General features: G+C 49.1%; 7 protein-coding genes across 10 annotated transcripts in view; 5 read left to right on the forward strand and 2 right to left on the reverse strand.

Moving 5' to 3' along the window:
* Nucleotides 1-4,480, forward strand: part of ENO2 (enolase 2) — a gene marked incomplete at both ends in the record, with an annotated part of 6,520 nt that extends 2,040 nt beyond the window's left edge. The window contains 6 exons of the mRNA XM_080914170.1: nucleotides 1-83; nucleotides 1,895-2,092; nucleotides 2,568-2,769; nucleotides 3,031-3,139; nucleotides 4,070-4,128; nucleotides 4,411-4,480. The exon at nucleotides 1-83 is cut by the window's left edge and continues 140 nt beyond it. Of these exons, the coding sequence (XP_080770296.1) occupies nucleotides 1-83; nucleotides 1,895-2,092; nucleotides 2,568-2,769; nucleotides 3,031-3,139; nucleotides 4,070-4,128; nucleotides 4,411-4,480 (721 nt within the window). The remainder of the gene's footprint in view (nucleotides 84-1,894; nucleotides 2,093-2,567; nucleotides 2,770-3,030; nucleotides 3,140-4,069; nucleotides 4,129-4,410) is intronic.
* A 4,636-nt stretch (nucleotides 4,481-9,116) lies between these two features.
* ATN1 (atrophin 1) lies at nucleotides 9,117-22,014 on the forward strand. Of its 4 annotated transcripts, none has more exons than XM_080913859.1 (10): nucleotides 9,117-9,308; nucleotides 15,044-15,218; nucleotides 15,362-15,499; nucleotides 15,619-15,732; nucleotides 16,713-18,688; nucleotides 18,826-19,048; nucleotides 19,275-19,971; nucleotides 20,754-20,897; nucleotides 21,168-21,348; nucleotides 21,471-22,014. In XM_080913859.1, the coding sequence occupies exons 2-10, from the start codon at nucleotides 15,192-15,194 to the stop codon at nucleotides 21,502-21,504; spliced, it is 3,534 nt and encodes a 1,177-aa protein (XP_080769985.1). In that variant the 5' UTR covers nucleotides 9,117-9,308; nucleotides 15,044-15,191; the 3' UTR covers nucleotides 21,505-22,014. The 4 variants fall into 4 exon arrangements, with proteins under 4 accessions (XP_080769985.1, XP_080769987.1, XP_080769988.1 ...); XM_080913861.1 differs by having other exon boundaries at nucleotides 16,716-18,688; XM_080913862.1 differs by having other exon boundaries at nucleotides 16,734-18,688.
* A 1,189-nt stretch (nucleotides 22,015-23,203) lies between these two features.
* On the forward strand, nucleotides 23,204-25,378 carry LOC308418276 (protein C10). Its single transcript, XM_080913670.1, has 3 exons — nucleotides 23,204-23,678; nucleotides 23,883-24,059; nucleotides 25,148-25,378. Exons 1-3 carry the CDS (start codon nucleotides 23,627-23,629, stop codon nucleotides 25,297-25,299), a joined length of 381 nt encoding a protein of 126 aa, XP_080769796.1. The 5' UTR covers nucleotides 23,204-23,626; the 3' UTR covers nucleotides 25,300-25,378.
* Nucleotides 25,379-31,136: 5,758 nt separating this feature from the next.
* On the forward strand, nucleotides 31,137-43,860 carry PTPN6 (protein tyrosine phosphatase non-receptor type 6). Its single transcript, XM_080914020.1, has 16 exons — nucleotides 31,137-31,264; nucleotides 31,351-31,473; nucleotides 31,804-31,998; nucleotides 36,107-36,296; nucleotides 36,417-36,533; nucleotides 36,629-36,742; nucleotides 36,859-36,955; nucleotides 37,256-37,335; nucleotides 37,530-37,679; nucleotides 39,310-39,441; nucleotides 39,561-39,715; nucleotides 42,583-42,650; nucleotides 42,742-42,893; nucleotides 42,989-43,080; nucleotides 43,425-43,567; nucleotides 43,742-43,860. The coding sequence occupies exons 1-15, from the start codon at nucleotides 31,257-31,259 to the stop codon at nucleotides 43,537-43,539; spliced, it is 1,788 nt and encodes a 595-aa protein (XP_080770146.1). The 5' UTR covers nucleotides 31,137-31,256; the 3' UTR covers nucleotides 43,540-43,567; nucleotides 43,742-43,860.
* Nucleotides 43,861-48,503: 4,643 nt separating this feature from the next.
* PHB2 (prohibitin 2) lies at nucleotides 48,504-52,150 on the reverse strand (the record flags this gene model as incomplete). The annotated part of the gene is made up of 8 exons (XM_080914798.1): nucleotides 51,872-52,150; nucleotides 51,625-51,709; nucleotides 51,266-51,345; nucleotides 50,359-50,543; nucleotides 49,612-49,741; nucleotides 49,384-49,487; nucleotides 48,891-48,968; nucleotides 48,504-48,584 (listed from the first exon to the last, which is right to left on the reverse strand). The coding sequence occupies exons 1-8, from the start codon at nucleotides 51,996-51,998 to the stop codon at nucleotides 48,504-48,506; spliced, it is 870 nt and encodes a 289-aa protein (XP_080770924.1). The 5' UTR covers nucleotides 51,999-52,150.
* Nucleotides 52,151-52,324: 174 nt separating this feature from the next.
* Nucleotides 52,325-58,777, forward strand: EMG1 (EMG1 N1-specific pseudouridine methyltransferase). The gene is made up of 6 exons (XM_080914695.1): nucleotides 52,325-52,540; nucleotides 57,397-57,498; nucleotides 57,579-57,720; nucleotides 57,991-58,049; nucleotides 58,119-58,268; nucleotides 58,511-58,777. The coding sequence occupies exons 1-6, from the start codon at nucleotides 52,373-52,375 to the stop codon at nucleotides 58,622-58,624; spliced, it is 735 nt and encodes a 244-aa protein (XP_080770821.1). The 5' UTR covers nucleotides 52,325-52,372; the 3' UTR covers nucleotides 58,625-58,777.
* A 61-nt stretch (nucleotides 58,778-58,838) lies between these two features.
* LPCAT3 (lysophosphatidylcholine acyltransferase 3) lies at nucleotides 58,839-95,481 on the reverse strand. The gene is made up of 13 exons (XM_080914694.1): nucleotides 95,257-95,481; nucleotides 65,019-65,126; nucleotides 63,753-63,859; nucleotides 63,004-63,097; nucleotides 62,811-62,848; nucleotides 62,250-62,428; nucleotides 61,500-61,608; nucleotides 60,822-60,908; nucleotides 60,581-60,747; nucleotides 59,966-60,113; nucleotides 59,734-59,892; nucleotides 59,502-59,630; nucleotides 58,839-59,337 (listed from the first exon to the last, which is right to left on the reverse strand). Exons 1-12 carry the CDS (start codon nucleotides 95,405-95,407, stop codon nucleotides 59,514-59,516), a joined length of 1,464 nt encoding a protein of 487 aa, XP_080770820.1. The 5' UTR covers nucleotides 95,408-95,481; the 3' UTR covers nucleotides 58,839-59,337; nucleotides 59,502-59,513.
* Between the last annotated feature and the right edge of the window lie 9,370 nt (nucleotides 95,482-104,851).

Here is a 104,851-nt window from a genome sequence, read left to right on the forward strand (position 1 = left end):
CATCAAGGACAAGTACGGCAAGGATGCCACTAATGTGGGGGATGAAGGCGGCTTTGCCCCCAACATCCTGGAGAACAGTGAAGGTGAGGCCCAGGGCCCCCACTCCAGCTCTGAGTCTCACATTGGAAAAGGAGACACATGCAAGTCCTTGCAGGGATCTGGTGGAAGGTCCTTGAAGTTCTGAAAATCTCAAGTGGTAGCAGCCAGTAGGGTAGGGTAGGCTCCCGGGGCCTTCCGATTTTACACATAGACCCTGGAGCTCTGTCTGTTATCTGCAGAGCCAAGCCTGTCAGTTAGCACAGGTCCTCAGTGGACTGATGAGAATACTGGTAAGGGGTCTGAGTAAGGTCCATTTCATCCTTTAACACCACAGTCTTAGTTAGATAGCACACAGCATGCTCCAGGGAGGTAATCCACATTGGTACCATTCCCTTCCCAGCCCCTTGGGTAGCTAGGATTCCTATATTTCTTGTACTGCAGGAGGTTAAAGGTGAAGGTACTGGCCAGGCAGTGGTGGAGCATGCCTTTAATCCCAGCACTTGGAAGGAAGAGGCAGATGAATCTCTGAGTTCAAGGCCAGCCTGGTCTACAGAGTGAGTTCCAGGACAGCCACGGTTACACAGCAAAAGCCTGTCTCAAAAACAAACAAACAAACACAATAAAAAAAACAAAACAAAAAGGGAAAGTACTAGCTAGGGAATGGCTCAGGGATAGAGCGCCTGCTCAGCCTGTTTGAGGCCACTGTACCACACCCAAATGCATGCACACACATGTAAGTCCACACATACGCATACACATTCATGCAGACTCTGGAATCAGATCACTTGCCTTTATTTGAACTCTGTAGGATTGCTGACTAGAATCCCCAACCCTTGGGAGGCTGAGCATAGAGTTTGGAGCCTGGGCTACACAAAACTCTGTTTAAAATAATAATAATAATAAATAATAATAATAATAATTATTATTATTAATAAAAAGAAAAGAGGATAATGATAATAATAACGATATAGAAGTGGTCTTTTTAAAAGCCAAGCATTTGAGCAGGGCACGGAGGTGCGGACTCTTAATCCCAAGTACATCTTTGAGTTCAAGTCTAGCCTGGTCTACACAGAGAGTATGGGGCTAGTATCTAGGGCTACATGGTAAGAACCAGTGTCGAAAAAACCAAACCAAACCAAACCAAAACAAGGCAGGGGGAAAAAATAATGATGTGAATTCTAGAAGGACCATCGAGGATTAGCTAACATGAGGTGATACCAGAGAAAGACACTATTAGGGCTCAGTGGTTAAGGACATTTGGCGCTCTTGTAGAGGACTCAGGTTTGGCTCACAGCATACATGTGGTTCCAGGGGATCTAACACTCTCTTCTGGTATCTGTGAGCACATGCACACAGAGCATATACATACATGCAGGCAAAACATTTAATATATATAACAATTTCCTGTAAAGAACACACACACACACTCTGCTAGCCAGGCCTGGTGGTGCAGGTCTAACATCCCACCCATTTAGAGGCAGGAGAATTGAAAGGTCAAGTATGCTTTAGCTACAGAGTAAGTTCAAGGCCAACCTGAGCAACTTAGACCCTTTCTCAAAGAGAAAAAGGAAAAAAGGTGGATAAAGAATGTGGCTCAGTGGCAGAGAACTTGCAGCCCCAGCACCAGGATGATGTGTGATGGAGTGTGGGGGAGGGGAGGGGAGCGGGAGACCAACATTAGTAACTAGTAACAGAATTCTACACTTCTGTCTCCCTAGAAAGCCTCTCTCCACAGACTTTAGCCACACCTCCCCTCCAACAGTCAGTCCCCTCCTTCCACTCTGAATTGCTTTTCTCGCCCTCCTTCCTTCATACCTATTTCTCCTACTGACAATCTCACTGGATTTGTCTTTAGCCTTGGAGCTGGTGAAGGAAGCCATCGATAAGGCTGGCTACACGGAAAAGATGGTGATTGGCATGGATGTGGCTGCCTCTGAGTTTTACCGCGATGGCAAATACGACTTGGATTTCAAGTCTCCCGCTGATCCTTCGCGTTACATCACTGGGGACCAGCTGGGGGCGCTCTACCAGGACTTTGTCCGGAACTATCCTGGTGAGAGCGAGGAATTATGGGAGGGGAAGGAACGGAGCTAGGCAAAGGTGAACTTTATGGGGTGCAGAGTCTGGGGCCAAGTGATGTCCTAAGGAGGCTAAGAAGCAGGGAGTAGGTTCTTGCAGAGCGGCGCTTTGAGTGTCACGTGACTGCATATACAGCTGTGACGGGGTTCCTCCTCCGGCTGTTTCAGACCCTGGGCTCTGAGAGCTACTTGGGTCCTAGGGAGGGTTCTGGAAGGAGTTGGGGATGGGAAGAACATGAATGGATGTGACAGAAAGGAGCCAGGCTCTAGGATCTTTGATTGATGAAGGTAGACGCTGTATGGAGTTGGCGCGGCTGCCTTGGGGGGTGATCACTGAGGTAGCATCTCCACAGTTACCAAGGGCCCACGTCCCGCTCCATGGAGGCAGTTGGTCTCCATCAGAGCAGGCTTCTCTGGGAAGAACCAGTGTCCTCTCCACTCCCTCTGCAGTGGTCTCCATTGAAGACCCATTTGACCAGGATGACTGGGCAGCTTGGTCCAAGTTCACAGCCAACGTCGGCATCCAGATAGTGGGCGACGACCTGACAGTGACCAACCCCAAGCGCATCGAGCGGGCAGTGGAGGAGAAAGCCTGCAACTGTTTGCTGCTCAAGGTCAATCAGATCGGCTCGGTCACGGAAGCCATCCAAGCGTGAGTGGCTTCTGGCCTCCTTCCACCTCGTTTCTTCAGGACTCCTCTTGCGAGCCCTCCTAGTGGGATTCTCCCCTGGAATCCCGGTGAACGCTGGGTACCCTCATCACTAGTCTCACTTCTAGTCCCTCTAATTCTTCACGATCTGGCCTCATGCCCCATTAGTCACCTTCCTCCAGGTGCTTCCTGACATAGATCAAGCCCGCGGCTGGGAGGGAATAGCTGTGCTTCTGGGCAGGTCAGTGCTGGTGTACGCTGCAGGTGCAAGCTGGCCCAGGAGAATGGCTGGGGGGTTATGGTGAGTCACCGCTCTGGAGAAACGGAAGACACGTTCATTGCTGACCTCGTAGTGGGACTGTGTACAGGTCAGGTGAGTAGAGCCAGCCTGTGGGATTAGGAGAGATCTTTGTGGGGTTGGTGGGTTCTAGGCCCAGGTAGTTACTGTCCTGCCAAAAATCTGAGAGTCTGAGCAGTTTCAAGGGTAGAAGTCTGGCCAGGCATAGTGGCACACACCTTTAATCCCAGCAGTCAGGAGGCAGAGACAGGTGGCTCTCTGTGAGTTTAAGACCAGCTTGGTTTATAGAATTGAGTTGCAGGAAAGCCAGGGCTACACTGAGAGACTCCTTAACAAACAAACAGTAAAACGGTGAGATGGCCCAGCAGGTCCAAATGCCCGGTGCTAACCCTGACTGTCAGCTTCCGTCTGATCCGTGGGACCCACAGGTTAGAAGGAGAGAACCACCTCCCACCAGTTGTCCTCTGACCTGTAAATGCACACCGTGGCAAGCACAGACACACAATAAAGTATTCATTTTATAGATAATTAATACAAATACAGATGTTTCAGGGCTGGAGGTTTGGCTCAGTTACAGAGTACTTGCCTAACATGCACAAGACCCTGGGTTCCATTTTAAAAAGGGGTGGGGGAGGTAGGGTATGACGGCGCATGCCTTTAGTCCCAGCAGTCAGGAGACAGACAGGAGGATCTCTATAGGTTCAAGACCAACCTATCGAGTTCTAGGACAGCCCAGGCTATAGTAAAATTTTGTCTCAAAAACAAACAAACACACCTGGACTTGGTGTCACATGTCTTTACCCCCCCCCCACACACTTCGGGAAGTTGAGGTAGGAGGATCAGGAGTTCAAGGCTAACCTGTCCCATCTGAGGCCAGCTTTCATAAAACTGTCTCCAAAAAAAAAAAAAAAAAGTATGTTTGTGTGTGTTGGGGGTTGGGGGGAGTAGGGTTGTCCTATCAGTGAAAGGAAATCTTTAAGCTGCGTATCTCCCCAAATATTTCAGATCAAGACTGGTGCCCCATGCAGATCTGAACGTCTGGCGAAGTACAACCAACTCATGAGGTGAGGAGGGTCCCTGAAGAACAAGCACCCGAGACCCAGGGCTAAACCCATTAGGTCACCATTCCATCTCTTGCATCCAGGACCTGGAGAGTAGTGGATGCTGAGAAAATAGTTTCGCTTAGTGGGTTCAAGGATGGTCTGATTGGCAGATCACTAAAGTGCGTGAAAGCCAGGGAGTGTTCGCCTTGGGGGCAGCCCTCAATCGAGAAGCCTGGAGGGACTGAGAGAGGAAAGCAGATCTCTTCCTTCCCCTGACTGCTCTCCTTCCGGATCATCTGTCAGGATTGAGGAAGAGCTGGGGGACGAAGCTCGCTTCGCGGGACATAATTTCCGAAATCCCAGTGTGCTGTGACCCCCCCTGCTTGCCTGAACACTGGAACATCTCATTCTCCTGGAGCCTTTCTTGCTGTCCCGACATTCCACAGTTACCCTGATACCTTGAGCCCCAAGTCACCCAGAACCTCAACTCACCTGCTCCGGCTGTTCTTGGCTTCCATAACCCCCTGCTGTCTCTGCTCTTCCTCTTCTCTGGGCCCCATTTTTTTTTTGGGATTCCAGTCTGCCCACTTTCCCTCCTATTCTCTCTAATCTTAAAAAAAAAAGACTATTAGAAGGGGGTCCACAGAAGAACCGCCAGCGTCTGACAGAGCTTCAGGATCAGGGTGTTGGGGGTGTTTAGAGTGGGGCCATGTGACACGTGTGCTTCACTCATTTCCGTGTTGCGTAGAAGCCTTGAACTATGCATAGAACTGGTGTTTTGGGAGTGCTGTGTGTGTGTGAGAGAGAGAGAGAGAGAGAGAGAGAGAGTGCATTTGTTTGTTTGTTTATTTATTTATTTATTTATTTATTTATTTATTTATTTCTCAGTCTGTCAGTCATCTCCCATAATTCTACAGTCTGAAAGTGACCCAGCTTGACAGGAGCAGTAGTTTCATGTGGCTCCATTCCAAGATGACCCAGGATGGGAGGTTTCCCTAGCATGGGAAGGGTAACAGAGAGGGGCCTTAGCAATTGTCTCATTTGGTGCGCTAACTGAAGCTCGGTGATTTACAGAAGGGGGCTGTGTATGTGGGGGGCTTTTCTCCTAGAACTCTCTCCCCAGCCCTAGGTTCCTCGGTCTTTTTCCGGCTGCACCAGAGCGCTGCCTCACTCCCCCGTGCCATATCCCACAGTTGCCACTGTCTCTGTGGCTTTGAAATAACCACCACCATTAAAGTCTGAATCACAGTGCACCACCCCTTGTCTGAGGACTTTTACTCTCTGCTCCATATGAGAGGAGGAAGAGAAAGGACTTAGTGAACCTAGGTTTGGGGAGGGCTCAGAAAGCAGCAAGCCACTGAACTCACGACCAAGTTTGTAGCATTGCTGTTTATGTGGGATCCCAAGACAGGGTTTCTCCGTGTGGTCCTGGCTGTCCTAGAACTCATTTTGTAGACTAGGCTGGCCCCAAAGTTACAGAGATTAGCCTGTCTCTGCCTCCCAAGTGCTGGGATTTAATCGTTAAGAGTCCTGACTGAACCAAGGACTCTTAACCTGTGGTACGGGAACTAGGGGTGAGGAACAAGGCATGTCTGGTTCCCAAAGTCTTTGGTCAAAGAAGGAATAAAGTGGTAGACTAAAAACTAAAGCATTCCTGTACTGGTCCTCAACAGAATTCTGGATGGCTTTGAAATGAGAACGTCATGGCCACCGGCTTGTTTGGAATACAGAGCTGAAGAGGAAAGGGCGAGAAGAAGAAATACTAGGGGTATTAAGGAGCCTGGGAATCTGAGTTCTCCAGTAAAACAGATGCAAATCTGAAGTGCTCACCAGCCTCCCCCGTTAGCCATTCAGTGAGGATATCAGTCTGTGACTAGAGGCCCTAACTTTTCAGCTCCACTGGAATGGTGTTGAAGCACTCAGCCTCCCTTGGGGGATAATCCCCCCTTACATTACTGCGCTTAAGGCACTAGGGTTCATGTTTTCAGGCATCTGCCCATGGACAGCTCTGGCCACTAGAGGGAGCCAAAGTTCTGCAGGACACCACACTAGACGCCAAGGTGAGGTTGGGGTGGGAAGAATTTCAAGGTTACACCCTCTGCCTGCCTCTCTCACTGATCCTCCCAAGTTCTCCTCCCAGGCTCCCTCAGACTTCCTTTTCATTTTATGGCTAACAGAAACTTTCACTGATGACCAGGAGCCACATCTCCGTCCCCCCCCCCCAGCCCACCATTACTCCCACCCCATCTTCCTGTAGCTTTCAGCTATTTTCAGTTCAAAGAACTTCTTAACCCCCTCCCCTTCCCTGGGCCTTTGAATTTCTACGTAAGCACCTCATCTTTCCCTTCTCTTCTAGCAGTCCTTTATGCCCCCTTCCGGGATTGCCACACTTCTCTGGGGTTGCTTTCAGAAACTCCTAGGCTTTGGCCAGGGCTATTGTGGCTACAGGAACCATTCCTAACTTTTGTCTTTTCTTCCCTCCATCCTAGCTAGGTGTCTTTCTCTGACAGCACTCCAGCCCCCTTCAGGTCCTAGTGGATTGGGTTACAGCTAGCTCTTCTTGGGCCTTCAAGGCCCCTCTCTACTTTCCTTTCGTGCCATTGCCTGGAGACCAGTGGATTGTAGGGGGCTGGGGCCAGAGAGGGAGCTGGGGATAAAGGATGGGGGGTGGGGTGTATACATGATGTGCCCAGCAGCTGAGCCATGAGCCTTAGGTACCAGAGGAACCGAAAGGTGTAGTGCTGGCTTCTTTGCCTAGTCTCATCCCCTGTCCTTACCTAGGCCGAAAATTTTCTTTTAGGCTTAAGATAAGTTACCATCTTGGCCATTGCCTTAGTGGCTAAACAAGGGTAGAAGCTCAGTCTGGAAAAGATTTGGAGAGGTCCTGGACCAGGCCCAGTGCGAAACTAAAGGAAAGGGAGGAAATGCAAGGGGGGCGGGGAGGCGTCTCAGAGCAAAATTAGTTGGTGGAGGGAAGGAGCTGGGTGTACCTAAGAGCACAGAGGAAAAGAAGCTGGGGTACACAGGAGAGGACCTGGTTTCCAGGAGGGTCTAGAAGGGGGCAAGCAAATGAGTATGGAGGTAAAGTGAGTCCCTGCAGAGGTAAGGGACTCAGAGAGGGGTGATGGGATATTCCTTCCTCGATGGAGCAAGCATTCTTGCTCGGTTTCCCTAGTGCTCTGGAATCCGTTGGGTAAGTTCGAGAGCTTGGGTGAATCTGGCCTAAGGAATGGTGGCATGAGGCCTACTGGGTGGCTACAAGGCCAGCCGATTCCCTCCCTTCCCCAAAGGCAGCCTGCCCATTCAGTGCCCTCCACTCCACCCACTCGGTCTGCAGCTAGGCTAGCTCCCACAAGTACCCTACCCCCACTCCAAACCTGGCGAACTATTATGGGCTCCCAATCCATACTCCAGCTCCAGCTCTTCCTGTTTCCCTGCCCGCCTCCCTCCCTTTCTCTAGCCTTCCCAATTTCAGCTGCCAAAAATCACCCTGTCTCTAGTGTCCTTTGTCCTGAGAGATGTTGCTGCTGGTATGGGGCCGGACAAGGAGTCCAGAAGAAGGCACTGGTGGAGTGCGGGGTGCTGACTCCATGGCTGTCACATTGAACTGGAGGAGTGGGGAGGGGCATGCTGTGCTCCGTGCTGGGGACTGCCTTCATGTTCCAACAATTGTTATGGGTACCTGGGCACCCTAAGATGTCTGTGGTCCTTTCCACCCAATCCCCCCACTTCATCCTTTCTGTGACCATGACCAAAGATGTTATGTAATGACTTCAGACTTGACGTCTAGTAAAGGAGGGGCCCAAATGTGAAGTGCCACCCCTCAGTTACCTCTTCCAAACTAGGGCCTGGACCCAACTGGACTCCTCCAGAGTTCTCTAGCGTCTCTCTTTTCCTATCATGGACCCTACCACCACGATGGCACCAAGGCCATATTTGTGTTTCCTTCCAGTCCTCTCTAATTCATTCTCCTCCACTTTATTTGCCAAAGGAAATAGTTCTTAGTTTGACTGGAAGTCTCCACCTTCAGGTTTTATCATCCCACCCCAAACCAGTCTTCCCCTAGAACAGGCATATGCCTCCCCCACCCCCTCTACTTCTGAGACCTCTCATGCCTTCTCTCCCACAGAGGTAGCTCTGGACTCCTTTCCAGCTTTCCTTCATCATTCCCAAATTCTTGTGGTTTGCATTCTTTTCAATACCAATCACTGCCTTAAACTCTTATCTCTTCCAGAAACGCCATTCTCTTAGTGTGTCTTCATCCTTTCCCGCCCAGGTCCACAAACTTCCATCGTAGTGTCTCCGAAATAGCCCCTAAACGCCTCCACCCTCAGCTTCTGGCCTTCCCTCTTCATCTTTCCAATATAGCCCCATTATCCAAATCTCTACTTCAGTATTCCCCCCCAAACTCCACCTACTTCACCCCTGCCACAGCTCCTCTTGTCCCCAAACTTCTCCAGCCTCCCCAGGTCTGCCTTCGCAGTCCACAGCCCCTCCCACCCAGCCCTCTCCCGCGCGGGGCCCGCGAGCTCCCCACGCTCTGCGCCGCGAGGCCCTCTCTCCCCGCGCCCCGGCCGGCTTCGGCCAACTCGCCCGGCGCCTCCCCTTCCCCGATCCTCCGCCCCCCCGACTGCCGCGCGCTCCCTCCCTCGCGTCTCCTCCGGGCCCCTCTCCTCCGTTCCTCCGCGCTCCCTCCTTCTCCCTCTTCCTCCCTGCTCCCATCCCCCTCTCCCGAGCGCCCTCCCTCCGCCGTCCGCTTTCCTGTGCGAGTCGCCGGACGCGCCGCCCAGCCCGTCCGTCCGCCCGCAGCCCCGCGCCGGGCCGGGGCCTCGGGCCAGGACGCGTTTCGGGGTGGCAGGCCTCGGGGCGGGCTAGGGGCGCGCGGCACGAGCGGCGGGAGGGTCGGGGGTCGCGGGCCTCGCCGGGGCGGAGAGTGCGGGCGGAGGCGGGCGGCGCGGCGGGGGCGGGCGGCGCGTTCCGGGCGGGAGGGCGGGCGAGGAGCGCGAGAAGCCGATCGGGGCTGCGCGGGGAGCCGGGCATGGGGGCCGCCCTCCGGGGGGGCCGGGGCGGCCGTCGCCGCCGCCGCGGCAGCGACTGAAGCCGCGCAGCAAGGAGGGGCGGGGAGTGGCCGCCGCCGTCCCCGGGAGGCGCCGGAGCCCGACTGCACTCGCAGCCAGCCAGCCGTCCTGAGCCGCTCGCAGGTAAGGGTTTGCTGTCGCCGGCCCGGGCCGCCCCGTTCCGGCTCGCGGCTCCCCGCCCCCACCCTCCCGGTCCACCCCCCCTCCCGCCGCCGCCTCCATTTGTTATTTTTCCCGGTCGCGTTCCCCCATTGCGGGCACGACGGGGCCCGAGGCTGGGGACTCAGGGGGTGGGGCCGCCCGGAGGAGGGACGCGGGCCTGGGAGTCAGGAGCTCGGGAGGTGGGGGGAGGAGGGTCTTGGGAGGAGGGCTGACGGGGCCGAGCGTCGCCAGGACCAGAGCCTAAAGGGGAGGAACGGCGAGGTGGAGACTTGGCGGAGGTAAACCGGGGGATGCTGTGCGGGGTGGTTCGCGGAGAAGGCAGGACGGATCGGAGAGATGGCAGCGAGGTGGGGCGTGAAGGCTCCAGTAACCCCACAGGCCCAGAACCCGGGGTTGCGGGTATTAGGAACAGGGAAGTGGGAACAGGGAAAGGGGTGTGGTAGGTGGTAAAAGGAGGATTGTAGCAACCGAGAGGGGGGATTGAACCTGGGGGAATGGAGATGAACCAGGAGAGGCACATCTTTGAGAAGACGGACGTTTTCAGGGGTGGAAATGGGAAGGCCGGATCTTTTGTGACTCAGTTTTCTTTTCCCCACTCCCGGTCACCTCTGACCCTGTTTTCCTAATCCCAGACCTAGTTACTTCGGGAAGGGGGGCCACTGAGGCTTGGTAGTATGAGTCCTCCTAACACTAATAAGAAAGGCAGGGATTCTGAAGGGAGAATTAGAAAGGTTGGGAGGATGGGAAAGAGGAGAGGATTGGGAAATCGTATAGGCATTCCAAGGAATTGTGACCTCCACCCCTACCCCTAGAGCATTGGCTGCCCCATAGCTGGGCTCTATCTAGGAGGTTCTTTACTGCTTTGATCGAGATCTCCCTTTGTGCCTGGGGCAGGTTAGCCTAAAGCTCCCTTCCCTGAGGGTACTGTGAGAAGGTCCGAGTTGCTTTGGCAACTAAGGTGGTAATAGTGGCTGCCAGATGGACCCCTGGGATGGTCTCTTGGGGGGCACTTTTTTTTCCTATCTATTTTGTTGCCATGGCAGTGAACCAGCGGGAAGTCCAATAGGTGAAGCTTCAGTATGTAGCTCCGGCCTCACTCAGCCCGTAGCTTTGTCCTTGGGTCTCCGGGAGATGTTTCTGGTGTTGCCCCAAGTAGGAGTTTCCTGAGGAGGTGCGCCCCTTCTCCTCCAGAAGTCTGTTGGAACAAATAACCCTGTTGCTTGCAGGTCATTCCCGAAAGCCTCTACCTGGGTATGGTGGGAAGATGAAAATATTTGTTGCTCAAACTATGTGATCTTGGGCTGGGGTTAGTGTTATTTCCTAGCATGCATACACAGGCCCTGGGTTTGAGCTCCAGAACCAAAAACAAGATAAAAAACCAAGTTATATCACCATGGGCAATTTCTGTCGGCCTCTACCACTCTTATTGTCCTATAAATGGTTGACTCTTTGAACTATTTAATTTTTCTTGAATTCCTCTTTGGATCTCTCTTCTCTGTCAGTTCTCAGGGTGACCCTTTCGTTCAACTGATCTTTGGCTTTTTTTTCCATGCCTGTCTGGTGAGGGTGGCCCAGGGGAGAGGCTATGGACCGGCCTAGAGCAGAGCAGGAGGCTGTGGCATGGGAGCCAGGAGACCAAGGTGTACTTCTCCATGTGCCTCTGTGACCTTGGGCAAGTCTTGTCTTTGAGGTTCACCTTCATTGTATGATGAAATGACCTCTAGGTTCTAACAAGGCTTAGGGGGCTATGTTGTTATCTTCTGGCCTGTGCTTCATGGATGTCTTGGTCATTTTCATCTGGTTAATCTGGCAGGTCTGGAATGGTGGAGGGTGGTCGGTGATCCCGAAATACATCCTGTATACTCTACCGAGGGAGTCTGTGACGAGGTCATTTTCTGACTTTGTCATGTTTGCATACTTGTTCCTTTTTTAAAAAATTTAGTGACATTTATTTATTTTGTGTGTGTGAGCTGTGGTGCACATGTGGAGGTCAGAGGGTAACGAATTGGTTCTTCTACCGTGTGGGTTCCATGGTCCAACTCAGATCATTCATTTTTAGTAATCTCTGGTTTTTTGATTGTTTTTGAGACGGGCGTAGAGCCAAAACTGGCCTTGAACTCACTACCTAAGGGAATGACCTTGAATTTGCCTCTACCTCTGCAGTCCTGAGATTGCAGGCATGAACCACACCCTGTTTTATAAGGTGCTGGGGATCTAATCCAGGGCTTCTCGAACTCTGGACACTGATCCACACCCATTTCTCTTAATTTCCTTTCCTCTGCCTGCCCATAGACTCTTTTCTGATTTCTCATTTCCCCGCTTTCCAAGTTTTGGTCTCCCTTGCTTTCCTTTTGTAATAGGTAATGAGTGTTCTCTGTTGTACATGGCAGATGCTTCTAAGTGTTGCTTAGAGACAGCCTTCTAGGTGAGATGGAGCGCCGCCGTACCTATGTTTAGACTTTACCATGATCTGGCCCCGGCCTCAGTTCCATCGGATCCTCTCCCCAGGAACTTCTGCCCCGTTGACCATTTTCCTGTCAGATTTCAGCTAATTTAAAAGGGTAAGAATGGCACAGAAATGGCCCCTGCACTCCAAGGAACTTTGTTGTATTTTTTGACCTTTTGGGTCTCTTAGGATCCAAACTGTAGTGGTGAGCAGGCTCTGTGATGGGAGGAGGCAGTGGGAGCCTGATAAGGAAACTAGCCACAGGTGGCCATGTCTGTTTCTTTGTTACCATTACTCTTCAGTTCTTGGGACATTTACTTCTTCTTCCCCCTACTGTTTTTCCATCTCTAGTTTCTTGTTTTGAGAGGATTTCATGAAACTTAGACTGGCCTTAAAATTGCTATTTTCCAAGGGTGACTGGTCCTGCCTTCACCTCAAAAATGCTGGATTACAGAAGTGCTGGATTACAGAAATGTGTCACCATGTCTGGTAATAGCTATAGTTGAAGAACACTGACTGGTTTACTGGGCCAAGCAGCAGTTGCAAGTTTGGACTTGGGGCTCTGTCCCATCCATTTTGTGCTCCTTAAGAATAAGTAGTCTCCTGGAAAGGTTAGAGTTACTCGTTCCTCACTGCCTGACTCGGTATGGTTCAGTGGTGTTGGGCAAAGAGTAATTACCTTGTATTCCTTAGAGAAACTACATGTAATAAAATGTCATTTACCTGTACCTCCCAACTCAGAACAAGTGGGTAAACTGAGTCTGTTCTCAGCAGGGTTACCAGTTAATTCAAAGAACCTGCTAAGCCTAGGATATGCCAGTAATTTCAGTACTTGAGACCCTGCCTCAAAAACCCAAAACAATAACAACTAAAAAGATCTACCGAGATTCGCTTGGTTTAAAAGTCATTGACAATAGTACATGTGACTGGGTGAGGTAGGTGCTCCTGGGACGCCGAGATGGAAGATCCTGAGTTTGTAGCTGGTACAGTGTACGTGGTGTGACTCTGTCTCAAATAAGGACCAGACCCCATATGAGTACACATGATGATATCAGAAGAAAATATAAAAAGAAAAACTATGAAACTGCAATTTTTTTTTTTTTTTTTTTTTTTGTTCTTAAAATATCTTACAGGCTGGGGCTTGGTGGCACACGCTTTTAATCCTAGCTCTTAGGAGGCAGGACTAAGCAGATGTCTGTGGGTTTAAGCCCAGTCTGGTCTATATAGTAAGACCCTGTCTTACTCAGAGAAGGAGGTAAGGAGAGAAAGAGGAGTGAAAAGGAGACGAGAGATGGCTCAGTGGTTTAGAGCACTTGTTGCTCATGCAGAGGACCCAGGTTCTGTTCTCAGCACCCACATGAAAGATAGCTCATACCTTCTCATTCTAGCTCCAATGAATCCGCTGTCCTCTTCCGAACCCCACAGGATCTAGGCACACACATGGTACACATACATTAGAAACAAGTGTAAGGGGCTAGAAATACAGTTGAGTGTGCTAGCCTGGCATGGTTCAATGCGCAGCACCGGGTGAGTCTGTAATTCCAGCACTGGGGGAGTGGACACGGAAGGAGCAGCTGAAGTGTGGATGCGAATGGCTGGCCATGGAGACAGACAGATGGACATCCATGTTTGCACTGTGAGATACAGACAGGCTGCTGGTGCCGAGTGAGAGGGCAGGCTTACAGTCCTGTCTTTTTAGTTTTAAAATGCTTTGAGTTGGGCTAGGCCATGGTGCACACCTTTAATCCCAGCACTGGAGAGGCAGAGGCAGGTGGATTTCTGAGTTCAAGAACAGCCTAGTCTACACAGAAGTTGAGTTGGGCTGGTGAGATGGCTCACTGGGTAAAGGTGCTTGCCATAAAGCCTGACAACTGGAGTTTGATCCCTGAGTCCCACATGGTGAGAGGGGAGAAGTGACTCTTCCGAGTTGACCTCTGACCTCCACACATACATCATAGCATCTTCATACCTCTCCCCCTCAGTCAGTATATTTTGAGTCTGGATAATGTGAATGCCTTGACATATCTTTTAAGCATGGGAAACACCAGCATAGTCATCCCTTGATCTCTGAGGGATTTGTTCTAGTACACTGCACACACACAGTGTCCGTGTATGCCTGCACACACTCTTCTATATTCTTTAAATCATCTGTAGATCATGTATTATCTGATAAGTAATCAGTTCCACGTACATGTTTGATAAAGTTGACGTATTCAAAGCTGAGGTTACAAACTGTTATAAACATGTCGTGCATTGAAGCTGAACAGTGGTTGGATGGTGGGGCACTACAGCAGCTTGTGCTCACGTGTCATTCATTCTTATAAATGAAGCCAAGGTGGTGGTGATGTAGCAGATTCAAACTTTGTTTGGAACTTTCTGGAATTTTTCCTCCCAAATATTGTCAGTCCAGGTTGGCTAAATGTATGGACAAAACCCCTGTAAGTGGAAAAAGCCAACTACCAGATAATACATCCTAAGGCTGTCTAAAAGTTTCTGCAGTTTTGAAGATGCCCAGATTTGGGGTTGATGTTGGTGAGGCTGTGGAGCCACTGTACGTGGGACGCTCTTCTGCATCATGATGTGAAAAAAAGATTCTTATCTGTGTGACTATCTAGGTCTTCTTAGAATTCTCTTCTCCTTCTGAGGAGAGTTTAGCAGAGCGTGGCCTTTGAAGTCAGATTTGCAAAGGGCTTGGTGCTGGCTTCGTTGTCATTGTTCTTCCCTGTGGAAGGTGGGGCAGGTCATTGTCACAGTGTTTGAGTCTCAGTTCCATTGCTTATGACCACTTTAGAGTATGTTGGAGATGTTACTGGAATCGCTATGTAATGGGCAAGAGAGATACTCGGTAAACCAATGTGTCAGCCTCGTTTCTTTGTGCTTCTTTGGAATTTGTAAAGCTCTGGAATTCAATAGTAGACAAATGTTTTGCTTTTTTGTTTTTTAGACAGGAATTTGCTGTTTAGTTTAGGCTGGCCTTGAGTATGCGGTAGTCTTCTAGCCACACAAACTCTTTAGGGCTTGTGAACGGTAAAGTCCTGCTGTGTGTTTGGTTGGGGCTCATAGGTACCTCTGGATATTCTGTGTTCCCTAGAGATGAAGATTATATTGTAAGAATTTCCTTCCCTTAGCTGATGGAGCCCATGGCGCAAGTCACAGACTCTTGTGGTCTGCTTCCCAACTCAGTGCTGCTTACTAAGGCCCCTCCTGTTTCTGTTACAATATGAAGATGCTGATGCTTCTTCCCTGACAGATTCACTGAAAACACCCTGTAAGTGCCACGTGCCTACAACTGCCTCCAGCTTCCCAGGCCACAGCGGTGGGGAGCTTGGGGTACAGCAGACAAGTTTCTGTATTCAGCTGCCCAGGCAGAGGAGAATGGGGTCTCCACAGCCTGAAGAATGAAGACACGACAGAATAAAGACTCGGTGAGTAGAAACCATCTTAGTATGGTAGATCAAGGGCAGGGGCGGGAAGCTAGGAGGAAGGGCTCAAAGCGGAGAACAGAAGCAGCACAGAGCCTAAAGTTAGGTGCCATGTGAAAACATTACCTGCGTCTATCCTGTCTCAGATGTCAATGAGGAGTGGACGGAAGAAAGAGGCCCCCGGGCCCCGGGAAGAGCTGAGATCGAGGGGCCGGGCCTCCCCTGGAGGGGTCAGCACATCCAGCAGTGATGGCAAAGCTGAGAAGTCCAGACAGACAGCCAAGGTATTCTGTCCTCTGATCCCCACAGAATGCACAGCACCGTAGCTGGTGGGGTGTGTGTTGGGGGGCTTCAGGTCTGGCAGGGGCTTGAGATAGAAGGACTGTTTTCTTTTCCATAACAGAAGGCCCGAGTAGAGGAGACCTCTACCCCAAAGGCCAGCAAGCAGGGCCGGAGCGAGGAGATCTCAGAGAGTGAGAGCGAAGAGACCAGTGCACCCAAAAAGACCAAAACCGAGGTGAGAGACCTTGCTGCCATCGTGGCCTGTGTTCTGACTGTTCTCTGCAACCCCCTCTTGTGCACCCACCGTTCCCACTTTGCTCTCTGTTAGATAGAAATCCCTGTCTGAGCACATATGACTGGTCCTGCCTGCGATACAGTGGAGAGCTCGTAAAATTATAGTGGGTGATAAGGCTGGGCCAACAGGGACTGGAAGGGCAGGGAAGGCGATCGTGGCCTTCTTTGTGGGAAGAAGAAAAGCTATAAGGAGGACTCAGAAACGAGGCTGGGAGTGTAGCTCACTTGGTAGAGTGCTTTGCTTAGTACATAGTACTGAAGGCAAGCACTTACTAACAACCAAAAGCTGGGCCTGGTGGTGCACATCTCTTGTCCTAGCATTAGAAGACGGACATAGGAAAATAAAAACTCAAAGTTAGCCAGGCAGTGGTGGTGGAAGCCTTTTAATCCTAGCACCAGGGAAGCAAAGGCAGGCAAATCTCTGAGTTTTGTGTTCGAGACCAGCCTGATCTACAGAGTGAGTTCCAGGACAGCTAGGGCCACACAGAGATATCCTGTCTCAAAAAAACCAACCCCACCTCCCAGAAAATTCGTGGTTATCCTGTGCTATATGGAGAGTAGATCATGGATATCAGCCTAGGTTATGTTAAACAGTCTTTTAAAAGGGGGGGAGGGGACACTTAGAGAGATGGCTCTTCAGTTGAGCACAGTGGCTGTTCTTCCAAAGGACCTGGGTTCAATTCCCAACACCAGAATTGAACACCCTCATATGTGGAGAAAGCCAGAGAATACCTTAGATGAGAGGGTCCGAGTCAGCTGTGAAAGGACAGTGTTTGAGATGGACACCTGGCAGGAAGCAGATGTGGGAGAGGGAGGCCCTAGATGACAGCAGGCCTTGAGCAGGCTTCCCTGTCACACCGTGGCACAGCAGTACTGAGGGAAGATGTAAGGGAAAGAGGATTTAGCCCTTTTCCTTTACAGCAGGAGCTCCCTCGCCCACAGTCTCCCTCAGATCTGGACAGCTTAGACGGGCGCAGCGTGAATGACGACGGTAGCAGCGACCCCAGAGACATAGACCAGGACAACCGAAGCACATCCCCCAGCATCTACAGCCCTGGCAGTGTGGAGAATGACTCGGATTCATCTTCTGGCCTGTCCCAGGGCCCGGCCCGGCCCTACCACCCACCTCCACTCTTTCCTCCGTCCCCTCAGCCACCAGACAGCACTCCCCGACAGCCCGAGTCTGGCTTTGAACCTCATTCTTCTGTGCCATCTACTGGATACCATGCGCCAATGGAGCCCCCCACATCTCGATTATTCCAGGGCCCACCTCCTGGAGCTCCTCCCCCACACCCACAGCTCTACTCTGGAAATGCTGGTGGAGGTGTTTTATCTGGACCCCCCATGGGTCCTAAAGGGGGAGCAGCTGCCTCATCAGTGGGTGCCCCTAGCGGAGGCAAGCAGCATCCCCCACCCACTACCCCAATTCCAATAGCAAGCTCTGGAGCCAGTGGTGCTCCACCAGCAAAGCCGCCCAGTGCTCCAGTGGGTGGTGGGAACTTACCTTCTGCACCACCAGCAGCTACTTTCCCCCACGTGACACCAAACCTGCCTCCTCCACCTGCCCTGAGACCCCTCAACAATGCTTCAGCTTCTCCTCCTGGCATGGGGGCTCAGCCAATCCCCGGGCATCTGCCCTCTCCCCATGCCATGGGGCAGGGTATGGGTGGACTTCCTTCTGGCCCAGAGAAGGGTCCAACCCTGGCGCCCTCTCCCCACCCTTTGCCCCCAGCTTCTTCCTCTGCCCCTGGGCCCCCAATGCGGTATCCATATCCATCCTCCAGTAGCTCTGCAGCGGCTTCTTCTAGCTCCTCCTCCTCTGCCTCGCAGTACCCAGCTTCCCAGGCCCTGCCCAGTTATCCTCATTCCTTCCCCCCACCAACAAGTATGTCTGTCTCTAATCAGCCACCCAAGTATACCCAGCCTTCTCTCCCATCCCAGGCTGTGTGGAGCCAGGGTCCACCTCCTCCTCCCTATGGCCGCCTCTTGGCCAACAACACCGCCCACCCAGGCCCTTTCCCTCCTACTGGCGGTCAGTCCACAGCCCACCCACCAACCCCGACACATCACCACCACCAGCAACAACAGCAGCAGCAGCAGCAGCAACATCATCATGGAAACTCCGGGCCCCCTCCACCTGGAGCGTACCCTCACCCCCTAGAGAGCAGTAACTCCCATCATGCACACCCTTACAACATGTCACCCTCCCTGGGGTCTTTGAGGCCCTACCCACCAGGGCCAGCACATCTGCCTCCACCTCATGGCCAGGTGTCCTATAGCCAAACAGGTCCCAATGGTCCCCCGGTTTCTTCTTCTTCCAACTCTTCCGGGTCTTCCTCTCAAGCCTCCTATTCATGTTCACACCCCTCTTCATCCCAGGGCCCCCAAGGGGCATCCTACCCCTTCCCGTCTGTTCCTCCAGTCACCACCTCCTCAGCTACTCTTTCTACTGTCATCGCCACTGTGGCTTCCTCGCCAGCAGGCTACAAGACCGCCTCACCGCCTGGGCCCCCTCAGTTCAGCAAGAGAGCCCCATCCCCAGGGCCCTACAAGACAGCCACCCCGCCTGGATACAAACCAGGGTCACCACCGTCCTTCAGAACAGGGACCCCACCTGGCTATCGAGGCACCTCTCCGCCAGCAGGCCCAGGGACCTTCAAGCCAGGCTCACCCACCGTGGGACCGGGGCCCCTGCCAGCCGCGGGGCCTTCGAGTTTGTCATCTCTGCCTCCACCACCCGCGGCCCCGACTACAGGGCCGCCCCTGACTGCCACGCAGATCAAACAGGAGCCAGCCGAAGAGTATGAAACCCCCGAGAGTCCGGTGCCACCGGCCCGCAGCCCCTCGCCCCCTCCTAAGGTGGTGGACGTGCCTAGCCATGCCAGCCAGTCAGCCAGGTGAGCAGCCGTGGGGTGGGGTTGGGTAAGGGTGGGGCTGGAAGCGGTAGATGAAGGGGCTTTGCGTTCACGGCCAGCGTGGTACTGGGTTTCGTGGCGGGGGCTGCTTTTGAGGCTCACAGGTCTGCGCCCGGCAGGTTCAATAAGCACCTGGACCGCGGCTTCAACTCGTGCGCGCGCAGCGACCTGTACTTCGTGCCGCTGGAGGGATCCAAGCTGGCCAAGAAGCGCGCGGACCTGGTGGAGAAAGTGCGGCGCGAGGCCGAGCAGCGCGCGCGCGAGGAAAAAGAGCGCGAGCGCGAGCGGGAACGCGAGAAGGAGCGCGAGCGCGAGAAAGAGCGCGAGCTGGAGCGCAGTGTGGTGAGTGCGTCACGAGGTGCGCCGCGCCTCTCGCTCCCGGCCTTGCGCCGCCGGTCGCTACGCCACCTGGCGGAGGGGAGGAGCCTCTGCAGCCCAGAAAGCTCAATGGTTCCAGGCAGGGGGAGGGTGGGACGAAGCATTTTGACTTTGGACCGATAGGCAACCTGGCGCGAGGAACTCTGCCCGCGTCTGTTATTTTGACGCCACTTCTGTCTGTATTCTACAGAAATTGGCCCAGGAGGGCCGTGCTCCAGTGGAGTGCCCGTCTCTGGGTCCAGTGCCCCATCGGCCTCCCTTTGAACCTGGCAGCGCTGTGGCTACAGTGCCTCCTTACCTGGGTCCTGATACTCCAGCCCTGCGCACTCTCAGTGAATACGCCCGACCTCACGTCATGTCTCCTGGCAATCGCAACCACCCATTCTATGTGCCCTTAGGGGCAGTGGACCCGGGGCTTCTGGGTTACAATGTCCCAGCCCTGTACAGCAGCGACCCAGCTGCCCGAGAACGGGAGCGGGAAGCTCGTGAACGTGACCTCCGTGACCGGCTCAAACCTGGCTTTGAGGTGAAACCTAGTGAGCTGGAACCCCTACATGGGGTCCCCGGGCCAGGCCTGGATCCCTTCCCCCGACACGGGGGCCTGGCTCTACAGCCTGGGCCACCTGGCCTGCATCCTTTCCCTTTTCATCCGAGCCTGGGGCCCCTGGAACGAGAACGGCTAGCGCTGGCAGCTGGGCCAGCCCTGCGTCCTGACATGTCTTACGCTGAGCGGTTGGCAGCTGAAAGGCAGCATGCAGAAAGGGTGGCAGCCCTGGGCAATGACCCACTAGCCCGGCTGCAGATGCTCAACGTGACTCCTCATCACCACCAGCACTCCCACATCCACTCTCACCTTCACCTGCACCAGCAGGATGCCATCCATGCAGGTAAGACCCTCCTTCCTGCTCTGCTCTACCTTCCTCTGGCCAGAACTTCCCTCTCCTGAGATTGCTGTTCCGATCTTTGCTTCCTTGGCTTCCCTTCACACTCTCTCATGCCCTCCTCATAGTCCAGCCTTCTGTCCGTGATAACAGACCAATATGGAGCCTTTTAAAGAACCAGCTTCCTCTCTTCTCTTAATGCCCTTCCATACCTTTCACGTACCGATGCCTGTTTCTCTAGATACAAATCCTGTTTGTTGCCAGCATCGAGTTTTCTGTCTTTCTGCCCATCCGTAGATTCAGAACCTTTTAAGAAAGTCTGTAACTTTGTCACGGGCAGCACTGAGCTTACTGCTATCTTACTGTAGCTTATAGCCCGGAACACGGCCTGGTTGGCCTCAGATCACTTGTCTCTTCTCACCCGGCTCCCTTGCCAGAGCATTCATTTTATTAAGCATACAACACAGCAGGCTTTGGTGTTTTTATCCGTCACACTCTGCTCATACTTGCACCCGTTCTTAAGAGTTCTCCCTGTTACACTTCTTAAACTTCTCCCCCGTCTCTCCGGAGTCGTCCAGTCTTTGCTCGTCCGCTCTGTGGTATCCTGTCTTCAGTTGCCCGTGTCTTCTCCAGCTGTTCTGGCCAGCTCAGTCTAGTTCCTCTCCTCCACCTTGGTTCTGCTTTGGATCCTCATGTCTATCTCTTCACAGGCTAGATCCCTCCACCCCAGTGCATGGTTGTCCCCAACCCAGCCTCCTGGTGACACCTTCCTCTTCTCTGCCCTCCAGCCTCTGCCTCGGTGCACCCTCTCATTGACCCCCTGGCCTCAGGGTCTCACCTTACCCGGATCCCCTACCCAGCTGGGACCCTCCCTAATCCCCTTCTTCCTCACCCTCTGCACGAGAACGAAGTTCTTCGTCACCAGCTCTTTGGTAAGGATGGAGGCGGGGATGGAGAGGCTCAAGTGAGGGAAGACCAGAACGGAGGAACTTGGGTGGTGGAACGGGCCATGTGGAGTCTGGAGAGAGATGTGAGCAGCTGAGGTAGAAATAGAGAACCTGAGGTCCTTCTAAAGGAGCCTCAAGTGCTCGGACTGATGCCGTCCGACACAGGCCGACAGCTGGCATTTTAGCCATAGCCCCTTCTGTAGGAAAATGGCTGCCCGTTCTCGTTCAGCAATTGCTCCTCTGGTTTTTCCGCAGCTGCCCCTTACCGGGACCTGCCGGCCTCCCTCTCTGCGCCAATGTCAGCAGCCCATCAGCTGCAGGCCATGCACGCACAGTCAGCTGAGCTGCAGCGCTTGGCCCTCGAACAGCAACAGTGGCTACATGCCCATCACCCGTTACACAGCGTGCCGCTACCTGCCCAGGAAGACTACTACAGGTACTGCGGGCGGCCCCCAGTGCACCGGGGGAAGTGGGTTGTGGGCGTGGTCCAGAAGGACCCAGGCCCTTTGGAGGGGAGCCTTCTGTCTCAGTCTCATGTCTGCATTGCCTCTTACCTAGTCACCTGAAGAAGGAGAGTGACAAGCCGCTGTAGAACCTGCGATCCAGACAGCACCCACTGCTCTTTTATCCAGACCTTGGAGGACCACCCCCAACCTTTTGACCCTACCCCCCCCCCAGCCGAGGAGAGGGTGCTGCCCACTTGCAGAGCTTCTGCAGCGGGCAGAGGGAGGGAGGGAGAAGGGACAGACAAGGTCAGGGCCCGGGGTTGTGTGCAGAGGTGGGAAGTGGCAAGGGTGGGGACAGAAAGTGCACAGTATCTTGGACCAGGTCCCTCCTCCTATCCCTGCTTTTCTCCGTGCCCAGTCCTTGGTGGCCACTGCTCCTCCCCTGACTCGTTGGTGTGATTTTTTTTCATCTGTTAGATGTGGCTGTTTTGCGTAGCATTGTGTGCTGCCCTTGCCCCATCCCTGTGTGTGCCCCCCTCGGCGATATGTGCCCCTTGCCCGTCCCACATTAATAATTTATATATATAAATATCTATATGATGCTCTTTAAAAAAACATCCTGACCAAAACCAACCAAACAAAAACATCCTCAGAGTTCCCCAGGAAATATGTCTGTGATATGGTGTTTGTTTGGGGGGGGTGGTTGGAGTGGGGAGGGTGCTGGGGTGGGGAGGGTGAGAGGTCTGGTTGTTATAGGGGAAGTAGAATGGATTGGCTTCTCTTACGAACGCTGATAAATTGGACAAGACTCTTTTTTTAAAAAATTCATTTACTTTACATCTGTCTTCAGGCACACCAGAAGAGGGCATCAGATCTCATTACAGATGGTGGTGAGCCACCATATGGTTGCTGGGAATTGAACTCAGGACCTTTGGAAGAGCAGACAGTGCTCTTAACCACTAAGCCACTCTCTTTAGCCTGACAAGGCTCTTCTTGGTCTTGGATTCTCAGCTATACTTATGGGGGAGCCCGTTCTAGACCTTTGGATTGGGGAGTTAAGGCCTGTGAGGCCTTTCAGAGCAAGAATAGGTCCAGTAAGCATAACCGAATCTAAAACCTACTCAGACCTTTAAGTACGTACATCAATGTATAATGTGCCACCAGAGTGCTCATTAAAGACAGTCTCAGATATCTGACTCCTTTTCCATAGCATAGTTTATCAATGATTTTGAAACAGCTAAATTTGTGTAACCACGAAGCCAATAAGATTAGTATTTTTAAGATTCATTTCCAATTAGGTGTGTGGGTTTCTGTCTGCTCTTAATGCAAGGCCTCAAAAGAGGCCAGAAGGTGTTGGATTCCTGTAGCTTGAATTAGGGAACTTGGGAATTGTCAAGCAGGGGGACCCATCTTTGCAACCCCTCTAATCTTAATGAGGCAAGGCCATGAAGCCCAAGCTGGTCTTGAACCTCCTTTCAGCTATTGTGCTGGTATCACATAAGTGTGGCGCCATGCCGGGTAGGTCCTGAGGTTCCTTGTAGTGTGAGAGGAGAGGATGGGTGACAAGAGCTTGTAAGGACAAGAATATAGGAATAGAGCCACATCGCCTACCACTACTTAAGACCCATTCACATCGGCTTTTACTCCAGGTTTTTAGTCTTGGGAGGCTCGGGTTTTTCGTGGTTTTTTTTTTTTTTTTTTTTTTTTAACAACGAAGGGGCTGTGATTGGCTGTTTTCAGCCAATCAGCATCGAATCATTTGCATAACTTCTATCAAGCGATCACAAAGTCAAGAAACGACCAGTTTTAGTAGTCTTTTAGAATATTATTTACCAAACTGAATAAGAGAGTGTATTTTATGGTTCATATATTAACGGAAGAATGTGGAAATGGCACTCTGATCTCACCCTCACTGAAAGTGGAGTTGACGTCCTTCGCTAGCTCGCTACAGCCATACTTCCGCAAGTGTTACAGCTCTTTTAGAATTTGTCCAGCAGGTTTTCTGACTCCGGTCGGAAGACCCCTCCCAATCTTACTGGTTTATAATAGCAGCAAGTTGCCCCTGCCCTTCTGCGGGGCGAGCACGCTCCGGCCCTGCTTCCCTGGGAAGTGCGTGTGTGTGCTAACAGCCACGCTCTGAGACTTCCGCCTCGTGCGACACAGCTTCCTTTCTGCCTCCGCTGCCCGCAGCCGCGGGGGAGGCGGCTGGCTGCAGGCTTCTTCGGATCTTCTCAGTGTTCTCACTACTCAAGCACCGAGTGGCGTCCTATGGCGTCCGCCTCGGCTCAGCCCGCGGCCCTGAGCGCAGAGCAGGCCAAGGGTGAGGAGCCTAGTCTGGGCGTGGGCTGTCTTCTGGGGGTGCGGGGGGCGTAGTTCTATTCTTTCCTTCTCCAAGTGGGGGCCCTTGCCCATTAGGGAGAAGGGTTGGGAGGACGAGCTTATCGGGTTGCTCGCAGGCCTCGGTCCACTAATTCCCTGCTCGCTGTGCTCCGCGGACCACTCTGGGATGCTCTGTCTCTCGTAGTGGTCTTAGCGGAGGTGATCCAAGCGTTCTCCGCCCCAGAAAACGCCGTGCGCATGGACGAGGCTAGAGACAATGCATGCAACGATATGGGCAAGATGCTGCAGTTCGTGCTGCCCGTAGCTACACAGATCCAGCAGGAGGTTATTAAAGCCTATGGCTTCAGCTGCGACGGGGAAGGTGGGTCCCATAGGGCTTGGCGAAGGGATGGACTGGGGGTGGGGCGCATGACGATGGCTCCTGGGTCGATCTCTTTCTCACCACAAGGCGGCAGTCGCAGCAAACATTGCCACTCACAGCTCAGGGAACTAGATGTAAGCCCCGCCTAAAAAGTTCTGGCTCTTGAAGCCAGGCAGTGCTGTCATGTGCCTTTCGCCCCAGCATTTGAGAGGCAGAAGCAGGCAGATCTCTGAGTTCGAGGCCAGCTTGGTCTGTAGGGTGAGGAGTTCCAGGACAGTCAGAGCTACACAGAGAAACCCTGTCTTGAAAAACCAAAACAAACAAAGAAATTTTTTTCTGGCTCTTAAACCCAAAGCCTTTTGCCAGGCAAGCTCTCCCCCACTGAGCTGTGTCTTCCCAGCTCTCTCTGAAGCAGGGTCTCACTAAGTTACCCAGAATGGCCTTGATCCAGAGACCCTCCTTTATGAGCCTTTTCAGTAGGCGATATAGGCTTGAGTCACCATGCCTAGCTTTAACCTGAACTCTGTTATCTCTCAGTAGGCTGTCCTGCAAGGCATTTTGGTTAATAGGCTTGGTGTTGGAGGTTGACCCTTCTCTTCCCAAAGACACTTGTTCGTTAATTTTGTTATTGTTAGATACCTGGGAGTCTCATTTATATTAGGCTGCTTGGGGCTAAACTGCTACACATGGCTCACCGAAGACTGAATATGTAATGTTTTTCTATTTTGATTTTTTTTTTCTTTTTTTTTTTTTTTTTTTTTTTTGGAGACAGGGTTTCTCTGTATAGCCCTGGCTGTCATGGAACTTGTTCTGTAGACCAGGCAGGCCTCAAACTCAGAGATCCACCTGCCTGTGCCTCCCGAATGCTGGGATTAAAAGCTGTTTTAGGGCTTTTCCATATTGTATGCAGTTGTGCCTAGTGAAAACCAGGGAGGGGTTGGTTGAAGCCAGGCTCGACAGAGGTGTGAATTGTCCTCTTTTGCAGATGGTTGCCTAACTAAAAGGAGATCTCCCGACTCTAGGGAACCCCCTTGTTTGCCTCCACATGCTGGTCTCCAAAGTGTGGGTTGATGTGCTTCTTCTTGCAGGTGTCCTTAAGTTTGCCCGTCTGGTCAAGTCTTACGAAGCCCAGGATCCTGAGATTGCCAGCCTGTCAGGCAAGCTAAAGGCTCTGTTCCTGCCACCCATGACACTGCCGCCCCATGGGCCTGCTGCCGGAAGCAGTGTGGCTGCCTCCTGAGAGTGGTTCTTTTCTGTGTGCGGCCGCTATGGAGGAGGCCCTTGTGTTCCGGAGGATAATAAATGTACTTGTGACTAAACCTTTGTGTCAGTCATTTGTAGGCCCGATTACCATCACTTGTCATCCGACTGTCTCTGGCCTCCTTCAGGCCCTACCTGTGCTCTTCGCTGGGATCAACCCTGCTCTCATGAATCCTAGGGTGTGGGAGGCTAAATGGGTCTCTTGTCACCCTGGGAGGTTTGCTCACATAGGTGGTACCTCCTGTGAGCAGTGGGCTTCAAGGCTTTTCTTTGGGCCCTGAGCTTTCCACTGTCTGAGGTACTCTTCTGAGGGCGGTCCCTTGGCTAGGGTTACTTCCTGCTCTCTGCTTCTGCCCGCCCTCCTCCTGCTCTTTCAGTTTGTGCTCCAGGTGAAACAGCAGGTGGCTCCTCCCCTTCCAAAAGAAATCGGCCCGGGCAGGCCTGAAGCCCGCTGGACTCTGGGGAATTTGGCTGTAGTGGGCGGTCTCTGGCCAGCCCCGCCCCACCCGCCCTTCCCTCGGAGACCTGTAATCCAGGGGCTTGGCCCGAAAGTGCCATTGGTTTGACAGACTGGAGAGAGGAGGAAGTGGTGGGAAACCGAAACAGTCTTCCTGAAGGTCTGGATCCCTGAACAGCTGTGCCACTCGATTGGCCCCGCCCCCGTCGCCCTTTGCCTGTGGCTTCCCCCAGTCCTCCAGATGCTGTCCCGCGGGTAAGTCCCCTCCACCACCTGTGTCCCATAGAACTCCTGTTAGTCCAGGTGGATGGGCATTGTTCACACACTCGACTAGTATACCTCCATAAATAGTCCCCCGCCACCAATACCCCTTGCCCTGGGTCTGTGTCCTGTCTCTAGACAGGAGCTCTCCTTACCACAAGATACAAGACCTCCAGGCTCATATTCCTCTACCCCCGGCCCCGCCCCCACCCCAAATGTGTACCTTTTCTTATTTTTAACCATTGGCCTGTGGTCCTCTGCTTCTGCCTCCTATCTATCTGCCCCCCCCCCCTTGGGTAGTTCACATCACCTCAGACATGACAGTCTGAAGGCACATTTGAGAACGCTCCTCCATTTCTAGGACTCTCTCTCTCACACACACACCTTGGTTCTTTCACTGTTCCCCAAAGGAAGCAAACTTTGCTAGATGATGGTGAACAGACACAGTGGGCAAGTACTGATTAAGATGCTGGTAATATGAACACTTCTGAAGCAGACATAATCTCTGGCATTCCAGCCAGAGACGACAGAATGAATACCTGGGGTAAGAGAGAAGAAGCAGCTTAAGGTACTAGCAAGTGATGTATTTTGGAGACAGGGAGGGCTTCCAGATGAGGTGACGTCTGAGCTGAGATCTGGTGATTTGATAGAGGCAGCCATATTGTCTGCAGCTGTCACACACCATCCCAGGTAGAAAGAGCAAGTGTGAAGCCTTGGTTTGGGGACAAATGGACAAAGGATAATGTGTTGACCCCAGAAGGAAGCCATGGGTACCTTAGACTTCAGTAGGGTTTGGAGAGTGAAAACCCACTCAGGGAGTGCTGGTGACTTTGTGGGTTGTTTGTGCAGGGGTCCTGTTGACTTTTGCGTTTCATACTCAGGTGAGTCTTTCTGTGTACACTCTTCCTCCGGTGTACACCTTGTCCCCGCCAGCCTGTGGGTCCTACAGCAGGCCTGACAAGGCATCTCCCAGTATAGAACCTTCCTTGGTTCTTCAACCTGGACTTGTAAGACCTCTGCTTCAGGGGGTCCAGCCCCTTGTATACTTTGGTTCAGCTGTCTTGATCTGCTCACACTGAGCAACCCAAGTGCATGCCACCTCTGTCCTGGTCCATCTGCCTGTGGAGTGTGACCTGTATCTTCCATCTCCACCTCCCAGCATGCTTTGCTGTGCCAGGCATCCCCTTAAAGCCTGCTGGTGCAGTGCCGTGGCAGACAGATCTCTGGCCCTAGACAGCTTTGGTTTTTTGTCACCTTCCCACCCACTCAACCTTGTGACTGTGGGCAAGTCACTGAACAAGTCTTAAGTTTTCACTTTTGTTTCTAAAGTTGGGCTAGCAACAAGAAAACAGTGTTGTCGTAAAAATTAACAATGATACGGTTGTCTCAGCTGGGAATAGTGGTACTGGACAACACAAGAGAGGCTGAGGTAGGAGGATCTTGAGTGTGAAGCTAGCCTGGGTCACATACAGCAAGACCCCGTCTAAATAAATAATATATAAGCAAAGATTAGGGTTATTGCCTCGATGGCATAAAACCCAAGTTGGCCGGGCAATGGTGTCACACACCTGTAATTCCAGAACATAGGAGGCAGACACAGGCAGATCTCTAAGTCTGAGGCTAGCCTGATCTACAGAATGAGTTCCAAGACAGCTGAGGCTACATAGAGAAAGAAAACAGTCATCCGGAGCAACCGGAAGATACCTAACTATATAAATGTATTTGCATGTAACTTTCACCTGTACTGCTTCGTATTTTGCCATCTCTGAGCACCAAATCCAATGTAAATGCTATGAAAATCATCATATTGTACTGTTGAGGGAACTGTGGCGACAGAAAAGGGTCTGTGCCTGTCCAGTAAAAGCATACTTTCGGACGATAGCTGACTGAACCTGCAGATGCGAAACCAGAAGACAGACTCCACGGTAAAATGTGCTGATGACATGAAGCTATACCACTTAGCAGTTATGTAGGTGAGAAGGACCTCCCAAGGGCAGGCGTGTACCGCCACACTTGGCCTTCTGTCCCAGGCTTCAGCCTTCTGAATTCTGCAGTTATAGGCATAAGCCACCACACACGGGTCGCTCTACTAGCCTTTTAGGTCTGAATTTAGGAAACTGTGTGAAGTTCGTTTATCAGGTGGAAATCAGAGAGGACTAATAGCCATATAATGGTTGCATTTTGTCCTCGGCAAGCACCAGGGGAACTCTCTTCCCTACATCACCATTGATCACCCCGTGTTCTTTTATCCCTTGCTTCCCAAAGGAATCTCTTTCTCTTCTAGACACCAGGCGTTTATGTTTAGGACTGTCAGCCTCTGAGTCTGCTTAAAACAAAGACAAAATCACAACATCATAGGTAAAAGCTCAAATGGGGTAGTAATATATATTGTCCTGATGCTCTGCCAGTCCCAGAGGACAGGCTGGGTGTTCCGTCTTACTGGAGCATCTCATTTTCTGGCTTGACATCCTTGAGATACACATCAAGCGTCAGGAGTATCATCAGATGCCTTGTGAGCTCCTTCCCACCAACCGGCGTAAGTGTGGAATGGGAGTCTCAGTACTAGTGTAGTCAGTATGGTGCTAAGCAGTATGGAACTTCCTGTGTGCCTGATGTGTTGACGATCTGCCCCAGCAAGGGATGGATATGGGTGGACACAGATGGTGGGGTGTTATGTCATTGGCAGAGAGTAAGGGGCAGATCGGAGTCATACTTACTTGCAATCATGTCTGTTTAAGTGGAGTGGTGAGTCTTTTGCTAGACACGTCTCTGGATCAGACTCTGAAGGTTGGGATGGCGGTAAACCAGGATGCTGGTGGCTCTCCCTTGCCAGAACCAGCTTTGTATTCAGTCTTCCTGACTCTTGGGATGAGCTGAGTCTATGGGAGTTCCAGATCTTTCTGAGTGTAATACTCGAGTGAGCGTGCATATATTCAGGGGTATTAGCACAAGAAGAAAGCCTAAAAGGAGGGTAGGGGGGAGGGAAGAAGGAAGGCTAAGTGATAGTTGATGTTTTCAAGAATGACAGAGTACTTGTCATAGACTGTTATATTAAACAAAACAAAATTCCCCAGGGTTTTGCTACGTAGCCCTGGCTGGCTTGGAACTCTATGAAGCCCAGTCTGGCTTCAGGCTTGTTCTTATCCTCTTGCCTCTGACTTCGATGTGCTGGGATTACAGATGTGAGCCACTGCACCCAGCAAGATTCTTGGGGGTGATGCCAGGGCTTCCTTTATGCTAAGCAAGTACTTTACTTGGAGCCACACTCTAGCCTTGTTTGGTTTTCATGGTCTCTTATTATTCCTATATTTTGAAATATGGCATCTATAGTGTAAATAAAAATTAAGCATTCAACTATACACTTGCTTAAGAAATTACTGGGTTTGGTGCAGAGAGAGAATCCAGGGCCTTATGTTACCACTGAGCTACATTCACCCCAGGCAACATAGAGTGTTTAAGAAGTGTCAGGGAGACAGATGTGGTGGCAATGTCTCTACCTCCAGCTACCGGAAAGGTAGAGGCAAGAAGATTGCACATCCAAGGCTACAGAGTGAGTTGCAGATTAGCCTGGGCAATTTTGTGAGAGACCCTTTCTCAAGTAAAAAGAGAACTATCCAGGGGTGTGGCTCTGTGGTTGAGCATTTGCCTTGCAAGTCTGGGGTCCTAGGTTCAATCCCCAGAACTGCAGCAATGTGGAAGGAATCAAATGAATCAGGAAATGAAGTAGGATAGAACCTGCACATCAAGGATGCTCATCCTGCATGTTTAAGAGATCAAGAGTATGGGTTGGTTTTTATTTTGTGAAACATCGTCTCACTATATCGCACTGAATGTCCTGGAACTCACTATATAGACTAGGTTAGCCTCAAACTCACAGAGAGCTGCCTGCCTCTGCTTCCCAAGTGCTGGGATTAAAGGCATGTGTTGTCATGCCCAGCTAGGCCTGGTGTTCTAATTTCAGTATTACAAAAAAAAAAAAAAAAAAAAAAAAAATACCAAAACTAACCAATCAAAGCACCTCAAACAAAAACCCCTAAAGGAGGTAAGCCACTGTGTCCCAGCTTCGTTCTCCAGCAGCCTGTGTTCTTCCCTAAAGACACCAATAGGAATGTCTTGAATCTTCTGTTGGGCAGCTTGTTTTCCTTCTGGTCTTGGCTTGGTAGTGTTTGTATTTTTTCCCTGTATTTATACTAGGGATTAAAAACACAGGGCAACATTAGGCTGAGGGCTCCTAAAGGTTACCATCCCTGTGAACATCTGCCATTGTTGGGACCTTAGCCACAAACCCTAACCTCTAGGAGATACCTTCCCACCCCATCCGTTCCTGCTCATAGTCAGGATATAGGAAAGAGGTCTATAGACAGTCCCTACAGGTAGAGAAGGCTCGTGATCATGATCACAGTGGGGCACGAGGTTGCTTTGTGGGGCCCCTCAGCTGTGATAGCATCCCCCTTTGGACAGGGAGTCTATTGACTGCTGTTCTTTGGGTCCTGAGGGAGGGCTGGCAAGCAGAATTCAAAAATCATTGGCTTTGAAACTTTTTAGGTCTGAATCTTGCAACTCACTAAGAGTAAGTCCTGGGGCAATTCCTCAAACTTTTCAGCCTCAGTTTCCTTGTCTGTAAAGTGGGGATAAAGATAGAGCCTGTGTAATGAGGCTATAGGTGACCTATAACTCATGGGTGGTATATAAATGACATTGTAGCAATGAGTCTGGCATGCTGCGACACTCCATTAAATGAGTGTCACCGCGAACCATCAGTGTTATGACTGTGCCTAAGGATTCTGAGTTGAAGCAGCTGCTGGAAGAGGAAGGGTTGACCTGGTAATGTGGATATCCACTGTGTGTGACTCTTGACCTGGAGAGACTGAGGGACACACATGTGTGTCCTTCCCTCTTGAGTCATGAATAGTTAGTGCCATGCTCCTGTGCCTCTGGTGGCACACTGTGGGAAGTGGGCCCTCCCCCACCCTGCCACACTTTGGCTCCTCTTCCCTCGCTCTGAAAAGAGAAGTGCAAGTGAGTTCCCCTAAGGGGTCGGCCGCGCCCCTTCCTGTCTCCGCCCTGCTGGCTGCCCCAGGCCAGTAGAGTGGTAGCCCGGGAGATAGCAGGACTTCAGGTTGGCTTTGGAGGTCTGGGCTCTGAGAGCCTTGCCTCAGGCTCAGCTCTAGAGTTTTTACGTGCCTTCCCGTACAGACTGTTCCAGCAAGAGCCGCAGGATGGTGAGGTAAGGGCCTGGGACCCATGGAAGAGAGGAAACAAGGGTGGCCAGGAGCCCAGGGGATATTCCCTCAAGGCCCTGTGCACTTTTAGGTGGTTTCACCGGGACCTCAGTGGACCTGATGCCGAGACCCTTCTCAAGGGCCGGGGAGTCCCTGGGAGCTTCCTGGCTCGGCCCAGTCGCAAGAACCAGGGCGACTTCTCCCTCTCAGTCAGGTGGGTGACTCTCCCTGCACCTTGACAGTTCATTATGTGGGTCCTGACTCTCCCTGCACCTTGACAGTTCATTATGTGGGTCCTGACTCTCCCTGCACCTTGACAGTTCATTGTGTGGGTCCTGAGCATTCTTGGGTTTCCTGGGTTGCATTGGTTGCCTCCTCATATTGCATCTTTTCCCCCATGTCCCCGCCTGTAGCCCTAGCTTGTGCCCATGGTTGTCTATGTCCACTCCATGCCTGTGTGCTCTTGCGTTGAGACCTCTGTCCCCCCCAAGCCCACCCTGCTGCTGCTCATGTACCTGGGCACTCCCTACCTGGTGCCTTGCAGGGTGGATGACCAGGTGACCCATATCCGGATCCAGAACTCAGGGGACTTCTATGACCTGTATGGAGGGGAGAAGTTTGCGACGTTGACAGAGCTGGTGGAGTATTACACTCAGCAGCAGGGCATCCTGCAGGACCGAGACGGCACCATCATCCACCTCAAGTACCCACTGAACTGTTCGGACCCCACCAGCGAGAGGTGAGGGGGTACTGCAGGCTGGTCCTGTCCTTTGAGATAAGTGTGACAGGGTGAACACTCAGACCAGGTGTCCCTCTGCTCACAGACGGTTCCTCATCCCTGGTCTTCCACACCTGCTCTCTTGGTGCTGAGCCTTTTTCCTCTGCAGCCTGATGACTCCCATATCTAACCAATCCCCTGTCTCCTGAGGAAGCAAGAGAAGGGTTCCCCTTGCCTTCCTGCAGGGTTCCTGCTGCCTAGCAACCTCATCCTGAGAGTAACAGAGAGGCCACTCCTTGTCGCCGGTGTTTCTCATCAGGTCGGCCCTGTTACTAGAAAGCTTTTCCTTCTGTGGAACTCTGGTGCCTTTTTCCAGCTCCACACAGTCTGGGGCTCTAGGTCCCTGTCTTAATAAGGTCTTGGAGGTCCACTGGTATTGGGATACTCGGGGACTTATCTCAGCAACACACTGAGGTGGTGCCGGACAGGGCTTGGTGCATCGGGACATCTCCCACCCCATCTCCCACCCATGCTGCAAAGATGCGGCCCCCATAGCTGGGCTGGCTGTTCTTCTTCTTCTTCTTCTTCTTCTTCTTCTTCTTCTTTTAAAAAGATTTATTTATTATATATAAGTACACTGTTGCTGTCTTCAGACACACCAGAAGAGGGCATCAGATCTCATTACAGATGGTTGTGAGCCACCATGTGGTTACTGGGATTTGAACTCAGGACCTCTGGAAGAGCAGTCGGTGCTCTTAACCTCTGAGCCAACTCTCCATCCCTGGGCTGGCTGTTCTTGTTCTTCTCAGAGCGTAGTTGAGAGGAAGGGCCTGGAGCTAAACGTCCCTCATTACACAGGGTCTCATCTTAGCGGTGTAGTTCGGTGGCTGAATGACAGCTCCTATTAAAGAGTAGTAGAATAGCCTAGGGTTTTCTTATGGACCCCGGGGGCCATGCCTACTTATTCCTGTCCCGTGTTTGTATATTGATGGTTAAAATGATTCCAAACGGAACCCCACATCCTCACTCCTCTGCTGGGGCGTGAACCCAGGGCCTTGTCCGTGTAGAGCATGTGCTTTGCTGCCGAGCTGCTTTCCTTGCAGTTTTTAGGTCTGTTTTTGAGAACCGTGCCTCCAAACTTAGCTCAATAGTTTTGTTCACAAGTTACTGATTGAAACTTAGGACTGGAGGTCTACGGGCTGTGGCTCGGTTGGTGACTGGTTACCTGCCATGCATTAAACACTGGGTTTGATTCCCTGTAATGCAAAAACCTGGTGTGGATGACGCATGCCTGTAAGCCCGGGGGGGGGGGTGGGCGGAAGACCAGAGAAGGTCAAGTTCATTCTCAGTTACATAGCAAGTTTGAGGCCAGATTGGGCCACATGAGACTCAAACTAAAACAAGTAAGTGGTGGTGGCACCACATGCCCATCACCCCAGCCCTCGAAAGGGGCAGGGAAGGTGGATGTCTGTAAGTTCAAGGCTAGCCTGGTCTACCAAGTAAGTTCCAGCGCAGTCAGGGGTCTACAGAGTAACCTTAACTTGAAAAACCAAAACCCCAAAACAACAACAAAAAAATCCAACCCAAACAAACACACACACACACACACACACACACACACACAAAACCCCAAACAAACAAATAAGCAAACCACCACCACCTCCAAAGATATAGAGCATGAAAGACTGGGGTAAAAGCCCTGGGCCTCACCCCTTGCCAACCAACACAAAGAAGCTGAGGACACTTCCTTGAAGGTTTTCCTCTTCTGCTGGTGAATGGGAAGGGAGAACACGTCCCATGTTGTCTCTTCTCCCCTCTTCTACCTGCGACATTCAGGGTGATTTGGCCTCTCAGATTCTCTTTTAGCTCCTTGTTTTCTCTTTGCTGATGTCCCAAGCTAGGATGTGCCCTGCTAGAGGAGATAGACCATGGAGGTACAGCTGAAAGGTGGCTGGTGTGTTCCTTGTGATAGGGAAGAAGATGGGAGCTAAACGGGTGTTAGGAGAACAGGCCAGGGCAGTGGGGAGACATGGGACACACCGTGGATGATACACCCTGAGGGGGCTGCGGAGGACTCTGAGAAACAATTTGGGCACCAGCTGGGAAGCTTAGTCTTATCCTTAACCTTAGTATGGGGAAGCCATGACCCAACACTCTGGTCCTTACCCCTCCTCTTCTAGGAAATTTGCATTTGTCCTCTCAGTAGTGAACTCTTTGCCTGTGGTCTGTTCACATTTGCATGGAGACTTCCTCATCCTGTCCCTGAGGGAAGGAGCTGAGACCCCTCACTTGGCTAGGGGTCTCTGGCCTGTCCCTGGAGTGAGCTAGGATGGCCCAGGAGCCCTGGGTTGGGATAGGAGCCTCTGAAGGGCCTTGAGCCATGGTGTCCTCTGGACAGAGTTGAGAAGGACCAAGAGGACTGAGCCCCACTCCACCCCCGCCCCATCCTTGCGGTTGGAAAATGCTGCTCCCCCCACCCCCCCCCCCAGCTGAGGAAACCTCACAACCTCACTTCTCACTCTCTCCCCAGAAGGAGTTTTGTGTTTTTTCCATCACGTGGTTTCCTGTGAGGCTAGGCATTGTGGGGCTACAGTTTCCTCCTGGGAAGAGGGTGCTTCACGGAAAGGCCTTTACTTCTGCTTTCTGCCTTGTAGCCCCTTGGAGCTCCGTGGTGCCCCTCTGAACCCCTGCCACCCTTGGAACCCTGAAACTACTCTCTCCTCAGTGAAATATTTGTGGCTCCGCCTCCCCCAAATGCATTTTTCATCATTTCTTCTGGACTTCTGTCTCCTTTGGCACCCACTGTCTCCTGTGCTTTGGGTCCATCTATGTGTTTTTTTTTTTTTTTTTTTTTTTTTGTCCTTCATTTTGACTCAGAGTCTGTTTCATGGGGATGTTCATCTTGTCCCTCCAACTATTCTGGATACTGCCTTACTGTTTCTCATGAACAGTCAAGAGAGGCTTTATTTAGGTTTTGGCTAGAGCCCTTTCTTCCTTCCTTCCTTTTTTCCTTCCTTCTTCCTTTCCTTCCCTCCTTCCTTCTGTTTTTCCTTTCTGTTTATCTTGGTCCTGGGGTTAGAACCCAGGGTTTTACATGTCCTGCTGTGCACTAGCTTCAGTCTTTATGGTTAGAACTCTGTGGATGTTTGTCTCTAATGCTCTAGGACCTAGGGCCAGTATGCAGGTGCTTAGCCTCGTTTTTCCTTCTTGTAGGAAAAAAAAAAGGCCATCTCTAGGCTTGTGCTTTGTTTCTTTGTTGAAAAGAATTTGTTATATTTTCTCCTGTGCTATAGCACACATGTAGAGAGACCAGAGGACAACTTGCCAGAGCTGTTCTCCCTCCTGTGTGTGGGGCCTGGGGGTTGAATTTAGGTGGTGAGCTTGGCAGCAAACATCTTTACCCTCTGAGCCATCTCACAGGAGCTGTTTTCTGTCTGTCTGTCTGCCTGCCTGCCTTTCCTTCTTTCCTCCATCCCTTCCTTTCCTTTTTGGAGACAGAAATTAAGCTTGTTTTGGAGACAGCCTGTAGCTTAGGCTGGCTTGGAATTCACTATGTAGACCAGGCTAGCCTCAAACTTACAGTGATCCCCTTGCTTCTGCTGATCCTGGGCTGTAATTACAGGTATATATCACCAGGCCTGGATGTTTTTTTTTTTTTTTTGTTTGTTTTTTGTTGTTGTTATTGTTGTTCTTTGTTTTTAGAGATAGGGTCTCACTGTGTAGCTCAGGCTAGCCTGAAACTTAACATGTAGAGCAGGCTGGCCTCATTGACACAGTTCTGCCCAGCCTACTGGATGCTAGGATTATAAAAGTGAGCCATCGTTCTCAGCTATTTATTTATTAATTTATCTAGTTTTTAGAAGAAGGTGAGCCTTAAAGGTATGTTTGTGTAGATTGTGCTGGCCTTAAATTTACTATTATCCTCCTGTCTCCTGAGGAGCTAGAATTCTAGCTCCAAACTGGGATTATAACACAAAGTTTGGCTTTTCCCTCTCAGCATTTTCGGAGTTAGTAACGGATCTGCATGTAGTGGTGGATTTGAAAGCTTGAAACTCAAGCCTGGCAGGTAGCAGGTCTCTGTGCTTTACTCTGGGGCCTGGTGACCATCTTTGCAATGTACTTTCTCCAGGTGGTACCATGGCCACATGTCTGGAGGGCAGGCAGAGTCTCTGCTGCAGGCCAAGGGCGAGCCCTGGACATTTCTTGTGCGTGAGAGTCTCAGCCAGCCTGGTGATTTTGTGCTTTCTGTGCTCAATGACCAGCCCAAGGCTGGCCCGGGTTCCCCGCTCAGGGTCACTCACATCAAGGTTATGTGTGAGGTGAGTCAGCCGGGCTGTGGGGAAGGCCTCATGCCAGAGCATCAGTGGGTTGGATTTAAGACTGGGAGTGCCAGGAGGGGGGCTCAGCCCTGAGGGGTAACCCTACTTGGTGTCCTTCAGGGTGGACGCTATACTGTGGGTGGCTCAGAGACATTTGACAGCCTCACAGACCTGGTGGAGCACTTCAAGAAGACAGGGATTGAGGAGGCCTCAGGTGCTTTTGTCTACCTACGGCAGGTGAGAGGACAACCCGCTTGCCCCTTCCCCTGGGCCATTGGAGACATGGCTCTCTGAGGTCTCAGCCACTGACTTCTTGCCCTCCCTCACCCCAGCCTTACTATGCCACTCGGGTAAACGCAGCAGACATTGAGAACCGGGTCTTAGAACTGAACAAGAAGCAGGAGTCAGAGGACACAGCCAAGGCCGGCTTCTGGGAGGAGTTTGAGGTGTGCGCTGGGATATCCCAAGGCTGGGATAGATTGCCCTCTTTTACATGCCGTTGACAGGGCTCCACACCTGCGGATGCACCCCAAGGCAGGGACTCAGTTCTCTCACATTTCAGAGTCTGCAAAAGCAGGAGGTAAAGAACTTGCACCAGCGTCTGGAAGGGCAGCGGCCGGAGAACAAGAGCAAGAACCGCTACAAAAACATTCTTCCCTGTGAGCACCAGCAGCCCTGCCTCTCACCACCTCCCATCGACTCTTACGGGGGCTCCCTCCCCACTGTCCAACAGAGCTCTCTTCCCCAGGGAAGCCTCTTCACTTCCTAAGTGCCTCCCCATAACTACCAGGCAGTAATTCCCTCCCTGCCACGCCTTGCTCACAAAGCCCCTACTCCCATCCTAGACACTCGTGTCCCTATCTGTGAGTCTGTGGCCCTAGAGGCAGGAACAGCTGTTGGCTTGGGAAGGGTCCTGCCCCAGGGAGTGGCCCAAGCTGTTCATTCTCTATCCATGCCAGTTGACCACAGTCGAGTGATCCTGCAGGGACGTGACAGTAACATCCCAGGGTCTGACTACATCAATGCCAACTATGTTAAGGTGACCTGGGTGACCTATGTGGGAACAGCTGTTGGTCTCTGAGAGCTCCCTGTGTCTTGGGGGGGGGAGGTCTATGGGTATAGATGCCTCTGGGGTTGGATGTGATATCTTGTATGGGGTTGAGGGTAGGAGGAGCAGACACACCCAGTGCCCAGAGATTCACAGTCCTCCATTGGATTTCTTTGTGCTTGTAGAACCAGCTGCTAGGCCCAGATGAGAACTCTAAGACCTACATTGCCAGCCAGGGCTGTCTGGACGCCACAGTCAATGACTTCTGGCAGATGGCTTGGCAGGAGAACACTCGTGTCATCGTCATGACTACCAGAGAGGTGGAGAAAGGCCGGGTAGGGCAAAGCACCACCTTCCGGACCCCTACATTTTCCTCCTCAGTCCTTGTTCACTACCATACACCAGCAAGATCAGGGGCTTGTGAGACAGCTCCGAGAGTTAGCTGTGTTTGCCAGCTAGCCTGGCATCATGAGTGCAATCCTTGGGACCCACATGGTAGAAGGAGAGAACTAATTTCTGCAAGTTTTCCTCTGACTGTCACGTGCATGCCATAGCACATATGTGCCCATACCTCTACGGTCACACAGAAATCAATCTAAGTTTATGGATATATACAACACACACACATATACACACAACACACACACATATACACATACATACACATATACATACACACACAATTAAATGTAATTTTTTTAAAGGGTAAGACCAGATGCCAGTATGGACTAGGACCTCAGTGACAAAGGCCCAGTGCATGTTGGGAAACTAAGGCCTGAGACAGTCTCCACTATACACTGACTCCTAGACACCCAGCCCTCCTGAGGGCCATATGTTCAATTGTGCTGATGTGGTTCAGTGGCAGAGCACTTGCCCAGTATGAGCCCTGGGTTTCATCCTCCGCCCCTTTCTTCAATGTGTCCCAGGGCAAACATTCTTCATATATCATCCCCATCCCCCATCCTCTCTGCCTCTTACTTGAATTTGAACCACAGCTTGGTTAGTACAGCTTCAGTGATCACTGAATGGACTATGAGGTAAGATGGTTGATCAGATCCTATCAGCCAGTGGTTAGCCTGAGGCCAGATCCCAAGTCTGATTCTGAGCTGGCTCATCCATTCTTTTAAGAAGCATGCACAGGGCAGGAGTGGGGAGAGGGCTCAGTGGTTAAGTATTTGCCATGAAAGCATGAGACTGAGAGTTTGGATCCTCAGAAACCCTTGTACATTCTGGGTGGGCAGAGGGCATGTACCTACAGTTCCAGCTTTGGAAAGAGGATACAGAGGACTCCTAGAGCATATTGGCTTGCAAGATTTGGTGAGCTCTGGGTTTGATTGAGGCAAACTGTCTCAGTGGATATGGTGGAAGAATGACTGAGGATGATTCCCAATGTCCTCCTTATGCCTCCACATGCACACCATCCCCCATGTATGTATACACACATGCACACCATCCCCCATGTATGTATGTATACACACATGCACACCATCCCCCATGTATGTGTCTATACACACATGTACACCATCCCCCATGTATGTATGTATACACACATGCACACCATCCCCCATGTATGTATACACACATACACACCATCCCCCATGTATGTATACACACATGCACACCATCCCCCATGTATGTATACACACATGCACACCATCCCCCATGTATGTGTCTATACACACATGTACACCATCCCCCATGTATGTATGTATACACACATGCACACCATCCCCCATGTATGTATACACACATACACACCATCCCCCATGTATGTATACACACATGCACACCATCCCCCATGTATGTATACACACATGCACACCATCCCCCATGTATGTATCTATACACACATGTACACCATTCCCCCTCAATGTATGTATATATATATATATATTCAAAACCAGTGTTCAGGTCTATGTCTTGGGGCCTGCCTCTGTGCTTTATCCTTTCCTTCTTCCTTTTCAGAACAAATGTGTCCCATACTGGCCTGAGGTGGGCACTCAGCGCGTGTATGGGCTCTACTCTGTGACCAACTGTAGAGAGCATGACACAGCAGAGTACAAACTTCGAACATTACAGGTCTCCCCACTGGACAATGTGAGTGTCCCCATGCCTCGCACATTCAGGAGCCGTTACTTGATTTATTTTCTAGTCTGTGGAGGGCGGAGAGGACAAGGAAGCAAGCAGAAAGCACTGTCTCTTTTTTCATGGCCTAGGGGGACCTGGTTCGGGAGATATGGCACTACCAGTACCTGAGCTGGCCTGACCACGGGGTTCCCAGTGAGCCTGGGGGTGTCCTTAGCTTCCTGGACCAGATAAACCAGCGACAGGAAAGTTTGCCTCATGCAGGGCCCATCATTGTGCATTGCAGGTGAGTTAGTGTAAAAACAAACAAACAAACAAACAAACACCCCAAAACCAGCAGCTGGGGGCTACAGAGACAGCTAAGAGGTTAGGAGCTCTGAGCCGCTCTTCCAGAGGACCTGGTTTGATTCCCAGCACCTACAAAGTGACTCATACCCTTCTGTTACTTTAGTCCTAGGGAATCCAACACAAGGGTCTACAAAGGTGCTATATGCACATGGCGTACAAACACACATTCAGGCAAAACACCCGCACATGTACAAGTAAACTATCGGACAGGAGAACAGTGCTGAGTCAGCGCTGCTGGCAGCAACCTGGATGGGGACTCACCCAAAGCCTTCCCTGACCACAGCTTCTGGGCTCCCTCAAGGCTCCAGACCTGTGGGTGGGCCTGGCTTGAAGCAGCCTAGGCCTTCTACTTCCTGTTGCAAAATACGGATACAGAGACCTGCCCTGCAGCTGGCCTGGTCATTGGCTGTTAATAGTGGAGCCTGGGCTGTTACAGCGGGGTACAGACTTGCTGCCTTGATTTCTTTCTCAGCCAGCTTCGCAACTTCCATCTGGGGTCGGTGTGGGCCTAGCACCTCCCCTGTTGCCATTTATGGCTCTGTGGCTAGGTGAGCGGTGGTTAGCTGAGAGATTAGTGTGGGGAGAGGTCCTAAAATGATGTGGCCTTGCTTTGGTTGGTATAGGACAACAAGTAAGGGGTCTCTGATAGAGGCCACTTGCTTATTACCAGTAGTGTGACCCTTGGGCAAGTTACTTCTCTGACCCTTGGGTTTCTCTGCTTACTGCTCATTGCTGGGTACAGTGGCATAAGCTTATATAGTCCCAGCATTTGAGTGGTTGAAACAGGGGGATCATGAGTTCACAAGTAAAAATTTGTCTGCTTTTTTTTTTCTTTTTTTTTTTTTTGCCTGTCCTCCTTGTCCCCACCCAGACAGGGTTTCTCTGTGTAGCCCTGGCTGTCCTGGAACTCTGCTTTGTAGACCAGGCTGGCCTTGTCACAGAGATCCGCCTCCCTAGTGCTGGGATTAAAGAGCTTGCGTGTTTGTTTCTCTCTGTGTGTGTGTTTCTCTCTCTGTGTGTGCATGTGTGTTTCTCTTTGTGTATGTGTGTGTATCTGTGTGTTTCTCTGTGTATGTGTGTACGTGTGTGTGTGTGTGTTTCTGTGTGTGCGTGTGCGCCATTAATGGCTCCTTATGTCTGACAAGGGGAAACAGGAACTAGTTTAGCCTTTTTCCTATTCTGTCCTTGTAAACTAGGCCTGTGGGCGCTTCAGACTCCTCCTCCCCACTGATGACTGACCTGCATCTGGGCTGGAAGTACCCCTCCCATACCGTCTTGGGGGTCAAACTTTGCCCTCTGCCATCTTGAGGGCAGCTCATCCTCAAGAACCTGTCTGCCACCCCTCCCTACTCATGTACTTCTTGAAATCCCCACAGCCTTTATTTAGAAATCACAGGAAGGAAGTGGTACGGGGTGTTATTTTTGACAATCTGGGTTTGAAATTAGACAGCTCAGCTTATGGCACCAGTCACGTTGACCAAGCTGTAGGTAGGTCTGGGGTCTGCACTATCTGTTAGCTCAAGGGTGGTGGCTGACGTAAAGAGAGACATGTGACTGCACTTTCTCCACCGCGTGTGTCCTGGGCCAGCCCTTACCTTTCTGCCATGTCGAAAAAAGAGAAATAAAGTTCCACAGAGAGAAAGGTTAAATGTCACCTCTTCTCTTTGTCTCTGTCTGTCTGTCTCTTTCTGTGTGTGGGGATGGCACCACAGGGCCTTAAGCATGCTAAACACATCTTTTACCACTGAGCCATGCCCTAAGCCAAATGTGACTATGTGTGTGTGTAAGCCAGAAGTCCAAGTGTTCCTCTATGACTTTTATTTTATTTATGTGTGTGTATATGTGTGTGTTTGTTATTTGTGTCTCTATGTATCTCAATGGCCTGGAACTTGCTAGGTAGACAAGGGTAGCCCTGAATTCACAGAGTTCACTGAGTCTGCCTCCTGAGCACTGGGGTTACAGAGTGCACCAGGCTTTCCACCTTAGTTTTTGAGAGAGGGTTTCTCATTGAACTTGGAGCTAATCACTTCAGCTAGGTTGGCTGGCCAGTAGCTACCTCCTATCATTCCCCTGGTGATGTGGCTCTATGACCACTCTGTCTGGCTTTCTTTTTTTTCCATGCTTGCTTGCACAATAGTCATGAATAACTTTTTTTTTTTTTTTTTTTTTTTGTTTTTTTGTTTTTTTCAGACAGGGTTTCTCTTGTAGCCCTGGCTGTCCTGGAACTCACTCTGTAGAACAGGCCGGCCTTGAACTCACAGAGATCTGCCTGCCTCTGCCTCCCAAATGCTGGGATTAAAGGGGTACAGCACCACCAAAAGAGTTACCAGTTACTCACATGTAACTCTTGAAGGCAGGAATGGGGGAAGGGAAGCCCAGGTACCTGAGGAACAGGCAAGACAGTGGCTGGTTGTGGATCTTGTTTCTCCAAGAGACAAGGATAACCATCATCTGGGAGGAATGAGTAGTGAAGGAAGAAATGGGAACAAATGTTTGGAAGGAGGGAAAAGGTATCTGTACCTCAAAACAGGCCCTGGCTTATATATCCAGTGACTGGGACAGAAGTGTGGGTACAGAGCTAGGCATACCCCTCCTTCAGTGCCCTAGTGACCTATAACCCCTGTGGCTGGAGCATTATGTGAAGACACATAGAGATACATAACACACAGACACACACACACACACACACACACACACACACACACACACACACACACACACCTTGCCTAGTGCTGGGGTGGACTCCAAGAGTCACCATTTCCTGGGGAGAGCCAGGCCTCTGATAGTGGTACCTTGTCTCTGCAGCGCTGGCATTGGCCGCACAGGCACCATCATCGTCATTGATATGCTCATGGAAAGCATCTCCACCAAGGGTGAGCAGTCCTGGGAGTGCATGTGGGTGTGAGAGAGGGGCAAGCAGTCCCTTGGCCATTACCCTGAAGTTCCTCTGCTGCCCTTGTCCAGGCCTAGACTGTGACATTGACATCCAGAAGACCATCCAGATGGTCCGGGCACAGCGCTCCGGCATGGTGCAGACGGAGGCTCAGTACAAGTTTATTTATGTAGCGATTGCCCAGTTCATTGAAACTACCAAGAAGAAACTGGAGATCATACAAGTGTGTTCAGAGTGGGGCTGGTGGGTGGCAGGGGAGAGTGGGCATCACCTAGTCCTGCTGGTACCACCATACTTCCACCACACCTTTGCCCACAGTCCCAGAAGGGCCAGGAATCAGAATATGGGAATATCACCTACCCTCCCGCTGTGAGGAGTGCCCACGCCAAAGCCTTCCGAACCTCCTCCAAGTGAGTGGTCCTGCTTGTCCTCCCAGAATCTATCCCCTCCTGCCGGGCCTTAACTGTCCTTGGAGTGGACTAGTGTGGAGGATGGAGAAATCCTGGTTCGAGGTGAAGTTTCTTCTATTACTTCTGTTCTTAAATTTCTCCTGAAGGGCCCATTATTACCATGTGTGGGCCCGTGCTATGGACTCCTGTGTGAGATGCAGTCTCTGTCCCTGGGAGATGTGGATCTAGTGTACCGATGAGCAGGTTCTCTTGCTTTCCTGGCTTTGCATAGAGTCTGGAGGGGCAGCTGGTGCTGGGTCACCCTACACAGTCTCCAGATGCCTCCTCTCCCCTCCCAACCCCAGACACAAGGAGGAGGTGTACGAAAACGTGCACAGCAAGAATAAGAAGGAAGAGAAAGTAAAGAAGCAGCGGTCGGCAGACAAGGAGAAGAACAAAGGTTCTCTCAAGAGGAAGTGAGCTGGGCATTCATCTGCAGGTGGCCATGGTGCGGCCCCTTCTCTATGGCCTTTCTCTTCCTCCCCCCCATTCCCCCAACTTCAGTTTAGGCATACATGGGACGGTCACAATTTCACCGCCCCCGCCAGGGTGTCCTTGGATCTTCTATCCCCTTTCCGGGCCCCAGACAACCTTTGATCCACGCCCTCTCTTTTATTTGCAGCATCAGCCTTAATCCCTGCAGAGGCCTCCGATGGACAGACCGAGACCTGTGACCTGCACCAGACCCTAGACCCACCCCCATCTTGTTGTAATTTAAGTGACTGTGGTCCTCTGAACCTGTATATAGCTCAGCAAGTCCCCAGGGAGACCGGACCCTTCTGTTCTTGTAAATAAAGCCCCTGGACCACTGTGCGTTGCCTCCAACTCTGTGCCCCATGGACTCTGGGCAGGATGGGCTAGGATGTCATGTGTGGCTGTATAAGCTCAGCTTTTGGGGTCAGATAGATCTGGTACTGGATATGGCTTCGCATGGCTAGATGCCCATAGCAGCCCCTAGGGCTTAGATTTCTCTGTGTGTCTCATTCATACTGAGGTGCTCCAGCCTGCAGAAGGTGATCTGGACTCATCCGGCTTCCCTGGCTGGGAAGTGAGGATCACAGAGAGTGCAGATAACTGTGCCCCTGTGCAGGCCACTGGCAACAGGCCTGGGCACTAGTTAAGAGAATATAGGATTCTAGGCACTTTATTTTGTGTTACTGGGGAAAAACTCAGGGCCTCCCACATGAGGTATCAAACAGCTCTCTCAGTGAGCTACAACCCCCGGGCTCTCGGTGTGGACATTTCACAGCGGAGAAAACCGAAAACTAACTTGATCAAGGTTACAGGATGACTGGCCTTCGGCGTCCAGGTCCTCAGTACTTGGCAGATTCAGCAGGGTCCACCTCAGGAGGATTCATTGCACAACTAGGTGATGATTGTTAGATCCAATCAGGCAGATTTTTAGGAGGGACTGATCTAGTCTGCAGCTCCCAAAACACACAGGAGGATCCCACTGAGGCTGCTGAGGTTTTCATCTTCTGGGACCCTGAAGACCATTTTAGTATTTTGCCCCTTTCCTTTCCCTTTGTTTAGCGTTGGGTTCTTTATATATAACTTAAGTCTACGGGTCAGTTGAGCATGCCAGCCATACCTTGGGAAGAGCTGGCTCCCACCCTGGGAAAGGCCATTGATAAGCCTGAATGCCCACTGTGTTAAGGGTCACAGGGTAGTGCTGGGTGATAAGCTTATCTTAGTAGGACTCAGGAGACGTCTGGGAGACCCAGCCAGAGTTAGTCCACAAAAATAATTACAAGGGAAAAGTATAGAGAACAAAGAGGAGGAAGAAGGAACCGCTCTGGGACAGAGCAACATGATAGCTCCCTGGAGCTATGGCCCTCCAGGGGGTGTATGGGTGGAGCCATCACCTGTGAGCCCGCAGGGCCCCTCTCCCAGCAACACAGAACCACACAGAAGAAAGAAAGGACCTAGTCCTCTAACTGTCCCCGACTAATTCTTTTGAGGGTCAACTGAGAAAAGGGCTCTGCTGCTCAGAGGTGGGTTGTAAGGACTGCCCCTCCTGGTTTAGCTGCTGTAGGGCTAGGATGCCTTTGGGCCCGGGCAGCCTCTGCAACTTCGGGGTAAAACCAAAGATCCGGAGGCATGCTTGGGGCAAGTGGTGGGTCTGGTGGGGCTTCCTCCCTTCCCAGTTCTCAAGGGGTTGCCCAACTGTCTGAGCCCTGGGCCGGGACACAGACCAGTGCCTGCCCAGCTGACCCCACACTGACCTCAGGGATGATCCTCTGACTCTGGCTGAGGGCAGGATTGGAGAGGTCTCAGAGAAGAGGGTTTTTTTTTTTTTTTTTTGTTTTTTGTTTTTTAGCTTGGGGAAGGAGCCGCTGGATGGGGAATCCAAAGATGGCTTCTCTATTTCCCTTTAGAAACAGGGAATGACTAGGTAGGAGAAGAAAGGCGGCCAGAAAGGGCGGGAGGCCTGGCGGGATGGCCAGGCCTCAAGAGGAGGTGCCCAGGGCTGGTGCTGGGAGGGAAGGAGTTAAGGCGGAGAGGGGGGCAGCCTATGGCAGGAGGACACACCTGTGCGCAGGGCAGAGGCGGGCGGGGCCCAGGTAAGGCGCCTGTGCTGCCCCGCAGGTGAAGAAGGAAGAGGAAGACTGAAGGCCAAGCTGGCCCTAGGTGGCTGAATCCGGGGCGTTGATACCCCTTTTCTTTCTTCTGCACCACTCTAGGGGTCAGGCGGGTCTGGTGCCAGGTAAAGGCAAGATCAAGGGGGTCCTGGGGCTGCGCTAGGAACGGTAGAACGCAGAAAGTTGGTGTGCTGGGGGCAGGGACAGGCCGTGGAATGGTAAGGGTCTGGCTCGCAGGCGGACAGTAGAGGCTGGGGGGCGGGGGGTTGCTGAAGCTGGTTTTGGCCTCAGTGACGGGCAACTCAGGGTACGCCTGGTGGGGAGCAGCAAGGCTCTCCCGGAAGTGTCCCAAATGACGCCGAGGTGGGGGATGGGAACAGGAGATCTGCGGCTTCTCCTTAGGGCCTTCGGCTTCGCCGGGACTGATCTTGAAGGTGGACTGGTTGGGTAGGGGCCCTCGTCTTACCCAGCAGTGTTTGGGTGCTGGTTGGGAGTCTCTAATACTGCCGGGTAATGATGGAGGCCCCTGTCCCTGTGTCATCGGCGTCCACTGCGCGTCCATTGCTTTAGGCCCTTTATCTGGCAGCAAACCCATTCCTCCCACACATACCCTGAAAGCCCCTTCTCCCGAGTTAAGGGTGTTGCAGAAGTGGCTCTCCGGTTGGCTGCTTGCCCACTGGAAGAACACAATGGCCCCAGCCCCTCCTCCAACCCAGTGTGATTTGTCATCTGGTAGATCCAGAACCTACTAGAAACAGACCTTGGCCTCGGGATTGTCTACGCACTCAGGAGGCCTCAGTCAGTCAGCCAGCAGCGGCTTCCCTCTAGCGCTTGATCAACGCTAGATCAATTTATGTTGGCTGGCTCTGGGTCCATCTTCCAGTGCAGTGTTGGATGGTTGAAGTACGAAGCTCCTAACACTGTCTGGTAAAGATGGCCCCCGGGTCAGTTCCCTCAGCAGTGACCTTGGAGCCTTGAAGACCACTGAGGCCACCAGACCTACAGCCTCTGACCTTTAACCTTCTGGATGGGGTGTGTGTGTGTGAATCACTTGGCAAAGGGGAACAATGGGAAAGAGACAAAATGGCTGCCTTCAGAACAGCAGCAAGATTTGGAAACACATTTGGTCCCCAGGCGCTTCCATTGTCTTTTCACCCTGGGAACGAGAGAGGGGAACGCAGGATACTGATTCAGGTCCATTGGCCTGGCTGTCTTAAGCTTCCCGGACCTCAGGAAATACCACTCCCTCCAAGAACCCAAGGAGCTGGGGTTTACTGCACCCTATATATAGCCCAGTTAATGTTCACCTCTTTCCCCATTGCATTGTTTTATGGTTCCACATTTCTTGTCTGCCCAGAAGGAAAAGATGGCAATGGTTCTAGGGAACTACATATGAGCAATGGCTTGATTTTCCCAGTACTTGGGTCTTCAGAAGAGGTAATCTGGAAAACAGGCTCTTGTTAAGTTGGGATCCAGGGCTGTGGGGGTAGTTAGGCCACCTCCATAGGGAGAAACTTCAGTGTAATAGCTCATCCTATCTGTGATTAAGTAATAGCACACTGGGTTCGGAACACTGAAACCCTCGGAGGAACACACACTGTCTCCCAAAGCGACCCAGACGCTGGTTACCAAGGAAGCAGTTCCCCCTGGGGTCATCACGTTTTTAGTTTGGCTCAGCAAAGCCACAGCTGCTCCAGCTTTTAAAGATGTTATTAAGTCTGCAGGTTCATTTGGTAGACCTGGAGGGTGGGGTGAAGGGTGTAGTTGGGCCTCTGAGATTGGCTGCTCTCTGTGTGGGTCCTGTTTTGAGGACCTGGCAGCAGGGTCAGGATGCCACAGGCCAAACTGCTTGTGCCCTCTGCTGGCAGAGACTCACGGTGCATGTGTGACCAACTCTGCGTGCACACTCAGATGCAAACTTTTTGGCTTTAGTTTAAGTAATAAAAATTTTATTGAGAATTCCTGGCATGGTGGTTATCTCCCCCCCAATCTGGGAAAGGGAGAACACAATAGGAAATCACAGAGAAATCACACTGTCCCCCATCCATCTCCCCCTCCCAGCCAATACAGGAAGGAGGAAAACCCTCTGAAAGGGTTGGCTGGTCTTCAGTCTTCCTTAATTCAAGAGGGCAGATACAGAAGAATCCATCACATGATGCTTGGGTCAGGGTGGGGTGTGCTTGACCCCCTAGCTGGCCCTTCCAAACTGGAGAAGTGTGCCAACTTATCTGGTGGTGGGGTTCTTGATGTCCACACTCATTTCTTACCCTTAATGAGGCTGTCACTGTAGAACAAAGGAGACATTCCTAATATTATTGGGGACATAAGTGTGTGGTGCAGAACACCCCAAACCATCCGTTTTCCTAAATGAAGGCCTGACTGGGGATAAAGGGGAGGTGTAGGGGCAGGTCCAGGAAGCAGATGGCCCTCAGGACCCTATAGCAAGAAGGCAGTGACTTACCTTCCCCTGTAGCGAGCATGCCATGAAGTGAGCCGAAAATATATGAAAAGAGAAATATATAATTAGTCAGCTGCTCTAGACCCCTCTCCAATCCCCAGTGAGGACAGCTCTTCACCATTTCTGCTCTCATGAGACTGCCATCGTCACTTCCCATGGAACGTCCTGCTTTGCTTTATAAAGTCAATCCCAGAAAATGGCAGGATAGGAATTGCCAACCAGCTAGACACCCACTTTTCTAACTAGTGTTCAGAGAAACTGTCAAGGGCCCTCGGTGACTACCTAGACAGACCCCAGAGTCCAGGGGAGACACAGGTGCTTTGCTCTCTGTACTGTGGGACCTCTCACCTAGTGAAGCTTTCATCCTGTAGATTCAGCACAAGGTTGTCAGCTGTGAGATAGATTCGGTTCTGTGAGGTGGCGATCTACAGGATAGGGAACAGATGTGTTAGCAGAGGCTTCCAATCTGATTCAGTGGCCACCCAGTGGAAGACCCAGTAACAGAACAGGATCCTGATCTAGTACAAAGGTGCAAGAAGCTTTGCTGTCACAGTTGTAGAACAGCCATAAACACAACCTGGGAGCACTGAGGGGTCAGTCTGGAGGGAGAAGGGTGCCCAAGGATACTGTTTAAGTAGAGACTCAAGCTCTCTGCTGAGTCTCTATTGTGTGACTGTGTAGCTGAATACTTTTAATCGGGCTGTCCTTGGATCGTGAGGGCTTCTACTCACCGTCTTAGAGATGTTCTGGGCGGCCCGGATCTTTCGGAGCTTGATATAGCCAGGATTCTTGCTTAGTGCTTCTCCAAGGTGAGCAGACAGAGTTAAGGGTTCCTCACAGCCAGGTTACATCCGTGGCAATCCTCCCCACCCTCTGCCAAGAGTCCTCTGGGCTGTCAGATTCAAGGTTTGCGCTCACATGGCTACTCACACTTTGGCTACCCACTGTGGGCCTCCCTACAGGATGCTGCCAGTACTGTGGTGACAGCTGACAAGAAGGCAAGGCCAGCAGTGCTATTGATCTGGCCTTACAGCAGGGAGTCAGGCTCAGGTACCCCCACCAAGATTTCAGATCTCACCAGTTGTCCTGTCGCCCCCCCCATCCCCCCAAGCCAAGAGTCAGTAGGCCAGTCGCATTCGCCTTAGTCTCATCAGTTGGCCCATGGTGGAAGATGGGAAACAGGTTGTCCGAGGGAAGAGGCCAAGCTCTGCAACAGAAGGATATCATCTTGGCAGCCTCCGCCTCCCCTTCAGCCTGCACAATTTTCTGTCGCTGTTCCTGCTTCGCTTTTTCCACCAAAAACTGGGCCCGCTGGGCTTCCTGCTGAGCTGTGGCATAAGTGAACTGGTGTTACAGCTGTGACGTGTAGGAACCCCCCCTCCCCCCCCCCCCGCATCCATGCAGCCCGCCTTCTCCCACCTCCATCGACTTCACCTGCCTCCATGGACTTACCCACTTGTTTGGCTTCTACAGCAGCTGTGTACTCTCGGCTGAAGCTCAGCTCTGTGATAGCCACATCATCCAGGATGAGGCTGAAGTCCTTGGCTCGCTCTGTCAGCTCTCTTCGGATCAACAGAGACACCTGGGGGTGACGGTCGGGAGGGGAAGGGCAGTTTGGTTTGAGGGGATCAGAGAACTGGAAGGAAGGCAGCATTGCTGTAACCATCTGAACAACAGAGCTGGGTATGGGCTGAAAACCTACCACCTAAATCCTCCAACAATCACTAGAAAAAAACTCGGTTCCATTTCTCCATGTGACAGCTGAGGCAGCACCAGACAGGTGGCATGACTGTCCCAGGTCACAGAGACCCTCTCTTTTCAGTTTATGCATCTCCTTAGCTTCCTGTCAATGGAGGAAAGACTATACTGTCATTATTCTCTTCTGTGCTTCCTCCCGACTGCTATCAGGGTCTACAGTGGTGCCTCCTTATTTCCCACCGTCCAGCTGGCCACTCAGCCCACGATAATCCCAAACTTCTGATACACTTGCTTCTGCCTCTTGAGTGCTGGGATTACAGGGATGTGCCAAACCTCATTCAAATAATGCTTGGGAATAAAACCAGGATTTGTGCTCGCTAGGCCAGCACTCATCAACTGAACTACAGATCTATCCCACAGCCTGGGACACCTTTTTTTTAGTACCCAGTAACCCCGACCAAGGAGGGACAGGCTGCCAACGTGCAGTGACAGGAGTCAGACCTGAGCCCGCTGGGTAATCAGCTGTGAGGCGTTGAACTTGGCCACCACACTCTTGAGCACCTCATTGACAATGGAAGGCAGCACTCGCTCCTCATAGTCTAGCCCTAGGCGCTGGTACATGCTGGGGAGCTCCTGGGCATTGGGTCGCGACAGCACGCGCAGGGAGATGTTCACCATCTGCAGGTCTGAGGGAGAGGTCAGCAGTGGCTGGTTAAGGCCAAATTCCCCCTTTCCAACCATTTTTTCTTATGAGTGATTCCCACCATGCCTAGTGTTATGTACAGCCTAGCACTCCTCTGGGAAGATAATCATGTCAACAAGCAACATGTGGACAAGGGCATGACAGATCCTTGTTTACTGTGAAATCTTTTCTATAGGCCTTCTGCTAATACGGCTATTTTTTCCCCCTACTCGCCCCAAGTGGTTTCCCCCTAGCCATTAGGGACTGGAGAACCAGAACCGTGAACTGTTTGAGGCCTAAGGCTTAGCGAACGAATAAACCACATACACGGAAACCAGCACAAAGAAGCACTTGTGTGGGCTACTTGCCTCGGTGTGTACATGGGAATGAGGCAGAGGCCTGGGGAATCTCAAAGGCAGGGCTTCTAAGTATGGTCTACAAGGAAACGGCTAGTGAAGAGTGGGGGCACTTTCTCCAGAGCAAGGTGTGTAGTGTGGATGTAATCAGCAGGTCAACAGAAAAAAAGGCCTTAAAAAAAGGGCTTGGATCTAGGCAGCAAGGAAGAAAGGCAACTCTTATTCAGTTTGCTAGGCAGAAGGTAGTGTTAAAACGTGCACACATAACCAAGACCCGAGAAACACCACCATTTCTGGCAGCCTCACCAGGTTCATTTTACATTTCTTTCTTTCCCCACGTGCCACACAGCTCCCAGTTGTGCACATTTACCTTTGGAGCCTGTGGGGGAGGAGATTTTTCGAGGTCTGGCCCGAATGTCATAGATGATGGGGTACTGGAACCAAGGGATCCTGGAGAGGAGATGTCAGGGACAGGAGTTGGGAAACTGCAGTTTCATTGATTATGACCAGTTTCCCCTCACCACTCGTCCTTGGGCCTGTTCCTCCCCATGACCACAGAAAAGAAGATTCTCTTTTCCCCTGTCGACAACAGCCCTTTATGCCTTGCTGGAGTTTCGAAGCAGCCACTGTCCTTTCGAAGTAGGGAAAAAGCAGTACCGAATCCTGTTAAGTCCGGCTACAGCCGTCAAGGGTGAAGGGTCAGGGCCTGTTCGCTCTGCCCGCCATTACCTGAAGTGAAGGCCTTCGGCTAGGATTGTGTCCTGCTGCACGCCACCAATACGATTAAAGAAGATGGCTCTATGACCACCTTCCACTGTGGAGAGAGGGGTGGCAGTCAGGACAAGCTGTTGGTTAGACTACTGGTCGGCGCAGGTGGACGGGGATGAGGGAACAGGGAGGCGCGGACACCGGGGGGAAGGAAGGACAGTGGGGCCTGGGGACTGCGAGGTCCGGACAGCGGAAGGAGGTTGCTCACCGGTGAACACGGACTCGCGGACGCCGTAGGCCACCGCCCCGGCCCCCAGCAGCAGCTTCAGCGCCGTGCCCATGCCTCGAGGCCCGGCGGGCAGGCGTCCCGCTAAGTCCTTTAAGTTCTGGGCCATGTCTGATCCTCCTGAAGGCGGAGGCACCAGCGGTCAGGAGGAGGTGCCCGCCAGCTTCTACCCCACTCCAGACCTCGCCTTGCACACGAGGATCGGGGGCCTTAGAGCTCGCGGGAGAAAGGGCACCGGAAGTGCGCTTCCCTCTGGACCCGCCCCCGTGGGCCTAGGCGGACCCGAACCCCGCGCACAAGAATGGCGCATCCGGAAGTCCCGCCTCTTTTGGAGGTGTGCCTTCCCAGAGAGGCTTCCATACAGGTATCGCCATTTTCCAGCGCCCTCTTTTAAAATGGCAGCTGGAAGGCCGTTTGCAGTGACGTGACGGACGTGAAGTTCTAACTTAAGGACCTCAGCGCAACTTCCGGTCTGCTTACAAGATGGCTGCGACCAGTGGTGGCTTTCAACCTCGTGAGCGGCGTTTTTCAGTGCAGGAACAGGACTGGGACACTGCGCCGCCTAAGAGGCCCCGGCTTGGGGCAGGAAGCAAGTGCGGGGGCCGTAGGCTCATTGTGGTGTTGGAAGGGGCCAGCCTGGAGACAGTCAAGGTAGTTTTGAACAGTGAGTGCGGAGGTAGTGAATTGGTGGATCAGATTCTGTGGCGACCCCGGGCACAGAGTGAATGGAAAAGCAGAGCCGTGAAATTTGCTTTTGAAGGATGACCTAGTGTTGCAGGTTGTTGACATCCTGGATTGGCAGTGTTTCCTTTTGCTCTTGACTCTCATTTCAGCCCTCACTTTGCTTTTAGTTGATTTATTAGGGACTCTGTGATACAAAATGCAAAATGAGGGAAGCAGTGTCTATTGAGGTTTTCCACATTTCCAGAGGCCAGTGACTTTCCCAGACTTTTATTGCCAAGGACTTGATGTTATATTTTGTTAAAAGGGTTTCGACTGTCAGCTTGTTTTATATTTACCTATTCTGAAGTATGTCTGAATCAGATTATTTAAAAAGCCTTCCTCTTTGCTTTTTTTTACCCCCTTTAAATATTTACTTTACTTATGCTTGCAAGTCTGCATGTGGCTGTGAGCCACCTCATGGTGGTGCTAGGAACCTAACTTGGGTCCTATACAAGAAGACTTTGTCATAACCCCAATGTCATCTCTCCAGCCCCTCTCCCCCCTTTCTTATGTCTTACCTTTCGGAGCTAAACTTGCTCAGTGTGCAGGCCCACAAGCCCCCTCCCCCCACTCTGGGTTGTTGTTTTTGATCATTCTTAGAATGCAGTCCAGGTTAGCTTGGAACTCTCTACCTTCAACTTCCTAAGCATTAAGATATTTATAGGTGAATTTTACCATGCCAGGAGTTAAATTTGGTCCTTAGCCCCTTCCTGGTTACTGTGAGAAAGCAAGTTCGCTCTAACTTTGTAAAGTGGATGTATATCTTACTCAACTAAACCACACAGGATCTATATTGACAGTCTTATAAAAGTAGTGTGTTTCTAATAACCCAAGGTAAGAATCTTTTTCCATCTGTTCTTCATGTATACTTTATGAAACTAGGAAACTTTTCCTCTTCTACTTCCCCCCTAGACTTATTTATTTCTGAATAAATAAATAATATTCTGGAACTGTCTTCAGGCACACGAGAAGAGGGCATTAGAACCCATTACAGATGGTTGTGAACCACCATGTGGTTGTTGGGAATTGAACTCAGGACCTCTGGAAGAGCAGTCAGTGCTCTTAACCGCTGAACCATCTCTCCTGTGCCCTCCCCTTCTATTTTTTATTAAGTGATCAATTAATCAGATTTAAAATTTTCTGTAGTTAGTTATTTCCATCCCAACTTTTTTTACATACAGGCTTTTATATGTTCCTCCCTTAGTGTTGTCTGGCATCCATTATCATTATTATTGTTTAAAAAGGTTTATTTTTTTTTTTTTAATGTGTTTTGCCTGTATGTATCTCTACAATGCCAGATCCCCTAGAACTGGAGTTAAAGACAGCTGTGAGCTGCCATTTGGGGGCTGAGAATTGAACCTGTGTCCTGAAGAGCAGCCAGTGCTGTTAACTGCCGAGCACCTAACTGCTTATCTATCCGCCCTTGTTTTTTGTTATTGTTGTTGACAGGGTCTCACTGTGTAGCTCTGGCTGGCCTGGAACTCAATGATATCTGCCTGTCTCTTCTGCCTCCTGAGTGCTGGGATTAAAGGCATGCACCACTACACCTAGCTGCTTATCAACTCTGAGTGTTAATCTTAACATTATCAGACTAGGAATCCCATGATAATGGTAATTTGCAAATGTGGAAACCATCCCTGTGTCCATGTTTCAGAAAGTAGATATACTAGATTCCTTCTAAATACCAGTTTTCTGACAAAGGCAAATCAGTTCACTTAACTGTAATGTTTGGAAGGAGTAAAGGAGTTACTGTATTTGTTTAGAATAATGTCTGATACTTGAAATTAGTATCACTTGTTCCAGGTTACTTACTGAGAGATCAAACAGTTATGTTAAAACTCCTAGCCCAGGGGTGGAGAGACATCAGTTAGGAGCACTTGTTCTTGCAGAGGACTTAGTTCTAACGCCAGCACCTAAGAAAAAAGCCAGGCCATGCTAGGCGTGCTTTTAATCCGAGAACTGTGAGTCAGATGAGAGGTAGATCTCTGAGTGTGAGGAGGAGAGAAGGGAGGGTCCCAGCTCAATTTGTAATCCTGGCATTGGAGAGACAAGTGAATCTGTAGAGCTTGATGGGGCCTGCCGGCCTAGCTGAATCGGTGAGCTCAGGTTCAGTGAGGAACTCTTATGTTAGAAAGTAAGGGTGATAGAGAAAGACACCAGACATCAACCTCTGGCCTTCACACGTAAGCACATTGTAGCTATATGTGCATGTGTGCGCATGCACACACAAACTGATGTGGAGGTATAGATGTGACAACAGAGTGGTGCCTTCCATCTGTATTTCCTGTCCATCTGTTAACAAGCCATTTCTGTTCATCAGTTTGTAGACTCGGGAGATTATTTACTGTTTCTATGAGAACCAAGTATGAGGTTTCAAACTTTCTCCTGTCTCTTTAGTAACTTTTAAGAACTGTTGAGAACTGCTGGCAATGGTTTTGTTCTGGTCATTCCAGTTCTTGGTTTCCGATTAGTACACAAACTCAGCTTTCACCATCACTGCTGCAGTAAGTGTAGCACTTTGATGTCTTCTCTTGTGGTTCCTTCCACATGCTGGCTTCATAACCTTGTCATTCTAGTTCCACAGGATCTGATGCCTTCCTCTGATGTCTACAGGCACCTGGCATACACATGATGCATATGTATATGTACAGGCTGAACACTCAAACATGTAAAACTAAGTAAATCTTTAAAAATTAAAAGCACAAACCTCTACTTTTATCTTACAAATGGGTTGAAATAGGATTATTCCAAAAGTTCATTGTCTTACAATTGAGGGTGTCCAAGGACTTAGTTTTTGATCATGAGCTTTACTCTGACGTTATTACTGTTTTTTAAAGATTTATTTATTTTATACATTAGTACTGTCACTGTCTTTAGACATACCAGAAGAGGGCATCAGATCCCATGTGGTTGCTTAGAATTGAATTCAGAACCTCTGGAAGAGCAGCCAGTCTTTACCAAGCCATCTCTCCAGCCCCTGCTCTGACATTCTTTTAAAATGTATGTGTATGTGTGCGCTGCCTGGGTGTACATGTACAGGTATCTGAGCAGGCCAGTTGGCTGGAGCTGAGTTCTGGGTGGTTGTGAACCACTGTGGGTGCTGGGAATTACATCGGGGCCTCTGCATGAATAAGCACAGTGGTTCTCTTAACCAAGCCATCTCTAGCTCCTACTCTTTTTTTTTTTTTTTTTTTAAAGACTTGTGTGGGGCTAGAGCTATGATGGCTTAGCAGTTAAGAGCACTGGCTGCTCTTCCAGAGGAACAGGTTCAATTCCTAATGCCCACATGGTGGCTCACAACTGTAACTCCAGTTCCAGGGGATCCAGTGCCCTCTTTTAGCCTCCACTGGCACTACATATATAGAGTGCACATAGGATTAAATGAATACGGACAGGTGTAATTATGCATGTGTGTGAACCACATGTTTGGATGCTCGTGGAGGCTGGAGTTTCCAGGTTCCCCTGGAGATGAAGTTAGTTATAGGCCACCTGACATGGATGCTGGGAAATCAAATCCAGGTTCTTTGCAAGAATTCCATTCCTTAACCACTGACATTTTTCTGGCCTCTGACATTGTTTGAGCTATTTGGTTAGTCCCCCAAATTACATACCCCCCAAATATTTTGAAATGTGTATTATCACTTTGTCTCTAGACATAAAAAGTTCTAGTGATGCAGACTTTAAAAACCTGTGTTTGTGGGCTGGAGAGATGACTCAGTGGTTAAGTCATGAGTTCAGTTCCCATTAAGCACATGGTGGCTCACAACCATCTGTAATGGAATCTGATGCCCTCTTCTGATGTGTCTGAAGAGAGTAAAGTGTACTCACATAAAATAAGTCTTAAAAAACAAACAAAAACCTGTGTTTGTTCATAAGTTAAAAAGCCTTCCAGCATGTGTGTACATTCATTGACAATCTGAGGTGGTAGGGGTGGCTCTCCTACCATGTGTAGGAGATTGATGTCAACTAGTGCCTTTACCTTCTGACCCATATGAAAAGCCATGTTACAGGGTTCTTTTGTGTGGTATGTGTGCATATATATATTTGGGCATGTATGAAGGTCAAAGGACACTTGGTTTCTTTCCTTTCACCATGTGAGTCTTGGGAATTGAACTCAGATCTTTAGGCTTGGTGGCAAGTACCTTTGTCTGCTGAGCTGTCTCGAAGTCACGTTTAGACTTGGTCTTGCTGACCATTCTAATGTCTCTTGAGATTTGAAATTGCAAATGGTAGTTACTTGCTGTTTCTGTTGGCACGGACTTGTCGGAGAACTTCAGATGTCACATTTTCCTGACACTAGCTAGATTTTTGGCTCTTCACTTGTATGGGTTCTTGGTTATAATGTCATATGTAATCCTGGCCCTCCAGTGCCTCCCCTTTTTATTCCTACTTTTCATGTGTTCATTTTGTAGTGCTGGGAGTTGAAGTCAGGGCTTACGAAGCCCTGTCACTGAGCTGCAGTCCACCTGCTTTTTCTCAATGGTTTGCTTATATCAGGTTTTGATTGAGGCAGCAGGGTCTTGCTGTGTCCTAGGCTGGCATTTTCTTCAGCACATACTTATTGCTTCTGAGACTTGTCTTGTTTATGAACTCTTGTCTGATTCTAGAACTTCGGTAACCTTGCCTTATAGCCAGAGGCCTGAAAAACGAAAAGTGGTATGACTTGGCCCCACCTTTATTGTGTAAGATAGTTATCCTGTGTGTAAATGTGATATATCACAATCTTCTGGAGAGTGGACTGGATGATGGGGTTTCCATTGCTCCCATCATGCTCTGTTCTGCAGGTGGGGAAAACATACGAACTACTCAACTGTGACAAACACAAGTCCATGTTGTTGAAGAATGGACGGGACCCGGGGGAAGTCAGACCAGACATCACCCACCAGGTAATTGTGGGGGCAGAGCTAATCACCCTCTGAGCAAATGCTGTTTCTCAGGCTTTACCTTGCCTCTCTTCCTTTCACAGAGCTTGCTGATGCTTATGGACAGCCCTCTGAACCGAGCTGGCTTGCTACAGGTTTATATCCACACACAGAAGAATGTGCTGATTGAAGTGAACCCCCAGACTCGAATTCCTAGAACCTTTGACCGATTTTGTGGTCTCATGGGTGAGAAGAGAAGCCTTAGGATTAAGTTCTGAATGAACCACAAAGTGAAGAGGGGAAACAGGAGAATCACACACCCAGTCCTTTGGTGGTGGGGAATGAGGGGTAAAACTGTCTGAGCTTGTCAGCAGTATTAGTGACATACTTAACTGTTGTGTGATGTAAAGGACACAACCCAGTTCCCCCAGGGGTGTTTAGCTTAGATCACTGGGCAGAAGAATATAGTGTTTTCCCACTTCTGAACTCTTATTCCTCTCCCCCCCCCCCACCCAGTTCAGCTTTTACACAAACTGAGTGTCCGAGCAGCTGACGGCCCTCAGAAGCTTTTGAAGGTAAGCTGGTAAAACCCATTGGTAGGTTCTGGGGTCAGTTCTGGGGCTGACTCTTCTTTTTGTCTTTAGGTAATTAAGAATCCAGTGTCTGACCACTTCCCAGTTGGCTGTATGAAAATTGGCACTTCCTTTTCTGTTGAAGATGTCAGTGACATTCGAGAGTTGGTGCCCAGCAGTGACCCAGTTGTTTTCGTGGTGGGGGCCTTTGCCCATGGCAAGGTATAGTCTGGGCTCTGTAGTTAGGTTCTTCATGGAGCGGAAGCTCAGTGCAGGATTACACGAGCAGTTGGCATCCTTACACACTGGGAAGTCGGGGTGAGACAGGTGGTGGCTGCATCCCTGCCCCAGCATTCATTCTTTGAGGGCTCACCTGTCTCTAGCAGTGTCTTTTGCAGTTTGATAACTGCTGTTGAGCCGTTAGCTCCCCCATGTGTTCCCTGACCAGGGTTTTCTTTCCTTAGGTCAGTGTGGAGTATGCAGAAAAGATGGTGTCCATCAGCAACTACCCCCTCTCTGCTGCACTCACCTGTGCTAAAGTTACCACAGCTTTTGAAGAAGTGTGGGGCGTTGTTTGAGAGCAGCAGCGCCTGGTTCTCAAACAGGACTCTTGGTGAGGCGTCTGTTGGCTCCTAGGATTTGCTGGAAGATATCTTCTGTACCAAGATGGCAGAGTGGGGAGTCAACACTGTACTTTGGGTTTTTTTTCCTATAAAGAGTTTTATTTTGTATTTTCAGACCTGATTGTTTTGAGGGAATCTCAAACTCAGCAGTACATGGTAGTGTAAACTGTTCACCGGACTTTGACGGTTCCTGATTTCCTAGATTTCTATGGCTCTCAAGGAGAGACCCTGATGAGCTCAGCTTTAGCAGTAATGGAGAGGATGTATGAAAGAAAGCAGTCTGGGATGCTAGCAGTGAAAAACTGAACAAACAGAAGTGACTTTATCTGGTATAGTTCCAAGATAGAAAAAGTGGAGCAGGCAGGGCCTTGTACCCTCCCCTCCCCCCATAGGGGGGTGGCGGTATCGGCACATATACAATCGTAGTAGATTGGCAGAAGAGAAACAACAGATTCCTGGCTAGAGGGGAGAGATAAGGCAACGTGCATGGGGGAGTCCAAAGGGGGTGCAGCCCCTCTGCTCCTCCCACAAGAGCTTCCCCTTTGGCTGTTGCAGAGGCACAGCTGGGAGTGCTGTGACTTCCAGCTCCTGGCGTCTCTGCTCGGGGGGTGAGGAGTGCTGTGAGAAGGGAGACAAGTAGTTTCTGCACCAGTCCAGCTCTCGGCCACCTACAAGGCAAGGTAGGTGTGTGGTCAGGAGCCGCCCTTCCTAACTAGGAAAGCAGACCCCACAGGGCACTCCCTCAGGGGCAAGCTACACTGAAGTCCACCTGAATCTCCACTGGTGTTCCTCTCTAGTCTGTTCTAGCCTACAGCCTGTAGACTTTACTTACCAGGGAGATAGATCATTCCCTCTTTTTTAACTTCTCTTTTCTTGGCACCACTGCTTTGTGGATATAAGGCAATATGAATAGTAGGCTCAAGAAGAAGACGTGCCCAAGGAAATAGATGGATCTGTACACCTGTGGAGAGACAGATGAGAGTTGTGGGTTGTCCCTTGCTACTTGAGGTTTCAGTGACAACTCCCCCCACAGCCTTGCAATCCGGTAATCAGGTCTTCACTACCTTAAGCCACTTGTCCCATGTGAAGAGGCAGAAGGCGGTCATGGAGTACCCCATGAAAAGCCAGTGGATGGTCTGTTGCACCAAGTAGTAGAAGGGCTGCAGGGCCGTGATGGAGGCCAGGCTGCTGAGGGCCGGGCTGTCCCGAATTAGGTTGGTGGCCTGGGGTGGAAGGAGAGAGGTCACAGTTCTGTTCCCCTCCCCATCCATTTTTCCTCCCACCCTTGAGTCATACCTGCTTTTCCACAATAACAATGAGGAATTCCATCTGGAAGCAAACCAGGTATCCCGAGTGCAGGCCATGCCAGAGGGCCAAGAACAGCAAGGAGAGACCTTGTGAGAGCTCTTTATTTCCAAGAAACTTGAGGCGTTTGAAGATGTAACTAGAGAAGAGGGTGGGTAAGGATGAATCTCAGACTTGACTCCTGCTTCTGGGTCCCGGTGCCCTGAGGAGTGGAGTGCTGACTGGCTCCCACTTGTGGCCACTGAGGGTACAGAAGCAGTGCTAATAGGACAGCTTGAGCTGGAGGAAAGCTGTCATGGTTCAGACAACACAGAGACTGTGGGCTTAGATGAGTGCAAGAGGATCAGCTGCTTGTTCAGCAGGTACAGCTGAGCACCTACTAAGGGTCTGTCTGCAGCAACAGTGCTGCAGTGCAAGGACATTCTCAGGCTTAGACACCAGTGATGGAACAATATAAACATAAACAGCATACGAGGAAGGACATAATGAGGGGGCTTGGTAGGAACAAAAGCTTATTAGAGTGTTAAGTAGGATACAGGGACAGAAGTGACAAGTCTGCCTTCAGTGTAGTGTGAGAGGAGCCTAGGCCCAGGCCTCCATACTCACCGGGCTACCCAGGCATTGGTATTGATGTTGAAAGAAGCGATGGTGCCGTTGAAGCGAGGGGTGGTTTCAAAGAGCCACACTTTCATGTTGGCACAGGCATCCCATCTCACGGTCCCATTTTCTTTATAGCCATTAAAGCCCAGGCCTGACAAGATGCACACTCCTTCCTGAGGGGAAGGACAGTTAGGGATCTCGCCACTCTCCTCCTTCCAGCCTCCCTTTCCCCAACTTCCCTACTTACAGTAACCAGCCAACAGGTGACGTACTTGTACAGCACAAATTTGCCCCAGATGAGCATGTACATGCAGCGGAACCAGAAAGGGCAGCTCTTGAGAGAGAGCACAGTAGCATTAGGAAGGCACAGTCCCCTCACTGATCTTCAAACTGTGGCTGGCTCCTCTACCCCTGTTGATTCTGATGCCACATGTACTGTGACAGTATAGCCCCTATCTGTCTGTAACCAGCCAAGAGGTGACAACATGTGTCCCGTCCTCTGCAGTCTAGACAGCAGAGGGACCTTGCATATGTGCAGTCTATGGTTCAGAGAAATCTACCCAGAAAGGCTATAGAACAACTGTGAGCTTTCACTTCCCTCTTGGAGCATAAACTCTGGACAAGCCCCTAAGTCTGTCAGTTTAAAGAAAGGCTGCAGTCTAAGTCACCTGGCATACAGAAAGAGCTGCTTTTTTTTAGGGGGAGAGAGAAGGCAGGGAGTGCAAAAGTGCACCTGGAGCTACCCCATGCCTGAGGTTTGTCCATGTGGGTTATGGCCTGGGTGGCACAAACTAACTTTCACAAACTAGCAAAATCCCACACACATCTGTAGATGGCACAGCCCACTTGTCTATCATCTACAGGGCTCTTTGCTTATCTCCTTGTGTGAGGCAGTAGTCACACTGCTGTACTGACAGCCACTCACATCGTAGTCTTCAGTGAGGAGATAGTCTTCTGTGATGTGGGGGCTCAGCAGGGTGTAGCCCACCAGGTAGACAAGGCCCAGACTCAGGCGCTTGAGAGCAGGTATGGTGCTGGAAAGGAACAAGTGGGGTCACAGACAGCAGAGCCTCGCCCTTCACCCTCTGACCTGCAGTCACGGAAAGGAGCATGTCAGGGTGTGGTGACTACTGTGTGCAGTGGCACCAGGAGCCCTGTACCTGGAGCTGTTTCCCAGGAAGACAGCTGTGTGCTTGGTTTTTTGCAAACCCCAGTTACAGGAATGAGGGTGGATGGGTGGGAACAGTATGGGAGGCTTTAGCCCTCAGCTACTGAGCTCAGAATTTACCAGGATTCTTAGTGGTAAGGCTAAAAACCATGTACAGAGCAGCTAGCATTTTAACTCATGCTGAATTCAGGGGGACAAATTCCCAGTGAAGGAATTCAGTGGCTTTTCCATTATTTCTTGTTAAGTATATATTGTATGCATTTTTTGTATATTGAGCAGGCTCTCCCTCTATGAGAGGAGGCTTTGAAGGGAGGAACATAACTTGTGGGCAAAACAATTCTCCGTCAGGTTTAGCATGAATGGCTGGGGTAGTCTGAGGAACACGTAGATATTGTCCATGTGACACTGACAATTGGGCCAACATGCTAGGGCTGACCTTTAGGTCACTTCAGAGTGGTTGTACCAAGTGGAATTCCTACACGGAGTGTGACCAGGAGAGGTGATTACCTGTTTGGCATCTTCCCTGGTATGTCAGTCAGTTGTCCCCGCACCAGCTGCATGTAGTGGTTCATTGAAAACTGGGGTCCTACCAAGAAGGCTCCATAGAAGTAGGAGAAGCCAGCAACTTCCAGCAATGAAGGGACACCCCATATGGCATATTTCTGTTGCTCAGAAGACAAGGAATTCTGTGCCCAGAAGAGAATGCATGGTTAGATAGCCCTTGAATCTTACCCCAAGAGGCACTTGTGCCACTGCCTGGAGCTCTGTAGTGTGGGGTGGGAGGTGGAAGGTTGCTTCATTGGAAAATGTGTGGAGGAGCTTAGCCAACGGCTGTCTGTGGCCGCTGTGACAGATGCCTCGCTGGCACTGATCTCTGAACTTAGTGCAAGAGCTGGAGCCCAGACAAGTTACCCTGGTTCGTCCTTGCCCAGCTGCTATCTGGAAGATAGCTCATAGGCCAGGGAATGAGGCAGAGGCTCTGCGCTACTGGCAGACCCAGTCCCAGTAACAACAGCCTTTCTCCTTTCCTCTGGCCAATCCCTAGCCTCTGCCAGACTGGGCACTTACCTTGTCTTTGCCTCCATCATAGTAGTCAATAGATAGCCCTGAGCAAAGAGAGAAGGGAGGGAGGTAGACATGAGGATGTGGTCTGTGGACCAACTGTAGTCAGGAGCATGACAGGAACATCAGTATGGTTTATTTTGGCTCAGTGGGGGAAGGGCACATCTGTAAAGGAGGAAGACAGCACCTTTCTACTTACCAATTAGCTTCAATGTCAAGACACAATGTGGCATTGTCCACTTGATATCATAGTCACCGGTGGCTGTGTAGTAATATCCAGCAAGAAGGTAGGCCTAGGAGAGGGGACGTCTTCATCATCATACACCTTACTTCCTTTCTCTTCTGCCCCCCACCTCCCTTTGGTGGTCTTGGCCTTCAAATCATAATCCTCCTCTTAGCCTTTCAAGCCTGTGCCACCATGCCTGACTTCTTCATTTCCCTCTGGCTTTGCAATCCCCTGTATTCCTCCCCCTGTCCTCTCTTCTGGTCCTTCCTATGAGCTAGGTCTGCTATTGCAGGCCTAGAATCCTGGCACTTGGGAGAAAGAGACTGTGCCAGCGTGAGCTGTAGAGTTTGAAGCTGCCTTGGTTACATAGTGAGACCCATCTCAGTAAATAAACACATCCTACAAATGGGGGCATTAACACCTTAGCGAGGACTGGTTTGCTTAGGGCATGGAATGGACATTTACATGCTTAGTTTTGACGGTTCATTCTACACTGGTTGTCTGAGAACCAAGGAACCCTGCCAGCATAGTCTGGAGGCCGGAAATGAGTGACTGCTACGGTCGGCCTAGGGCCTGTGCCGAGTGACCTGCCCACAGCCAGATGTGTGCTGGAAGGAGGGACTGAAGCTAGGTCTCCTCGGTTAACGTGCTACCACCCCCTGCCCTGCCCCTCTCCACACCAACTGTCACATGTGACCTGAGCTGCTACGAGGAAAATTTACCATCTGGAAGCAGAGGGTAGTAAGAACGGCAGTGACGGTGCGGCCCATGAGTCGCAGGATGAGGAACTGAAGCACAACACAGAGCAAGGAGTGGTAGCACTGGCTGCCTGGGTGCAGACAAGAGAGCAGCATTTAGGACCGTGGTGCCCGTCCCTCCTGAGTCCCCAGAAAGAACAGTCCGGAGCTGGAGGGTGGGGATGGCGTTCGGGAAGCCGTGGGTTCAACCCCCAGCTAGACTGGACCAGGCACAGTGTTCCATGCCTGCCATCTACCACTTGGGAAGTAGAGACAGGCGGAGCAAAGCACCTTCACAGTTCAAGATTAGCCTGGGTTACATGACTGTCTCAAAATAAAGGAATTTTATGTGTAAGTGTTGCCATGGTAAGTGTAGAGGTCAAGGGGCAACTACAGGAAATTTGTTACCTTCACCCACCATGTGGGAAGGTCATCAGACTTGGCAGCATGTGCTTTTCCCTGTTGAGCCATCTTACCAGCCCCTAAATAATCCTTATTGTTAAGGCGGGGGTCTCACTAGGTAGCCCTGACTGGCCTGGAATTCATTACGTAGACCAAGCTGGCCCCTTTCTGCTTCCCGAGTGCTGGGATTAAGGTGTGACTGCTGAGCACTAAATCTCTGTCTTAACTGGTAGATGAAAATGCACACATAGGACTGGAGAGACGGCTCAGTGGTTAAGAGCCCTGACAGCTCTTCCAGAGGTCCTGAGTTCAAAATCCCAGCAACCACATGGTGGCTCACAGCCATCAGTAATGGGAAAATGTGCACACTTCCGGGGCACCAAGTGACGTTTTGATATGCTACCTTATTTCGAATTATTTAATACACTGTTTAGCACCTTTGAAAATATTTATTTTTATGTGTGTGTGAGTATACATGGGCGTGTGCCTGTGTGCGCCCATGTAGCCAGGAGGGCATCAGATCCTCTGGAACTGGAGTCACAGGTGGTTTTTGAGCCATCTGGCAAGAGTGCTGGACTGAACTGGGGTGCTTTGGAAGACAAAATACCCTTAACTACTGGCTTACCTTCCTGACTCCCAAATATTTTTTCCTGTCCCCAGATATTATCAGTAAGGGGATGTATAAAGAGAACAGAGCAATGATGTGTTCCTATTGATAAATCCTCTTTTTTTAAAGATGAAAGCTTTTTAAGAGCTAACACTTCCTAATGCATGAGCTCTGGGATTCCCCCTGGTCCATCCCTCCCCAGTTTTCTCATGGCTACATCCCTACTGAACCTGCTCACTTACCAAAGTTGAAATAAGCAATTGAGAGGCCTGTGAAGGCATGGAAGAGATGGATGAGGTAGCTGTCCTTGTGGAAAAGGTAATGCCGATAAAACAGAGCCAATGGGTAGCCTAGGTTCAAGGAAAAGAGAAGAGGGTTAGTCTGTGTGTGTGTGTATGTTAATGTATGTGATGTATGTGTGCAGGTACATTCATGCTGCAATATTAGACCACAGCTTTGCTCTCTCTACTGTCTACCACTGAGTCATCTCACTGGTCCTCAAAAACAAACCATTATATGGTTTGGTAACAGAGAAGACAGAATAGTACTCCCACAAACCAAGTGGTTTGCTGTTGTTTGTAATTACACATTTAAAAGTGCAAGGTTTTTGTTTTCCAAGACAAAGTTTCTTGTGTAACAGCTTTGGCTGTCCAGGAACTCACTCTGTAGACCAGGCTGCCCACAGAGATCCACTTGCCAAGTGCTGGGATTAAAGGCATGTGCCACCACCACCTGGCTAGAACTCAACTATTTTTAAGTAAGGCAATGTAAAACGGAATCCCAGGACTCTTTCATTTATACCTACACCAACTATTGAGGAAGTGACCAACACCTGGATCTCGGCACTCAAGATGTGGAGGCAGGAGAATCTACAAGTCCAAGGCCAGCTTTGGCTACACAGTGAGTACCTGGCAGGCCTGGCCTTCATGGCAGATTCTGTTTCAAAAAACCTAACAAGGGATGCGGATCTCCCTCAGTTGGTAGAGTGCTTGCCTAGCATGCACAAAGCTCTGGGTTTGATCTCTAGTACATGAGACAGTGGTACGCACTTAAAATCCCAACACTTGGGAATATCAGGGCGATTAGAAGTTCACAAAGTTACATCATCTACAGACCAAATGGGGCCAGACTAACCTATGTAGAAAGAATCTAAAGTAAACAAAGCAAATACAAGACAAAAACAAAATAAAAACCAAAATTGAAGAAGTCCACTATGTTCAGAAACAGTATTTTACACTTTCTGATCTGTCCTGTGAGGATAGCACCCTCAGACTTCTGAGAAGACAGAAATTGACACTAGGCTATGTGGTGTAGAGCTTGTTTTGGAACACTAGGAAAATGGCTTTCAAACTTAATTCAGCATATGATCCAGGGACTATGAGCAGACTCTATGGGGAGCTCCTAAAGGGCCATTGAGTTCTACATTGTCAAGGATTGGTCAAGCGATACAAAACACACATACAAAATACAAAAGGGCCAATACATTGTATCTCTAAGTCCAAGAGAGCATAGCCAATGGCTCTGCTGCAGACTCCTCAACAGTCTATCAAGTGGTGGGGCTGACATGCTTACACTTGGGCATGAGTGGAGAACTGGTCCCCTTTTGGTTTTCTGGAAGGACCCCTTACCTATTATATCACTGTACAGTGTTCCAGCACTGGTCATAGTTTACAGTTGCCATGGTTCTTGCTTTTAAGATATAAAATGTAGGGTCAGGGTGATGGCTATGCCAGTAAGGGCATTTGTCACCAAGCCTGATTGATCCTTGGGAACTACATGGTAGCAAGAGAGGACCATCACCTGCAAGTTATTCTCTGACCAGCACATGCATGTGTGTGCACACACAAAAACAAGTAAATGTAATAAATTAAAAGTATTGTTAGTTTTATCATTGGCAATATAGTTTTGAATGTGTGGTAATTGCAACTTCCTTTATTTTTATTTTTTGTTTATTTATTTATTTATTTTTCAAAACAGGATTTCTATCCCTAGAACTCACTCTGTAGACTAGGCTGGCCTCAAACTCACAGAGATCTGCCTTTGCCTCTTGAGTGTTGGGATCAAAGGTGTACGCCACTATTGCTCAGCAGCTTAAAAAGTCAATTCATAAAGCAAAGTGCTCAATTATGTTGTTATCAAACATGATGGAAGGGTTGTCTGCCACTGTGTTATATCCCTAGACCTCTCTTCACAGTCCACTGTTTTGAGGTGGAGTCTTATGAAGCTGCCTAAGCTGCCCCTTAACTCTATAGCCTAGATAGGCCTTGAACTCATAAACCTTATACATGGGCTGGAGAGATGGCTCAGCGGTTAAAAGCACTGACTGTTCTTCCAGAGGTCCTGAGTTCAATTCCCAGCAACCACATGGTGGCTCACAACCATCTGGAATGAGATCTGATGCCCTCTTCTGGTATGTCTGAAGACAGCTACAGTGTACTCATTTATATTAAATAAATAAATGAATCTTTAAAAAAAAAAAAAAAGAAAAAGTATTGGGCTGGAGAGATGGTTTAGTGGTTAAGAGCACCGACTGTTCTTCCAGAGGTCCTGAGTTCATGGTGACTCACAACCATCTGTAATAAGATATGATGCCCTCTTCTGGTGTGTCTGAAAACAGCTATAGTGTACTTATATATAATAAATAAATCTTAAAAAAAAAAAAAAAAAAAAAAAAACAAACCTTATACCCAGAGCAGCTTCATCACCAGTTACATGTTATATACAAATGGAGAGTTGTCTTTTTTCTTTGTTTTGACACAGTGTCTCTATATGTAGCTCTGGCTATTCTGGAACTTACCATGTAGCTCACACTAGCCTCAAACTCACAGAAATCTTCTTGCCTCTGCCTTCTGAGTGCTGGAATTGAAGGCATGTGCCACCGTGCTTGCAATTGTCTTTACATAGCCCAGGCTGGCTGAACTCACTTTCTCACTTTGATTCCCTGGAACTACATAAACCAGACGTGGTGGTCCACAGACCTGAAAAACCAGCACTTGGGATGTAGAGTAGGAGGTTCAGGAATTCAAGGACATTTCTAGCTAGATGGCAAATTAGAGGCCAGTCTGTGCTGTATGAGAATGTGCCTCAAAAACAAACAAACAAAAAAACCAAACCTAATACCTTAAACCTTTTACTTTAAAAAATGTATTGTTGTATACATGTGTGTGTGGGAGCACACATGTGCACACGTGTGCACAGCCAGCATCTGGAATCAGATGCAGCTTTGGAGTTTGTTCTCTCCCACCATCATACAGGTCCTGGGGGTTGAATTCAGGCAGAAGGCTGAGCCAGAAGATTCTAATTGTCTAGGAGAGCTCACAAACTCTGGATAGATAGAATTAGTCCTTTTGAGTACTAAAACCTTTAGCCATGTAGAATGCACCCAAACCAAAGAACATGATGCCCTCTACAGTTGAAGAGAATTAAATTTTTTCTTTTTAAGAATACGGTCTAATGTATCCCAGATTGCCTGAGTTTGCCTTATAGCTGAGGCTGGCCTTTAATTCCTAATCCTGCCCCACTTCCTGACTACCAGCATTACTGGCTTGTACTACATTCCTGAGTCACACCCAGGGTTTTTACTCTCTCCCAACACTAATTTAGCATTTCTTGCTATACCAGTCATTGCTATTTCAGAGTAGAGCCATGCTGTCACCCTGCCCTCTGGGGTGTGGGAAGCTGCCTCAACTCTACAGGACTTACACTGTCCTGAATCCTGAGCTCTTGTGTCCACTTCTTATGTTTGCTGTTCTTTCCCTCGCTCTTCTGAGGTCAATGGTCACTTCGTGAGCTTTCAATGGGCCTGCCAAGAATTGTTCCTTCTCCTATTTCTAACTTACCAGGGAGTTTAGAAAGCATAGTTTTTATAAAACCAAGAAAAGATGCATAACAAGAGCCAGGGTCTTGGGTGCTTGTGTAGACTCAGCATATCAGCCTGCTAGCTTGGGCCTGTCTGCTGCAGGGGGCCTGTCTGGTTTGGGAAGTTGAGGGGTGTGCATGTTGCTTGGTCCGACGCAGGTCAAGTACAGCCGCAGCCTGGAAAGTATGTGAGAAGTTGAGGTACTTGTAGGAAAAGAAGAGAGCAAGCCTGGTAACCAAGAACACTGAGACCACAAGAGGTGAAGGACAAAGCTTGCTCGCTAGTTGCCAAGGGAAGGAGAGGATGAACTGTGCTGGGTGAGTTGCTGTGACAACCCAGGCCCATGGTGGGTATGTAAACACTGAGGCTTGCTCTTGGCTGCTGGCCAAGTCAGCAGGCTTTGGAGCTTGGCAGCTGGGTCACCCCTTCAGGGAGGAGCTGTTTTTAGGGAGAGTGGTAGCCTACAAGCTGCTTCGAAGTCTTAATTCTTTCTCTGTGGGAACTAGTGCTTGACAGACTAGCAACCATCACCTACGAATCAAGAACACCAAGCACCGAGACACCTGCTTGCCACCAGAGTCTAACCGGAAGGCCGTGCACTTGAAAATGAGCTGCACGCAATTCTGTGAGCAGCAGGCTTCAGTACCACCTTACTAAAGCCCTAACGATGGGCCCTGAGGATGGAGTCCTCAGCTCAACAAGCTATGTCTTTTGTTTAATCTCACCAAACAGGTTTTAATAAGGTTGGGCCAGAGGATCTGAGAACCTGTGGTAGAACTCAGTCTTTTCCTTTCTGATGCTGAAGGAGGCCACTGCTGGTGAAGCAGCAGGCCCTAATGTACACCCTGAATCTTGTTATAAGGAGAACAAAGTCCAGGATGTGCTGAGTACTGACAGGCTGCAGCTAGGCCCATGGATCCAGGCTCAGCAGGTTAACAGTATAGTGAGACTATTCCCTGGGGTCTCTGTGCTTCTGAGTTGTGTTTGGGACCAGGGATGTCACTGTCAGTGTTGGCTCCTTATTTCCTGGACAATTACTCATTAATCTTAAAGTTTTGAGGCTTCATTTGGAGAAAACAGAAATGAACTGTTTTCATTAAAATCTGATACATTTTGCCTTTCATCCCATTAGCCATTTACACACTCAGCAGGAATAGGAGATGGCCCCGATCACATGACCTGGGTCAAAGAAAATGCACCACGTTTGTCAAATGTGAGGAAGAAGGTGGAATTCCAAGTGCTGTGGAGCCAGCTGTTGATCTCAACTCTACAGCCCACCCACTCCCCTCCCACCTCCCACCCTCTCCCCTCCCACCCTCCTGGCAGGGATTGAACCCAGGGCCTCACACAAGCTAGCCAAGTGCTCAATTAGCCCACACCCCACTGAAGGCTTTTTTTCCTGGCTTCTAAAACTTTCAGACTTGTTTATCTATTTTTGCTGTATTGCCTCTGTGAAAACTCCGAAGCTCACACAACTTAATATGAACTTTATGCCAAGCTACGCCAGTACTAAGTTTCCCTATTTTAGTCCCATGTCCCCTGGGTCCTCCCTGGATATTTTTAGTATATTTTATACTATCTCAAATGCTTTATAACTAAGGCCTATTTTCTATCCAAATCAGCCTTTCTCTTGCCTTCTTTGTCAGGCCCAGGAGAGAATTCGCCATCCCGACTTAGAGGATGCTGGACCTATGAAACTGAGGAGAGGTAACCAGCCCTGTGGCAGATGTAGAACAGTATAAACAGGGTAACTGAATCATGAGCTAATCAGGGAACAAGCCTAGTTTAAGGCCTAGCTGTTAATTCATAAAGAAGCTGTCGTGTAATTACTCAGGAATTGGGGTGGACATAGAAAGGCTAAATGGTTACACTGGGCACAAGCTCCAGCACCGAGCTATTCTCCTGCCACTTCTTTCACTTAAAAAAATTTTTTTATTATATTTATATATATATAATTTCTATTATTATAGCCAGGCATAGTCCCAGCACTCGGGAGGCAGAGGCAGGTGAGGCCAGCCTAGTGTGTGTGTGTGTGTGTGTGTGTGTGTGTGTGTGTGTGTGTGAGAGAGAGAGAGAGTTTTGAGAGAGAGAGAGAGAGAGAGAGAGAGAGAGAGAGAGAGAGAGAGAGAGTTTTGATGTGTGGGCCCATGTGGCGGTGTAAAGACAAGTTTGTGGACTCAGTTCTCTTCCACCTTATGGGGGTTCTGGGAACCAAACTTAGGTTGCCAGGCTTATGCTGCAAGTATCTTTACCTGTTAAACCAATACACGAGCCTTTTTTTAAAATAAAAAAATTAAAGAAAAAATTTTGAGACAGGTTCTCACTTATCTAGGCTATCCTTAAATCTGTGACCCTCCTCCCTCAGCCTCCCAAGTAGCGGGGGTTTCAGGTCTGTGCCACTGAAGCCCGAGATCACAACAAATATATTTATGTCAACTTGACACAAGTCATCAGAGAGTGGGAAACCTCAATTGAGTAACATCTGGCTTAGACAAGCCTGTAGGGCATTTTCTTAATTAGTGACTGACTGAGGTCTAGCCTATTGGGTAAGCAAATAAACCCTTGCCTCCCCAGGTTGTTTCATCATATGATAACCCTAAGACACATTTACTTACTGATGTGTGGGAGGTGGCAGGTTACACATGCACGTGTGTGGAGGTCAAAAGACAACTTGTAGAAGTTATTCTCTTCTATTATGTGGTCCTGGGGGCCAAATTCAGGGATGGCAAATGCCTTACCCACTGAGCCACCCTGCAGGCACCAAATCTCAGATTTAAGGGTTGTTTTCTACACTAATTTCTAGCCAGTGCCCTCTGCCCCCACCTTTTCCTTCAGTTAAAACGACCCATGTGGTTTACCCAAACGTGCTCTAGATCTTTCATAGCTGCGCACTGACTGGAATACCTCCCCTAAGAATCTCTACAAAGCAAATCCTGGCCATTCTTCAAAATTCAGTTAAGTATCTCCTTTAGACTGCAGTGAGGTCATGTCTTAATGTATTATGGACTCATGACTTAATTGTCTAAGACTCTCATTCAGCAAGTCACTCTATATACTGCATATCAGACTTTACATTTTGTATTGTATGTCTTTGGAATCTGATACTGTGCCCTCCTCTATGATTTATATACATAAACTTTTTTTTCATGTATATGTATGTGTGTATATGTGTGTGCCTGGTGCTCATAGAGGTCAGAAGAGGGCATAGGCTCCTCTGGAACTGTTAGGGATAGTTGTGAGCCATCATGTGGGTGTTGAGAACTGAACCTATATCTTCTGCAAGAGCAAGTCCACTGAGCTGCTGAGCTAGCCCTGCACCTCACATACTTTATACTTTGTGTTTGGCCAACAGTTAGAGCCCTTCAGTGTCCCAGGTCCCTCACACGGACACGCTGGAGCTCCAGTACTAATGTCCCCTCCTGGCTTTCCCATGGGGTCCAGGGATGCTTCGGCTATCAGGTTGCACAGCACGGGCTTTCCCTTCAGAGCCATCTCCCAGCTCCTTCCTGTAGATTACATCATCCTTCCCACCTTCCTAGGTACCAGAATTTGAACCCGGAGCCTTACAGGTGCCAGGCAAGCACTATAACATAGCTCCCTTATCATGAGTGTGTGAGTGTACTGAGCCAGTAGTCACTATTGGCCCTTGTGTGCCACAGTGCACACGCAGAGGTCAAGTCTGTGACACCTGTTCTCTCCATCTACCTTTATGTGGGTTCTGAGAAATGAACTCAGGTTGTCGGCTTGTGTGCCATCTAGATAACATCTCGACAGCCCTGTTTTATTTTTGAGACACAGTCCACTCTGCTGCCCAGGCTGGCCTTGGGGTTATTTATGATCCTATGACTTCAGCCTTGGACTCTGGGATTGCAGTGTTTCATGCCCCATGTAAGTTAAGGAAGGCATGGCCTGGTAGAAGATCTGGGGACCCCAGAGTGAGACAGTGGGTCTGCTGCTTCCTGCTGCTTCCCGTCCCTTCAGGCTGTGTGGAGTCAGTCTTTTTGAGACACTCTAAGCAGTGAGTGGGTATCTACTGTAGGATTTGTCACCGCTGACTAAACAGTGACAGGTCCAGTGATCTTATCTAGTTATATGGTCCATGTGCTCACGTCCAGTTTCCACATTTGATACCTGTTTGATGTCCTGTTTGGGTGCCTGCACAGGAGATGCCCTGTAAGGCACAAGCTGAGCTGCTGCACTGCAAAACCTTCCCCCACCCCGGGGCCTTCCTCACTTTTATTTTATTTTATTTCCAGACAAGGTCTCACTATGTAGCCTTGGCTGCCCTCAAACTCAGGGAACCATCTGCCCCTGCCTCCCAAGTGCTGTGATCAAAGGCCTGCTCCACCTTGCCTGGGCCCTTCCACATTTCAGATTGCAACTTTTCTGTTTCTCAGAACTAAAACCCTGCCATCATCTTTAGCGTCCTTCCCTGAATCAGCAAAGTCTGTAGGTCCTCCCTTCAAAGTAAATCAAGATTCTGCCCACTTCTCTTCACCTCTGCTGCTTCTCCTGGTCAAGTCTCCATTATAATTAGTCACCTCCTGACGGGCGTCCCTGAGGCTTTGACTCCGTATGCTACTGCAGTAGTCAGAGGATTCAGTCCTGAGTCAGATAGTGATGCTATCCAGAGTCAGTTTTATGCCGGAAACCTTCTGAAGCCTAATCCCAGGGTCAAGTCTAACCAGAACATACAGTATCCGGTCATCCTCTCTGCTTCACTTCTTTTTCTGACTCATCTCTTTCCCTGATCTTCACCTATCTGCTCCGGATGTAAACTCCCCCTTTCTGGAATGTTCCATCAGGGCCAGCCTTAAAGCCTTCATGGCCCTGAGTTACACCTTAAGAGTTCCCAGCATGGAATGATCTTACCATAAGGCTCTGTGCACTTCAATATTTGCTAAACTGCCATTTTAGTACTGAGGTCTTCTCTGAGCATCTTATTACACCGTTTCCCTCCAGCCTTGTAACCATCCCAGCAATGCAGGCTGCTCTTCCTGTGCTCTGCTTGACTCTCCTCTCACTGCTTTCTAACATACTGTATGTGCACCGACTGCTCTTCCAGAGGTCCTGAGTTCAATTCCCAGCAACCACATGGTGGCTCACAACCATTTGTAATGAGATCTGATGCCCTCTTCTGGTGTGTCTGAAGACAGCTACCGTGTACTCATATACATAAAATAAATACATCTTTAAACCCTCCCCTCCAGGACTGGAAAGATGGCCCAGCGGTGAAGAGCAGGCACTTGTTCTTCCTGCACAGGACCCAGGTTCAGTTCCCAGAACCCACATGGAAGTTTACAGCCATTTCTAACTCCAGTTCCAGGGACTAAGACGGCGTCTTCTGGCCTCAGTGGGTTCCATGCACACAGTGCATATTCATATATGTAGGCAAAACACTTGTGCCAAACAAAACAAACAAAAACGAAAAAACCCAAAACCCTGAAAACAATTTAAAAAAATTATTCTCCTGTGTTCTCCACCAGTTACTCTATTTTACAGAATGAAGTGTTCCCTAATCTTCAAAAAAATGTTATACTACATGATTCCTGTGCATAAGCTGTATGCATGTGTGTGTGCTTATGTGATGGTGCTCACACTTGGGCTTGTGTGGTACTCAGAAAAAAAGATTGTCATTAGTTCTCCAGGGACCTCACGCTGGTTTCCAGGCTTGAGCCCCAAGTACTTTCATGTGCTGAGCCACCTCGCCAGCCCTTCTACAGATTTAAGCTTTTGTTACTGTGTGAGCTTCCTGACCTTTGAGTCAAAAATAAAGCCAGTTATAACCACCAAACTAAGCTGCTGTAGTTCCGTTTGACAGACTGCACAGCAAACCAATCACCTTGGCCAAACATCAAAAAAGGTATTAAAAAATTTTTTTTTGAGACAGAATCTTGCTATTTAGCTCAGATGAACCAGGAACTCTATATAACTCAAACTTGTAATCCTTCTGCCCCAGCTGCCCAAATGCTAGATTATAGGTATATCCTGTCCAGACTTTGTTTCTCAGTTCTAACAAACATTGCAATGAAACCTCATGACACTCTGAATTCTAGGTTAAGATGGCTGGATGAGGCAGAGGGCTCCCAGAAGCCTGTTACTTAAGAGATATATGTACACACACACACAAACACAAACACACACACACACACACACACACACACAATCCACAACACCCTTTTGTGTGTGTGGTGCTTGGTCTTGTGTGTGCTCCCCAGGTGTTCTAACAGTCCCAACCGCCCCAGTTCTTGTTTTTTAAACAGGGTATTCTGTGGAGCCTTGGGTGCCCTGGAACTTACTTTGTAGACCAGGCTGGCCTCAAACTCACTGAGATCTGCTAGCTTCCTAAGTGCTAAGATTTGAGATGAGTGCCACTTACCTACCCAGCCTCCTACCCATCTTTTTTATTTTTTTTAAATAGAAGTGATCATGAGATAGGAAAGGACAAACTCCACTGTATATATTTAAGTGCCCAGTTTTAGAGGAAGGCACAGCCTCCTCTTTATTTCTTAGGCTCCTGTACCACTGAGACATTTATTTGTACCTGACTTGAAGCTAGCTTACTTATCTCAAGGTTGCATGTTGAAGGACTTGTTGACTAGGAAGGAGGTGGCACCACTCAAAGGAGCACAGAGATTGGCTGCTGCGGTGGTATTGTTAGTGATACATAAAACCAGGAAGAGAGATAAAAAGGGCTGACCAAAGGCTGAATGTTGGCAAATGCCTACAAGAGAAGAACAAAGGCCTCAGAAAAACAAGGTGGAAATACAGTGAGGAAAGAAGAGCATCTCAGATAGGGAGTTTATTCACATCAGATGTCAAGGTGTCATTGAGGTAGCTCCATGGGTAACCTGCTGACCCTAATGGGATCCATGTAAGTTACACTCTGAGCTTCACGTGTGCCATGCTGCATATATTCATGTACAAGATAGATAGATAGACAGACAGACAGACAGCTAATAAATAATGAAGTTATAGAAACTGTCAAATATCACTAATGGTGTGGGGAATCGAATCATTTTGGAGCCCCATGATAAGCTCTAGGCAGTTTGACGGCACAGACATGATCTGCTGGTCCAAGGATGAGCCCCAGGTAGAAAGGGAGACTACAAATAAAGTCCTTCAAGGGATTGCTACCGAGGAAATGAAACATGTTTTTCTCTTTGTTTTCTACGTCAGGGTTTCTTTGGAACTCATGCTGTAGATCAGACTGGTCTTGAGCTCTGAGATCCACCTGCCTCTGCTGAGTGAGTGCTGGAATGAAAGGCGTGTGTCCCCACCGCCTGGCTAAAATGATACTTTTCTAAGACACAAGTTCCATATGTTTTAGGGAAGAAGAAAAACAAGAGTAGAAAATGAGGCCCGTAGCCACGGTAAGGGTTTAGTTTGAGAAAAGGGGGTTCGGGGAACCTGACCTTTCCCTGAGACTGGAACCAAAAGCAAGAGGGTTGGTCCGAAGCTGTGGATGGGATGGCAGGACATCCAGGGCAGAAGGCAGGGCAGGAGAGAGGCAGTAGCCTAGTCCATGCAGCTGCTCACCCAGAGCCCACCTTTCCCTTGGAGAAGGGAACTGAAGATAGAAGCAGGCTGTTTTCTCCTTCCTTTCTTCAGACAACAGAATCAAGTATGGCTGCTATCATACCTACCAGTACACAGAGCGGCCACAGGACAGAGCAATGTGGCTCTACCTACCTACCCATTACAGATGGCTGTGAGCCACCATGTGGTCACTGGGATTTGAACTCAGGACCTCTGGAAGAGCAGACAGTGCTCTTAACCACTGAGCCATCTCTCCAGCCCCTACACGTACATTTTATTTTGATAGTGTGTCTCAATATGTGGCCTAGGCTGACCTCACACTGCCAGCCACCCTTCTGGCTCTATCTTCTTTATGCTGTGTATTCCCGAGCTCATGTTAAGTATACAGTCTTTTTCAATTAAAAAAAATTTTGGGGGTGAAGACTGAAACAGGGTCTCTCTATGTAACTCAGGCTGTCCTAGAATTTGCTTTGTAGACCAGGCTGATCTCAGACTCACAGAGATCTGCCTGCCTCTGCCTTCTGAGTGCGCCACCATGCTAAGCCTAACTTTTTTCTTTTTTAAATTATGCGTCTATGCATGCAGAGTTTGTGGATGTAAGTGCAGGTGCCCATGGAGGCTAGAGCTAGAAAATGACCTCAGTCCCCTGTAAGAGCAGTGTGCTCCCTGTAACCGAGGAACCACTGCCCCAGGCTGGCCTAGAACTCACAAGAGAACTGCCCCCCTCCAGCTCCTGCGTACTGTGGACTAAAGGCCTGGGCCATTATTAGCCTGGCTTTTTCTTTTTTGAAAGAGAATCGGCCATTCTCCTGTGTTTGTCTCCCAAATGTTGGCATCATAGGTGTGCACCACCACACGTGCACACGTGCACAAATGCACACAGGAGCAGATGGACTACATTCAGATATGACTTATTTTCAGTTTGCTTTTGTCAAATATTTTCATATGGTAATTTTAACTTTTTTTTCTCTCTCAAGATTTGTCTCTTCAAGTCTTTTTATTCTTTTACCAAAATTGGGAATTCTCTGTGTAAGAGAACTGATAGAAAAGGTAGACAGACAAAATGAGGCGGGAGGACCGGAGGAACACACCAGTAATCTCAGTCCCAGCACTAGACAGGGAGGAGGATCCAGAGTCTAAGAGCCGAGAGATAGCCTTGGCTATGCGTTCCAAGCCAGTGTGTCTAAATGACTCAGCGCTGGGCTTCACCCACCGCTGGCCCACTCTATAGCTGCAAGGCTTGGAGAGCAGGGACGTTTAGGAGGGGCGCAGCTTAACAGATTCTTCTGATCACCAGATCAAGCCTCCTGACAGCCTGGGCAGCGTGCTGCCCTAGTTTCTACACTTCAGCAACCTTGCATATCTTCAGCTGACTCACCAATTCCTCAAACTGAAGAAACCCTATCGAATGCTCACACCCTTCACCAGGCAGATAAGAAACTCAGCCCCGGAGGTGCGCTTAAGTTAACAGAGCAGGGCTCAATCAGACTCCACCCCACCTGACTGTTCTACTTACTCTAGCCAACGGACTTGGAACTTGGCAGTGACCCGGGAGTGGTGCCATTAATAACTAACTGTTCCCCTTAAAACTACAGCTACATCCTTTAGTCGTTAGATGACAATCTAAATCCAGCTCTTGTTCGCATGCGCACGCTCATGCATTTTTATGCTTGCTTAACTTCCTGTTTAAAATGTTTCTTTTAAAAAAAATCTGCACGAGCCTGTGGTCCCAGCTAGTTGGGAAGCTGAATGGTTTGAGCCTAGGAATTTAAGGTCAGCTTGGGCAACATATAGAGTGAAAGGCAATCTTAAAACAGATGATTTCATTTTAATGCTACAGGTAAGCATCTCCCTGCACTCTGTTAAGTCTGATGCTGGGCTCTATTCCTTCTCTATAGTAATGCCCTGGGCTCCAGGAGCTTCAGTATTTTGATAATGGTGATAAGGACTAAGAACACTAGGACAGGTGATTGGAAGTGTCCCGGGGATGAAGAGCAGAGGGAGACAGTATCAGGTACTGTAACCAGGGCACAGTCAGCCAGCAGCAAGGCGTAACGCCAATCTACAGTTCTGGGCTGGAGGATTTAATGATGACTTGTCTTTTTCATCTTAGAGACAGGCTCTTGGTACGTAGACACACTGGCTTGGAACTCATAGCCAAGGCTATCCTTCGGCTCTTAGACTCCGGCTCCTCCTGCCCCTCTAGTGCTGAAACTGGGGTGGCTGGTGTGTACCACCACATCCGGTGCTGGGGGAGATCCTGAAGAGGAAGTGATGGATGGCGAAAGAGGAAAAGCATTTCTGTGAATGTTAAGAAGTAATTTTTAATGCCAGAGATAGGCAGTGCACATCTGTAACCTGCAGTGCTTGGGAGGAGCGGTTTCAGGACGACCTTGCTTCCCGTCTTACTTCCTCAGTGTACCGAAACAATCTAAACCCTGATTTCCCCAAAGCCCCACCAGGAACATTTCTTTACTGGCTCCATTCAAGCCAAGAGCTCTTAGGAAGCCAGCCTTCCCACTTCAGTGCTAATGGCTGAACTAGGAATGTGGTGGCCTAACCTAACCATAGCAACAAAAGCTGAAAGCTAGAACTGCTCAATGAGGAACTAGCTGCCCCAGGAGGTAGGCTCTCCCAGCACCAGCCTAATATTATTAGTTCGGGGAACGTCCTCCCGAGAAGCAATGCCGACAACAGCGTCCTGGTGCCGAGCCAGGTATACAGAGCTCGGCATTCCCTACAGCAGTAATACACATTTCTCCATCTCAGCACAAGACAGACAACACATTCGAACCGATTTTGAGGCATCACTGAGACCCTATCTGCTACCCTGGCAAAGGTAAATGTCCGACCTGACACTACTAATGGGGACATTAATCACATTTTAATCCTCTGCATATTACTACAGTATGTGGTAGCCAGATTGTCTGGGCTCTGGAACCGGAGTAGTCAAGATTCAGATCTACCGCCTGAGAAAATCACCTACATTCTTTGTACCTTACCATATCCTTTTCTGAAGTAGGGAAAATACCAGCCATCCTGCAGGCCCTCCTGCAGATGAATAGGAAACACCCAAGCTGTGGAGGTTTAGAGTAAAGGCCCTTGCTGCAGTAGCCTGATAACCTAAGCCCAGAACCCACAGGGGTGGCAGGCGGCCAGACTCCACAAAGTTGTCCTCTGACCTCCACATGAACTGTCATGCATACCCTCCACTAATAATAAAGGGGAAAGAAAACTTTCAGTGAAGTCTTTTTTTTCTCACCTTTTACTGACTCAGTTACTAAATGAACTTTGCCATCAAAAATACCGAATGGAGAATTTCAGGAATAAACAAGTCCTAAGATCATCCACCAGTCTGCGGGGTGTGAATGAGTCTTGCTCTGACACAGACCCTCCAGCCTTTTATCGAGGCGATCCATGCTGGACCCACTACCCACCTGCTCCTGACACGGGCCGTCATGGGCCGGTCCATATCAGTGCCTGCACAGGACAGTAGCCTTCGCTCCTCTCAGTCATGTCTCCAAAGTGACAGAGCGGTGATGCTGGCAACTCCTGTGTGCCAGAAAAGCCAAGTGCTTCCTTCAGGTGCAGGGCTGTAGGCTCATTTTGTTGTCTTTGTCTGTATGTCTTAAGCTGTAGCTCTGGCTGGTCTAGCATGCACTATGTAGCCAAGGCTGCCTATAACTAACTCATGGAAAGCCTCCTGTCTGTCTCCCAAGTGCTGGCGTCACAGCTGAGAGCCACGGTGGCTAGCTGAAGAGTTACAGTATCCTAAGATATTTATGTATGGATGTGTGCATGTATATATCCAAACTTTGTACCACATGTATGGTATAACTGTTATCACAGTTCAACCTTATAATTGCTCCTTTATTATAAACTATTGCTGATTCTTATTGTACCTAATTTAGCAGTGAAACTTTATTACCAGTCTGTATGTAGGGAACGGTACATAGAAGTCTTGGTGGGATTCACTCAGTCTTGGACTGCAACCCTACGGACTAATATGAAAATACTGTACTTTAAACAACTCAAAGATGTCTACTGTTAAATACTTAGATGTTTCTTATTTCGTATTGCTACCCAGCTTCTTAAGAACTAGGCAGTCTCTGAGCTGCTTTTAAGCTCCTGGTGGCTCGCCTGCTCACTTTGCAGAATGGTAGGACTTCAGGCATTCACAGCCACACTTGCATTGTATTTTGTGGGTTTTAGAAAAACACACGTTTGTTTAATGCCTGAGTTTTGTTTGTCTGTTTTTTAAAGACAGGTTTTCTCTTTGTAGCCTTAGCTGTCCTGGAGTTTGCTCTGTAGACCAGGCCTGACCTCAAACTCAAATCTACCTGCCCCAGGCTCCTTTTTAAAAAGCCATTAAAATTTTTTTTTTTTAAAAAAAATTAGGGCTGGAGAGATGGCTCAACGGTTTAGAGCACTTACTGCTTTTCTAGAGGTCCTGAGTTCAAAACCCAGCAACCATATGATGTCTCACAACCATCTGTAATGAGATCTGATGCCCTCTTCTGGTGTGTCTGAAGACAGCTGTAGTATACTTATATTTAATAAATAAACAACTCTTTAAAAATTTTTAATTATTCGTTTGTGCATGAGTGTAGGAAGAAGAGATGAGAGGGGTATCAGATTCCCTGGAGCTGAAGTTACAGGCAGCTCTGAACTGCCTGATGGGGGTGCTGGGAACCAAACGCAGGCTGCAAAAATAGGACATGCTCTTAACGCTGAGCAACTTCTCCAGCCTCTGCTGCTTGAGTGCTGGGTTTACGGTGTGTGTCACTGTTCCAGGTACCACTTTTTCTTAAAAAAACAAAACAAACAAACAAGCTCCAAGACTGTCATGTATAGCCTTCAGGTACTTAAAAAAAAAAAATCACCCACTACACAACAGATCTATAGTGTCAGGGGAAAGATGCTGGCTGCCTGTGCCAGCATTAGGCCCGAGGAGAGGCCAGGCTGAAAGGACTGCCAGAGCTGTGACTCCCAGGAAAGCCAGCTGGGATGTGGGTGGCACCTCCTAAGAACATCTGAAGGGATGATTCGTCTGGACTTTGGAATAAACAGTCACTTCTAGCTCAGTGGGCTTAGCACAGGAAAGGGCAGTTTGGTTCCTCTTTGGTCGTTAACATGTTTATGTGTAGAGTTCAAGTCTCAGTGTGCAGCCAAATATCTGAGGCCAGAACGCAGCCAGAATTTCAGCAGGTGGGGAGAAGGCCCCGGGATGCAGGAGTCTAGGGCCCTACAATCCCACACTAATGCCATGTATTCCAGCAGCAAGGGGCCACGAACGAAGGGCCAGGCTGGAAACACTGGCAGAAATCATGAAGCCTAAGCCTTCACCTGGGAAAGGGCCCTCACGTGGATGGACTCAAGTCTACACCCACTTGCCCTACATCTTACCAGCCCTGTCTTTTCTTTCTCTCAGGATTGCTTTTTTCCATTTTCAAAAAGATTTACTTTTATTATTTTTAATTGTGCATGTGCTTGTGTGTGGGAATGTTTCTCTGAGTGCAGGTGCCGGAGGAGGCACTGCCCAGCTGCCCAGCGTGGGTGCTGGGAATTGAACTTGTGTTCTTTGGAAGAGCAAGAAGTACTCTTGGGGGCTGAACCACCTCTGGCCCTTATGCCCGAGACACGGCTCTCTCTTATAGAAGTCTATCTAAGGCCTTGCTCCCTTTATGATGGCTCTTGTTCCCAGAGGGGAGAAAGTCCATTCCTGTCTTATCTGCTCAAGGCCTGCTTGGTGCCGTCTTGCTGCCTCGTGGTTTACCTGGTTCCTGGCTTCTTTCCAACCTTCCCTTATGCTGCTTCTTGGCCACTATTGGACCAAACCTAAGTGCTGTAAACGAGAACAAGGCAGGGACACCTCTTACTTCAACAGGTGTCTCAGCAAATAAAATGAGCGGCACGCTGCCCAGCTGCAATGCTAACAGGAGAAAAGGCATCCAAATCCTTATCGATTGGCGTATGTGTAATTGTTGGATTCTTGCTCTCCTCTGCATGTCTTCAAGAGAAAACATAGAGAGCCAGTGGTGCATGCGTTTAATCCCAGCACTCAGGAGGCAGAGACAGGTGGATCTCATGAGTTCAAGACCAGGGGTCTATAGAGTGAGTGTTCCAGAACAGCCAGGGTTATGGAGAGAAACCCTGTCTCAAAAACAAACAAAAACAAAAACCAAAAAAAAAAAAAAAAAAAGAAGAAGAAGAAGAGCTGAATGGTGTCACAGGCCTGTAATCATCGCATTAGGGAGGCTGAGGCAGGAGGATTTCTAGTGTAAGTCCAGGTGGAGGCTTCAGTTCGGCTAGCAGAGTGCTAGCCTGCCCTGGACGCGTGCCTGTAATTCTATCACTTGGGTAATGGAGACAGCAGAGCAGAAGTTCAAGGCCAGCCTTGCCTACAACGTGCACTCCAGACAGCCTGGGTACAGTGAGATCCTGTTTAAAAGGAGAAAACAAAAGTACAAGGGAAAAATACCAACAACCTATGGACAAACATACAATCAAACAACACTTTGGGCTGGAGATAGCTCAGCAGTTAGGTTTATTTGCGGATCTTGTAGAAGATCCAAGTGTGGTTCCCAGAACCCGTATCAGGTGACTCACAACCACCTATGGCTCCAGCTCCAGAGGCTCTGATGTGGTCTGTTGCCCTCCGTGGCACGTGCGTGCTCATACGATGCACATACGAGCTGGAGAGACGGCTCAGTAGGCTGTTCTTCCAGAGGATCCTGGTTTAATTCCCAGCACCCACATGACAGCTCACAACTGTCGGTAACTCCAGTTCTGGGAAAACCTCACGCAGACACACGCAGGCAAAACACCAAAGCACACGAAATAAGACACATTATTTAAAACATGCATATAAATAAAAAGTTCAAAAAAAAAAAAAAAGAAAAAAAAGAAAAGAAAAGAAATCTTGGGCAGGTGAGACGGCACAGCAGACAAAGACACGTGCAGCCAAGCCCGACGACCTGAGTTCAACCCTCGGGACCCGTGTAATAGAGGCAAGAACCGACCCTACAAAGCTGTCCTCTCACAGGTGCCATGGCATGTGTGTGCGCATAGATAAGCACAAATAAACCCACACGATAATTTTATTATTTATTATAACACTTATTTATATTACATAATTTATTAGTATTTAATCTAAAAAAGTATCTGGGGCTGGTGATTTGGCGTTTGCTGGACAAGCCTGGGGAACCCACAGAGTGGGAGGAGAGGACTGACTGACACACACACACACCACATAAATCGGTGTAAAATATAGAAACAATGTGTGTAATACTCTCTCTTATGAAGAAACCATGGGTATGGCAGAGGTACCTGTCTGTAGTCCCAGCTCTTGGGAGGCTGAAGCAAGAGGATTTCCATGAGTTCTGGGCCAACTTGAATGACATAGCAAGGCCCTGCCTCAAACAAACATGACACTAGCCTAATTAAAAATCAGTGCCTAACAGCAGGAAGCATATTCCCAATTCAGTATTTTCATCAAGTATTTTTTGTTTAGTGAAAGAGAGTTAGAGATCTTACTGAAGACTTTAAATATAGGCTTAAGCACACGGGTTAGGGGAAAAACATTCAGAAGAAAGTCAGACTTCACACGACTATGGGGACCGGGCTTCAGGGAGTCTCTACCACCTGGCAGTTTGACAACAAGATTCTAACGTGGCATAATGTTCTTGACCCATAGAATGTATGGAGTGTGTAGAGGTCAGATGCTGTTTCTAATTCTTTATTCTACTAAGCATAGCTACTGTGTCATTCCATGAATACATTCTATTTACTGGTTTTCATCTTCTCTCATCTCCTATAGTAAGGTAAATACAATCATCAGTCACCCCTTCCTTTACTATATTTTATTTTCTCTGTGTGGGGTTTTGCCTGCTGTATGTCTGTGTGCCGCATGTGTACCTGGGTGGGGGCTGTGGAGGCCAGAAAGTGAGTGCTTGGACCTCCTGGAGTTACAGTCAGGTGGCAGACAGCATGTGGGTCCTGGGATTGAACCCTGTCCTCTGGAAAAGGAGACAGTACTCCTCTCTCTCTCTCTCTCTGTGTGTGTGTGTGTAATAGCCCTGGCTGTCCTTGTCCCTCTGTAGACAAGTCTGGCCTTGAACTCACAGATCCACCCAGCTCTGCTTCCCTCATGGGATTAAAGGTATGTGCTAACAAACCCTGCTGTTCACCCTTTAAAAAAAAAAAAAAAAAACCTTTGAGACAGTCTCAAGCCCCCTAGGTTGACTTTGATCTTGGTGTCTAGTTGAGGATGACCATGAACCCTGTTTCCTGCCTCTACTCCCAAATGCCGGGATTACATCAGGTGCTGGAATGCATGGACATGAGACATCACGCTTGCCTTTTTTTTTTTTTTGGACAGGATTTCACTATGTGCCCAAAGGCTGGGCTAAAACTTGAGGTAATTCTCTAGTCTCAGTTTCTTGAGTTCTGGGGCTTCAGGTGTGTGTCACCAGCCTGGTAACTACCCCGTTTCCCCCTTTTCAGACACACGATCTCTCTCAGATTGGGGTAATCCTGCTGCCTCAGCCTCTCAAGTGCTAGGACTGAAGGTGTGAGCCCCTGCACCTGCAGCCTTTGTCTGTTCTTCATTTGGGTTTTTTCTTCTTTTAACCTTTACTCTTTTCTCATTTATTACAGCTCCCTCTCCACTCCCCCAGATTCAATCCTCCCGTTTCTCTTAAAAAAAAAAAAGGCAGCTCTCCTAGGAATATCCAGCAAACACTGCATAACAAGACAGTAAGACTGGACACAAGCCCTCATATCATGGCTGGACTGGCGACCCAGTGGGAGGAAGAGGGTTGCAAGAGCAGACCAAAGAGTCAAAGATGCAGCCACTCCCACTGTTAGGACTCCCACAAGAACACCAAGCTACCCAACCATAACATATATTTAGACCTATGCAGGGTCTGTGATCCACTATGAGCCCTGCTTAGCTGGTTTTGTAGGCTGGGCACTTGGATATATGTGTGCATACGTGTGTGTGAGTACATATATATGTACACTGTATACCTGTATATAGCTGACATTCTGCTACCTTTTGTTAGGAGGAAATCTTTTTCCAGATTGTCTCTCCCATACTGGATAATCAGCATCTGCTGCTTTTTAATTGTACAACTCAGTGAAGCTCCCCAGTCGTACACGGTAGATGTTCAGTAAGTCCATGGTGGCAAGCATGCAGATATGGTGCTGGAGAAAGAACTGAGAGTTCTAAATCTGGATCTGCAGGCAGCAAGAAGAGGCTGACTTCTTCCAACACGGCCATATCTCCCATTAGTGCCACTCCCTATGGGCCTATAGGGGCCATTTTTATTCGAGCCACCACAGACAATCAATGAAGAATTTCAAAAGTGAAGTCAATCAGGTTTGGTGATTACCTATAATACCAGCTACTTGGAAGGCTGATGCAGGAGAATCACTGCATGTTTGAGGCTAGACGGGGCAAGACAGTAAGTTCCAGGTCAGCCTGGGTAACTTAGCAAGATCCCGTCTTAAAAGAAAATCCAAATCAAAACAAAGTGGGACAGACTGTCCTTTAGGAATGTGGATTACAAACAGGAATGAGCAGTTCTAGAGGTCTCACAGGTCTGTAGCTTTGCTACGGTTCTGTGTCTATACTCTAACTGAGGTGTATGCCAGGAGCCTTAAGGGGCACCGTTCCAGTTGGCTTCTGCCTGCTGGCTTGGAAACAGTAGTTTCCTATTTATGGACAGTAATCTAGAGGTGTCCAGCTGATCTGAGTTTAGAATTGCTGTCTCAGCAAAGTGAGAACCCCTGGGAGCTCGAAGGCATTCCACAGCCACAGGTCTGCCACTTCTCAGAGCATCGTGCACACAGAGATCCAATGGAATACCAAGGTTTGCATGTGGACAAATCCTTTGTATGGTGATTTCTTTATGCCTTCCAAGATTACTACCTCACTTTATATAAATTTTATGGAGCAGACAGGAGCATATGGGTTCGTTTGTTTTGGGACAGCATCTCACTGTGTAGCTCTGGCTGGCCTGGAACTCAACATATAGAGCAGGCTAGCTTCAAATTCACATCGATCCTGCCTGCCGTGGACTCCCAAGGTATATGTCACATTTCCACCCTCCCCATTTATGGTTTTCTTATGAAAATGCCATCACATGATTTAGTAATAAAGACATCTTTAATTGATAAAAATGTTTTAATCTTTTTTATTTTATTTTAATTTTTTTGAGATAGGGTTTCATTATGTAGCTCTGGCTATCCTGGAACTCAGCATGTAGACAAGGCTACCCTCTCCCTGCCAAGTGCTGGAACTTATGGACCACCATACCTGGCATATGCTTTTTACTCCATTCTATTCTATTCTATTCATTTTGGGTTTTTGTGGTGTGTGTGTGTGTGTGTGTGTGTGTGTGTGTGTGTGTGCGCGCGCGCGCGCTGTGTAGCCCTGGCTGATCTGGAACTCACTCTGTAGACCAGGCTGGCCTTAGAATGTGACATTTAAATGGTCCACTTAAGACTTTCCGAGCCAAAGTTTTTCAAGCCAGATGCGCTGGCACACCAGCACACACCTTTAATGGAAACAAACACTCCAGAGGCAGAGGCAGGTGGTTCCTGGAGTTTGTGAACAGCCTGGTCTGTTTTTAGTTTTAGAAGAGTTTTAGAAGAGTTTTACAGAGTTTTAGAAGAGACAGGACTACAGAAAGAGACCCTATCTTGGAAAATCAAACAAAAAGAAAAAAATAGCCTTTTCCCGTCAGGCCTGAAGATATGGATTAGTGCTTAAGTCCCTTTGCTGTTCTTGCAGAGGATTCAAGTTCTGTTTGGAGCATCCACACAAAAGCTCACAACCACCTGCAGCTCCAGCTTTAGGACACCCCATGGCCCCTGTTGGTATTTGGCAAGGATTTGGGGGCTCTGATTTCTGATCGGATTCCTACATGATTTTAGGGTAACCCCTTAAGAGTGTGTAAGGGGTGTTAACAGCAATAGAGGCTCATTAAGTCCTACACAAGAGAGCAGATGCTCCGCTCTGGGCGGTCGCTGGAAACTGTGATAAGACTATCTTATTTGCTGGGTGTGGTGACACAGGCCTTTAATTCCAGTATTCTGGAGCTAAAGGCAGGTGGATCTCTGAATTCCAGACCAGACAGGGCTACTCTGTGAGACCTTGTCTCAGAAAAGACCTGACGAGTTGAGCCCAAACTAAAACCCAAGTATGATTATTTTTGGCTTAGTTACCCCTTCTGACGAACCTTCCCTCTCCTTCTGCAATGTCCCACGAACCCAACGCCTCTATTAGCAGTTACTGTTACGTGATTCTTATACAGAGCAGTTTATGCAAGGTGCCACAGCGCTTTCTTCTGATCCTCAAAACTGTGACTTGAATGGGAAGGAAATGAGACCTTACAAACAGTGCGTTTCAAGCCAAAGAAAACCTTCACCCAGAAATGAGTTATTTTTCTAGTTTTGTTCTCCATATCCCTTTCTTGTTTTGAAAGCAGGGTAAGAACACATATGTCACTCTGTGAATAGACAAGAGACAGCCAAGGTGTCGTGTTTTATACTTGCTGGTCCAGCTGAAGCTGAGAGTTGAGCTTGGGGCCATGCTGGGCTACAACAGTGAGTTCCAGGCTAGCCTGTCTCAAAACAACAGCAAACACATGAACTTTCATGTTCTCCAAGGAGCTACTTGAGTTTCACCCAGAGAACTCCTGGACCTTAAACATCCTGGTCTTTAATTTCTTGAGTGCTGGAAATACAGACTCAGACAGACCACACACACAGATACACATACAATGTAAAACCTTTAGACATGAGAACAAACACAGAACTGCTTTCCCTGGCAATGCATCTGGGATCTAATTCTTGTTACAGCCACAAGTCAGCTTCGTAATTGCATCAATAAATGTGACATCGGTTAAGTTATGAGTTGAGTGACTGAATAATCCGAAATCTGAAGAACGACAAGGCTTGCTCCGAGTTCAAGGCAAACCTATAGGCCATGAGTTCCAGGCCAGCCTGGACTACAGAGAGACTCTGCCTCAGACAAACAGACAAACATGTAGAAATGCTACACTGCTCAAGGTGGCTGAGTTGATACAAAAAGCAAAACTGGCAACATCGGTCCAATCCAGTTATGAGGAAGCTCTATAGCTGACAGTCTGGTTTGAAGCTCTGGTGGTGATAAGGGTTACACCACTTATCATCATGGTCTTTAACAAAGAATGGCCAAGACACTCTAGCCAGCCAGTAGGAGACACTAAGCCATAAAGAATCCAAGAGAGTTGCTTTGCCAAAGTTGGAGACCTCGCAGACGTCAAGTACAACAAAATAGACGATGAAAGGTTTCAACAGTCCCAAGCTCTAGGGCAGCCAGTGTAACCTGAAGGGCTGTGAACGGTGATCAAGGCAGGGTGTGCTAAGACTGGAATCCCAGCACCCTGAGGCTGAGGAAGAGTGAGTCCACAGCCATCTTGGGCTGAAGACAAGACCTATTCTCAAAGAACGGTTGGCAGATGACTCAACTGGTTCTGGTGGTGCAGGCCTGTGATGCCAGATGCTCTGGAGGCCGATGTGCATATAATCTCATGTCTATTGGGCAAGGTTGGTTTCAAACAAAACAGAAAGCAAGTGGCAAGTTGGGTGTGACAGGTGGCTGAGAAGGGTGGATCCTTAAGAGTTTGATATCAGCCTGGGCTGTAGGTGGGTTCTAGGCTGGCCCAAGATAGGGTGGAACATCTAATCATCCCGTGATATCATCAGCAAGTCCAGGGTCTGAGTGTAGCACACACCAGCATTCCCAACACTTGGGAAGTGGAGGCTGGAAGATCAGGAGATCAAGGTCACCATGGACCACTGACAGACAAATCTCAAACCAGAAACTTCAGATGATGTGAAAAATCTGTGGCTATGAATTAGTATAAAGTTCAAGAACACAGGCATAATGGAATATTCCTAGACTTAGAATTGGAAAGGCCCATGAAAGTCACTCAGGAGATGTCCCTATTTTATAGTGTGGGACATAGTCATAAATCCCAGTTGTTTAGTTAATATGATTCAATTTTAAGTTCCATTTAGTTATCTTTGATGTTGTGACTTCAATGCTATGCCAAGAAAGACTGCACTGAACAACGAACGGCCTTTTCCCTGAAGGGCTAGCTAGCTGTGACTCTGGTCCACAAGGGAGCTAACTCATGGGCCTGGTTTGATTTTTATTGTAAAAGTTACTAACATTAGTGATACCAATCCCAAACCTCCACAGAAAGAATTCCTACTCCTAACAGCAATTTTTGAGCAACCAGGCCAGCAATCTACGGCCACGCCCACGCCCACAGGACCCTGTGGTAGGCAGAGCGGCCATCTGCTCCATTTGGCCAACTCTGACTTCGGATACTGAGGTATCCGTGTGCTGATTACACTTTGGTTAACCACCGAGTTGACAGGAAGGATTATGGAAGACATTTGTACTTTGCAGCTCTACAAGGCTGCCCTCAATCCCCTATGGCCACGAGCTCAGACTGGTAGATAAGGGTGGATGGAGATCTTAAGTAACTTAGCTTTTCTAGTCTCTGTTTGAAACTGCTCAGGGGAAATTACAACAGTTCTGCAATCATCTGCTGAGAACTGGAAGGCTTCAGAGAATCGCCTGAGGACCATTTGGGGCAATGTCCAGTACAAAGCAGCTACAAAGCCCAGAGTGTTGTCCACCCGTAATCCTAGTACTGGGAAGATAGAGGTAGAAGGACCAAGGGCAACCTAGGCTACAGAGGACACCATCTCGCCAGAACCAAAGAGGAAAACAGTGGCGGTTACTTCTGTTATTAGTAAGGGGTACCGAGATTGACCTAAGGGATTAGATTCCTTTCTATAAGAGTTTTCACAGCATTTCATTTCCTATCTGATTCAATTATGAGACCAAACTTACTCCTAATCCCTCTTCTACCTGGCTCTTACGTAGCACAGGCTGGACTCAAACTTGCCTGGTAGCTGAGGCCCGTCCTGAGTTGCCTTCCTCCACCTCCTGGGTGCTAGGACTACAGTGTAGACAACCATCTCTGGAGATCAAACCTAAGGCTCATATCAACTGAGTCACAACCCGAGCCCTACCTAAACCCGACTGTAAGCTCAGGTCGTAAAATTTCCTTGGACCTTAAAGCAAACTAGATCACAATGCAGCACCGAACAGTCCCCGACTTCCTTTCTGTATCTCTGTGTGTGGCTATCTAGGCAGAAGATGGACGCTGGGTCCTGGTGTCACTCTCTTGTCCGCCCTGCTGTGTTGAGGGTGGAACTGAACACCTGAGCACCTTAAGCAGGAACTGTTGTAGTACCGAGGTACATACCCAGCTCTTTGTTTAGGGTCCAGGCTGGCCTTGAACTCAGGATTGCTTTGAATGCTAGAATTACAGGTGTACACCACTACAGCCTGTCTTCTTTGAAGGGGAGTTACTTTCATTTTGCCAAATCATTCATTCATACATTCATTTAACCATCGAGTTTTTCACAGAGTCAAGTGCTATGAACTCTGGGCACACATTGGTGAACTAGATGTAATATATGGTTAGAGGATTTCATTCAGCCTAAGAGTAACAAGAGATGTGATTTCAGACGGAGTCAGGAAATGATGCTCACAGGAAGCAACAATCTGATGAGAGACCCAAAAGGTGGATTGGTGTGTCAAGTGACCGAGCAAAAAGCATCCTGGGCAGTAGGGTCAGTGTGCACAAAGGCTCAGGGGCAGGAAGGGCTTCTAGCCTTCCCTGAGGAAGGAAGAAAGGCCATGTGGCTCGAGGCTGCACACTTATTTGAAACAAGGCTGGAGCTGCAGGCGAGGGCTCAGCAGCCAGGTGCTGGACAGGAGACGCAAAGTATCGGAAGACGTAGGCTGCTTTGGGAGAGGAAGAAGCTTTGGAGACACAATTTGTTGTCGCACGGATGGGAAATGGTGACTGGGTGTGGGCAGTGAGTGACCGGGAGGAGACAAGGTGGAGTCTCTGACTTCCACCAGCTTTGTACTTTCAGAATCCACCCTTCAAACGATTCTGCATTCCCCAAGTCTCAGAGCTGGTTCTCCCCTCAATGGGTCCTCCTTGCCTCCACGTCATATGGACTCGGATCCAGGTTCCTACCCGTTCCCCTCGCTCTCTTTAAGTCGGCTTTGCACTTTATCAGCCCGGCTTCAGATCCAGGCACACTATTCCCCACTGTTTTGGTGAGATAGCCTCATTCAGTAGCTAACTGAATTAGTGGTGATCCTCCTGCATCAGGCTCCTAAGTGCTCACGTCCTTCCTAAGCTTTACCATCTGAGCCTCAAGAAGGAAGCTTACTCTGGTTCCAAAGTGCATTATGTATGAAATGCTCCATCTTTAAATCTCATAATGCTTGGGACTTCTTAACAGCCATTTGGGTTTCTGCCTTTTACTGGGGTCAGCACGCTGATGTCACTCGAGTTCCCTACCACAAATGACAGCCTGAATTGTCCGAGTGCTCAGCTTTATTAGACAGACCGTCATGTCTGAGCGCTCGGCTTTATTACAATACTGGTCTCACTGCTCCTGTCCTAGTGACATCAAGAACACTGCTTGTCCTTGTCCATGACGGGTATACCTTGTTGATTTTATAAAGAATTCATGCTGTAAATTATGTTAAGAAACGATAAAACCCAAGTTGTTATGGGGGGGGGGGTGTTTCCCAGGAGCATTTGTCAGCACCAGGGCTCACAGCAAAATTTATCTTTACCATCCTCACAATCACACTTAACACAAATGTCTACATCAACAATCGGTCTCTGGCTGTTGGAAGTACTCCGACACAGCACTCCCCATAATTTAGGTACTAAATATTAAAGATGGTGAACTGCGTAGTGACGACAGACACTTTTAATCCCAGCACTTGGAATTGGACTCAGGCAGTTCGGGGACTGCCTGGTCTACCTACTGAGTTTCAGGGCAGCCAGGGTTCCCTGTCTAAAAACAAGCTGGGGAATGTGGCCCTGTGACAGAGTGCTTACTTCACGTGTGAAACCCTGGTTCAATTCCCAGCGCTCCCTACCTTCCGCTCTCAAATGGTAACCTCTGAATTACGACTTTCCAGATTGTTTTCTGTAACTCATTAATAGGTCATGAGTTCAATGTAGGGCATAAACGGTATGAAAAGTAGGACGGTAAGGGCCAACGGTGTGTTTCTAACCGTGTCTCTGATCCATTTATACTCTATGCAAAGACCCCTTATTGTGCGTGGGTCTTTAGCAAGGAGATCAGCAAGTCAGTGTTCAATACTCTTCAACCCAAGGAGCTAAAGGGGAGGAAGCAGACAACTGGGCTGGACTTCAGTTCCCAGCCCCTTATCACTGTTTTTCTTTCTTTCACTTTTGCTCTTTTAGAGACAGGTTTTCTTAGTGTAGCCTTGGCAGTCCTAGAGCTCACACTGTAGACCAGGCTGGCCCCAAAGTCAGAGATCGCCCCTGCCTCTGCCTGAGTGCTGGGCTTATAGGTGGGTGCCCCCCCACACCGGGCAGCACCTTATCTTTTATTACTTTTAATTCCGTGTACTCGTGTGTTTGTGCAGATGAGAGCAAGCGCTGGCAGAGGCCAGATGTACCGGATCCCCTACACCTGGAGTTACAGGCAAGTTGTGAGCCCCATGACGTGGGTGCCGGGGACTGAACGTGCATCCTCTGGAAGCACTCTTAACCTCTGAGCTACCTCTCTAGCTCTAATTTTGTTTGTTTCCCTTTGGTTCTTTGAGGCAGGTACTGGGCAGTCCAGGTTGGGCTCACGGGCGCTTTGCAGAAAAGGATGACCTTGAAGTCACGCTGCCCCTGCCTCCACTCCCAAGGGCTGGAGCTGCAGGCTAATTAATACCACTGCAAGCAAAGTGTATTTACCAGCAAAGTGTACTTTCATGTCGGGCCAACCGAATTAGTCTGTATTTACACATACCTAGAAACAGCATCCTATATGGACACATAATTGGGTTAGGAATGTAGTGCCGTGGTACAGGGCTCACCTAGCATGAGGTAGGTCCAGGGTTTAACTCCCAGTACTGGGAAGGGAAAACAAACAAACAAACCAAAAAGCCCAGAACTGATCTGAAATGATAAGTCCTACAAAGGACCAGAGGAGGCAGCGTACGTGTGATGGGGTGGGAGGTCATGGAATGATGGAGTGGATAGGCCAGAGGCTGCTCCAGGTACTTATTACTCTGATTAAGTGTCGCAGTGGCAGAGGATGAAAGGAGGGGGTGGGACATAGGGAAGATGATTCCCTAGTCAAGCTTAGTTTTGTGACAGCTCGCAGCAGCAGCGCCAGGCGGTATTTGAAGTCAGCACATAAAGGACAATTCCTAATTCCAACCTTACTTCCACTCAACAGGCTGACCTGCCAGTGTATTGCTTAGACTTCCAGGACACGGATGAGAAAGCAGCAGAGGCCCTGCTACCTAACGAACAGTAAACGTTCTTAATTGCCAATGCCAACGCCAACAAACTGGGTCAAAAGCAAGGTTCAAAGAGTCACAAGCCCAAAGTGGCGGTGGTACATAAACCCAGAGATGTGAGATGCTGATAAATGTGGGTGGTGTTTGAGTGAGCAAACCACAGAACTTAAGATCCCTACACCTATGGAATCTTAGGATCCTACCAAGGAAGAGGAAAATTTCATGGGGGGGAAAGGAAGACCACCTTGGTATGATATAACAACGATACTAGCCAAGGTTGTTTAAATATGAATTAAAGCTCCAGCCTTCATGTAGATTGGATTCACACCCTCTGGGGATATATATGAGTCAATGTCTCTACTGACTCTTGGATAAGTTCCAAATTTCTTTCTGGAATTTAAACCCCTTCCCAGCCTTAAAAAAGGTCTCAGACTTAAAAAAAAAAAAAAAAAAAAAAAAAAAAAAAAAAAAAAGTCTGAAACCATTAGCCCAGGCTCAAATTCACAATTCTCTTGCCTTAGTCCCAGGGTCTGAGCAGCACACCACACTCCGTTTATCTCAAACTTCCTACAGTGCTGATGTTAACCCTCTACTCACGCCTCGCAGACTTTCTTGATCCCCACTCTCAAGTTAAAATTATACAGCCTTCCCCAAAAGTTCCAACGACTTTAAAAATCTACCGAATTGGGTCTATCATCTCTGATCTTGACCTATGAATTCTTACCGGACTTTACAGCGAGGCTATGCTAGGCACGTCTGTCTTCATTTCGTAAGAAAATTAGACACAGAGTGGTTAAGTGGTTAAATGGTTTGCTTGGGGGTCCTGTTGTTTGTGAGTAGCGACAAGGGTGGGTTGGACTCCTTCAACTTCAAAGTCCACACTTTTTCCCATCATACCATGCCTCAAGCTTCAAAAAAAAAACCTCGAAGAATGTAGTTTTTAAAAAGCCTATAAAATACATATATAGTATGTAATACAGCTTATTGCGACATAAGCTCAGGTACATCACATCCTTTGAACCATATGAATTACAGTCACTTGGAACAAGCATGGAGTTTTGAAGGTTGTCAAATAGTGCTGTTTCCCTAAGCCCAGCATAAGAACGTAGTCCAGGGTAAATGACAGGTGGGCGGCTAAGGGGAAAAGCAATATGGTATAAGAAAATACTAGAAAGAGAACAGAAAAGAGATGAAAGTACACTAAACGTTGGCAATGCACAAAATAGAAGACCGAGGAGGCCAGCGGGGCTAAAATATCCTAAGTTCGAGGGCCTATGCGCATGATGGGGGCTGTTAATAACAGATAAGCAGTACTCATGGGCAGAGTCAAACTCTCCAGAGCCACAGATAGACATACGTCGCGAGGATACAGTCCGACATATCGATGACAAGGCGGGTGGTGACAGAGGAGCCAAAGGGCACAGCATGAGCCAAAGGGAATGGTAAGAGGTTGAGAGGGTACGGGTCCCCAGACTCCAGACAAGACTTGTCTTCCCTTCGATAGGTGGCTGGCGCGTTTGAGGAGCTACACCCGCACCCCGAAGCCCTCCTGGGTGGTTGGGGCAGATAGGCAGGTCTTGTCCCCAGTTCCCATCCTGCCTATTTCCCTGGGACTCCACGAGGGGGCAGAGGCAAGCAGGAGGGTCCTTACCCAGGAAGATGGAGAAGATGAGCCGCAGCGCCTGTTCCGACGCGCCCAGGGACGTCGCCAACTTGTTAAGGCTCAGCTCCTCGACACCCGGCCACAGCCCCCGCATCTGCTCCAGCGTCTCTCCCACGTCCCCGTCCGCTGTAGACGCCATCTTAACTGCGGGTGCCCCCCGGGGACCCCCAGCTCTGCGCCCCGAATGTGGGCAGAACGCGGTGGCTTCACCCCCAATTCCGGCCGGGGGCCCGCCCACGGCGTGCGCATTGGCTGCGGGCCCGCCCAGAGCCTTTAGACCCACCCGATTATTGGTCGAGCCAGCCGGGGGGCGGGGTCGAGCGCAGCAAGGTAGGAAGAGGGCGGGGCCGAGCGTTTGTAAGGCAAAGGTGACTCCCGTGAGGAAGGGAAACGGGCCGGGCTGGCAGGGCGGGGCTTGCGATCCCGACCCAGCTGCTATTGGAGCAGGCGGGAGCGCGAGGCGAGGTGACAGTACAACTCGGTCCGGACGGCTCCGGGAAGGAGTGGGTCGGCCGGGTGTCCGGCCGGCTTGCACGCTGCCTTCCCATTGGTTGAGACAGGAGCAGGCGAGAGTTGGGGCGGGAGGGGCGCGGGGGCGTCACCAGACCGCGAGGTTACTCTCGGTCGCCGGCGCTGGGGTTACTGGGGCATGTAACGGAGCGGCGCGAATGACTGCTACCGCCCCGCGGGCGCCCCCTAACGGTGCCTCCTCGGGGGGAGGGACCTGCATTTCCCAAGGGGTCTGGCGGGAGCCCAGGGGCCCAAATACACTATTTGACCCTTTAATGCTACGTAGCCCTTCCCCTTATGAGTCCCATTTCGGTTGTTCAAGTACTGGGGCTCGAACCCGGTCCTCGTGCACGCTTTCCCGCCGGAGCTACAACCCTAGTCCTTATACAGAGTTCCCTTTCTATAGTTAAACGCGCCCTTCTCTCCAGAGGCAACGAAATTAGGATATGCCTATTTATATTAAAAAGAGCCTATTTAACACTTGCCGTTTTAATTAACAATTAAGCTGGTTTTGTCACGGCTTAAGTAATGTATGTTCCTGATGAAAGTTCAAACGCTAGAGGTACGAAGGAAGCAAAGTATGAGTCCTTTTCTCCTTTGCAGTCTCGCTTCCCACGGGTGACCCCAGGGTGGTCACAGTTTGACAGCCTATGGGGGTGTGTAACGAAGGGATTCACAAGTTCTTGTTATAATGAATTCAGCTATGAGCCACACTTTTATAGGATTTTATACTTTTTTTCCAGCAACACCCCCCCTCTTTTTTTTTAACTGGGGAATTAAACCCAGGTTTTACACGTGCTAAGGAAGTACTGAGCTACGTCTCCTGCCTTCTCGTATGTCCTTAACTTTTATTTTTACTTAAAAGCATGTTTTTACATTTGCATACGTGTATGTTGGGGGAAGGGCTAGTTTTTGCTATAGAACACATATGAAGGTCAGAGGATGCAGGAGTCCATTCCGTCTTTTGCCATGTGGGTCCCGGGGGACCGAACTAAGGCTGGCTGGCTTGGTGGCAAGGGCTGTTACGTGCTGAGCCATCTCTCTGGCCTGCAATTATTTTAATTAGTTAAATTTTAATTTAAAGTTATTTTTAATTATGGGGTTGTGCCTCTGTGGGTGGTGTGTAGATGGAGATTTCCTCTCCCCAGAGTCTGGTGTAAAAAAAGGCAGTTGTGAACTGCGTGAGATGGGTGCTGGGAATTGAACGCAGGCCCTCCGCAAGAGCAATATTCTTTCTGAACCACTCTCCAGCACAGCTGTTATTTTTAAATATGAAATGCTTCACTCCTATTAAAAATACAGACTACGACCTCCCTGGATTAAGAAAAGGCATCACCTAGACCGGTGGCTCTCACCTTTAACATAGTTCCTCGTGTTGTGGTGACCTCCCCCTCCCCCTTCCAACCTTCAAATTGTATTTGTCGCTACTTCATAACTGTAATTTTGCTACTGTTATGAATCATCATGCAAATATTTCTGGAGATAGAGGGTTGCCAGAGGGGTCTCGAGGCACAGGTTGAGAACCATTGAGCTATACAGTTTGAAGAGCCTAATGTAACCCTTTCTGATGTCATCTCCCTTCATCTGAGACTGAAGATCTTAGTCCATCACTTGACTGATATGAATACTCGTCACCAGGTAGTTCTGTTTAAAGGTGTGACACTGGGCCGGTGGGATGACACAGCGGGTAGAAGTGCTTGCTGCAAACGCCTGTCTGACTCCGGACTTCGATTGCTGGGACTCAAGGTAGGAAAAGAACTAATTCCCAAAGGTTGTCCTCTGACTTCTGCTCATGTACTGTGACTCACCTGTTCCCCCATTCAAGCATACACACACATCACACACACACTAGTGAAAAATTTTAAACTGAGCATGCCTGTGCATGCCTTTAATCCCAGCACCACAGAAGCAGAGGCAGGAGGGTTTCTGTTAAGGCCAACCTGGTCTGGTCCACGATGACTTGGAACTTTGGAACTCTATAGCTCAGGCTGGCTTTGAACTTGGATTCTCCTGACTCAGACCCTGAAGAGCTTCATATGTGAGCTTCTGGCCACTCTGACTCTACATCCCATTTTGACATAGGAATGCTAGGATTACAGATGTGAGCCCTCATATCTGGCTTTTGAATTTTATTATTATTTGGTTTAAAGCAGGGTGTCACTGTGTAGTCCTGGCTGGTCTGGAACTCCCTCTGTAAACCGTGCTAGTATTAGAAACCAATGTCGCTCCCAGCTGTGTTGCCACCCACAGGCCTCAGAGATGGGGCGCATCCGTTGCCATGGAAAAGGCCAAACATTTCCAGCATACACTGGTTCAGGCGCCCATCTATACCTGGGAGCAAGTGCCGTCTCAGCCCACATCAAAGGCTGAGCCCTCTCTCCTTCTTCCTCTTTTTCTTCTCTCTTCCCTCTTTCTTGTCCCATTGTTTCATTAAACCTCTCCATGTGGAACCATGTTGGCCTGGTGTAGTTTGTCTGGACACAAGCCGAGATTTCTATCCCAACAGCCCACACTGGCTTCTGCACTCAAAAGATCTTCCAGTGTCTGCCTCCTGAGTGCTGGGATTAAAGGTCCATGTGTGGGCAGGTGGTTCTGGATTACATAAGGCAAATGGAGCAAGCGACAGCGAGCGAGGCAGTAAGCAGCGTCCTCCACGGCCTCCGCTTCTGTATTTTGCCTCAGGTTCCTGCCTTGAGTTCCTGCCTTCAGTGGTGAACCGTGATTCAGAAGTGGAAGACAAACAAACCCTTTCCTCCTCAAGCTGCTTTGGTCATGGCTGCTTTTGGGTTTGTTTTTTTGTTTTTTGTTTTTGTTTTTTTTTTTCATTTTTTGTTTTGTCACAACAGTAGAAACCCTAATTAAGACACATATTTTAAAAAGTCATTTGCCAGACAGTGGTGGCACACATCTTTAACTGAAGCACAGGGGCAAGACCAGCCTGGTCTACAGAGCCAGTTCCAGGACCATCGCTGCCACTGCCAGCTCCAGCATCGCCACCACCACCTCTTCCTCCCCCTCCTCCTTTCCTCTCCCCCTCCTCTTCCTCCTCCTCCTCCTCCTCCTTCTCTTCCTGTTAGTCTTTCCTCTTTTTCTTATTCTGATGCACCAGACTTTCCTTTACCTCTGTAGACAGTAATATCCATATCTTCCTAGAGCTGCCCGTTGTGTGCAGCGGCGTTGTTCCACCTCTCCCTGTCCCTCACCCACAGTGGATAGACAGGGATGTTCTTTAATTTGGTAGCAGTACTCAGAACATAACAGTCTGGCCCTCTGCCGGTCCCTCTGGCAGACGGGATCTCCCGCTTCTCCACACACTTTCTGGAGAATTCCGAGGAGCTGACTCAAATTGAAGTGCTGCTTCTTGAGCCTCCCTTGGGAGTTTTTGCACAAAGAACACATAGGATGCCACTTTGTCTTCTTGGCATCTCCTTGCTCAGTGTTTGGCTTTTTTCCTCAGGGAGGACTGGAGTCGCCCAGCTTCTGGCCAGCTTTCCCTTGCCTGGATCTGCCTTAGAGCTCAGTGTGTTGCAGTGGCTCTGAAAGCAAGAATCAGGCACTATCTTCTTTGTTTGTTTTTGAGACAAGGATTCCCTGTGTCTCCTCAGCAGGCCAGTACCGCAGTGGGCATGCTTCCTTAACCAACAGTGAGAGTTTCTCTTGGACTTGAGCTTCCAAACTTTACAAGAAGTTAACTGCAGGGATGGAGGGTTGGCTCAGCAGTTAGGAGCACTGGCTGTCTATTCCAGGGGACCCCAGTTTGATTTTCAGCACCCACGTGGTGGTAACTGCAGTTCTAGGGGATCTCGTGCCCTCTTGTGGCCTCGGAGGGTACCAGGCACACATGTAGTATACAGTCGTACATTCAAAATAAACACTCATATGCATAAAATATGTTTTTAAAAAGTTAACAGATCTACTGTAAAAATCTATTGAAAAATAAAAATATGTAGTACTCATATATGCAATACAGACTACATGGTCTCTGATTATATCTATTTGCATCCATTTTAAAAAATTGCCGATGAACACACAATAATTGATTTTATGTTTTATATCTCTCTTTCTCCCTCCCTTCTTTCCCTCTTCCTCCTCTTCCTCCTCTTCCTCCTCCTCCTCTTTTGGTTTCTCTGTGTAGCCCTTGCTGTCCTGGAACTTGCTCTGTGGGCCACTGGCCTCAAACTTACAGAGAGAGAGAGAGAGAGAGAGAGAGAGAGAGAGAGAGGGAGGGAGGGAGGGAGGGAGGGAGGGAGGGAGAGAGAGAGAGAGAGAGAGAGAGAGAGAGAGGCTGCCCTCTGCCTTCCAAATGTTGGGATTAAGCCTGACTTCTCTCTTTCTATTTTTTCCATTGATTTTTTTTTTAAGAAAAATTCTTCTTTCATATATTACATCCTGACTGCAGTTTCCCTCTCCCCAGTCTCTCTCCCTCATGTCCTCTCTTTCCCAGATCCGCCACTGCTCCTCCCAAGGACATTGAATGGACACTATATAGCAAGCTAAATAAGTCCAGGCACATAGTGTTGCATCAAGTCTGGATGAGGCTACCCAGGGGGAGGACAAGAGTCCCACAAGTTTGCAAAAGAGTCAGAGGTATGGCTGGGTAGCTTGGTGTTTCTGTGAGATTCCTAATGGTGTGTGTGTGTGTGCGTGTGTTTTCCTTCCTTATTTTAAGAGGGCAAGTTCCAGAACAAGCAACTGGTTATATTTTTACCTTATAATCAGACACCTTCACTGCAAACTTACTAAGATTTTGACCCTTAAAATAGAAAGATGAAGTCAGGTGTGTTGATGTTCCGCTATAATTCCAGCGTCTGGAAGGCTGAGATAGGAGGATTGCTGAGCGTTTGAAGATCACTACATTCTGAGTTCAAGTCCAGCTTGGGATATTCGTGGAAACTTGTTTCAAGTTCCTAAATAAAGCAAAAGCAAAACCAGATAAATAAAATTAAGTTAAATTAGAAAGTAAAATAAGGGCTGTGGAGAGGTGGCCCAGCAGATAGGACCGTTTGCTTCTAGCCAGGCGTTGGTGTCAAACGCCTTTAAACTGTCAGCACTCCGGAGGCAGAGGCAGGTGGATCTCTGAGTTTGAGGCCAGCCTGGTCTACAGGGTGAGTTTCAGGACAGCCTAGGCTATGACTAGTTGCTTCTTTGGCAGAGGATTCAAGTTCTTTTCCCTCCGAACCCTAGTCGAGCTGTTCACATTCACCTTTAACTTCAGCTCGAGGGGTATTTCATGCCCTCTCTGGCTTCTGTAGGCACCATATGGCACAGACACAAATATATACAAATAAAAATAAATCTTAAAATTAATAAAAACTGAGCTTATTCTGGTGGCACAAATCCTGCAGTTCCAGAACTTGTGAAACACACTGAAGGGCCAGCCTGAGCTACATACAGTTGATACAGGAAAAAAAAAAAAAAAAAAGAGCCAATTAGGCTCAAGTACTCGAGGGCTTTAGGCAGGATGAGTTCTGTGAGTTCCAGGCCAGCCTGGGCTACCCAGGGACATTCTGTGTCAAAACAAACAACCTCCCCCCGAAACACCTCAACACCCCCCCCCACCACACACATAAAAAAGGAGAAGGACAGAAAGCATTATTAAAAATTATGATGGTTCATGTTGGTGTTACAAATCAGTGGTTCGACAACACATTCCATAACCGGTTCAAGAGCTGCCAAGGCTGTGCGAAACCCTGTCTCAAGAAAACAAAAATAATGGCCAGTTATGGTGATCCGAACTTTACTCTCAGCACTTGGAAGACAGAAGCAGGTAGATCTCTGTGAGTTTGAGACCAGCCTGTCACACATAATGAGTTCCGCACCAGAGCCACACAGTAAGACCTTGTCTCAGAACAAGTTTGTTTGACCAGATTGAATTGGCTCATATCTGTAATCCTAGGTGTCAGAGACAGGAAACATCCTGAGAGTTCAGGACCAGCTGGGATACTTAGTGAGTTAGAGGGGCTAGCCTGGTCTAGTGAGTGAGACCTTATATCAAAACAAATAAACAAATAAAACAAAAACCCCAAAATGGGGCTGCCAGGATGGCTCAGAGGTGAATATATTTGCTGCTAAGCCTGATGACCCGAGTTCAATCCCCAGGACCAACTGGCAGAAGGAAAGAACCAATTCTTCCGAAGTTGTCCGCTGACCTCTATGACCTTCTCACATGTCTCTTTACAGAAAACCAAAAACATAAAGCTGGGGTACTAGAGTCCTTGCCTGGCCTGTGCAAGACTGTGGGTCCCATCTAAGCATGGTGAAGGGGAAGAAAAGGAAGGAAGGAGTGATAGGGGGAGGGATGAGAGAGAGAGAGAGAGAGAGAGAGAGAGAGAGAGAGAGAGAGAGAGAGAGAGAGAGCGCATGCCTGGTTTTATGTGATGCTGGAAATTGAATCGGAGGCTCTACATCTTGGGCAAGCGCCCCTCAAACTGAGCTTCAGTTCTACGCCCCACTTCAGTATTTAGTCGTCTTCAGCAGGTCCAACGTGAGAGAGTCTCTTGCAGCCCACATTGGCCTAGAACTCAATATACCATAGCCCAGAATGACCTTGAACTTCTGGCCCTTAAGCCTCTACTTTCCCCTCACTGCTAGGGTTACAGGTCTGTAACACCATGCCTGGTTGGTGGGGAGGACTGGGCCTGGGGCTTCCTGTATGCGAGACAAGCACCCTGTCAAATGAGCCTCGTCTTCAGCCTCCAACCTCTTAACATGAGCACACTGATCCTTACACTTCAACATATGAGTCTCGGGGAACACATTTAAACTGAAGAACACCATCTCAACTGACCCTTTGTTCTCTGGTATCATCTTCAGGGGCTTACATCCTGGAAGACTCCCCCTCCCCCCTTCTCTCAAGTTTCTGCCTTCTTCTTTTCTTCCCTATCAGACTTCTGAAACACAATCTCCGGGACAGCTGTTCTCTTGTTTCCGTATATGTCCTCTGCTTCCTTGTGGTTAGGCCAGGTAACCAGTTCTGCCCTGACTGTAAGCAAGATTGAGGTGTATTGTTTCTAAGCCAAGGTAAAGGGTCAGTGTGCTTTCCAATTTCTGCCTTCTGTCACCTTACACAAGCCACCTGTTCTGTGTGTTGTAGCTGTAGGAGGACAAAGCACCCAGCTGGCATCAGACTACCTTGAACAACAAATAAATCATTAGGTTATTAAAACTCTAGGGTTCAAGGTCACTGCTTAAGTTACCTGATACTCACGACTCCTTTTGTCTTTGGTTTGGGTGCAGGGTCTCATATAGTTCAGGTTGGCCTCAAACTTACTGTGTAGCCCAGGATAGCCATGAACTTCTACTCTTCTTGCATTTGCCCCCCAAATGCCAGCATCACCATTCCTGGCATTAAAAAAAATTATTTTTTGAGACATGTTCTTCAAACTCACTCTGCAGACCAGGCTGATCTCACACCTGCAGGGATGACTTTGCCTCAGCCTCTTAAGTGGTATAGAGTTCTGCGGCACCATGCCTAGTTTCCCACTCTTCTATCCTCATAAGGAATGTGTGTGTGTGTGCATGTGTGTGCACGCATGCCCGAGAGTGTGTGTGCATGTGTGAATGTGACTGTGTGATTGAGTGTGTGTGACTGTGTGTGAGTATGTGAGTGTGTGAATATGTGTGTGCGAGTGTGAGAGTGTATGTATGGGTGTGTCTGTGAGTGTGACTAGAGATGAAATCTAAATCCTCATACATTCTATAGGAATGAGCTCTACTCTAAGCAACATCTGAGCTCATTAAAATGATTCTATTTTATTTATCATATTTGCAGATATGCTGGCAGGCATAGGCATACCTCAGCTCACAGATAGGAGGCTGGTGGACAACTGGCACTTGCCAGTTTTTGCCTGCGACCATGTGGGTCCCAGGGATTGAACCGAGTTTGTTAGGCTTGGCAGCAAGCACCTTTACTTTCAGCCCTTGTTAAAAATGTTTTTTTCTTGGCTGGAGAGATGGCTCAGAGGTTAAGAGCACTGGCTGGAATCTGATGCCCTCTTCTGGTGTGTCTGAAGACAGCTACAGTGTACGCATATATAATAAATACATCTTTTAAAGAAAGAGTTTACTTTAGCTTATAAGCCCGGTCTGTAGTCATTGCAGGGAAATCAAGGCTGGAGTCTGCCATACCCACTTCCTTAGTAATGCCATGCCCTGCCTTTACATTCCTTCCCCTATCTATAGTAAGCTGAAAGCAGGTCCAAAATGTCTGACTCACTCACTGAGGGACACAGTTTGCCCCAGGTTTCATTCAATTGCTGGAATACTCGCCAACACCCTGCAGCACGAAGCACAGAGCTCCTAGTGAGCCTACAGCAGACAGGTGGCTTGGTCCCTTTGTTTCTCTTGCTGTTAACTTATACTCTCAACATTGATTTCTGCTTATGATGCTTCGGTTTCTGTTTATATAAATTAGACAACAAGCAGCCCCCTCCCCTTATTTTGATACCGAGTCACACTATGTTTGTTGTCTGTACTGTCCCCAACTCCTGGGGTCAAACAATCCTCCCTGGATTTCAGGTCTTTTGGAGGATGGGGCATCTCCTCTTCGGTTATACTTTTTGGGCTTTGCCTTTTAGGGCCGCTGGGCATAGAGTTATATAGCTGTAGACACGGAGAAGCGGTGGGGTGAGTTGGAGGAGCTAGTTAGTGTTTTGCCCAGCAACTGTTTCTGGGAGGTTGTTGACACTTCCTTGAACAGGGCAGGTATCCTGAGTGGGGCTATGTCAGAAACAGACATGTTTGTGTCTTTGAACAATGTCACAATATAATGGTTAACACTAAAGTCAAGCAAGCTTCTTGGGTTTGGTTGGCTACCACATGCCAGGTCCTCCCACTTTTCCTTGATAGACAGCTACTGAAAAACAGGCACTATTACCACCTTAAGACTGAGCACAGCGGTCCACACCTCTAGTTTCAGCACTCAGAAGGCAGAGGCAAATGGATCTCTGTGAGGTCAGGGCCAGTCTGGTCTACACAGTGACTTTCTGGCCAGCCAGGGCTGTATAGTGAAACCCTGTCTCAAACAAACAAACAAACAAACAAACAAACCAACCAACCAACCAACCAACCAACA

This window comes from Micromys minutus, assembly GCF_963924665.1.
Source record: "Micromys minutus genome assembly, chromosome: 3".
Lineage (NCBI taxonomy): Eukaryota > Metazoa > Chordata > Mammalia > Rodentia > Muridae > Micromys > Micromys minutus.

Bases quoted from the DNA above. Each gene is read 5' to 3' on its own strand.
- EMG1 (XM_080914695.1), top strand. From the start codon at position 52,373: ATGGCTGCGACCAGTGGTGGCTTTCAACCTCGTGAGCGGCGTTTTTCA. The intron at 57,499-57,578 runs GTAATTGTGGGG...TTCCTTTCACAG, and splicing joins GACCAGACATCACCCACCAG to AGCTTGCTGATGCTTATGGA. The intron at 57,721-57,990 runs GTGAGAAGAGAA...CCCCCCACCCAG, and splicing joins CCGATTTTGTGGTCTCATGG to TTCAGCTTTTACACAAACTG.
- LOC308418276 (XM_080913670.1), top strand. From the start codon at position 23,627: ATGGCGTCCGCCTCGGCTCAGCCCGCGGCCCTGAGCGCAGAGCAGGCC. The intron at 23,679-23,882 runs GTGAGGAGCCTA...TGTCTCTCGTAG, and splicing joins GAGCGCAGAGCAGGCCAAGG to TGGTCTTAGCGGAGGTGATC. The intron at 24,060-25,147 runs GTGGGTCCCATA...TTCTTCTTGCAG, and splicing joins CTTCAGCTGCGACGGGGAAG to GTGTCCTTAAGTTTGCCCGT.
- PTPN6 (XM_080914020.1), top strand. The intron at 39,442-39,560 runs GTGAGTGTCCCC...TTCATGGCCTAG, and splicing joins AGGTCTCCCCACTGGACAAT to GGGGACCTGGTTCGGGAGAT. The intron at 39,716-42,582 runs GTGAGTTAGTGT...TTGTCTCTGCAG, and splicing joins CCCATCATTGTGCATTGCAG to CGCTGGCATTGGCCGCACAG.
- ATN1 (XM_080913859.1), top strand. From the start codon at position 15,192: ATGAAGACACGACAGAATAAAGACTCG. The intron at 18,689-18,825 runs GTGAGCAGCCGT...TGCGCCCGGCAG, and splicing joins CATGCCAGCCAGTCAGCCAG to GTTCAATAAGCACCTGGACC. The intron at 19,972-20,753 runs GTAAGACCCTCC...TCTGCCCTCCAG, and splicing joins GCAGGATGCCATCCATGCAG to CCTCTGCCTCGGTGCACCCT.
- LPCAT3 (XM_080914694.1), bottom strand. From the start codon at position 95,407: ATGGCGTCTACAGCGGACGGGGACGTGGGAGAGACGCTGGAGCAGATG. The intron at 60,909-61,499 runs GTGAGTGGCTGT...CTCTCTCTCAAG, and splicing joins TCCTCACTGAAGACTACGAT to AGCTGCCCTTTCTGGTTCCG. The intron at 59,893-59,965 runs GTATGACTCAAG...CTTCCACCCCAG, and splicing joins TTGTTATTGTGGAAAAGCAG to GCCACCAACCTAATTCGGGA.